At 40.8% G+C, this 144,179-nt stretch overlaps 2 protein-coding genes across 33 annotated transcripts; both read left to right on the top strand.

Annotated features, from left to right (window-relative positions):
* The first annotated feature begins 26,796 nt into the window (after positions 1 to 26,796).
* On the top strand, positions 26,797 to 130,868 carry SYTL2 (synaptotagmin like 2). Of its 32 annotated transcripts, none has more exons than XM_081062521.1 (20): positions 26,797 to 26,993; positions 73,555 to 74,064; positions 83,064 to 83,215; positions 85,094 to 85,229; positions 92,838 to 92,913; positions 93,921 to 94,035; positions 95,216 to 96,019; positions 99,524 to 99,592; positions 106,196 to 106,297; positions 108,295 to 108,348; positions 109,563 to 109,610; positions 113,214 to 113,308; positions 116,238 to 116,357; positions 118,175 to 118,344; positions 119,438 to 119,540; positions 121,592 to 121,762; positions 124,202 to 124,280; positions 126,809 to 126,908; positions 128,718 to 128,923; positions 129,784 to 130,868. In XM_081062521.1, exons 2-20 carry the CDS (start codon positions 73,964 to 73,966, stop codon positions 129,927 to 129,929), a joined length of 2,847 nt encoding a protein of 948 aa, XP_080918647.1. In that variant the 5' UTR covers positions 26,797 to 26,993; positions 73,555 to 73,963; the 3' UTR covers positions 129,930 to 130,868. The 32 variants fall into 32 exon arrangements, 31 of the variants coding, with proteins under 31 accessions (XP_080918647.1, XP_080918621.1, XP_080918648.1 ...); XM_081062495.1 differs by having other exon boundaries at positions 99,524 to 103,393; XM_081062522.1 differs by lacking the exon at positions 109,563 to 109,610.
* Positions 130,869 to 135,109: 4,241 nt separating this feature from the next.
* On the top strand, positions 135,110 to 136,949 carry CCDC89 (coiled-coil domain containing 89). Its single transcript, XM_081062822.1, has one exon. It carries the CDS (start codon positions 135,218 to 135,220, stop codon positions 136,328 to 136,330), a length of 1,113 nt encoding a protein of 370 aa, XP_080918948.1. The 5' UTR covers positions 135,110 to 135,217; the 3' UTR covers positions 136,331 to 136,949.
* Positions 136,950 to 144,179: the final 7,230 nt, after the last annotated feature.

The raw sequence follows: 144,179 nt of genomic DNA, 5'->3' as shown, positions 1-144,179 counted from the left end.
CGCTTTCAGTTAAGGGAGTTTCTCTCATCAGTAAAATGTCATCCTAAAATTAACCCGTTTGAGATAATTTATGTGTTTTATCTCCTTTGAATCTCCTTTTATTCTATCAATGTTACATATTTGTTAAGTGCCAATAATTTGCTGTGATCGACACATGCAATGAAAGTTTTTTAGTTATTCGATCTTCCCTAGAAAAACAGCAACAGGTGGGATCGTGAAGTAAAATTAAAAAATAGATGCTGGAGAAAAAAAACAAACTACCACCCCAAAGTCTTTAAATATGGGAATTTTTTCTGTTAAATGGAAAAACAATTTTGTGATTCTTCAGCACGTTGAAGTCATTCCCAAATCGTTTCCTATAAATCTTAGGCCTGCTTCTTTTACAAGAGCCTGGGCCTATAGTCAAAAACGTACTTTTACCCTATCATTTATCTCCTATGCAATTTTTCTTATGGTCTTTGCCAGTTGGTGGTCAAACATTGAAGCCAGATAAAAACCATTTGCTGAGTTTCCTCATTTGACCCCAATTTTCTGTTAGCCTTGCCATGTTGGACGATGTAGAAATAGAGGTAAAAGAGTGTCTGTGGTAGAAAAAGCCAAATATGTTGTCTGATTTTGGCGAAACCACAAAGAATCAGTGTGGTATGCACAGTTGGTGAACATTTTATACTTTTTAAACATTTTCACCTATTTTCATTGAGGATCGCTACCTCTCCAAACAGGCCCTAAGGCAATCAACTAAATGTATTAATAGTAAATCTCCAAGAAATTTTAGAGACATGAGCTAGTGATTAACCTACTTGCTTTGCAAACCAGTTCAAACTTCTAGTAAATCAGAAATTTTACTGACAAAGTTACTTTTGAAAAACAGAAATGTCCTGCTATAACTTCTTATCCAAAAACTTTTTTCCTGACAAATTTGAAACAATGAAATTGGTGTTTTGTACAAGAAAGGTCATTAAGTAAAATATGCTCTTGAGAGGCATGGTGACAAACTCAGAGAGGATTGTTTTGACTCACCATCCATTGACATGTTTCAGTATTAGAAAATCAGATAGTTTCCCACTTCATTTACGTGTCACAGTTTTTCCCTTTAGGCCAGAGACATAGCTCTGCCTTCCACCCTTTTCTCTTCATCTCTTCTAATCATCTCTTTTTTTCCACCTATGTCCTCTGTCTAATTCATTTTTGAAATTACTTCTATGAATTCTTTGGCCTGTTTGAGGAAGAGGTGTCCAGGAGGGTCAGCTAGAGACAGAGTGTCATGTCTCAAGAGGCTGGATTGTCCCTGAGAACTTTTAGTGTATGATGCCATGAGAGCAATTCAGCTACAGTGAATGCTCATGCTTTTGGCAGTGTTAAAATATAACCACACAGGATATACAGACAAATCAATAGAACATGGCAAAAAAATCGAGAAATAGACGAATAGACATATATATATACATATATATACATACATATATATGTCTATTCGTCTATTTCTCTCATATGTATTTGTCTATTGCTCTCATATGTATATGTATATATGTATATGTATATATATATGTATGTGTGTATATATATGCATACATACATATATATGTATATATGGCCAAAACAATGTATACACATTTTAAGAAAGGAAAAAACTGTATTAAAATTAAATAATATATAGTGATAACATAAGATGAATACAAGTCACGTTTGACTTCTGCCATTACAACAGGTGCTCAAAGTGGTTCCCATTAGCATACTTTCAATACAGTTTTTTTCCTTTCTTAAAATGTGTATACATTTTTTTTGGCATCCTCTGTATATATACACAACTGCTATAGACAAAAATGAGGAAAGGATAGTAAGATAGTATTTTCAACAAATGCTACTGTAACTATTGCATATCTGATATCTGTTCAGAAAAAAAAAATGAGCCTTGACCTGATCATATACCATACAAAAAATTAACTCAAACTGAATCATAGAGCTGAACATGAAAGCTAGAACTATAAAACTGCTCGAGTGAAGAGGCCAAGTGTAGGCTCCAAGTGTGGGCTCCAACTGTTCCCAGCTGAGCCCGGCCTTCTAGCCCACAAAGTGCCAGACATATGAGTGAAGCCATCTTGGGTCGTCCCAACTAGCCCATCCATCAGCTGAGTATTGCTGAGTTGATCTCATTCGATGCCACAAGGAGCAAGAAATTGCCAATTATCCAACCTACAGAATCTGAGATATGGTTGTTGTTTTAAACCACTAAGTTTTGATAGTGTAGGGGTCATCTATTGCTGTATAACAAATTAACCAAAATTCAGTGAGTCAAGACAACAGTAATCATTTATTATCTCACAGTTCCTGTGGACCAGGAATTCAGGAACAAGTTGACTGGGCAGTTCTAACTTGATGTATCTCATGAGGTCAGACGTTGGATAGATTCCGTCTCTACCCGAAGGCACTTTCAGTCTAGGAGGAGGTAGGTACAGCCAAGCTAATAGGCAATTGCAACACAGTTGGATAACCCCTGGAATAGGGGTAAAATCAGAGTGCTAAGGGAAAACCTAATCCAGTCTTGATGATCAGGGAAAAATTCCTAGAGGGAGTGAGGTCTCAATTGAGACTTGACAATGAGCAGGAATTATATAGTTTGGAGGGCTGGGTGTGAGAGAGGCTGGGACAGACGGAAAGTCCTAGAGATAAAAACAAAAGTGATGAGTTTTTTATGGATCTGAAGGAAATTTAATAGCAGTTAAATAATAGGGTTCCATAGAGAGAAGAGGGGTGAGATAGGAGGCTGGAGAAGCAAGCGGGGGCAGATGATGAGTCCTCTGAACTATACTCTTTTATGATGACAAAAGTTCACTCTGGCTACAGTGTGGAGGAGGGTGGGAGAGGTCAAGATGGGGACAGGTTCCAGGATAAACTCCACTGACCACAGTTCCAATCTTCCTTCTGCCTAAGGGCCTCTCACTTCAGTCTAGTTTCTGGTCCAAGAAACATGTCTCAGACTCTCCTTTTGCAAGATTGCAGAGACTGGTAAAGAGAATGACCTCATCTTTCTGGCTCAAGTTATCAGCTTGCCCAATCTCTGGAACCTTCTGTAATTCAGGTAAGATGCTCACTCCCACACCAGGGAGTAGTCTATGAAACTCTGCTTCCAACAACATATTAAAAGAATTAGAACATATGGAGTAACGCTACCTCACATCTGGAGAATAAAGCAGTATAAATGCTAACTTCCATCTTTTAAGAACTGTATTTGTATAATTGTTTACCGGTTGCTTTTTTTTTTCTTTTTTCTTTTTTTATTGTGGTAAGAACATGACATGAGATCTACCCTCTGAACAAAAATTTAAGTGTACAATACAATGTTGTTGACAGGCACTATATTTAACAGCAGACCTCTAAAATTTGTGCATTTGGCATAACTGAAAGATTATACCTGTTGAACAGCAACTCCCCATTTTCCCCTTCCACGAGCCCCTGGCAACCACCATTCTGCTCTCTGTTTCTATGTGTGTGACTATTTTAGATACCTCATATAAGTGGAATGATGCAATATTTGTCCTGTGACTGGCTTATTTCACTTAGCATAATGTCCTCCAGGTTCATCCGTATTGTCAGAAATGGCAGGATTTCATTCTTTTAAAGGCTAAATAATATACCAGGCTATGACTATGTCATGTTTTCTTTATCTATTCATACAGCAATGGACATGTAGGTTGTTTCCATATTTTGTTTTTTGTGGCTAACGCTGCAGTGAACACGGCAGTGCAGGTATCTCTTAGAGACCCTGATTTCAATTATTTTGTGTAAATACCAGGAAATGGGATTTCTGGATAACATGGTAATTCTAGTTCTAATTTTTTGAAGAACTTCCATACTATTTTCCAAAATCATACCATACAATTCAATAGCTTTCCTGTCTATCAGAAACAGTGACTTAGAACAGACTATGGGAAAATGTGTCATATAAAAATATCTCAAAAAGAATAGAGTTTAACTACAATACTAATAACATATATTCAAAACCTAAATAATAATTTATTAAAAAAAATTCTAAAACTTTGACTTAACAGACCAGGTTGGAAAGGAAATACTATGTACCTAAATAGAAAATATATAACATTGAATAATGTCAATGTTAATTCTTTCTAAATTAGTGTATAAGTTTAATGCAGATCTATGAAAAAAGGTATTTGTTCGTAGAAGGGAAAATAGTTGGGACATTCTCAGGACGATGTATCAATATTAGCAAGTCCAAGGTAGTGTGCTGTATTTTTAAATAAGAAGAAATGATGAGATTTTGGTTTACTCCCTATACTTCCTATAGTGTTGAGGAAATACGAAATATTTTACCTTCCGTACAGCATACTAGCTAAGAAAACTATTGCAAAAGACCACATTATGTGATTCTATTTACATGATATGTCCATAAAAAGCAAATACAGAGACAGAAATTGAGACTTCAGTGAGGGCTATAAATAACAGCGTCACCAGCAGGGGGACCACTGGAGAAGGAGCTGTCCAAATGAGGGATGCGAGCTGAACAAAGCGCATCCCAGAGAATAGTCTTTGGACCCTGACATTGAAATATCCTTCTACTGAATGCACCCGACTGTGGGAATTGCTCATTGTGGAGTCTGGTGAGACTGAGAGACATAGGATACAGAATCACACTTTCGGTGCTTATCTTCCTCAAGAACACAAAATTTGGAGTAAGACAATCCAGACTTATCTGAAGCTGCTTATGGGCGGTGTGACCTTGGATAAGTTCCTTTACCTCTCCGCATCTCAATTTCCTCATTTGTAAATGGTAATAATATTGCGTACTTCTCAGGGCTGTTCTCAAGATGAAATAAATATGTAGAATTCCTGGCCCACAGTAGGTTCTCAATAAATATTAGTTCTCCTTTGTACTAATATTGTTTTAGAGAGAATGCCAGAAAGTATGAAAATATGGAGCTCTTCTGGCGCCCATTGCCTGTGTGGCTGGAGAGGACTTGCTCCATTCAGTTAGCATCTATATCTGGTGGGACCCAAATATGCACCTCTGACCCAGCTCTAAACCTTAGACCCAGCTGCCTGCTCAGTATCAATTAGATGTCTCGCAGGCACATCATGCCCCAAATTCATCATCTCCTACCCCCTCCGACTTGCCTCTCCTCCTTGGGGCTGTGTCCCATATTCAGTAAATAGCACCAGCATCCACTTAGCTGTTGAAGCCTGAAGACTGGGAGTTATTCTCGACTCTTTCCTTTTCCTCAATTCCTAGGTCCAATCAGTCTTCAAGTTCTGTCAGTCTACCTAGAGATTGGATAGATTGAACCCATTCGCTAATTTTCATCCAAAAGTATTTGTTGAGCAGCTGCTATGGGCTAGACACCATGTCAGGCTCCGTCTTCACTGCCTCCTCTCTAGCATTGGTCATAGCCTTCTCTCTTATTTGACTGAAGAAATAGCTTCCCAACTAGTTGCCCTGCATTTACTTTTTACCTCTTCTAATCCTTTCTTCACATTCTGCCAGAAATGTATTCTTTTGCTTAAGACCTTAAATGGCCTCCCAAAGAGACCTTAGGAAAGAATTCATGACAAGCTGAAATCTAGGCCCATCAGATCTAGGCCAGGTCTCCCTGTTATGTGCTGCAATCATTGGTTGGGTTCCTGCCAGAAATATACCCTAGGATTGGGATTTGAGAGCAAGTAGTTTATTGGGGAAGTGGTCTCAAGAAGCTCTGGTAGGAAGATGGGGGAATCAGGAGGGAAGATAAAGAAGCAAAGTCAGGGTGCGTTAATGAATAGGTTACTGGGAGAAGGGTAACTGGAACTCAGTCTCACTGGGGAACTCTGGGAGACAGTATATGCTATGGACTGAATTTTGTCAAAATTCATATGTAGAAACCAAAATTCTTATGTAGAAGCTCTAATTCCAAATGTGACAGTATTTGGAGATAAGGCCTAAGGAGGTAATTAAAAATTGAGGAGTGTCCATAATGAGATCGTAACGGTGGGGCCTTGACACAATAGAATTAGTATCTTCATAAGAAGAGACATCAGAGAGCTCGCATGAGCTCTCTCTCTCTCTCTGAGAGCACACAAAGATGAGGTCACATGCACACAGTGATATGGCAGTTGCCGCAAACCAGGAAGAAAGACTTCACCAGGAACTAAGCATGTTGACACCCTGATCTCAGCCATCCAGACTCCAGAACTGTGAGAAAATAAAGTCCTGTTGTGTAAACCACCCAGTCTATGAGTATGACATTTTGTTATAGCAGCCCAAGCTAAGATAGCATAGAACACCCTCCGATTTGTCCCACCTAGAGGGTAAGGAAGCTGGGTAGTTACTTCTCAGTTCTCATTTGCCATTACTCCTTAGGGCATGGAGTCCCTGGCACTTCCAGCCTGTATGTTGCTGCTCCCTGTGGGCCAGAGAAGTCCTCACTCAGGCTGAGAGTCTCCTGTAGGAAGAATCCTTTGGCTTCCTTGGTGAGTGCTGAGGGGCAGGGCAGTAGTGTCCACCACAGCTCCCAGAATGTACTTTACCTCCCATTCATAGCTCTCTTTACTCTTATCATGACTCATTCAGCTAATCTGTTAGTTCTGTAAGGGAGTAGTCAATACTTCTTTGGTTTTTTTTTTGTTTGTTTTTTTAAGCCATTAAAATTATTAATTTAAAATTTTTATAATGTGAGAGTCTTTATGATATAATATTAAATAAAACAGAACACACAACTAAATCTAGTAAGCTCTCAATGTAATTAAAAATATTGAAAAAAGACTGAAAGGAAATAAACTAGAACATTGACAATGGTTGTCTCTGCCTCTAATATACCAGTATATCACCTAGCACAGAACCTGACAGGTAATGGATGTTCAACAGATATTTAGTGAAAGTTTAAATAAATGAATAAATGATGGTCCTTTTCAGAAAGTAACCCAGGCAAATAAATTACGTGCATGTGACAAATAAATTACTCATGCAGCATAACCTCTCCGTTATTGTGCCATCTGAAGCCCCGCATTCACATAAATTGCTGAAATTTCTTAACGATAACCAATGAAGGGCCTTACTAGGCTTTCTATGTAAAGTTTAGGATGTAAATTTTTATCCCTTTGCAACAAGTGTAATATTAAGACCCAGGCCACTCCACATGTTGTGCTGGGGTCGGGGAAGATAAAACAGACAGCTCACCCAGCACAACAACCAGGCTCAGCCCCAGGGCTCACTTGAGATGGCTCTCAGCTGCCCATCAGCATGAATGGGCACCCAAAGGTGGAGACAGCTTTATCTTGTGAGCACTGGGAGTGTGGAAGTTTTCCCAGCATGACAAAAGCAAGACTTCAGAAAGATTAATGGTACAGTGATGTTTAGGCAGGAAGGGGACGGGGAAAGACTGAAGGCTGGGAGACAAGACGGGAGGAAAGAGGCCTGAGACGACATGGCCGACAGAAACTTTGGGGCTATGAGACACTTTCCATAGTGGTCACTAGATTGGTTGGGGACAGAAGAATCACTGTGATAAATGAATCCAGGTGTTATATAAACAGCATGCAGATATAGCTCAGGTTTTACTCTAACTCCCTCACAAACCCTTTCCTGTTACTTTATCTTGGAAGTTATTTTCTAACACACCAAAGAGGTATTTGTAAGAAAAGTAATAAACTAAGTTCCCCATGAAGAATCAAGAATGCAAGTTCTCACAGCTTTGTAAGTTAAAAAAGGAGGTAAAATGTCATTGATTTGTGTGTGTGCTGGGATAATGGCTGAGTGTTCCATGCGTGCAGCATATGACTTTCTCTGAAACTAATAAGCGTTGTGCTTCCCTTAAATCTTTGCTTAAATTTAAACTACTCCTTTTCGTGTGTTCTCTATTTTGATCGGAATGGTGATTACATGATGATATTCAAATGTCAAACCTCGTCAAATTCTGGATTTAAAATCAGTGACTTTGTATGTAAATTACTCCTGAATAGCACTGAATTTAAAAAATTGAATAAAGTTCAAATATAGTCAGAGATGAATCCAAATAAATAAGAACACACATGTATGATTATATAAAATTCTAGAAACTGCAAACGAACATATAGTGACAGAAAGCACATCAGTAGTCGCTTCCATGGGGTGGGATTTTATATACCTCATAGTGCCATATACACATACCTACATCCATCCATGGCTCTATGAGGTGGAGAGATTTCCAATTAAATGTGGCCAAATTTATCTCTTATTGAAACATCACTAAAGGGGGAGGGGTGGGGTGACATGGGGGTTAGCGGTAGTATAAATCCACAGACAGAATTGGAAAGGAGACATCAGCAAATGAGAAATGTCAGAAAAAAATTTTTGTAAAGTGGAAAATGAGTGGAGGAGGGAAATGTGATTTAGAGCAGAGAGGCCGCTACATGAGAGCCCAAGAGGACGCAGGACTTGAGGTAGTACCAGACACCACTGAAGGTGAATGAGGCGCAGGCTTTGGCTAACATTTGTCTGGAGCCGTTAGAGCCAAAGGTCTTCCTCCCCACCCCTGAAGTCAGAAAGCTACCCTCTGTAGGTGACAGGAAGCATGTTCTCTGGAGATAATGAGCCAGAGAGACCCGGGACAGACTCAGGACACAAGACATGGAGGAGTGAGGTGGGTTGGGTTTATGGCATTAGGCTGAAACATGCCGATTATGGGGAAGTTTGAGTAATAAACAGTGGGACCTTCTTTCTCAGATCTACTTCCAGAAAGATCCTACTTCAAATAGCCATGGGGTACATGCCCCCTAGGCAGGAGGCTGGCCGTTTCTTCTCTAAAGAGAAAAAAATCTCCACATACTGACATTTGAAGGCTCCAGCGCAAGAAAGCAGCAAAGGAAATTCCAGTATAACAGTAGGCCTAGATGTAATCAACCCAGACTGGAGCAGGAGAACTAGAGAGTTCTGAGAGGGAGATTGCCAGGAAAAAAAAATGGAGTAAAAATATTAATTGCTATAATAATGGAGTAAAAAGGTTAATTGATAGTGTTTGGAAAAAATAATAATAATAGGTGTTTGACAAGTCCGATCAAGCATTTGAATAGAGTCACAGGAAACTGAACAACTGAAAATAATATGGTAATAGTTAACTCCTAGAAAAATAAAAAGTTGTTCAAGAAAGGAAACACAAAACATAAAAAACTCCTAGAAAAACAAAATGTTCAAGAAAGGAAACATAATCATAGTAATGATTCAACAGTGCATAATATTTGCAGTTTTTCTTTATATAAATAGAGACTAATGATTTAAGCAAAAATTGGGAGGATGGTGAAGGGAAGTAAGTGAGGTCAGAAATTGTAAGAGAACTAAATTCTCATTTACTATAACAAGAAATTAGTTTAACAGTGATATTTCAAATTAGTGAGAAAGGTCTATTTAATAAACAGTGTTGGAATTCCCAAATATACTCTATTAAAATAATATCAGACTCCTATCTTAATATGAAATCCAGATTAAAATAAATCAATAAGCATTAAAAAAAATGAGGCTTCTTAAAATAACCATCGCATAGGAAAAGCCTTCCTAAGCAAGGCACAAATTGCAAAAGACATAAAGGCAAATGTACAGATTTGACCTTGAAAGAACAAAAAATTTAGGAGTGACAAGAACCACCACAAATTAAGTTAAAACAGAAGCAACAAACCTGGAAGAAAATATGTGTAACATAGTCAAGAGTTAAAGGATTAATACTATCTAGCTACATATATCATTTTTAATAGTTCTATTTCAAATCTATCTGATCAGTTTTAAAATAATCATACTTTTTATATTTTTATTTTTTTAAACATATCAAACTTATTTTATATTCCGAATCTGACAATTCTAATATCTGCAGTTTTTATAGTTCTGATTCTATATTTTATGGTTTTTGCTAATGCTTGCTCCTGGTAGCTTGTTTCTTGGTGTTTTGATTGTAAATTGAAACTTTACATGTGAAAAAACTTTTTGAGACTTGGCTTGAAGGTTTTTCTTCAGGAAGTTTGCTTTTACTAACTAAATGCTACAGACCATTAAACCAACTCAGAACCACACTGAACATTATTTAGGTGTGAGATTTTCTAATGCTACACAGGCATGTGGATTCTGGTTCCAAACCTGTCTGAGGTTGAGCTTATAGTTTGCAATTCTCAGGGAAGCCTTTCCCAACCCCCTCCTTCACTGTTCCCTACTGTGTAAGTGGCTTTCCCCGTTATCCATCTTGCAAATCTGATCATGTCACTCCCGCTCCTTAAAAACCTATAGGCCCACTCATTTGTCAGGTCTCAGGTCAAACATTACTTCCTCATAGATGCCTCCTCTAATTGCCTTCCAAAAAACTAGAAGAGGTCCCCAAATGCGTGCTCTTACAGCACCTTGTACTTCTCCTCATAGCATCCATAACAATTAAAATCAATTATTTGTGTAATTATATTTCAATGAAATGGTAAATCTCTTCACCACTGGCTGCTGACTTTATTATGCTGGGAACAATGTCAATTACCTTCACTGCTGTATCTCCAACATCTAATCTAGGGCCTGGTATATATGTATTTGCTGAATAAATGAAAAGCGAATAAATTAACAGTTTGGGACACAATGGAACAAATCTAGTTACCAGCTCTGTTATGTCCTAGCCATGTAAATGTCTCTAAGTCATTTAATATCTCTAAGTCTCAGTTGCTCATTTGTAAAATAGAATTAATAATACATACCTCATAGAATTGTAGTGGGGCTCACAAATGACATTATCTAAAGAATTACAAAATGAACTTGGGCAGTGATAGATACTCAGTAAGTGGTAGCTTTTATTATTATTTGCCAGATATGCCTCATAAGTTTTGGGGAATTGTGCCAACCAATTATTTCGAGCATATTTGTATAGCCATTTCAAATAGGGAGTAATGTGAAGAGATTTTAGCCCATAATGAATCACTGCATAAATATCATAATTAATGGATTATTCCCCAAATAGGATCTTGAAATGGTAAAGACTTAAAACTCAATAATATTGCTTTTAAAAATAAACAAGCGCTATGGTTTCACGAGTGCATGCATATGTCAACATTTATTAACTTGCGCACTTTAAATATGGGCACTGTATCCTACGTCAATTATCCCTCAATAAAACTTTTTTAAATAAAGAAAAAAATTAAATTAATCCATGAGTAATGAGTGGAATGAAATACATGAAGCAACTCTCTTATTTAGGGTGAAATTTGACTAATTTAATTTTTTTTTTAACCATAAGGATCTATCTCTATTATTCGGCTTCAATTTGAGTACAATTTCATTGTTTCTCACATAGTTCTTTCTTTCTTCATTGAGATTTGCACCGCAGTTTGACTAATGTAGATGCCATCACTGCTGAAACTCCACTCCTCAAATGTAAATATTTGCTGAAGGTTAATCTTGCTCGAACAGTACAAAAGGAAACTTATCTGCATTTCAGACTCCACAGATGCTTTTTGTAGTGATGCCCTGAAAAACACCCATAATGCCAAGTTTTTAAAAGTTGGCCTCCTTCACATCTGACTGATGAACTTGGGCCTCTATCTGAAGAGTGACTACTTAAGTATAAATTAATGAATCATGAGAATCTGCACATGATTCAACAGCCTGGATTTCTATTACACAGCAAGAATCCTCATGTCACTTATTTATTAACACGCATTGAGTACATCCTAACCTGGGTTAGCCAGTGAATAAAACCTGTGAATAAGACCCCAGAGCACAGAACTGAAAGGTGAACAGAAGTAGGTGTGGATCAGCTCGAAGGTGATCCTTGGTGAAGAACTTGGTGAAAAACTCTGAGACCAGGGTGTTTTCGTTTGTGTCCCTGAGACAGAACCTGCAGACCCTGAGACAAGAAGTTGGGGTGCAGGTAGTTTATTTAGGAAATGATCCCAGGAAGCACGAATGAGGAAGTAAAGGAAGTGGGCAGGGAAGGGAGACATGCCAATACAGGGAGCATTAATGAGTGAGCTACGGCTGTGGCAAGCTGGGGGCACAGTCTCGTGGGGGACACTCTGAGGAATCATTTGAAAAAGCTTCAAAGTTACCCCACTGAGGGATAGGGATATTGGAGTATTTATCTGCAGAGTCATGTCCTCATTGTGTAAAGGATGCCTTCAAGTGGGGGCATTAATTACACACACTCACACTCACACGCGCACGCACAACTTGTGGACTGAGCAGGTTTTTGTTGGCTAAAGAAAGTTCTCCGACAGACACCAGAGAAATGCCACCCACTGAGACGGAAAGCTGGCATTGTGCATAGAAACGGCTCACTGCAGGTGCAGATAAACTCAGAGGTTGGATGAGGGCATATGGACTGGGACATCATCATCTGCTACAGGAGGGTTTAGGATCTTTGCATCATGTGACAGAATATCAGTGCAGGGTGTTGAGGAATGTATAGTGGCATGGTTAAAGCCATGGTTTATAAATTCTGATGAGGGAGTTCCCTTTGCCATTTTCCCTGAATTAAATAAAATTAATGAAATGCACAGTTAGCTATCAATGCAGGGGACTTTTCAATTGTGTTCACCTGTAGACAAGTGGTTCAGCAGTATCAGCATCACCTGGGAATTTGTTAGGAATGCACGTTCTTCAGGCCCCACCCCGGAACCTCTGGAGGTGGGACCCAGAAATCTATGACAGGCCCTCCTGATATACACTAAAGCTTCAGAGGTAGACAAAACACTGCATTGAGAGACTTAACTTTTATCCCAGTCACAGGGGAGTGACTGGGTCTGGAAAGAAGCGTCTCATTTCTAGTCTCAGTTGGGTGTGAATATGGACAAATGAACTGATCTTTATGGGTCTTTTCCAATCTGTGAAATGAGAAGTGTAGACGAGTATACTGGAGTTTCAAACTTTTTCTAAGCAGTGGATTACTTTCTTCCAAAGAAACTTTACTTAAAACATCTGTGTATGAGACATAAGAACCGCTCCCTGGTTGGGAGAGTTGCCTAGTACCCTGTCTTCTCACCTTCCTTGTGACGCTCCCTAAGCACCACTATGGATGGATCTTTAAGGTTCTAAGAATGTAATTTGAGAACCGCACCACTAGAAAACCTTCATGGTACGTCTGCAATGTGATCTAAGGCATCGGACACACTTACCGTAGTTTACCTAATGATACTCTGAAATAGACCTGGGGTCACAAACCTTGGATGTGAGGCCTGGCTGAACCCTCTACCAGCAGGATGACCATGAGCAAGTCATGTAGGTTCTCTGGCCTCAGCATCCTCATTTAGAAAATGAAATAACTCTAATTCTTGCTGGACCTGCCTTACAGGGCTGGGGAGAGAATCAAATGAAATCATGTATGTGAACATACTTTATAAAGTGCTAAATCCTGTCTGATTGGAAAGGATTATTGTGGGAGAAATTATCCTTTCAGGTAGTTTTGCTGTATAACTGGTGCCAAAAATAAGTAGCGATAGACAGAGAGTGTACATAGTTAAGTAGTCTGTACTTTATCTTCGAGGGATGCAAATATAATTATCTTTTTTAGTTAAAAACCTGTTTACCAGGAAATGTCTCTTTAAATAAAGTGATGCTGAAGTAGAGACTTGAGTCTTGAGTTTAGAGACTTGAGTTAACCTGTGAGTCATTCTACAAAGCTCGTAAGTGTAATGTTTGGGGTAATACTATCTAAAGAGATAATTAGTTTTCTTAACAATTTACTGCCCACATACTAATACTAATAGGAAGAGTCAGTTTTGGAATATGTTGACTTAGCATTCGTAGGTGCTTGCGTCTTCAGAAAAATTTTAGTGCAACATTAATTCATATTGATTTAGCTTTCTTTTTTTCTTTCCCTATCAGATAGGTGTTCTTGGAGAGATTCACTCATCCACTACAGAGATGCCTGAGAAAGTCAAACACTATGTTTTATGGCTATATTTTATCATCAGAGAAGTTGTGAATATTCTTTGTGGAACTTTAGGAAGATTCTCTACTAGGAATGTCAAATATGGTTACGAGTGTTAGAAGATAGTCAGGTTTAAAATCTATTTCCAAACCCTTCGGGTGGCAGAGCATTGAGACGATGTCTGAAAACCGTCATCATAAGAAACAGACATCTGCCAATAACTCTCTATGGCTACTTTGGAGGCAGCTGTCACATGGACCTACCAACATTTTCTGAGCATGGCTCAATTTGCATGCCCTAAATTGTTGTGCCCATTACCTGGGTCTTCAGCCTAGCACTATTGCACACCAGTCAGAACTTCCTGAGAAGGAATCAACCCAGCCTGGACAAGGATTTGCTCGTGACCACCCCATATTTGGATGGAAGGGCTGCCCGCATTCCTGAACCTCGGAGCTGGCTAGGCAGCCATGGAGCAAGTCTCCTGTAAATGTGCTCACGCACTCATTCAAGAAACACGCAGCATTTACCATTGATCAGGCAGTGTGCTGGGACAGGGAACAGAACAGACAGGCCTCTGCTGAGCTCTGTAGGTCGTGGAGATGTCGGGAAGGCAGGAGTGGAGTGGGAAGACAGGGAGGTATGGATGGGAGCAGAGAGCATTTCAAATAGAGAGAAGAGCATGTAAAAGGCTCAGAAGAGAGGGCATGGCATGTTCCGAGGACTGAAGAAAGTCCACGTGGCCAAAGTGTAGGGAGTCACACGGGTGGTGAGGTGAGCCAGGCCAGGTCCTGGAATACCTTGTCAGCATACGCCTCTTTTTCCTCATTTGTGCAATGACAATGCCTCTTAAACTGGTGCAGAGCAATACCTCTTAAACTGCCCCATGGAACATGGGGTTCTACCAAGGGGCCACAGAGGGCCTTGGGGATTAGGGAGTGGAAGAGAATGGCTCTGGGCTCCAACTTCTGCATAAGAATAGCATTGCTAATGTCCATTTCAAATGTTGGGGATCAGGCCGGCCTGGTGGCTCAGGCGTTTATTGCTCCATGCTCCTAACTCCTAGGGCTGCCAGTTCAATTCCCACATGGGCCAGTGGGCTCTCAACCACAAGGTTGCCGGTTCAACTTCTCGAGTCCCGCAAGGGATGGTGGGCTCTGCTCCCTGCAACTAATATTGAACACGGCACCTTGAGCTGAGCTGCCTCCCAGACGGCTCAGTTGGTTGGAGCATGTTCTCTCAACCACAAGGTTGCCAGTTTGACTCCCGCAAGGGATGGTGGGCTGTGCCCCCTGCAACTAGCAACAGCAACTGGACCTGAAACTGAGCTGCGCCCTCCACAACTAAGAGTGAAAGGACAACAATTTGACTTGGAGAAAAGTCCTGGAAGTACACACTGTTCCCCAATAAAGTCCTGTTCCCCTTTCCCAATAAAATCTTTAAAAAATGTTGGGGATCCAAGTCAGAGAGTGCTGGAAGACAAGGCTCCATGCATAAAAAAGTGATTGAAAACCATGAGGTCCCCTCCAGCTCCGACATCCTCGGATAATAGGATTCTGCGTGGCAAGTCCTGAGATTGCTGTTTGGGTTACTGAGGTCATCGGCTTATTGTCTCCTGAGGAGCAGCCCATTCCTCTCTGAACACACACAGGGTTACAGTGTGAGCAAAGGGTCCTGGGACTTTCTGTCCATTTTTTCACAGAGTTTTCAAAACACAGTCCCTGAAATTTTCACTTTCCCACCTTGACTGTTATCTCTCCATCAGCAGGACGACCCCTACAGCAAGCCTCAGAACTTCCTTCAGAAGGAGCAAGTGCATCGTAATGCTGATTTCCCCTCAGAGGACAGACGCATGACTGTAAAGACACATCCACCTACACGCTGAAGGGAGCAAGACCCAGAACAAGGCACAAGCTCTCCTAGAATGAGAACTCATTCTCTTGTCTCACCCATAAGCAGCTTCGCAGTATTGGTAGAATCGTGTGCTTTCTGTTTCTCCCAGCCTCTTGTTCTCTGGGCTCTGGCCTTCCAGACCAGCACAACCTGTTTTAGCTTCTCTCTCACCTGAGTCCCCTGGACTTGACTTCTTGCCTCCTTGGCCTCTGGACATTGCCTTCGAGCCCATGCGGAGGCTCCGCAACTCAGTCTTTGCTCACACATCCTGCAGTCTTTACCCTGCCCTTGCCCTGCCAGATGAGGGTCTACTTCCTCCGAAGCAGAAGCCTGGCCATCTGCCCCAGTCCCCACACACAGCAGTGACCGTCTAAGGAATCAGCCGGGACACTACCTGCCTTTCCCACCCGCCCCCAGCGGGAGCCAGTAGGTGCCATCCTGCAGGAGACTCAGGCCTCCTTCTTCCTCCAGTCAATCTTGACTAAGCCGTGCTTCTCAGTTTAATGTGCAAACACATCCCCTGGGGATCGGGCCAGAACAGATACTCTGATTCCTTAGGTCTGGGGTGGGATCAGGGATCCTGTGTTTCTAGTAAGTTCCAAAGGATGTCAGTGGTTCATGAACTTCACTTTGAGTAGTAAGAATGAGAATGAGAATGTGTATAGACCCATAACCTCCTCCTCACCTAGGAATAGGGCCTGGGATATGTTTTGTTTTTGTAAATTTATTAGTAAACATTTATTAACTATGTGGCCAGTGCTGTCCTAAGATCCATTCTTTGCTTTTAAGGAGCCTATAATTTAATAGAATGAAAGTTTATTTTGAGCCTTTATACTTTATATAGCTTAATTCTCACAATAGCAATATAAGATTATTAATATCCCTGTTTTGTACATGAGGAAACAGAATCTTAGAGACGTTAAGACACTTGTCAAAGGTGACACTGATGGGAAATGACAGCCTGAATTCCAGTTCTCATCTCTCTGGCTCTGAGCCTTCATGCTCTTTGGACCTCTCAGGCACCTCTTCCTTAATCTTGTGTTGCTCAAATCCGTACAGTTGGGCTTCTGCCTCAGTTTCCTTGCCTGACATTTTAGTTTCAGGCTTAGACTGAGCCGTACTCCACATCCCAGACAATTTGGCTGGAGATCACGCACCTAGCTCTTTCCTCCTCACCTACTCATCCCCCAGTTGGGGTTCTGCTATAGATAGTTCGGTTGCTTGGAAACCAAGTGTTGCTGCATATTGCAAAATAGCTTCTAGACTCTAGCCAGAGGAATAGTCCCTTTCCTCTATAATTTACTCTCGTGGTTCTTTGGCATTTAACACTCAGCATCAGGCACTTCACAAAGTAAATAAGCTGTGTGGTAGGCATTGTGAACAAAGAGGAAGTGGCACTAATTTATACAAACTTCATTTTCTGACCTCTTAACCCAGGGCAGTACACATCATGGCCCAGGCATCCTTTCCCTAGGGATGGACATAGCAGCTAGTAGAGCTCATGATGTGACTTGTCCCAAATCACACCTCAGCTCTGCCGTCTCTGCCAAGGCTCTGGGGGAGCAGAAAGAGTGGCACAGACTCTTAGGGAGTTGTCTGCACATGGTTAACGTTGTATAGACCACAGAAGCCTTGGCCTGTGATCCTGGCTTTGACTTCTCAGACTCCTCCCCACTCCCTCCTCCCACTGCCCCTCTTAGCAGGGCCTGCTTCTCCAGTAAGCAAGCAGCTTACTTCCTATTGGCTCATTTACTCCTATTTAATTACCCAGGGCAGGGTAGGGGGAATTTTGCATCAACTGTATTCTTACTTAGAATGGCAAAATTTAGCAAGCGTTAGGAATTGAAATGTAGTATTTTTTTCTGTTTGTTCCTCAGTGCCATCCTTTCTACCTCAAGACACTCAGTATGACTTTTAGTGAGAAATCTTTAGCAAAATTCTGTAAACCATTCCTCATACTCAGACTGACACTTGGGAGGATCATAAACCAGACTTGAGGCAATCTTCTACAGACCCTAGTCACTTTGCATGACACCTGTTACTTCCGTGAACGTGTCCTTTCTCTCCACGCACCTACCCAGCACATGGTCACACCTGCACAATCCAAGGCCAAGTTTGCCTTGGCCCTTCTGAGCCTCTAGTGGTGTGCAGCTGGCTCCTCTGATGGCATCCCCGTGTCCGCTTCCCTTTGACACAGAGGCTGCTTAAATTACACCCTGGGCAACAGCTCTGTAAGTCACTCAAATTCCTTTTGCACTCACTCCCCATCAGACAGAATGTAAACATGTTTATGGCCAGCAGTTTGGTGGCTTGTGGTTTCCTTTAATTCAACGTTAAAGCCCCCCTCAGGGTTTGCCATGGTTTCTTTGCAAGTCCCAGAATATTTATTTATTTACTCTGTACATGAAGGTGGCTGAGGGAGCTTCCCCCAGACTAACCACAGCAGCCTGTAGTCAACACACAGATGATTTGGGGCTGACGTGGACCTTACATGCGTCTCGAACACTTTTGAGCATTGTTTGATCTAGCGCTCTAAGAAGTAATCCAAAGTAAAATATCAAAGCTTTGCATGAATATTTTCCCTTTGGGACTCCACTGACGTCTAGAAATTTTGTGGTCAAATTCTGCAATTTTTTTTATCTACAATGTTGACGGTATAATTTTTGGCAATTTTCAAGGCATTCTTTGTTGCAAATTCTTTTGAAACCAGTGGCAAATGCCTGGTATCATGGATAATCCTGACCACAAATTAGCGTTGAAATTTAAAAAAAGGAACAATAAGTTATTTCTTTTCAGATGTTCTAAAACCTGACTAAAGTGTATTTTTACTTTTTTCTCAAGTACACATGCTACTTTTTATCTTAGAAAATGTCAAATGATTTTAATGTGGGAAGTATCTGACTAACTATACAGGCCGATAGCTTATTCCAATCTCTAATTTTATCGTTGATGAGTATAAGCAGGCAACATGTGCTTGGTACTCTGAAGTTACTGTCACAACTCAGAAGATACTCTAACTTCACGCATTTTTTTAAACAGTCATCGATGATTCATTCATTCAACTAATATATAGTTAGTGCTTACTTTGTGCTAGAAATTGTTCTGAGGTTTAGACCTTAAAATGATGACAAAGATAGACCAATGTTTCTGCTTGCACGGAGCTTATATTCTAGTGGAGGCTCACACATTTGATAATTAATAAGTGAATGAATGAACTGAATAAGTTAGAGGCCGGGATTGGGCTGGGTTGTGGTTCCGAGAGTGCCTGAGGCTTAGACAGAGCCTGGGGAAGTCAGTTTCCGTGTCTGACCGGCTTCCTGACATTCCCCATTCTCTCTGCACTCAAAGGCCCTAAGAAGCTCTGTCTCCACATTCAAGTGCTTGGAGGTCCTTGCTGCTTTCACCACCACCCTCCCTCCCTTCTGCTCCCACGTACTCCCTAACATTGGCTCCAGTTACAGTCTTCCTCCCTCGTGGCTGACTCCTTTCTGCCAGGCTGCTTTGGATTGGTACTTCTTTGGCCTGGTTGTTGGTTCCCCTCCTTGTCTCATCCCTAGTTTCTGTCCTTGGGACCCCTTCGTACATTCCACAGCCATTGGCCAGCGCTGCCCCAATCTGAGCCCAGCTCTAGTTTCTAGGTTGGAGCCTTAAACACCCCGGACCTAACAGGGGAATCAGATGTCAGGGATTGGGGCTTAGCAAGAGCAGTTTCCAGACAGTGGGTTCTCAGATCCAGGCAGGGGGGGTTTATCTAGTTTGGAGCAGGACCGTGATGGGGAGGAAAAGGTAAAGGGGTCGGGGATTCAGGGCTGGCTCTCTGTCTGGCAGAGTAACTAACATGCAAAGCACAGAGTTAAGGTAAGATTCAATTTTGTGAAAGGCAAGCATGACACGGGTAAGTGGCAAGGCTGTAATTTGGTGGGCATATGGGTGCACACCAAACACAGGCTGTGTTAGTATTAATTCCAGACTCCATAAGTGGGGGTCTGAAACCATTGATCTGACAGTCTGGTTAGGGCTGAGACTCACAGAGAGTTCTGGTTAAAAACACAGACTTTGAGAGGAGACAGAAGGGGATGCGAATCCCAACTCTGCGACTAACTAGCTCTGTGACCTTGAGCAAAGTGCTTCACCGCTCTGATCCTTAGTCTCCTTACCAGTAAAATTGGGATGGTAACACTGACCTTACATGGATGTCGTGAGGATTAAATGAATGAATTTGGGATGACGATGAGACCTCTTCAAAAAGAAAGAACAAGTCTTTGAGCATCTGGGGCTCCCCACGAGGCCCAAGTGGGGAGGAGACATCTGTCAGCAGCCCAATGCTGGCATGGCTGGCTCCAGATTCAACACCCGTCTATGCTGTCATTCAGGTCTGGCTGCTGAAGAGCAGACATCCACCTCAGCTGAGCTCTCAGCTGAATGCAGCAGCCTAAGAACAGCCCAACCCACAGAATCATGAGAAATAATAAATCATTTTAACTGCTACTACTATGTTTTGGAGTGGTTTGCTGCACACCGATAGATAATGGAAATAGTTGTTTTTAATTCCTTTACTATTTTTCCTCTTCCATTTGGCTTTTAAAGGTGCAGAGGACAAAACACTGTAAAATAAGCTGATGAAGAGATATTTCTGCAAACTAATGAGCACGGTTTCTAGGGATGCTTCTAGTGTTGCCTACATTCAAGTCCTAATATAGGATTTGAATATATGGCTAGAGAATTGCTGTGATAATTATGACTCTGGTAAACTTAAATGCTGATCTTCAGAGAATGATTACTTCAAAATGATAAACTCTTAAAACCTGGGGTTTTGAGCTAGAAGAGATCTTGGAATCCATGTATCCTAATCTCTTAATTTTAGAGATAAGGACACTCAGGCCTGAGAGGTTAAAGCCACACAATATGTTGTTAGTAGGGTGCAGAAGGGAAACCAAATCTCCTGGCTTCTAAAGCAGTGTCTTTTAATAGGTAAGAAATAGGTAACATGTAAATGACCATTTCCATTATTTTATTTTCACAATAAGCAAAGTGGATATTTTTGGCCTTTCCAGTTTTATAGATGAAACAACCTGAGGTTTGGATTTGAAGAGACCTGCTCATTTCACATAACTCATAAAATCAGGACTAGATTCTGAGTCTTATCATTCCAGGTCCAGGGTTTTTTCATTATATCATGCTGCCGGTTGAGGTTCAGTACAAAAAAAACAAGGAAATAACGAATATATTTTTGAAAAAGAATCAGCAGCAGACACTAATCTGGTTCATCTTTGAATTCCTCATAGCGCTACACCGTGTACATAATGGTCACTCAATAAATATTTGTGATATGAAATGAGTACATGCATGAATGAATAACTGAATAAACAAAGGATGAAATAAGATTATGTTTCATTTTTACCAAGCATTCCATTCTTGAAGTATATTTGATCAAGATTTTTCTGTACTAGAACAAGAATAGGGGATAAAAACCCCAGTCAGTAGTAATGACAACATTTTGTAATTATTATGCCTTGAATTCTAAAGCAGAGTAATGAACACAAAGGCATGTCACATATTTCAATATATCTGTCCTATCCTGTGTGTAAAACTCAGAAGGCCCTCTCTGGACATGGCATACTGGAGGGAAGGAGGTGAAGGGAGACCTTCCAAATGAGTCATCAGGAAACAAAGGTTACCCCCCTTCTCCGAAGGGGGAAAACAGAGGTAGAGAAAGTAACCCAGACAGCCTTGAGCAGCCTTGTTCAATAGAAATATAATGAGAACCACAAATTTTTTTTAAATTTAAGTATATAAGTATAGTTGGTATACAATCTTATTTGGTTATGTTATTTTCAGGTGCACAGTATAGGTGATTTGACATTTTTATACCTTATCATGTGTTCACCTCACTCATTATTCTAGTAATCATCCGCCACCAAGAGCCACATAGTTAATTTAAAATTTTCTAGTAGCCACACTAAAACAACAGTGAAAAGAAATAGATTGAATTTATTTTGATATTGTATTATATTTAATTATCTTTTAATTAACTATCAAAATATCATTTCAACATGAAATCAACAGAAAATTACTGATGTGATATTTTACTCTTTTTTCTGGTTGGTGTTTTACACTTACAGTACATCTCAATCCAGACTCGTCACATTTCTGGTGCTCAATAGCCATTTGTGGCTGGTGGCTACCATCTTGGACAGCCCAGGCCTAATCAACAAGACACAGTGATTCTGTAAAGAACAGGTGACAGCAATTACAGCACAGAGGAAGTTGTGTCATAAGGAATACTTGAGCAAATTACCCTGCTTTAGTCCAATGGCATATCCTAGACCACTGCATCTTGAAGGAAGGAGATTCTGCTACCTCCTGGAAAAGTCAGCCCCAGAGTTTCTGTAGCTGGCTGAGAAGGCGTTTGGCTGGGTAGCTCTGGACAAGTAACTTAATCGTCATATAACTCAGTTTTTCATCTGTTACCCCTTAGAGCTGCTTAGGCAATTATATGAAGTAATAGGTAAAAGCATTTAGTTAATACCTGGCAGATAGGAAGCACTCGATTAACAGTAGCTATAATAATCTACTGGGATCTTGCCTTATCATACAATACCTCAACCCCATTTTGGATTTTTTTTTCCTTAAAAAGGTTCGTAGGGCTCTCTGCAGATCACTATTTTCTCTTTTAGAGAAAGTATAAAGGGGCTCTCAGGTAAGATGAATTTCGAAAAAAACAAACATAAAAAAACATCATGAGTTACATTACAATGAGCCGTCTATGTGAGGGAATCTCATATTAATGAAACAAGACGGTCTTCTACTCTTTTTATTGTGGTAAAAGATACACAACATAAAGTTTACTATTTTAACCATTTTGAAATGTACAATTCTGTGGCATTAAATACATTCACATTGTTCTGCAATCATCACTATCATCCATCTCCAGAACTTTTTCAACATGTCACAAGGAAAATCTATCCAATAACTCCCCAATACTCCTTTTCCCCAGGTCCTGGTAAACACATTCTATTTTCTGTCTCTTCGAATTTGACTCTTCCAGTTATCTCATATAAATGGAGGTCTTCTGTTTTCCAAAGTCATATTTGTTCTTTCTTTAAGCATTAAAATAAAAAAATTTGTTTAAAACACTGGTAAAGTAAACATGAAGAAGTTTTAAAAGAATAATGAATGTTGGAATGAATGTCGATAATGCACAGATGAAAAGCATGGAAGTAAAAATTATGATTATTACACATACATATCTGAGGGAGATGATTACCACAAAGGTTTTTCCTTACTTTTTGAAAGGAACTCTGTATGAAAATATATGCGTATACACATAAATATAGTTTCAGACATGTCTGCATAATATAGTTGCTCGTAAAGGTTATAAATAATGATGCTGCAATCTTCATGAATATCAGAAATCTTTCTGGTATAGTAGATACTTTGATTCCAACTTTGACTTTTTCGCTAGCTTGCCATTTGGCTTGGGCTTAGAGCCTGATCCTCTCAAGTCCTTCCTATCTTCATCTGTGAAATGCAGATACTAATAGCTGCCCTTCCTACATCATAGGGTTGATTTGAAGATCAAACAAGATAGTCAAAATGAAAGAGCTTTGAAAAATACAAAGCCCGACAGAAATGCAAGGCATTATTAAAGACTGTGGAGAGATTGCTAACACAGTTTGATTCAAGGCCAAAGTTTTGTACTTCCCAAAGTTAAAAAGATATTCAGTATTGGCAAATTATTCAGAAAACCAGACTCCTGCTTTGGTAACCCAGTACCACGACTGAACTGTGCTCTAAATGCTATACATTTGATACCTACTGCTCTAAGTCATCCAACCACATTACCACACTAGATGTGATTGTACAGCATTTCAGCAATAGCTTCAATTTTTGGTGGGTAAAAAATTATAAATCCACATAGCTTCAAGACACAGTCACGTCTTCACAAGGAAGTCGTTTTTACTTTTCCATGGAGGCAAAAGAGCTGCTTTCTGTCACATTTCTACTGTGAAAGACCGGCCTGCCAATGCAATTTAACAAGCATTTATTGAGTGCCTATGGCATACAAGTCATTTAGGGTAGAGATGGGGTTGGGGGAAGGAAGGAGGTGGTGAGAAGAAACACAGAGAGAAAAGGGGTCCCTGAATTGGATGAGTTTTAACACTGTTGGGGAGTGGCCTATCCTGTCACAACTAACTGTAAAGACAGAAAAGGCTTGAGGAATACATTATGGGAGTTGGAGAGGTTTGAAGGATCCAGTCATTCAACATAGGAGGGCAGAATCTTGTGACATTTGTCTCAGGCCTGGACGCATGAGAAAGATTCTGTGAGTCAGAAATTGAGGGGAGACTATTTTAAGCCTGAAGGAACCACACCTAGGCTATTCCACAAGTAAATATTGCCTGCTAAGTAGCTTATAAAACTAAACAACTTGGCAATGTGCCTATGACTCTACAAAGTCACAGATGGGTGGTGTTAGGGGTTAAATCGCAGATTCTCAGTTGAAAGCACCAGCCTTCTGGCATTTTACCATTCCAGGAGAGCTCAGAGAACCATCATACGTGACCCTGCAAACAACCCTCTATTTTCAGTTCCATAGAGTTGCAAGAATTTTTTTCTGTGTTCAGACAGGGTTTCCAAATTTAAATAACCCACTTCCAACTAGGAAATTCCTTCAGGCCCCTGCTCCACCTGCGGGTTTCTAAGCTCACTTCTACTCCTGACCCAATCAATTTTCACAGATCCAACACTAACCTTAACATTTAGGCTTAGTGTTCTTCTGGGATTACACTTCCCCCTTCCAATACATTACTGTTAGATTACTTTTCCCTTTCACAAAAGTATAAGTAAGACCTCTCTTTTAACCCTTATCATACTATTAGCTAACGTTTATTGAGATTTTACCTTGGGCCAGGCAATGTGCTATATGTATTACAGCATCTCCCTTACATGGAGTGGTAATATTACTATTTCTATTTTATAGAAGAGGGACAGAGGCTTAAAGAGGTTACATGACTTGTCCAAAGTCACCCAGCTAGTTTACTGGTGGGTGGGAAATGCACCCAAGTCTGTACATTTAACCGCTGCACTGCACTAGCCCTCATCACTTGTCTTTCTCTATCAACAGAGAATTCTGTGAAATTCAAGTGTCACTTACATGCAAACCATTTTGAAGAGTGCCAATCTACTATAGGTTAAGAGGAACAAGCCACTGCTGACTTGATATGATCATGCTAAGATTTATCCAGTACTCGCTGTGCACAAGGCACTCTGCTAAACACAGGCACTTTCTCGTTTTAACTTTCACAGCAGCCTTAGTGAGAGGAACATTATCATCATTGCTTCAACAAATGAGCAAACTGCGGCACAGAGAAGTTAAGTAACTGGCCTAAAGACCTGTTAGAAAGTGGTGGGGCCAGTAGTTGAACCTTGGCCATTTGACATCACATCTCCAGCTTTTAACCTCGGAGCCATACAAGTTTTTTGGACTCGTTGAGGGTTCCCACCTGCCTGCCACAGAGCCTTGGACCCGCCCCCTAGTTGGTAGGAGGAGTTGCTGTTCGTTTCCTGGGGAGGAGTGACACTGGGAGCAGCAGGCATTGAACTCTTTCAAAGCCAGGTACCAGGTGACTCAAGGCACCCACAGGTGAGCAAGACCCAGTGCCTGCCCTCCAGGCTGGAGGAGATAACCAACACTGAAAGCGCGGTACCAAAGCAAATGAGGTCATGCCACTCCTCTGCTTGAAATCATTCAGCAGCAGCCATCACTAACAGGATACAGCCGCTTCCCTCAGCAAGGCAACGCGGCTACTCTTCCTGTATGTATCGGTCTACCTATCTCCCTAGCTTCACCCTGAGCAACAGTCACGACCTATGACAAGCATCTCTATGTCTTGCCTGCCTCCCTGCACCCACTCGTCTCTCCAGTTTCCATCTGACCTAAGTTATAGCCCCCCTTCAAGACTTATCTTGCTCACACCTTGTTAAGCTTTTATTGCCCTTCTCTCCCAGAGTGGGACTCTATATATAATACTTTGTACGCCTAGTATGGCAGTTATTACTGTAAACTGAAATTATTTACAAATTTGTCTCTTCAAAGGCAGGGTGAATGGTTTAATCTTCTTTTGCATACCTGTGCATACCTTACACAGGGACGCGGTAGACTCAGAATTGGGTGCAAGCCAGAACACGCACATGAATGGTGCAAGGATTAGGTCAGGTTAGCAGTCTTGTACCCAGCACTGAATGAGGCCCTTGGAGACCCACATTTGTAAACTTGGGAGAAGGAAGGTCTTTGGAAGAACCGGAGGCAGACGTGGGCCACCCTCAGCTGGATGGAAAACACTAATTGGGGAGATGATGGAGAAGGAGAAGGCTTTAAGGTTTACCAATTTCGAAAGTTTGCCTGGGCTAGCCCCATCATCAGTAACTGTTTATGATTGGCTATATACAATATTGTATTTATAGGAGTGCCTGCTTCCCCACCAGCCAGCACCTTCCAGCATTGCACCAGTCCTCCCTGCACAGCCAATGGGTGGCTCAGGCCGTACACCTCACCATTTATGAGGTGTTACTATAGTACTTTAAAGCACCACTTCATTTAATCGCCTCAACACCCTGTGAGGTCTTTTTTTTTTTTTTTTTTTTTTTTTATTTTACTCGTGAGGCAACGGATGCCCGGAGCGGTTAAAGCAGCCGGCTCACGAGGATCCACACCACTCCGCGCCCCTTTCCCTGCTGGGGGCTGATCCCAGAATGGGTGGAGGGGCTCCTCGTGCGCCACGCTCTCGGGCTCCAAGGTTCCCTAACGCACAGGGCACAACCTAACCGCGCGGCAGTCTTGATCTGCTCAGTAAAAAAGTTGTTTCGGGGCAAAGTATGCTTGAGAAGGCCAGTGATGAACAGTGATGGCCAAGGAGGAAACAGAAAACGGCGGGGGCGGGGAGGGGTGGGCGAAGGGCAGGGCGGGGGGCTGGCGCCGCGGGCGGGGCGGGGCGGGGCGGGGCGGGGGGGGGCGGGGCGGGGCGGGGGGGGCGGGGCGGGGGGGGCGGGGCGCGGGCGCGAGGCCATTGGCCCGCGCGCTCTGGGGCAGCCCCTGCGCTGCTGTCACCACCCGCACTGCACCGCCCTGCACTGACAGCTGCGGGGCGACACCTGGGCTGTTCCGCGAGCGAGCCGGGCAGAGCCGTCAGCGCCCCGCCGGGGGAGAGGAGGCTCGCGGCGCCCCGTCCCGACCGCGCCCGGAGTTGCAAGGTTTGTACCCTCCGGCTTGGGTCTGCGGGCAAGAGATCGAGGGAGGCGGCGAGACGCGCTCCCTGCCCGCCCGGCTGCGCCTGGAAGCAGCACTCCCGGGTTCTAGTGGCGACTTCTTTGCCCACTCGCTGTGTTACCTCGGGCAATCTTCTTCCCTCTCTGAGTCTCTGTTTCCTCCTCTGTTAAACGAGGGAGTTGGTGTTGACAGGATGCTTTGTAGTCTTCTGAGTTCCCCAACGTGAACTGCGTGTTGGCACCCGGCGAGCTCCCTTCCTCAGTTTCCCACCTACTTAAGAGGCAGCTGGCGGCGCTGCCCGGAGGGTCGGGTCTCCAGGAAGCAGAGCTGCCTGGGTCGGCGGGGGTTCTGCTGGGCTGTCCTGTTTCCTGGGGCTTTTTAGAACTGACCCTGGGCTTCGGGCTGGCTGCTGGCTGGACCTGGCTGCAGACTTCCTGCCCCAGATTGCTGAGGGGAAGTCAGGCAGAGTGTTAGTAGGACCTGTCTATACAGGTGGGGTGTTGGGAAGGGGGATTTGGGGGCTGACGACTTGTACTTGAACATCAGCCGATTTGTCTTGGAATTCTCTTCCTACACTCAGACCTTGTCCCGCTTTGAGTTATAAATCACAGGAATGGGATTTGTCATCTTTTAAAGTGAAAAACCACCACTTCAGCGGCTAAGTCAGAGGGCTCCATCAGCATGGAGGAAGTGGGCCTCTCTGAACCCATCCTGCCTCCTCCCTTTTCCCGTTTCTCCCTCCTCCCTTTATAAATCCCCTTTGACTTTGAGGGGCTCCACTTCCTGTCTTAATGAAAAGTCCTTATTTTTATTTAGTGCTAGTTTGTGACCGGCAGCTTCCAGAGCTTTGGGCTCTGGGTTGAGATGGAAGCCTAGATAAGAACAGACTGTGAATCAGCCTCCTGACCCACACAGACTAGCAGGGATGTGCAGAGGAAGTCCAGTGGGGCTTCAGACAGACAGACAAACACTGAAAAGTAGGATTCAAACTAGTGTTCAGTTTCCTGTCACCTTCTGGGCAGCTATTCCCAGAAGGGCAGCTACGGAACGGTGGCTTCAGCTGTCAGTTGGATGGAGCAGCCAAACAGTGGAAGATGGCTGAAAGCAACTGGGGACTTTGATGGGTTTCTGTGGAAGGTCTCCAGCAGTCCCCCGCCCCTGCCCATCCACCCACCCACCACTTCCCTCCTCCCTGCAGTTCTTCCTTAGTGTGGTATCCAGGTGAAATCAGATTCCAGGATCCATCAAGAGGGGTCAAAAAGGGGGCAGGACAGTAGCAATACTGACTGTCTTTTATTGGGCACTTGTGGGCCAGGCACTCTGTATATATGTCCTTAATTCTCACCAAGCCACGTGAGGAATGGTATACTATTAATTATCCCATTTTACAAATGAGAAAGTGAGGCTCAGAAAGAGCCCATCCTTTAGTCACATAGCTAGTAAGTGGCATAGCTGGGATTCAAATCCAGTCTCTCTGATTCTGAGACCTGTGATCTTTCCACTTTTTTTGGTGTTCCTGGTATAAGGGAAAGCTGGAGTAGTAACAGCAGAAATGACTGCTGAGTTCTCACTAGGTGCTAGACACTGTTCAGAGTGTTCAGAGGTGTTATGTCATTTATGGTGGAGAAGTTTCTGTGGCTCTGGTGGCCATCAGTGACCGCCTTGGCCTCTCACAAGCAGCAGTCCTGCGCTAGGACGTCTGCCTGATCCTTCCCAGCTGCTAGTGAGTGGGTGGGGCAGGGGCCCTGTTTGCTTTATCCTAGAGGTGGTTTGAGGTCTAATGAAAGATTGATTGTCCACATCTGATCCGTTAGCCCTAACCGTTGGCTTGTGAATGATCCCACTGTCCCCTAAGAGGGCTTTCTCAGGCTTAGCTCAATAAACATTTGTGGAATGAATGAATTAGCACCTTGTGCAGAGTGGTCTGCTGTCCTGCAAAAATGTGAGGCCGCCCATGAGCAAACTGGGCCCCACCATCCAGGCCAGGCAGTTCTCCTTCTCAGGCAAGGGAGGCTGGGTGAACTGTGCCCCTGTGGCTTCCAGATTTCCCTGGTAACATGTTTGCTGCCACCTGTTTGCAAAGAATTTTTAAAGATATAAAAAAAACTAACAGGAAAACTGCCTTAATTAATGAGGTTGCTGCTCTCTCACAAAGAGGGAGAAATCAGATGGTACTATTTGCCTTCGGGCTTCCCAAAGTTTTCCATAGAAGAGTTTCTGAGACGAATGACTGACAAATGCTGGCTGAGAGTATATAATTCAGATTGGCCCCAGCAAGCCTGAAAATTGACGTAAGGATTTATGGAATTTTTTATTTGATTTCATACATCGAATTTGTGTGTGTGTGTGTTCCTTTTCCCACTTTTCAGAAAGAAGACTGTGTTTTAAAAATAAAAATAATATTTGTCCTTCTGCCAAATTTATTGAGATATAATTGACACTTAACATTGTATAAGACTAAGGTGTACACTGATGATTTGATACATGCGTATAGCAGTACTATTCTTTTTTGTAGTGAGAATAAATTTTACTTTCTTAGCAACTTGTAAGTGTATAATACAGTGTTAACTATAGTCACTGTACTGTATATTAGATCCTCAGAATTTATTCATCTTATAACAGGTTGTACCCTTTGACAAACGTTGCCCCATTTCCCCTACTCCCCAGCCTCTGGCAACCACCATTCTACTTTCTGTTTCTATGAGTTCAGCTTTCATTAGATTCCACATATATGTGAGATCATTGTTGTTTGTTTTCTTATGACCAAAGCTATACATATTCATTGTAAAATAGATACAGATTAATATTAATAGTAAACTATGAATAATCAGTGCATTCACACTTGAGATGTGGCCTCCCAAATCTTTTTCTCTGCATCTATATGAGTAAGTTTTTTAAAAAATGAATCAATGAATACAGCCCTTACTTTTGATTGAATTATTGTCAGAACTAAGAGCCATCTCAGATTGTTTTTGAAAGAATGTAGAAAGTTATGAATAATTACAAACATCATAAAAGTCAATCCTGTTTGTGAACCCCAAAGTTCACCCCCCGTAATTCACCTGTCATTTAGTTTCTAGCAGAGACAAGCACCTGCTGTGGGGCTGCTGCTGAAGTTGCAGGGTCAAGTTGTGCTCCTTTTGAAGTGACTCAAGTGTCTTAAATGCTTCAATTGCAGCAGAAAAGGTAGCTCCTTGGTGGTGTTATATGGAAAATTTGAGCAGAAAAATCCTAAAGCTAAATTGCATAGTAAGGTGGAGAGAGCCTTAGATAAGGTCAGGGCTACAGCGTTGCATTTTATTACCTGTGTGACTTTGGGCAAGACAGGTAGCTTTCCTGAACAGATTTTCTCTTCCATAAATTGGGGATAATGACATAGGTGTTTCTGCCTTCCCCTACCAGACACTATGAGGACCAAGTGTCAGTGTTATTGTTACTTGCATTGCATGCAAATATGTCTGCTGTGTTCTTTTAAAAAGGTTAGATGTAGGAAGATTAAAAGCAATGTCGGTTTTTGTAAAATGCTGGCATCTAACTCTTGGACTTAACATTAGTAGGACTTAATTATGATGAAAATATTCTTAAGGTTTCTTCAAAGAATATAGAATTATTTGATGGCTAGTATCTCATTGACCTTCATCACTATCCTGAACAGAAGAAAAGGACAAAAAAAAAAAAAAGATCCCATTTCACAGAATAAAAGCAGTCTTGCCATTCAAGGGAACTCTGCATTGCACAGGGAGTCCCAGAGCTCCTGAGGGCTGTCTCTTATTGCCTTAAGAGAGCAGCTAGAAAGGGGGTGTACCGGTGCGCGCATGGCTGAGTCCCCGTGCCCACTGACTGCTGCAAGGGCTACCCACAGTCCTAGCGCCTGGCAGCTGGGGGAGAGGAATAGGCCCTGAATTGGGAGACAGGTGGCTCAGCTTCTACTCCTGCCTCAGAGACAAGCTGTGCAACCTGGAGTTAGACATATCCTCTCCCTGAGCCTTGGTTTCTTTATCTATAAAGTGAGGGAGTTGGACCAGATGAGATGCCTTCCAATCTTAAAAATCTATGATTCTGGGTTATTTTCCATTCACATATGCTCAAATAGAAGTTTGGTAGAAAATTACTACATCCAGATGAATCAGGTGTCAGAAAATGTTCCTACTTCATGTTGCTTCCAGCTCTGGGTGCCCCTTCATGATTTTCTAATCTAGAACCTCCTTCGATTTTTGGGAGGAGAGAACTGCTTTCAGGCAACTTTTGGGGAGGTAGGTTGACAAAAGTATAGTGAAAGCAGATTATTTACGGTAATAAAGCCATGTACTAAGTACTCACCTTTTAAATATGGCATTTTTCCTTAGTGCCCACTGGGGACTTGTTCCTGTGCTAGGACTTGCAGAATGCTGGAGAAGTACACCCTCGAGTGGCTCAGAACTCTAGGAGAGGGAGAGAGGGAGAGAGGGAGAGAGAGAGAGAGGGAGGGAGGGAGACAGGAGAAGAGAGTACAGTTGTGGTTGGAATGCCATGGAGATGAAAAGACCAATTTGGGAGAAGATTGATCCCCCCAAGGGCTTGGACTACTTGGTTTAATACTTCACATTGCCTGATACTCAATGGAAACTTTGTAAAGTATCTTTAATGAACGAATGAATGAATCACTCTTCTGACTGAAGTTGCTGAGCTATGTTGCAATGACCCTCGTGTGATTGCAGTGATACCTTTACATATATGCAAAGTACCTAAACCTACAAAAACGCTTTCGTGTGCATTATCCCTTGTAATGATGACAGAGATAAGAGAAGGCCAAAATAAAAGCATTTCCTAATGTCATATTTTCTAGACATTGTGCAGTTACTAGTAGAAATAGATTTGGCTTATTATTCCTTGATGATTCTTCTTTCCATAAAATATATCAAGAAATATTTCAGAGGGGCAGTAAAAATTGCACAAGTCTGCATTCAGAGTTAGAGGGAGAAAGAAACACATTGCTTAACTTCTGGGTAGAATAAACATTTCTTTTTCTTTTTTTTAAAGCAATAGGATATCAATTTTATTAAAACTTGTACACATAAACACACACAATATGTTGTGAGTGCAAACTGGTACATTCACACTGAGGGCAATAAAAAATGTGCATCCTATATCAAGAAATTCCTTTTTTTTTCCCTTTTAGGATACTCTTTTTATTTTTCAATTTTAGTTGACATTCAGTAGTATTTTGTATTAGTTTCAGGTGTGCAGCATAGTGGCTAGACATTCTTGTAATTTATGAAGTGATTCCCTGATAAGTCTACTATTCACCTGGCACTATTCATAGTTATTACAATATTATTGACTATATTCCCTATGCTGTACTTTACATTCCTGTGACTATTTTGTTAACTACCAATTTGTAATATTTTTTTTATGATGGCTTAGGTTCATTTTATTGGTTTTCCACTTTGTATTTCTTAATCACTTCATCTTTTCACATAGCCCTCCAACTTCCTCCCATATGATAACCATCAGTTTGTTCTGAGTCTGTTTCTGATTTTTTGTTTGTTTTGTTCTTTAGATTCCACATATACGTGAGATCATATGGTATTTGTCTCTGTCTGACTTATTTCACTTAGCATACTCCCCTGGAGGTCCATCCCTGTTGTCGCAAATTGTTAAGATTTCATTCTATTTTATGGCTGAGTAATATTCCACTGCAGATAGGTATCACTTCTTCTTTATCCAGTCGTCTATTGATGGGCACGTGAGTTGCTTCCATATCTTGGCTATCGTGAATAGTGCTGCAGTGAACACAAGGGTGCATATATCTTTTTGAATTAGTGATTTAGATTTCTTTGGATAAATACCCAGAAGTGGAATTGCTGGGTCATAAGGTAGTTCTATTTTTAATTTATTGAGTAATCTCCATGCTGTTTTCCATAGTGGCAGCACCAATCTGCAATCTCACAAAGAGTGTACAAGGGTTCCCTTTTCTCCACATCCTCGCCAACATTTGTTTGTTGAATCATTGTGGATGGCCATCCTAACAGGTATGAATGAGGTGATGTCTCATTGTGGTTTTAATTTGCCTTTCTCTGATGATTAGTGACGTTGAGCATCTTTTCATGTCGATTGGCCATCTGTATGTCCTTTTTGGAGAAATGTCTATTTAGGTCCTCTGCCCATTTTTCAGTTGGATAGTTTGATTGTTTAGTGTTGAGCTATATGAGTTTTTATAAATTTTGAATGTACTCCTTATTAGAATCAGATGTATCATTGGCAGATATCTTCTCCAATTCGGTAGGCTGTCTTTTCATTTTGTTGATGATTTCCTTTGCTGTGAAAAACCTTTTTTGTCTGATGTAGTCTTCTTTGTTTATTTTTTCTTCTGTTTCCCTTGTCTGAGTAGATACATCAGAAAAAAATATTACTAAGGGCAATGTCAGAGAGTTTACTGCTTATGTCTTCTTCTGAGAGTTTTATGGTTTTGGGTCTTGTAGTTAAGTCTTTAATCCATTTTGAGTTTTTTCTTGAATACAGAGTAAGAAGATGGCCCACTTTCATTTTTTTTGCATGTGTCTGTTTAGTTTTCCCAGTACCATTTATTTATTTATTTAAAATTTTTATCAAGGAACAGTGTGTTTTTCCAGGACCCATCAGCTCCAAGTCAAGTTGTTTTCAATCTAGTTGTGGAGCGTGCACCTCACTGGCCCTTGTGGGAATCAAACCAGTGGCCCTGGTGTTATGAGCACTGCACTCTAACCAACTGAGCCAACCAGCTGCCCTGCGACCACCACTGTATATTCTAGCCTTCTTTGTCATAAATTAAATGACCATATAAGAATGGGTTTATTTCTAGGCTCTCTATTCTGTTTCATTGATCTATGTATGTGTCTGTTTTTATGCCAGTACCATGCTGTTTTGATTACTAGGTATGGCCTTGTAGTATAGTTTGATATCAGGTAGTACCTACCGTGTTTCCCCGAAAATAAGACCTAGATGGACTATCATCTCTAATGCATCTTTTGGAGCAAAAATTAATATAAGACCCAGACGGGGTCTTATGTAATACAATATAAGGCCAGGTTTTATATTAATTTTTGCTCCAAAAGATGCATTAGAGCTGATGGTCCGCCTAGGTCTTATTTTCTGGGAAACACTGTAAGATACCTCCAACTTTGTTCTTTCTCAAGATTGCTATGGCTATTTGGGGTCTTTTATGGTTTCATGTACATTTTAGGATTATTTGTTCTAGTTCTGTGAAAAATGCCATTGGTATTTTGATAAGGATTGCATTGAATCTGTAGATTGCTTTGGGTAGTACAGACATTTTAATGATCTAATTCTTCCTATCCATGAGCATGGTACATGCTTCCATTTATTTGTATCTTCTTCAGTTTGTTTCTTCAATGTCTTTTATTTCTGAGTACAGGTCTTTCACTTCCTTGGTTAAATTTATTCCTAAGTATTTATATTTATATTTATTTATTTGAGATTTAATTGGGGAAGGGGAGCAGGAGTTTATTGGGGAACAGTGTGTACTTCCAGGACTTTTTCCAAGTCAAGTTGTTGTTCTTTCAATCTTAGTTGTGGAGGGCACAGCTCAGCTCCAGGTCCAGTTGCCATTGTTAGTAGCGGAGCTACCACCATCCTTTGCAGGAGTTGACCTGGCAACCTTGTGGTTGAGAGGATGTGCCCCAACTGACTGAGCCATCCGGAAGCTCAGTGGCAGCTCAGCTCAAGGTGCCCTGTTCAATCTTAGTTGCATGGAGCGCAGCCCACCATCCCTTGCAGGAGTTGAAGAATCTAACCAGCAGTCTTGTGGTTGAGAGCCCACTGGCCCATGTGGGAATCGAACCAGCAGCCTTTGGCATTAAGAGCATGGAGCTCCAACCACCTGAGCCACTGGGTTGGCCCCGTATTTTTATTTTTTTGATGCCGTTGTAAATGGGATTGTTTTCTTAATTTCTCTTTCTGATAGTTTGTTATTGGTATATAAAAATGCAACCAATTTCTGAATATTAATTTGGTATCTTACTAGTTTACTGAATTCATTGATCAGTATCAATAGATTTTTTGGTGGACTCTTTCAGGTTGTCTATATATAGTATCATGTCATTTACACATAATGACAGTTTTACTTCTTCCTTTCCAGTTTGAGTGCCTTTTATTTCTTTTTCTTGTCAGATTGCTGTGGCCAGGACTTCCAATACTATGTTGAATAAAAGTGGTGAAAGTGGACTTCCTTGTCTTGTTCCTGATCTTAAGGAGAATGCTTTTAACTTCTCCCCATTGAGTATGACATTAGCTGTGGGTTTGTCATATATGGCCTTTATTCTGTTGAGATATGTTCCCTCTATTTTCACTTTGCTGAGAGTTTATCATAAATGGATGATGGATTTTGTCAAATGCTCTTTCTGCACCTGTTGATATGCTCATATGATTTTTATCTTTCATTTTTGTATGTGATGTATTATATCAACTGATTTGCAGATATTGAACCAATCTTGCATCCTAGGAATAAATCACACTTGATCATGGTGTATGGTCTTTCTAATGTATTGCTGAATTTGGTTTGCTAATATTTTGTTGAGGATTTTTACATTTATATTCGTCAGGGACATTGGCTTGTAGTTTTCATTTTTGTAATGTCTTTGTCTGGTTTTGGAATCAGGGTAATTATGGCATCATAGAATGAACTTGGGAGCCTTCCCTTCTCTTGAATTTTTGGAGTAGTTTGAGAAGAATAGGTCTTAATTCATTTTGAAATGTTTGGTAAAATTCACCTGTGAAGCCATCTCGTCAAGTGCTTTTGTTTGTTGGGAGCTTGCTGATTACTGATTCGATATCATTAATAGTAATTGGTTGGTACAGATATTCTATTTCTTCTTGATTCAGCCTTGGAAGATAGTTTGCTTCTAGGAATTTATCCATTTCTTTCAGATTGTCTAATATATTGGCATATAATTGCTCATGGTATTTGCTTAAAATTTTTTTGTATTTTTGTGGTGTCTGTTGTCACTTCTCTTTCATTTCTGATTTTATTTGTTTGGGTCCTCTCTCTTTTGTTATTGATGAGTCTGGTTAAAGGCTTATCAATTTTGCTTTTCTTCTCAAAGAACCAGCTCTTGGCTTCATTGATCTTTTGTATCATTTTTTAGACTCTGTTGTTTATTTCTGTTCTGATCTTTATTACTTCCTTCTCACTTTGGGCTTTGTTTACTGTTCTTTTTCTGGTTACTTTAAGTGTAAAGTTAGATTGTTTATTTGAGATTTTTCTTATTTCTTGAGGTAGGCCTGTATTGCTATGAATTTCTCTCTTAGGACTGCTTTCACTGTGTGTCATAGATTTTGAGTCACTGTGTTTTCATTTTAATTTGTCTCAAAGTATCTTTCGATTTCTTTCTAGATTTCATTGTTAATCCATCCATTGGGTAGTAGCATGTTATTTAGCCTCAATGTGCGTGTGTGTGTATGTGTGTTTTGTAATTGATTTCTAGTTTTATACCATTATAGTCAGAGAGGACACTTGATATGATTTTAAGCTTGTTGAATATATTGAGACTTTTTTTGTACCCTCCCATGTGGTCTATTTTGGAAAATGTTCCATGTGCACCTGAAAAGAATGTATACTCTGCTACTTTGGGTGGAATGCTCTAAAAATATCAATTAAATTCATCTGGTCTAGTGTGTCATTTAAGGCTGCTGTTTCTTTGTTGATGTTCCGTCTGGAAGACCTGTCCATTGGTGTCAATGGGATGTTAAATTCCTCTACTATGATTGTATTATTGTTGCTCTCTCCCTTTTTGTTGGTCAATATTTGCTTTACATATTTAGGTGCTCCTATATTGGGTGCATAGAGGTTTACTAGAGTTAAATCCAGTTGTTCGATTGAACCCTTTATCATTATTTAATGTCTTTCTTTGTCACTTATTACAGTCTTCATTTTAAAGTCTATTTTGTCTGATAGAAGTATTGTGACTGCAGCTTTTTTTCATTTCATTTGCATGAAATATCTTTTTCCATCCCTTTCAGTCTATGTGTATCTTTCAATCTGAGGTGTTTCTTGTAGACAGCGTATGTGTGGGTCTTGTTTTCTTATTCATTCAGCTACCTTATGTCTTTTGATTGGAGCATTTGATCTATTTAAAGTGACTATTGATAGGTACATAGTTATTGCCTTTTTATTATTCATATTTTGGATCTTTTCCCCCCAATTCTTTTTAAAGAAGTCCCTTTAACATTTCTTGTAATACTGGTGGTAATGAATTCCTTTAGCTCTTTCTTGTCTGGAAAGCTCTTTATCTCTCCTTCAATTGTAAATTAAATGATAGTCTCGCTGGGTAGATTAGTCTTGGTTGTAGGCCCTTGCTTTTCATTACTTTGGATATTTCATGCTATACAGTTCTGGCCTGCAAAGTTTCTGTTGAGAAATAAAAATATGGACCGCTTCACGAATGTGCGTGTCATCCTTGTGCAGAGGCCATGTAATTCTCTTTGTATTGTTCCAATTTTGGTATATGTTTAGCGAGCACAGACTTTTTTTTTTTTTTCTCTTGCAGAAGCATTGTTTTACTGTTAGTCTTGACGGAACTGACCCCATCAGGTTCTGATTAGACAGATGTGTTTAGTGCTCTCATTACTCATGGCCACAGGCTCCAGGGCTCTTCTGCCACTGGCTGAGTCAGTTGATTAAAACACAGGGCTGTGAGGCTGAGGGCATGGGCTGGATCTCAGCCAACCGCAGCCGCTTCTCAGTCAGATCAGGGCTTCAACCTCTCCTGTCCCCTGGGAGAATGACTGAACTGTGGCATGTTAGATTTTTTTATTTTATGGCAGATTCTTTACCACTGCTGATTTTAGACTAGTCATTTGCATTTTAGAAGTATGTGGTCTGAGTTTTCAGTGTAATTCTTTGATTCTTTTTGGAATGGATTCTAGGGTTCTTTCAGGTCTACCATGTTGGGACATGTTTGGGGTTCATCCCGAGACCCTTGCTGCGACTATCGCCCTGGCACACCATTTCCTCAGTGTGTCTGTAGAATGGGATTGATCGTACCTGCCTCACAAGGTTGTTCAGAGGATTAAATGAGGTGATATATTTAATGAAAACCAACGTAAACAGATTGGGATGCTGTTGCTGGATGGTTGGCCTAAGACTCATTCGTCAAGGACTCACCACCTCATACCTATCTGGTGCCATATTTGATTTAACTGCAGTTTCTATGTGACACATATTCAAAGTAACTTGTGAACAGTTGAAACCACAGATATTCAGTCTGCAAGTGCTATGGATCTACTTCAGTGATGGGACTTGGGGGTTATGTAAGAGTCATCTTACTCGTTATTTTAAAAGTATTTTATCTGATCTTTTGTTGCTAAAGTAACAGGTTGAATTATGTTTGGTAGCTTCACACTGCTTTTTCAACCCTGTGAGGCAAGTGAGACAGGATGATGATATCTGATATTCATTGAGCATTTACTATGTACCAGGCACTGTTCCATGCACTGTACCTACATCCATTTATTTAATCCTCACTAATCTATTGTTGACACTGTTTTTTGGTACTATTGTTTTCCCATTTCATGATGAGGAAATTAAGGCACAGACACGTTATTAGTTTGGTGCAAAAGTCATTGCAGTTTTTGCCATTATTTTTAACCTTTTAAACCGCAGTTACTTCTGCACCAACCCAATAAATAAGTTGCCCATGATAACGTAGTTGTGAGGAGCAGTCAGAAGCCAGAATGTCATGAAGTACAGTAGCTGGGGGAGGGGTTATGGTGGGAAGGTGTTTCTGACTTGTGTCCATGGGCAAGTGTGAGTCTGGAAGCCCATGTTTCCGATAGAGGCCACTTTGTGGTAGAATAAACTTGGCTTTGCAGTCAATGTTGAGTATAAACTTTGGATCCACTTACTAGTTGTGTGACTGAACAAGTTACTTAACCTCTCTGAGTCTCAGTTTCCTTTTCTGAAAAAATTTATATTTATAATCTCTCACCAAGTGGTTCCAAAGAATAAATAAGATAATGAATCTATTAAAGTGTTCACTATTGCCTTACACAGAATAGCTATTTAGTAAATGCCAATTTCCTTCCCTTCCTTCCTGCTCTCTCTCTTCCCTTATCTGTCCTTCCCTTTCTCTCTTCCTCTAGATTTCCTCTTGGCCCTGAAGTGTTCCTACAGTACAAGCTTTACCATTATCCAACTGCACTTTATTAAGTCATTTAATTTTACAGATGCTTCAGTTTCCATGAGTAGAAAATGGGGGTTGATGATATTTGCCTTACTATTTTATTGGGTTTTTCATCTAGCCATTAAATTGACAACCAGATTCTGGGGTTAAAAAAAGATCAAGAAGATGCCCATAATAAGGGCAACAATGTTCAAGTAATACTTACGAAACAGTTGTAAATGTTCTGGTAGAAATACCTACAGCTCATTGTGAGATTTCAGAGAGAGCAACTGCCTGGGAAAACTAGAAGGTAAGAGATGAAGGAAAGCCATGGCCCTGAAGGAGTTCGCTAGATTGAGAAGGGGGTGAGGTAGAGAGCAGAGATTGAGGGGCTTTCACAGTCAATGGCATGGAGGCGGAAGGGCAACAGGGAGAGACCACCAAGTTGGCACCTAAAGCAGGTAACTTATGATTGGAGTTGTTGCTCATGTGGTGGGTTGAAGCCCAGAGCTGAAACCAGGCTAAAAACATGCTCTTTACTTTGAATGCTGCAAGGAAGTGTCTCAATATTGTGAGTAAAATAACTGAATTTCTCTTTAGGACAGTAACACTGCCAAACGTATAGAAGATGGATTTGAGGTTGAAGGAAGGCACACTTGTTTGGACTTAGAGATAAAAACATCTTTTAAGGCTTTTTGTTAACAGGTACTTGTAGAGATGGCGCTGCTAGGTAAGACTTGTATAGGAAGGTACATGTGTGTTGGAAAATGGTAACTCCATATTCTAATTTATAGACTAGAGCACACTGGAGCCAAATTATTCCAAGAAGATAACTAGGACCTGCTTTGAAGCTAAGCATATTTGCCACTTTTCAGTAACAGACCCAGGTGTGCCTTTGGCAAAGTGATTGAGGCTTGAATCTAGACAGAATGTTTAAGGCCCTTTTCCTTATCTCCAGAATTGAGTTTAAGATTCTGGGAATAGTTGACACCCAGTGCGTGCTGAATTTCATTCGTGCTTTATAGATTTTTCTTGTGCACAGCATGCAATGCTGTGGTTAACAGCCTCTGAGTTTCCTGGGGGGGGAGGAGCAGGGAGGCTTGAGCCACAAAACTATCATTTAGGGGCAAATTGCAAGAAACCGGGAGGCCCTTTTCCCCAAGCAGTCAGAGTCAGACACAAGTCCACACTAGTGTTTTTGTGTTTCTAGGTCTCTGCTTATGTTTTCCTAAGTGTTGTCTGCTTTATCCAGACCAGAGGGAAAACCTGACATACCTGCAGTCCCTCGGGGAGAACTACTGGGGAGATCAGCCTTGGTTACTAGAGATGCCTGGATGTAGAGAGGATCGCCTGCATCCCCACCTGAACAGCGTGGTGGCCAGGAGCCAGAGACATGGTTCCACCTTTCAGATTCTGCTGGGGACAGATGTGACCCTACCGTGGAACTGAGCACAGGTGTTTGCTTGGTAGATGAGGAAGCAAGGACGCAGTGGGTGCACCCCGCTTTCCCCTTCTTTGGTAGCCTTTCCCCAAGATCCCTCTGTGAGCAGTCAGGAGCTGAAGTCAGTCTTGGGGCGACATGGGGTACACAGAGAGCAAGATGTGTGCTTTAAACTCATAGAGGAATCTCACCTTGGGCTTTTGGAATATGAAACTGTGGAACCTGACCTCTTTCGTGTGTCAAGCCTCAGGTCTTCCTCGCTGGGCTAGGATGAATGCTTTGGTAATCCGGGTTTGCTCTTTTTCCTTTGAGACCAAAAGCACCAAGACAGATGAGCTATGAGTGGGAATGATCGGGTCTATGAAGGTGTGTGTGTGTGTGTGTGTACGTGTACACGCACGCTTCCACTTTCTGTACCTACAATGAACAAATGTTTATGTTTAGCTTAATATATAAGTATGGTATGATTGGTTGTTCTTTGGTGGAATTTATTGCTCCTCTTTTAAAACTATTTTTGAATAGTGAACATTTGTTCATAAAAGGGGCAGCATGAGTTAGTGGGAAGCATATCAGATTTAGACATAAAAGTTCACTGAACAAATACTCAGTGAGTGCTTGCTGTGTTTATTATGTGCCAGAAATTGTTTTAGACTCAGAGTCCATACACGTCTATAATTACTACATGGTGTGATGTCAATAATCAGATACGAGCACAGAGGGGAGAGGTATCTGGTGATAGGGAAGAAGGATCACATGCCAAGGGGTTCCTGGAAGAGGTGACACTTGGGAGAAGACTTGAGGGATGAATAGGGATCACACAGTTAAGAAGGGCAGGAAGTAGTGTGGTGAGCACAGTTTCACGTTCAAGGCAAGACTGGAGGGAGCTGAGGCCAGAAAGGCTGGTGGCAGGCCGATCATGGAGAACTTTGGACAACTTATTCAGGAGACTGACTTTTTTCAGACCCAGCACTGTGAACATTGAGCAAGGTTTGCTCTCTGAGCCTCAGTTTCCTTATTAGTAAAATGGAGATGATAGTGATGGCCTGGCTTTATTTCATGGTATTGTAGTGAAGTAGTTCACACACTTTACTAGAAATGGGTGGCTCTACCACTTTCAAACCAGTGTCCAGTTGGAAGGGTGCTGACAGTTCTGCCCTTCGTTTGCTCCTTCGTTCTGCCGTTGTCCACCATTGCTGGTTCAGGAAGCAGCTGCTTCACACAATCATTATCGTCCTTTAGGGTTGTGAAGAGCACCCTTAGTTGTCCCAGAGCTTCTCCCCATCTCTGCCCGCTGAGGGAGAAGGTGTAGGCGGCTGCTCCTGGCAATGTGTCACCATTGTTTGGATACCATTTCTCTACAACCATGTCTTTTGAAGGGGGTTCCCTCTTTATACCACTTTCTCTACCCTCAGCCTCCCTTCCAGAACTTCATCTCACGTTTTTCCTCAGTGACATGAGGCCTTGGCTGACACACAGTTTTTGGGCCACCCTGTCTTTTATTGGCAAAGGTCACTGGTAGCATGCCAGTCACCAAATCTATTGGTTTTGTCTGCCCTGGCTGTGCCTGGACTCCTTGCAGCAACTGGCTGGGTTGATAACTCCCTCTTTCCTGAAATTCTTTCCCCAGATTTGTGACCCACCACTATTGTGTTTCTCCAACCTGAATGCTCTTTCTCTTTTCAGTTGACAAGTACAATGCCATTTGCTTTCTTTCCTGTGATTTTATTTCATTGCATTCTTTTTCTTGCTGAGTCCAATCACTCCCACTGCTACAGCTGAGTTTCTAAGCTGGGGACATTCCTATTTACAGTTCCAGTGACAGCCTTTCTCCTGAGCACTGGTTCTTCATCTCCATTAGAGTTCCAGACGTGCCCACTGAATTTTCTGCCATGTTTTTAGTTTTTACCTTTAACCTGGCTGCCCTTCCAGGCATTCCTGATTCCATGCACTAATCCCCCAGTTAACTCAGTTGAAGAACTTTGAGTATATTTGATTCGTTTGTCTCCCGAGGAGCATTGTTACTGATTCCTTCCCAGTGACATTTGTGTTTCATGTCTTCTGCCACTCTGGCTTTTTTTTTTTTTTTTTCCTTTTGGCATTTGTGAGGTCTACTGCAAAAGCCCTGGCCCTTTTGCTTGAAGTGTCTCCTTTCCTTCATTCATGCTAAAGTATCATGGTTAAAAAAGTAAACACACACACACACACACACACACACACACACACACACACACACTCCCCATCACCCAGTGCATAAAGGACAATCTCCTTATCCAAGATTTGAGACCTTCAATGATCTGATCCTAGCTTCTGTTTTAAATTCTCATCTTCCACTATCCCCTCTATGAATCCTGTCTTCCAATCAAACTGATTCCAATCAAATGATACTTTTATTCCCCTTGTTGAGCTCTTCCCAGCCCTGTCACTTACTCTCAAATCCTGTCTTTAAAACTGTAGCTCTGTGGTAATTGTTACCAAAACCTTCCTGGTTGATCACAGCAGGAAGTTTCCTTTCCCTTCTCTAACCGGTTTAGTGTTTGGCTTATACCTCTTTTATGGCCGTCATCACATACCACCTTGTGTTATTGCTCTTTATGTACTCATCTTATTTTCCCTATTGGTCTGAAAGTTCTAGAGGGCAGGGACTGAAAAATTTGTTATTTCCTTAATGCCCAGAGCCTAGCAGACTGACACAGTACAAATGTGCTGAATGAATGTTTTGAAGCACTGACTTACATTCACTATATTTTCTTTTTAAGGATTTCAATACACCAATTGGCTATAAGAATTTAGTGGTCAATGGGCAGTTATTAATTAGATATTTAGTTTTTTCTTCCATGTGTGCAGAAAAGATGTAACATAACAGGCCTGAGACCGCTTATCCTTAGAAAGGCCAGGTTGTCTTTGACTGGCATCTAGGAACTTGGACTTCAGAAAGATTCCCACCAGTCTAAATGGTAAGAGTACCTCACTGTACCTAAACAGTTTGTGCAGACCATGCAGTCTCTGCTGAGCACCTGCTTTCCTTCTGGGAGTTTGGAATTCAGGTACATGCTAGGCAGGGGGTGTCTACCTGACCAGTCCCCACTAAAAACCCTGGGCACCGAATCTGATATGAGCTTTCCTGGTTGGTAATATTTTCCATGTTGTCACAACTTGTTGCATGACCTGTGCGACTCTGCTGGGAGAGGACTCTGGGAAGCTCATGCATGGTTTTCCTCAGACTTTACCTCATCTCCTTTTGTTCTTTGCCGATTTTGCTTTTATCCTGTCACTAAAATCAGCTGGTGACTATGACCGTATGCTGTCCTTTGAGTCCTTCTAGTGAACCATTAAAACCTGGGGCTGGTTTGGGATCCCTTTTAACACTCCTTGAAATGCCACAAATGTGGAGCCAATTCTTTTTTTTTGAGTCAAGTTTTCAGAGATATGAAGGGCTCCAAGAGGCTATTGGTCCTTACATAAGAGACGAGCCCGGTTCTTCAGGTTGGATGTATACAGGCATGTAAGTGTATAGGGGCTCTGCAGGGCGAAGCTGAAGCCTTCCTGACTGTCCACTTACAGATTTCAGGTGACAAAGGCTATTGGAGAAGGTTTGGTGGAATTGTTGAATTTTTCCTAACATCTCAAGTACTGTCAGAGTCCTAAACATATTAGTTATCAGGACTAGGCTTTTAGAAAAATTAGGGGCAGTATTTGCCTGGGATCCATTCTCATTATTCCTCTAAATCAGGGGTTGAGTTCCTTGGGACATTTTTTCCTGCCTGAAAATAAGGGGGGAGGGGCAGGGCATCCATCCTGTTGAGTTTCTATTGTGTCAAACATCAGCTAGGTCTAAACATGAATCATTTCCTTTAATCCTCCCAAAGATCCTCAAAGGTAGGAATCTTAAGCCATAAAATATAGATAAGGAAAATGGAACTTAGGGACGTTAAATAGGTGTTTGCCCAGAGTCACACAGCAATGAAGTGGTAGCCATGGAACTCAAGCCCAGGCAGGTCTCACTCCCAAGTCAGTGTTCTTTTGTTTTGTTTTTTCCCCACTGTGCTGCCTGAACACAATGGAGTGACTTCATAAAATCATGATCATCATACCAGCTCTTTCACAAGTGGCTAAGTCTTCCCTGGGCCTCAGTAAATGTTAAGTTCTGAGAGGGTTTAGCTTCTGATGCCTAGCTGGAAGTTTTAGAGGAGATGGTAGCTTCTGTGGTACTCTGTGCTGTGCAGTACCTTTCCTGGGTCCTGGGGGCCTCCCCACACGGCAGCCTTCCTAGTTCTATTCACATTGCCCAGCAGTGTGCTATGGTCCCTGGGGTGTATGTGGGTGGGGAGTGGAGGCAGGACAGGCGGCTCTGTCACTTTGTCAATTTCTAAGCAAGTTTGCCTGAAGTCTTCCACCCTGACCGATTTTGGATAAATACATATCTGGAAACAATCTGCTTTATTTAATCTGAAAGTAAATGAAGAACTTATTTTTAGAATTATAGGGAGAAAAATGAAAATGAACAATTTGGGTACCCTTTTCTATTCTTGTCAGTTTCACCCTGGGAAAAGTTTTTATATTAACATTTCTTTTAGCTGACTCGACACTTAAGTAAGGAAACAAGGCCTTGCGCTCCAGCAGGTACAGTGGGAAGTACTGACCATGAGCGAATAAATGCAACACCTGGTACAGTGCCCAGAACAGACGAGGTACACAATTAATATTTGTTGAATGAACGCAAGTGGGAATAAGTATCTTACTTACCTCTTTTGCTGCCCAAAGGACAGAATAACTTGGGCCGTAGTTCCCAATAGTGTGCTCTGGCTGAGGAAGGGAAAATTCTCTTTTTTTTTTAGATCAGATGTTGAGATGGTCAGGCCATTATCATTTCAGAGAATGACATGCAAGTGGTTTCTCCGTGGTCGGATGGGATTTTATTGGGGATTCTGGAATAGATTTAGTGGTCGTGATAGTAATAGTAACAGCTAATACTTATGTAGTATTTGCTATGCTAGGCTAAGTGCTTTACGCATACAAACTCGTCTAATCCTCATGCCACACTTTTAGGCAGATAGTTTATCAATGAGGAAGCTGATAAACAGAGAGACTAAGTCACTTGCTCAAGGTAATTGCCAGGTGGTAATTCTGAAACATAAATGTGTGTACCAAAGAGCAACCATTTAACTCTCCCTTTGGTGATATTATAAGAGAATAAGAACCTAGGCATTCTCCCTAATTTTTTTATTGTGGTGAAATACATAAAATTTATCATCTTAACTTTTTCTATGTGTACAGTGATATCAAACACATTTACAATTTTGTGCAACCATCACCACCGTCCAGCTTCATAACTCTTTTCATCTTGTAAAACTGAAACTCTATATCCATTAAATAGTAATTCCCCATTCTAACCTACCCGTAGCTCCTGGCAAGCACCATTCTATTTTCTGTCTTTATGATTTGATTACTCTAAATACCTCATATAAGTGGAATTAGACAGTATTTCTTTTTTTGTTACTGGTTTATTTCACTTAGCATAATATTCACAAGTTTCATCTATGTTGTAGCATATGTCAAAATTTATCTTCTTTTTAAGGCTCACTAATATACCATTGTATGTGTATACTACATTTTGTTTATCCATTTGTCCATCAGTGGACACCTGGGTTTCTTCCATGGTTTAGCTATTGTGAATATGCAGCTATGAACATGGCTGTGTAAATACTGTATCTCTGAGATCTTGCTTTCAATTCTTTTGGGCATACACCCAGAAGTTGAATAGCTGTATCATATGGTAAATCTATTTTTAATTTTTTGAGGAACTGCCATACCATTTTGCACTCCGACCAACCGTGCACAAGGATTCCAAGTTCTCCACATCCTTGCCAACACTTGTTATTATCTGTTTGGTTTTTTTTGGATAGTAGCCACCCTAATGGATGTGAAAGTGGTATTTTACTGTAGTTTTGATTTGTATTGTGGAGTATCTTTTCATGTGCTTATTGGCCATTTGTATATCTTTGGAGAAATGTCTATTCAAGTCCTTTGCCCATTTTTAATTAGGTTTTTTGTTGAGTTTTAGGAGTTCTATGTGTATTCTGGATATATAATCCCTACGTATCATCATATAATCCCTTATCAGATAGAGATTTTCAAATATTTCCTCCCATTCCGTGGGGTGCTTTTTTACTCTGTTGATAGTATATTTTGACGCACAATGTTTTTTAATTTTCATGAATTCCAATTTGTCTATTTTTTTCTTTTGTTGCCTGTGCCTTTGGTATAGCAAAGATATCATTGCCAAATCCAATTTCATGAAGTTTTGGCCTCATGTTTTCTTCTAAGCGTTTATAGTTTTAGGTCTTACTTTTAGGTCTTTGATCAATTTTGAGTTACTTTTTGTATATAGTGTTAGGTAAGGGTCCATCTTCATTCTTTTGCATATGGATATCCAGTTTTATTTATTAAAACAGCATTATTTGTTGAAAAGATTGTCCTTTTCCCATTAAATGGTTTTAGAACCCTTGTCAAAAAACATTTGAGGGAACCATGTAGTTCTTGGTATTTCTTGTGTTTTTTTTTCTTTTTTCTTTTAAAGTACAGATGAAGGACTCCACTTTCCATGAATTCCTGAAGCAATTTCTGGAAATTCTGCTTTTCTTTTACTTCGATGTAAACTTCAAACAGTTATTTAAATTTTTATCAGAAAGAAATGAAAACTCATGTTTCGGTCTGCTTGTATTCCTGCCCCCCAACATACTGATTTTTTTCCTCCTCTCCTCAAATACCTGGGAAATAGTAGAAATCAAGCCCAAACTAGCAGGCTTTGTAGACTCAAATTCCCTTTTAGGGGGATCAGTTCAGGGAGGAACATGTTGCCCAGTTAGGAATTTGTATTCTTTTGAGTTTTGTGATATGAAAGTCTATTCTGTGACCTTGAAGAAGCAGGAGGTTTTATGGTTTGTTCTGTTGTCCTTTAGAGTTCAGATCTGCATTTTTGGGTAATTGCAGCATGGGGATTGAGGAATTGTGAGCTCTTTTCTGTAATGCATCATTAGTTAAAGATGGCAAAGCACTAACTTCTCATTTTGACACATTTCCAGTTGTGCTGGGCTTGTTTTCAGACCACATACTTATTTATAATGAAACATTTTTCTGGGTTCATATTTGCATTTGAGGGAGTACACTGACTAAAACAGTGTGAAGATGCAATCTGCTTGCTAGATTCCAGCAGCAGATTCTCCAACCTTTTTTTGGTAATAGGATTTTTCATTTGTGCAGAACTAAATAATGTGACAGCTGTGAAGCCTTAACCATGGAAATACCTATTTATTTGCCTGTTGGAACAATTTCCATGACAGAACGTGTTGAGAGCATGTGCTTGATTTTTAAGGACAGGTTTATAAAACATTAGTTATGAGCTATATCGGTTTACATTTCATGGATGTTATCAAAATTTGAGGTGGCTGAAACTTTTCTCCATGTCTGGCCCTTGGAGAAGGTTTCTAATTCAAAGTCCCTTGAGAGAAAAAACTGCTCATCTCTAAAACATAGACTTTGATTAATAATAATTTTCAAATTACTTCCTTCCTTGTAAGTACTTCTATTTTGTAATGAAGAAGATGTAATAAAATCTCTGAAACTAAGAATCTGGAGGGAGGGTTAGTTTCTTGACAATTTGCTTTTATGATTACTTCTCTTATGAAATCATTTTGACTCTTTGGCTTATTGTTTCCAAAGGTACTTGTTTGAGAAGGAAAAAAACTCTTTCCAGCAACTTCAAGTTATTTATTGGGGTCCCTGTTCAGAGATGGTTTGCATTCAATGGACCAGGAAGTTATGTTACAGGTTAAGAGAGAGAAATGAGCAGCCCTGACTTGGAAAGGAACACAGAGAGACAAAGGACATTTGGCTGTCAGCTGCCTTTGCTGCCACGTCAGAGAGCTGATTCTGAACTATTCCAGAAGGATGGCTTTGAGGGAGCTTTATGGGTAGATCCCAGGGTCACCCCTAATTTGAAGATTATCCCTCACTAGAGTCTGGGTTGGTGTCGTGGTTTCCCTGGTGAGTGGTCTTTTTCAGTGATTCAAAGAGTCTAATCTACAGAACAGACTTTCCTTGGAGTAGTTTATACCCCCCATCTGACCTTGTTCATCTGGCTTCCTTTGACTCCTACTGTGTACACACCCCAATTTAGTACGCAAGAATGATCAGTCCTATGGAATTCACCAGCTATGTACTGTGTGTGAGTTCGATCTCAGCTGGACTGTCCGCATGTCAGGATTATTAATCCCTTTCTCTTGCAGCTTTTGTATTCCTCTGACAGTTCCTCTGGTAGAATTCCCAGGGAATGAGGTTGGGAGTTATGAGTCTTTCTCAGTTTCAAGAAGTTGAGCGAGCAAACAGCTATTTGCTGCATGTATTTCCTTCCTTGTGGGCTCACGGTTTAGGCATATGACCCCAAGTAGTTACTGTCAACATCTTGCTAAACCACACTTCATCTAGGACTTTGATTTAGGCCAGAGGAGAGGGAGTGAAGTGGGCACTCAGAAGAGTCTTCAAGTATGTATTTGAAGAGCTGTTGTGGGCGTATTGGAGAACAGCTGTTTGCTGTGTCCACAGTGGGCAGTGCAAAAAAGAACAGATGGCAGATTAGCTGGTAAAAACTTAGCTGACAAAGGGCAAGCCGACCTTTAGAATAGGAAAACTGTGTAGAGGTCACCTATCTCAATCTTTATTCTACAAATGAGGACACAGAGGCAGAGGCAGGTTGAGTGATAAATCCAGGCTCACAGAGCTAAACAGTAGCATTGCCAAGTGTTGAATCAGTGTCTTCAGGCTTGCAGTTTGGTGTTTTCCTACAATTTTCTACTCCCAGCCCTTAACAATTGCAAAGGTTGTGACTAGACACTCAAGTGCTCTATGCAGAAAAGCTGAGCGCGCTTCCTTTCTGGATTTTTTTCTTAATTATTATTATTATTTAAAAGACTACATGACTGTCTTCCTGGGGAGGGGCAAGTGTGTAAGTCCAGAAAGGAGTAAAATATTTTTCTGGAAGTTTCTGTGAGCCAGGGTATTTACTGAGAGTTCTTTGTTTTGGAAGATTACACATTTGTCCACATGCACCATTTCTTCTGCCACACCATGCTTCGTCTCTTCACCCTGAAGTGGTGTATAGGTCCTTTGGTTTTCTCTTCTGCTGTGGACTTGTGATGAGGCAGGAGCGACCAGCACGATACGACACACCCCAGTTTCCCTAAATAACAGATAACAAGAATTCTCAGTCGCTAACCTATGGGAGCCCAGGGATCAGAGGAAGCTGCTGGGAGGCTATCCTTGAGATGCAGATGAATTTAGAATGAAAGAGAAAACACACTTTGGTATGCAGTCGTCACTTAATAAATATTGAACAAATGAATTATTATGCTTCTCCCCCTTCTTGCCTTATAATTATAGAGGTGAAAGGGAACCAACCCCAAGACAAATTCAACCCAACCTCTTCATTGTATGGGGTGAAGCAAGTGAAAGCTAGAAATATTAAGTGGTTTGCCCGAAGTCATATATCTAGTGAGGGGCTGTGCTGGGGTTAGAAACATACCATTCCGTGTCTTGATGTTATGTTAGGTTGAACCAAGACAAGTTGCCATTTCTATAGTTCACAATGTTTGTAAATTGGCAATTTTGTGTTGTTTAACTTAATATGTTTGAAGGATCAATGCTGTATACATTTTTATTTCAATAATAGCAATAAGAATCTTAGTCTTCTCTCTACACCAAGCAAGCATATGGTAGTGTAGCTTAGTATAAAGATCAAAAACATTGCTTCTGAATCACATGCTCCTGGTTTTACACCCTTGGTCTTTCTAAGATGAAGTTTCCTCGTCTGTAAAATAGGAAAAACATTATGTGTACCACTCTTAAGATTATTTTGAAGCTTAAGTGAGATGATTCTTTGAAGGGCTTAGTATAGTGCCTGGTACGTAGTAATTAATAAGTATGTGCTATTAGTCATTGTATTAATAGGGAAGAGAATAAAACTCCTAAGTCTTTAAAGAGTTATAATCCTTTTGGACAGCACATTCATCTTTCATGAAATCTGTGGGATATGCCATACCTGGGTTGCTAACGTGGACTTATCTTTATATTCTTTCTATTTCACATGCTTCTGGTAGTTATAGGGAATATGCTAGGAATGATATTCTATCAATTTTTAAGACCTTTGTTTTGACAAATATGTTGTTGTGTCATGCCAGATGATTGCAGCAGAAGTAACGCAAAGGTATATAAACATGCTGAATTAGATCAGACCTCCACCACGGGAGGGGCCCCTTACCGTCATGGTTATGGGTGAGTCCTCCGCAGTTTCTAGCAGAGGCCAGGTGGTAAGTCAGGACTCAATGCTGTTGACTGACTGACTGACTGAGTTAGTATGTTCTTTTAAAACCTGTGTCCTGGAGCCATGTCCGGTGTTTGTTCATCCCTGCCTCCTGGGTCAGCAAATATACCTGCTGCCTGGGCTTGGAGACACCGATGTGTAAAGTATTTCTCAGGACTCCTCGTGACCCAGTGACACATCCAGAGCAAACAGATTTCCAGACAGCTGTACACTTAGGGGGAAATTTATCATCCTGTGGGTGAGGGGATAAGGCACTCCCAGCCCTGAGAAGGAAGCCGTAGACTTACCCTGAAAACAAATACTTCCCTAGCAGGGAAAATAGACAGAGGCCCTCCCTCCTTCCCTTCAGTACCACCCACCCACCTCTCTTAGGGATCAGTGGGCTTTTGGGGTGTCTTCCCTTGGCATCTGCGCTGCCCTGGGACAGGCCCACTGCATGAATCCGTGGAGAAGCAGAGCACGCCCAAGACGAGCCTGCTTCCATAGTGTTCTGTGGGGAGAAGGGCCTGCTGTACACTACCCTCACAGCTACTGTAAATGTCCTTATTATCTTCCTCTTAAACTGGCCTCTTCCCATTTACTTCATCCTCTATCTCTATTTACTTTTCCCATATTTTGCCATTGTAAATGGAAGCAACGTTTGATTCTTAGAGAAAGGTTCTGCATGAATAAAACACTGCTTATTTATTGAAAAGACGTAAACTTACTAAGAACTGGCCACCGTTTTGAACTAGGAAGTGAGCATTAGTGCCCGGAAGTAGCTATGGAAGGAAAAAAAAACATTTGTTGAGCTTCTACTTAGGTTGCCATTGAGCTAGGCTGTTTATGTACACCATGTCTCATTCACATAGCAACCTTGCAAAATTAAGTATTAGGCCCCATTTTACAAGTGGGAAAAGTGGGGTTCAGAAAAATGTACTGCCATAAGATCACACAGCAAATAATCAGTGCAGCTGTCCGACTAAAGCTATGTCTGCGCTTGCTCTTACCGCAGGCTCGGCTGGAGGCAAGTGGTCTTTAATCTTGCTGTAGGCCTACAGGGCAGTTGGGCACAGCTATTACTGACCTTTGGAAGCTGAGAAAATCTGAGCAAAAGCATTGTGAATTTTCAGTTTATCTAGTTGTACTATGAGGAGTACAAAATGTATATATTCCTTCATTCATTTACTCATTTATTAAACATACTTTTATTCAGTCTCTACTCTAGGCTCAGCACTGTGTTGGGCACTGACAGGGTATCAAAAAAGGTGTAAAAACAGGAGCTTTTACTCTAGATAAGGAGATATAAAAGTCCTAAAATATTTGTCTTTAATGTGAGAACAGGAGTTAGATTGTGTGATAAGAACAACTGGTGTATTGGGAGTTTAGAGGTGGGAAACTTCTATATAGGTGGTTAGGAAAGATTTATGTGTTAACCCTCCCCCCGCACCTCCCAACACACACACACATAGTCTCAGATTGGTGGTGCTCATGGTGGCAGAGAAACGGTTGCTTCAAGATACTTATTTTTAATTAAACTGTTTGCTTTGAGGTAATTGTAGTTTCTCATGCAGTTGTAAGAAATAATATAGAGATCTGCGTGCCCTTTACCTATTTCCCTCAATGGTAACATCTTGCACAACTATAGTACAATGTTCACAACCAAGACATCAACATGAATACAACCCCAATTTCCCCCATTTCGCATGTACTAGTGTGAGTGTGCCTATGTATATATTATATATTAAGTCCTATGCAATTTTATCACATGTATCCACCACCATCATCAAGATACTGATCAGTTTCATCCCCACAAGGGTCCGTCGCCTTTTTCTTTTATAACCATGTGCATCTCTTTCTCACCTCCCCTACCCCTATCCCTACCCCCTGGCAATTAATCTTTCTCCATTTCTACAACATTGCCATTTCAAGACATAAATGGAACCGTATAGGATGTAACCCCTTTTTTGTTGCTTTTTACTGCTTAGGAGTTTTCCGTGGTATGAATATACCACAGTTGAACTATCACCTGCTCAAGGGCATGAGGGTTATTTCTAATTTCTGGCTATTATAAGTAAAGCTTCTATGAACAGGATTTTTTTTAATACTATTTATATGGCAGAGTGAGAAGTGCCACTTCTCACTGCCACTCCTTTTTTGGGGATATTGGATCCTTTCATTTAGCACTCATTCAACAAGTACTTTTTGAGCTAGGCATTTCTACTAGGAAATAGAAGAATGGAAATTACCTTTGTTGACTCCTGCACTTCAGTGGTCTACAGCTCTCAGTATTTATAGCTGCTTTGGAGAAAAACAAAATAGAAACCCATTCTGTTGATCTCATTTAAGCTCCTGTTGACTCTAATAGACCCCAAGAACTAAAATGTGGGGTTTTTCCTCTGTTTAATTCTCCTGGATCAGTTCAGACTTTCTGTGACTTTGCATGATGATTAAACATCTCATTTAAAATCTTACAAATGAGATTTTTGAGTTATTTTGGAAACAGGAGAATGGAAGAAGTTTCTACACAAATTGTTTAAAGTTCTGGTTTTATTCCTAGAAAGATATTAGACATTTGCTAGATAATGACCTTTTAAGGCAAGAGATGAAAGATCACGTTTCCTTTTGTTTTACATCCCTGAGGGGATTTATTTCCAGCTGCCCTCAAACAAGCTATGTGGTTTGCTTGAGCTCATACTAAAACTTCGTCCTTTCTACTCTAGTATTTAGTAAATGTCTTTCCATTTTAGTTTTGTTTAAATTACAAAAGCCTCTATCCTCAGGTGAGACTGAATTCCACAGAGTAGACCTCATTGGATTTGTGCCTTTTAGCTTTGAGGGGACACTCAAGTGCTTTTCACTTTAGTAAGGACCGTACATAGTTGTGATTTAAATGTGGAGTAGAGTATGGCACTTCTCTAGGCTTAAATGAATTGCACTTTTCTCACCTCCCACTCCTTCCCTCCCTATTTGAAGTCTCTTCTGATTGGTTCAAATAGGAAACAATACCCAAATGAGAAGATACTGCATTAATTATGCAAATGCTGCTGTGTTGCAGCAGGCAGAGATCTGTGGTGTAAGAAACCAGGGCTGATAGAAAATAGGTTATAAATCCAGGGGATGGAAACATATTTTTCTTACCAGCTCTGCGGAATTGTGGGAATAAATTGAAGTTAAGAGTTAAGATGATATATATTTTTTGTATAATTTCCCCCCCTTTTTTGGGTGAATGTTGAATGCTGGTAATTTTCTATATTTCTGATGTGCATAAATTTAATAAAATGAACATGCAATAAAGTTAAGCCCCATGATGATATCATTTATTTCTCTTGTATCTCAGCCTAGATAGTAGTGACATTTGAAAACCATTATTTTGAGGAATAATATAATTATGGACCCATAATTAAAAGCATGACAGGCTGACTAGTTCTCCATGACCTCCTTCGTGTTTTCTTCCACTTTTTTTGTTTTCTCTTGTATCTAAGATGAAAAAACATCAGTAAGGCAGAGAATATTACACCTCTAGACACAATATTTTTCTTCACATCTCTGTTAATTTACTCATTCCTTTTTGTAACACATTTATGAGGTTCACCACATTCTTTTTTTTTTTTTTTTTTCTGCTCTTGGGGGCTTTGGCCTTTCTAGTGGAAGAATAAGGCAGAGGGAATTTGAGGCGTTTGGTGGTTAAGCAGCCGGTAAAGTCCAAGCTCTATTTTCAGACCATTGTGTACCTCCATCTTCGCCATTAAACTTTTACAAAGCTTGGTCTCAATTTATCTGAGTTCATGGAACACTTTTCCTGAGAAAATGTTTCTTTTCTCCTCTGATTGTATCCGAGTTCTCCCTGAGTTAAAGAAAGATGACTTTTTAGTTACCCTGGGAAGGTTGACTTTAGGACTTTGTCTCAGGTCAGGCCAAGAATTTTGCCCTTGGGTCACATGGCCTGTGGCTATAGCGGCTGAATAGCACCCACCACGCCTCCTGGGGTTTCCTCGCCTTGGGCTGCTTGGAGAAGTCCAGACTGAAATCTGTGAGCGGAATCAGCTAGAGATTAGAAAACGAACCAAGCCAGAGAGTCGGCAGAGCAGAGAGAAGGAGGGCAGGAAAAGCCTAAGACTTAAAAAGCTACCATCCAGGCCATCTAGAGAATGATTCTGAGCTTTGGGACACCTTTGTCCAAGAAAGACGGGGTGGTGAGGTAGTCAAGAGTATGCGTGCTGGAGCTGGACTGCCCAAGCGGAGACCAGTGTGCCGGTACTTAGTCTCTCCAAGCCTGTTTCCTTGTATGTAAAGTGCTTACCTTGACTGTTGTGAGAAGTTGAGTTAATGATATAAAGTGCTTAGAGCAGTGCCTGGCACATAGCAAGTGTTATGTAAGCCCTTGATATTCTTATTGATTTTTTTTATTAGTTTCAGGTGTATTCTTATTGTTATGGTTAGCTAATAATAGCTAAATTTGCCCAGTTTGCTGTTTACTGTCAAGAATAAGGGATGTTTAGTTTAGTTGTAAAATAGCCTACTCTTTAGAGGATCCAATACGGAAAGAATGACTATGTTGATTTGCTCCTGCAAGACTCGGGATGGTGTTGTTTGGGGCTTTGAGATGAAATGAGAAGTGTACTCCTGGGTTTGGGGTGATGGTCCATTGTAGCCCAATTCTACAGTGGCCTGAATTGTCCTCTTTCCACCAGTCTGAATCTCAACTGGGGTCTCTGAGAAAGACCATCTTTCCCAGTGCTCTAATTTTGCAAAGGAGAGGAACGAAGCCCCAGCAGGGAAGTGACTTGCTTAACATTACATAGCTAGGGAGTGACTGAGCTGGGAGAAAACTTGACCGTGCGAATTCCCAGGACCCTGTTCTTGCTCCCAAACACACAGGTTTGCCACAATCCCGGCCTCTTTCTGCAGTGTAAGGTACCTCATGAGTCTTTCTCACACAGCGTGGCCTTAGGAGGTATTTCCTGATCAACCTTTGTGGATTAAAATTTTGTAACATGAGTGTTTATCTTTTTCTGAAATCAAAATTATGGATAAGATTGTTTGACCTAAATATTTTCAGTTTTCCATTATAGATTTACTATTTACTTAAGATCTACCTCTGCTAGGAAAAAGAATAATGAGATTTTATGAGTGTTACCTGACTCATATGGTTTTAGTTTTCGAAATGAAAACTTGAAATTTTGTTATCTCAGTTGTAAAAAGTAATCAATATCTATAATATATACACATTTGTATATGACATAGTATTTAAGAAGAAAGACGAGGTAAAGTTATTCCACTTTTCTGAGTCCAATTCCCCTTCTGTAAAATAGGAATGATAATGACACTTTCTTTCCAGTGTCGGACTGGGGATTTGGTTGTACAGCTCGTGTCAGTGTTCCAACAGAGTGGATCTTCACAGAAACAACAGCATGCCCCTCCCAATAAACAATTACATCTGGATAAAAATAAGCTTTGTTAAGACATCCTTTTATGGGGGAGAGTGCCTGATTTCACCCACCACGTGGGCACCAGAAACCTGGTTTTATAGTCACTTAGCAACCACTCTGCCTAGCTTTCTGTGTATAACAATAGGGTGAGGGGTTCTCAGGATTTCATAAATTGGTTGCAAATGCCTGAGAGCTAATATGTACATATATTACACATATCCATATGTATAACAACCGTTTTGTATTTAGACTATATGTATTCTGTGTTATAGAGTGTGTGTATGTCCATCCTGTTCCTCCTGACTAAGCTTAGTCTGTGTGAGGCCCTTGCTTGGGGACAAGTCTTCATTGGGGGACGTCTATGGAAGACTTTACTGCCTCCTGATGAGCTTCTCAAGATTCCAGAAAGGCTGAAAAGATGCGGGAACTGGTTCTACTCTCCAGCTTGGGAGCTCTGTTTCTCTGTTCACTGCATTTGCTCTGCAAATAGTACTGGGTTCTGATGTGGTGGAAGAGAATGCTTAAATTCTTTTTGATGGAAAGAGTCACTTTCAGCTTCTAGTCCAAACCCCAAAACCACTTCCTGGGTATCACCAATAGTCCCTGCCTCCATCCCATCCTCACTGCTTGCCAGTTGCTTGGGGTTAGAATGAGGGGGATTGTTCAATCTCATCACACCCTCTATTGTGTGCATTATACCTCTGAATTTCATCTTAGAACCCCTGATGGAATAGGTATTGTTTGACATATTACCTGATGAAATAAAATTGGAATCAGAATTCTGGAGGGTTGACTAAAGTCTCAATAGTAAGAAGTAAAACCTGTAATTCTGCTAAGAGTTAACCTTAGAGTTTCTGTCACCTAAATTCCCGACCCCAGCAGGTCAGTGGTTTAACTTGAATCTCACTTTTTTTTCTGTCTGAGGTCTCACCTCTTAAGGACCTCCAGCCTAATTCCACAGGCTCCCCAGTTCCTGTTCTTTGGCTTAAATCCCAATCTGTCTGATATACAGAGCCTGGATCTGTATTACTAAACCCTTCTGTTACTTGAAGCTCTATCATCACCTTGAAATCTTTCCCAGCCATTCTCCTCCTCTCCCTTCCCACCTTAGAGCAGGTCTAGGTTGCTCATTAATTATATTCTTGAGCCTTGGTAGCAATAAATGCAGCCTGGGAAGGCAGGCTTGCTCTGCAAGCATGTGATTACCCCATTTCCCTGAAAATAAGACCTAGCCGGACCATCAGCTCTAATGCATCTTTTGGAGCAAAAATTAATATAAGACTTGGTATTATATTGTATTATGATATATTATATTATATTATTATATTATATTAATTTTTGCTCCAAAAGATGCATTAGAGCCGATTGACTGGCTAGGTCTTATTTTTGGGGAAACACGGCAGTTATACCCACAGAAAAGAATACTTGGAGAAGTCCAGTTAGCTCAGGTAGTTACAGTATTGACTGAGAGTGCCCAGGTCAGGGGTTTTCACCCTCACCCAGGGATACAGATCACATAACCCCTAACTGCATTTGAGCCCTCTCCCTGACACCCGCTGTGAGTGCCAGGGGTAAAAGGCTCAGGGCCATCTGTTTCTGCTCCTGGGAAGAATACTCAGAGAATGCACACGCTGATTACTGATGGTGGCTAAAGAATGTCCACTTTTTAAATGAAAGACAGTGTGCTTCGCTGTGTGTGTAAATATAGACATCCTTTTGTTTTCTGCACTCCACCCTCTCTAAAGTAGTACTGTGCTGCCTTCTGCATTAAATTTAGTAAATGCAGGGAACAAATTGTCTAAACCGTACCCCACGTTCAAAGCTCAACTCAAGTTCCACCTCTTCCTGGTCCGTGCCATTATCTCTTCACTTCCCCACTTATCAGACAATTGAGAGTTAAATAGATCCCTTCATCTCTAGTCTTCTTCCCCCTTTGCAAATGTGTTCTCTTTCCAGCTGTATGATCTTGGACAAGCTACTGGACACTGCTGAACCTCAGTTTTTACATCAATGGAAGGGGGGTTATGATAATACTTAGTCCTACCTCCCCTCCCTACCTCCCAAGGTTGTTGTGAAGAGCGCTTAAGCTATAGTGTAAACCCCCAACATGGTACAAACGGGAGCTATCACTATCGCTGTGAGCCAAAATCTTCTTGACAATAGGAACCAGGTCTTCCTACTTAATAGTTGTACCCACCGTGCCTACTCCAGTCCCAAACAGAGGACACTCTCAGTGAGGAGGGAAGGAGGGAGGGACAGAAGGAAGAGAAAAGTTTTTTTCCCCCCAGTTTTTATGTTCTGTTTTCCTAATTATCATTCTCTCCTTCAATATAGCTATATCCTATGAAAAAATGTTAAGTCTCTCAAAAGGCATTGTGCACTGGTCAGCAGGACGACTTTTCCCCCACCCCCAACAGCCTTCCTCCACAACTCTTCCTTCCTCAGATAATTTGGTAGCTAGCTGGTGTTGGAATTCACTTTGGCCATTTGCTTCTGTGCCCATGAGAAAAAAAAAAATTATACAATTGGAAGCTATCTGAAAGGTCAGAGATCAAATGCCTCATTTTACAGGCGAGGTCACCAGAAACCAAGTGTTGCAGTCATTAGTGGCCAAGCAAGGACCAGAAAGAACCCCATCTTCGGCTGCCCCTCCAGGCAGGGCACAGGCTGACCCTGACTAACGAAGTGTCAGTGATAATTTTTGCCTGCTTTTGGAGCGGGATTTAAGGATTGACGAATGCTGTAAAGCTCTTTCCCAGATCAGTGCAAGGATTTGTGTTGTTCATGAGGGTTTAGAAAAATAGATTTGCTGAAACTACAATATCATACTCCCTGCCTGCTCTCCACACGTCAGGAGTTTGTTTATATATGTTGGTAAACTGGAATCATGTAAAGAGTAAAAATCCCTTTGTAACTGATTGCATTACACATCAAACTTCACAACATTTTGTAGAGCAAAGCTCAGTGTTTTAGGTGAGTGAGGGTTTGAGGAAACACCAGCTTCTCTTTGTATCTTTGAGTTCCTTCGCAGAGCATTTGTGTGCCTGGCCCTTCTTCCATCTTTTCCACAACTCTTCCTGGTGTGTGGGACAGAACTTTGGGGCTAGGCAGACCTGGGCTCAAATCCCAACTCTGTAGCTTAGAGGAGATACGGGTGTAGGCCAGTCCCTTATCCTCCACAAATTCCAGTTTCCTCATCTGTAAAACACAGATGGCACTGCCTACTTTGCTGGTTTGCCTTGTATAGAGATAATGTGTGTAAAGATGGAAGAAGAAGAAGGTATTGGAAGGAAATAATGTTTGTTTCTTCTCTAACTCTTCAAGTTCTACCTATTAATTAACTCAGTTTCTTATCTCCTATTAAAGCATGCACATATCTTTCAATATTAGTGGTAGTTAATAAGGCATTTTGGTTTTCTATACAAGATCACATTCTTTATTTCTGCTTTTTATGATTTTCCAGGGCTTGGCTGAGAATTTTCAGAAAATTCAGTGTATAATTTATTCCTTTTGGAGATTTCCCCTTCCTTTTGGTGAAAAGAAAAAGACAAACAAAAAACCCCAAAGCTTTACCAATTTGGACATCATTTCTAAATTTGAATCTTCTTTTTAAAAAACTGTGGTTCAGTTGGCTTCAAGAGAGGTTTCTTCAGGGACAAATGTATATTTTTCAGCTCCACAAGATTATGTCATAATTCCAAACAGCTATATATATATTTTCCTAATAAGGCAAAGACTTGGAAATAGTTTTTTTTTATTCTCAATTTTTGAACAGAGAAAATGTTCCTTTAAAAAAATAAGTCAAAAAAAAAATAAAATAAATAAAAAAATAAAATAAAAAAAATAAGTCAATTTCTGGTCTTTTGAATAACACTCTAACATGCATGTGGTCCTCTGGTGGAATTTGGCACAGTGTCAGGAAACACTGACTGGCAGGCCCAGGGTCCTGTACTGCGAATTCAGAGATAGATGGCATCTCTACCTCCAAGGAGCACCCAGGCTTGTGAGGGAGACACAGAAGGACACAAACAGTTGCTACATAGTGCAGAATCCTGTGAGACCACAGAGGAGAAGACTCGAACCCAACTTGTGAGGAAGGGGCTAAACTCACCTTCCCAGAGGAGGTGACCCCTGGACTATGTCTTGAAAAATGAGTAGGAATTTAGGAAGCTGGGAAAGGGCACTACAGGCAGAGGGAGCTGCATGTTCCAAAGATACAGAGGTGTCAGGTAAATTTAAGGAACCTTCAAGCTACGCTGTAGGGGAAAATGGAGAGGAAGGCAGAGGGCAGATTTGGAGGGACGCATGTAACACTGCGGAGTCTGCATTTTATCCTGTGGGCAGTGAGGAGCCATTGAATGTATCCCCCAGAGTCTTACACCAGGAGAAGACCTTAAAGATCAGAGTTTAGCACCTTATTTTACAGACTTGGAAACTGAAGCCAAGGAAGGGGCAGTGACTTCCTCATGGCTGCAAAGATTCCATGTTCCCCCGAAAATAAGACCTAGCTGGACCATCAGCTCTAATGCGTCTTTTGGAGCAAAAATTAATATAAGACCCGGTCTTATTTTACTATAACATAAGACCCGGTCCTATTTTACCAATATAAGACTGTGTGTAATATAATATAGTATAGTATAGTATAGAGTAGTATAGTATAGTATAATATAATATAATATAATATAATATAATATAATACCTGTCTTATGTTAATATTGAAACGGGGTAGTTAATGGCTGATAGTGAATGTCTTTATACAGACCCAGTAGTGCCTGGGGAGTAGGGCAGAGGGAGCCTTCACAAAGAAATTTCAATGTTGACCTTGTGAAGGCAAGTTCTCATAGGAACATTTGGCCGAGGATTTATCATGGTTTGGGATAATGACCCCAGCATGCCTTTTTGCATATTATTCCCTTTAAAGGAAAGGTCATCACTAGTTAGAAATGCTCTTTGGCTATTTTTAGGCTGTGTGGTAGGGGGAATTAGTGGAATTCCTAAGGTCAGCTCCAGCTGTTTTTCTCCAAAAGACCAGCTGAATTTTTCACGCGATTTGCTCATTAGGGCCTTTACACTTCTGTGAGGCATGTACTGGGAAATAAGTTAAAGGGACTAGAATTGGGGGGAAACTGAACTGGGGTTGGGATGGTTGCTGCCCATTTTAATGGTAAATGCTAAGTAATGTTAAGTGCTGTCTCAGATGCGTTTGGTCATTGCTCAACACCTTTCAATCACAGAGAACGTCCTTATGCATTACAACTCCTGCCTTGAGTAGTGGCTGGATTTTGAAGATTTAGGATGTCCCATACGTGAAGCGTCTGGCATGATGCCTGGGCAGAGGTGGTGCTGACTCATTACAGGTAGTTACACTGAATGGCACCTTTCCTTCAGGAATATCACCTCTGAACACTACAGATAGCGAGTCAGATGTTCCTAAGACTCCTGTGACGGGAGCTTGCCTGTGGTTATTTGACATCTACCATTACAACACTGTTCTCTATTGTCTCGCAGGGATTACATGAAGGCAGGTAAAGTGAAAGCATTCTTCATTTCTTCTAGAATGTACTATGATCCCTTCCTCTTATCCAATCTATGGGTGTGTGCTTGGATCTCATGCCGTGTTAGAAGACTAATGGAAAATGTAATTGTATATCATTTGGCAGTTTATAAAATGTCTTTCCAGACCTGGTCTCAATGGCCCCCTGTGATTCAGCAAGGGAGGTGGGTGGTGGTTAGTCCCAATTTTAGAAATGAGGAAACAGGCTCAGGTAAAAGCTGTTTGTGGTCACTAAGCTAGTAAGTGGGGGGCTAGATTTTCAAAACAGATTTTATGACTTTAAATGTCATGATGATGCCAACTAGAGAAGAAATGGGCCAAGTTTCTGCTCTAGCATCAGAGTTGTTTAAGGAATGCCTCTAAAGGAATGTAACTCTGTTGCATACCCAACGAGGAGCGAAGGAAAATCTCCAACATGGGATTTCTAAACGTGATGGAGCAAAAGAGAACTTTGTCCCACAAGCTCAAGACCAATACTGTTTTCTGAGCTAGAATTCAATGACATTAAAACAACAATCTATAACTTATACTAATGAAAATAATACTCATTTATTGTTGGCTAGGATGAATAGTGGTATTGAGGCATTTACCAAAGAGAGTGGGTCGTATAAAGTTTCCATTTTAAGAATCCTATATAACAGTGATGATCAGAAAGAGAACCAGTGTACGAGTTTCTCCCTTACTCTCTGAAATGGAGAAAAGTGAGGCCATCCTATTATACACAGAACAGGGAACCTAAAGAGATGCTCCCAATACTTAAATGACTTATTCAATATTTAAAAGTATTTTTCCCCCCTCTACTACATGCAAGGTTCTGTGTGGCAACAAAAATTAAGTGAACAGAAACTCTTCCCTTAAAGAGTCTAGAAGTGGGAATTTGATGTGTATATAAGTTAGTATAATGTTATGCAATTGTTGTGAATATTGTAATTATTGAATAGTTATTGTGTTGAGCATCTATGTGTGAGCTTTAATCTTCTCAACAACCCAGTGAGATACGTATGATGCCCATTTTACAGATAAGAAGCCTGAGGCTCAGAGAAGCTAAGTAACCTGCATAAGAGGATCACAGTTTACCTGGGTCTATCTGACTCTGGAACCTGTGTTCTTTCCTACTTCAGATGAGAGGTGTACAGATACGTGCTATGAGGGCTCACTGAGAGAAGTAGTTATTGTGCAAGGTATATTCGTGAGGGGAAAGGGGACCACAGGAGCAGCTTCATGGAGGAAGTATCATGTAAGCTGGGATTTGAGTGGTGGATAAGGTTTGGATGCATGCAAATGTAGGGGAAAGACATTCTAGGTGGAGAGAACAACAAGAACAAAGTTCTGGCAATGACAGTGTCAAGGTGATGTTGAGTGGTTTGCCTAGAGTACATGGGGTAGAAAGTTGAATAGGAAGCTTGGAACCAGGAAAAGGTCCATACTAGGATAAGGAATTTGGACTTACTCTGCCATTAGGGAAGAGCTAGGGAAGGTTTTTAAGTTGAGGTAGGGCATCATCATCAAAGTGGGGCTTTGGGATATGAATGTAGCTGCATTGTGGACAGTGGACAGAAGTGAGGAAGAGCCAGGAATGAGAGAAGCCATGCTCAGAGACAATTACTAAATGAGTGGTAGAAAAAGAGAGACAGGGTTCAATGAGAGGAGATTGCAGAAGTTCAATCCACTAAATCTGGCAACTGATTGGCTAGAGGGCAAGGAGAAAAAAGCGTCCACCTCAGTGTTGTTTATGACGATGTATTTAGTCAACAGAGTTCCAGGCAACAGGCTGGCGATTCAGAGATGAATAAGGCACATTTTCTGTCCTCAGAAAATGGTTTCCTATTACTGCTGTAACAAATGACCACAAACTTACTGACTTGAAACAACACAAATTTATTATCTTACATTTCCGGAAGTCAGAAGTCTGAAATGGGTCTTACAGGATAGAAGGAGTTGCCAGCACTGAGTTCTTGCTAAAGGCTCTAAGGCGAGAATCTGTTTCCTTGCCTTTTCCAACTGTTAGAAGCTGCCTGCATTCCTTGGCTCATGGCCCCTTCCTCCATCTCCACTGTTTCTTTTCTTTCTGTCTAAGTATGCTGCTTCCTTCTTACAAGGACTTTGTGATTACATTGGGTCTACATGGATAATCCGGGATAATCTCCTGATCACAAGATTCTTTTTTTTTTTTTATTTTAGTTTAGTTTATTTTTACATCCCTCACACCGTGAACCCCTCTCCCCCCATCCACCACCACCCCGACCTCACACCGAGCCATCACATTATACACATAAAATTATAGTTGGCATTCATTAATGTCCAGCCTCTGGTGTACAATGCCATGACCAGGCATCCACAGCATCCCTGAGGTGGTCTCCCAAACAGGACACATGTCCATCGGACACCCAACAAAATCCCCACAACACTATTGAATAAGTTCCCCAAAGTAATTCTCAAAAAACCCTGAGGCCATCCTGCAGTCACCAGCCGCCCCCCACTCCCTTCACCCTTCCCCCCATCCCCAACCCCCTCCCCCCCGCCCATCTAACAACTCTCGGTTTTTTGTGTCCCCAAAACTGTTTCTGATTAGTTCATACACATATTCTTTTCTTTAGATTCCGCATATAAGTGAGATCATATGGTACTTGTCTTTCTCTTTCTGACTTATTTCACTTAACATAATGTTCTCTAGATCCATCCATGTTGTTGCAAATGATAAGATTTCTTTTTTCTTTATGGCTGCGTAATACTCCATTGTATAAATGTACCACAGCTTCTTAATCCAGTCATCGACCGATGGGCATTTCGGTTGTTTCCATATCCTGATCACAAGATTCTTAATCACATTTGTAAAGTCCCCTTGAACATGGAGTACCATATTCACGAGTTCCAGAAATTAGAGTGTGGGCATCTTTGGAGGACCGTTCTGCCCACCACAGACAGTTAGAAAATACTGTACTTCTATGGAAGATATCAAACTTTGTCCCCCATTCTTGTAACCATTCTTGGCTTTCCGTCTGTGATGTTGTATTATCTCTTTCCCCCCTCTCATCTCTTTTTTCTTTCCTTTAGTCAGTAAATGAGGCACTGGCTGTGGGCCAGGCACCATGGTAGGTGCTGGGAACCCAGGAATGCCAAGACCCCTTTCTGCCCACCATGAGAGGAAGCAGAATGAGGGCTGTTAATGCAGAACAAGAGAGCAAGCTGTTAGACTTTCACTTTTGATTTTCTAAAGCTGAGGTCCTGGCCTAAAATGAGAAGATTTAGAAGAATTCTTGGTAACTTAAAAATGTGATCCTCCCACTCAGCCTCTCTACTGTCCATCCCCCATACCCAAATTTAGAGGATTTTTTTTATCTCCTCCGAGGCCTGAGGGTGGGGAATGGAGAGGTATGTGCAGAAACTCCTTCAAACGGGGTGGGAGGTTAGAATACAGGAGACAATGTAAGAGGAAAATAGGAAAAGCAACAACAGTAACACTCCAACCCCATGGTAGCATGGGAAGGTGGTTGAGTGAAATGGTGGTGATTCATTGTCACCATGGAGCACTTACTATGTCCCACACTATTTTATTTGCAGCCTAAAACCATCTTCACCATCACTCTGTAAAGTAGGTCTTGCTGCCCACATGGTACAGACCAAGAAACAAACAGAGTCCTTAGGGGAACTGCCAAAGAGCTGATGAATGAACAGGGCCCCTCTAACTCTCTTTTGACTCCAGAACTGCTGTGTTCCACTTCATACAGCAGCCGCTTATGTCGGGAGTATAGTACAAGGATGTCTTGAGCAATATTCACCTGTATCAGCTTTAAAACAAGTGTGTCTCTAGAAGGTAGAGAGGAGCAAGGAAGACCTACACACGCTAGGAACTTGATATATCTTTGGTGGAATAACTAACGGCCTGGCCAGGAGATCTGAGCATGTCTGGGAAGAGGGTGAGGCAAGCGAGGCACCCAGGGCACAGGATGTATGGGGACAAGGTCATGCAAGTGCTGATGGTGCAAATGTGGCACCCTGAAAGTGAGAGTCTCCTTAAATTTTGCACCCGAGTTGTGTCTCTTAAAGAGGCGTCATTTTCAGGGTGCCACAGGTGCAAGGTTCTGTGCTCACACAACCTTGCCTTCTATTTGGTGTTCTGGTATTTTGCTTGCCTCACCCCCTGGGTCCTGGATTTGAGAAGACCAGCCAATTCAGTGGTCCCAATGCTGGCTGGATTTACAATCTCCTGGATGGATTAAAAATAAATAAATTTTGAGATAGGGTCTGACCCAGACCAGTTAAAACAGAATTGTTGGGATGAGATGGGGGGGTTAAAGAAACCTGGGCATGGGTATTTTTAAAAAAAAGCTTTTCAGGTGATGCTGATGTAGTCAGGATTGGGAAACCCTGAGTTAATACTACATTTGGAGAAAGCCCATCACTGCCCAGGCTGGACAGGAGTGGACATGATTGCATCCAAAGTGAGACTTGATGTAGTCTTTTCAGTCTGAATTGGTGATTGCTACGGTTCAGTTAACTTTATTATTCGGGGTTGAATTCCACCCTGGTTAATAAATCAGCTGGTGCCTCCACTCCGTCTGAATTTGAAACCTAGAAAATAATTAAATGTAGGGTCATCTCTAACGCCTGCTGTTATCAGTGTGCTGGTTTCAGGGGTGCTGTGAAATGCAGCTCTGTCCATTTATGAGCCCATTTGCAAATCCTTACTTAGGTTGAAGTTGCATATGTCCTGGAAATAAAGGCAGTCTCCTCCAAGAGTCCCAGCTCTCACATGAGGTAGCTGTGTGACCTTAAGCAATTCGTGTTACCTCTCTGTGTCTCAGCTTCCTCATCTGCACAAAGAACTAGTTAGGACTCTGATTCCGCTCTTACTGCATTTTGGTGTTTGCTCTTGTTACAGCCAGCTGGAAAACCACCGATATGCAAGTGAACATGCTTAACTTTACAAATCCTATACTCTGTAACCTGTCGTCAGCCATGTGTGACCTACTGGGATCCTTTGTACCTGTGATTCCCACACCTGGCCAAGCAGCTGCGTCATGTGGGAACATAGATCTTTTCAGAAATCTAAGCACATTATCATTAGTTGTGACTATGAGATTAACGGGTACGTATTAGTAATCACGTATAAGTAGTTTTCTCTTATTCCTATCTCTCACATTCTTAGTTTGAGATCCCAAGTCACTTTATGGGAAACATTAGCTGTTGAGGAGTTGAATGAAGTAGAAAAATGGCTTTTATCTTTGGAAGAATCATCACACATTTCTATGTAAGCATATAACAAAATTCTTATTGAGTTTAAATTTTTAGAAAAGGTTCTTTTAGGGATAGCTTCTGGTTCCAGGCATCTCTACCACTCGAAGAGGCTAATGGGTATGTATAAACAGCTGCATGTTGACACAGGTGCCTTTTTTCCTCTATCTCATGCTTGTCCTTCTTTCCGTGTGTGTTCATAAAACAAACCCAAATGGCCCAATCATTTTCCTTTTCCTCACGAGTTGTGCATAGAAGAACATACCACGCTTTGAGGGCCAGTGCATATTGCCCATAGGAAATAACAGTGAGGAAAGAAGGTACAGAAGGAGCAGCAGCAGGATGAAAAAACTGGGCTGGGAATCAGGACTAGGTCTCTCACTGGCTGTGTGATCTCTCTGAGAAGAAGGTGGATGGTGATGCAGTCAAGATGAAAACCGGTGGCTTTCGAATCTTACAGCCCTGGGTTGAAATCATGTTCTGGTTGGGCAACTATAGACAAGTTATTGAAATCTTGGAGACCAGTGTTGTCTGCACGATGTGGAGAATACCTGCCTTACTGGGTGGTCAGGGGGTTCACTGAGATCGTATGTGTAAAGCACTTAGCACCACCTGCTTATTTTTCAGTCTAGAGAAAAAATGACCAAGATCCTGAGAGGCTTAGAAAACATGTGAGGAACAGCTGAGGAAAGGAGGAAGTTCATCTTCCCGTCAACAAAGGAGACTCCGGGAGAACATGAAAGCTGTGTTCCTTTTCCATTGTTGTACGAAAGGGAGGGTGAGCTGAGGTTGGCAGGGCAAACTGGAGGCAAAGGGTGGAAATTACAGGCCAGTTCAACCAAGTGCCAACTCTGCCTGAGAACTAGAATGGCCCAGCTTTGGGCATGGGGACCTTGGCAGTGTGGCCTGCTGGTTTGGTGACCACCACTTTGGTACGCTGTGGGAAGCTCTTTCTCCTCGGGGAGAGGTGAACAAAGATTCTCTGACTGTCCCACTCCACTCATTTCTTCTTAGGTGTCTCCTGAACCATCTGCGGCTTATGCCATTTATCCTTTGATGCCACTGTGATCTAGGAAGTTTCCAAAGCATCTGGTTTTATGTGGAATGGTTGTCACTGCTGGGAGTAGGCCTCTTAATTGATCAGGCCTGTTTTCATCCAGCACCATTCTCCCTAACCCCACCCCAACCCAAGCCGACTTGTTCCTGCTCTCCTTCTGCCTCCCAGATTTTTCTTTCAAGCCTTCATTCTTCATGTCACGGGACTGTCAGAACAATTTGCTGTTCTGCTGAAAACCTCATCATGTGAGAGTCACTACTTAACTGCCATGTGCCTCCCCTTCCTTGGGGTCTGCAGGCTTTGGTACAACACCAGCCATCTGGGAAAGGAGAATTTGCCATCTGGGCCCCTTCCTTGAAGCAGAGCAAGTTGGGGAAGAAATGCTGTTTTAATCAGGCTTTAACCTGAGTTTGATCCAGAAAAATGATTGGGGTTCGGGCTACGAGCTTAGCTCTTCTCCTTGCTGCCATGAAAAGCAAGTCCCAACTGCTTGGGGCCTTGGTTTCTCCAGCTTAACTTTTGGACAACTGACAAGGAGAAGAGTATTGACTTTTACAGACGTAGCATAGCAGCGCTGACACATGAGAAATTTGAATTAAGCACAGTCTGCATTTGGAGCCCTCAAATTTCCCTTTTGTGCTCCGCTCCTACTTCTGCTCATTCCTTATTCACCTTTGACAGTGTCCTGCATCCTCACAATAATCTCCAGAATGAAGGGAAAGTGGGTGTGAATATACCCATCGTGTAGGTGAGAAAACTGAGACCTGGAGAAGTCATGTGATTTATTTAAATCGTGCATTCATTGGAAGGACCTGGAGCTAGACCTCAATGAAAACTACGGACCTGATTTTTCAGTTATGAGCCCTAGAGCTAGGGTCATGTGGAAGTTCAATCCACTTCCACCTGTGTACAGCATTAAATACTGGAGTGCGTGGTACCTGCAAGGCACAGTGGCAGGTGCTGGGGATCCAAAGCGCACAGCGGCCCAGGCCTGGCTCATAAACTAATGGGGGACAACCCCGAGTAGACAGGGATTCGAGACAGTGTGCTGAGTACCCTCAGTGAGGAAGTCAGGTGCTAGTAGAGCACACTGGAGCAATGCCTAACCCGGCCTTGGGAGCGCAGGGGAGGCTTCTGGACGAGAAGTGACACCGAACTTAAGATTCACAAGGTATTAGGTCAGGCAAGGGTGTTTCAGGAGGGTGGAATGGAACAGTATAGTCGGAAGCCTTAAGGCAAAAGGAACTGAAAAAGTTTAGTGTAACTAGGGCCTAAGGAGAGGAGCTTGGAGAAGAAAGCAGGCACGAGGTTGCGTAGAGGACTGCAGGCCACGATAAGGACTCTGAGCATTAGCAGAGAAGCCATGGGAGGTTGGTACAGGGTTTGAAGTCTGGAATACGGCTTTGCCAGATCTGAATTTTTGAAAAATCACTCAGCGACAGGAAGAGGATGGGTGGGAGAGAGGCCTGAACCTAGGGAGAGGTTTTGCTCACACAGGAGCGACTCCTTCTGTGAACACCTCAGGAATCTCTGTGGTCAAAATTCATTTCTCCCGGCTTTTTCACTGAGGTTGCTGACCGCTGGCTGTGGGCCAGTGATTCTTTTATGCTTAAACAGAGAATAAGGGTCTACAGCCAGACAGGAGTGCTGTTCTGCTTCCCCAGGTTGAAGAATCTGTGTGGAGGGGAGAAGTAAATGAGATGTCAGTATGAGGATGGTTTAATCTGACAAAGCCACAAGCAAATGCCAGCCCCACCACATACAAGCGTGGTGGCAGACACCTCCCTGAGCCTTACTCTCCTCATTTGAACAACACAGATAGTCAAATATCTCCCTCAGATCTTTGTGACGAGCCGATACAATGATGTACGTAAAGTGCCAGGCATGTAGAAGGTGCCCACTAAATATTTATTCCCTTGTTGTTGTTTTTTTTTTCCTGTCTTTTCTAATGCGGCTCCAACGCAGAGGAAAAGCCAGAAATCTTAAAGCCCTTGCAAAGCCTAATGCAGTCTAATCTTTTTTTTTTTCTGACCCGCTCTACCTGTCCGCCTGGTACACTGATAGTCCAGCACTGGCCCCCTTGATGTTTCTCTCTTCTTCTTCTTCTTTTTTTTTTAATAGTTAGACATTTATCATTTATACCCCCCGCCCCCAATCTGCTACTTAAACATGCGAGTCACACTCCCACCTCAGGACGTTCTGATACCACTGTGGCTTGTTTCCTCCCCTCTGTCAAGTTTTTGTTCAAATGTCATCTCACTGAGAGCTACCCTAAACACTCTTCAAAACTCCAGCTCTTCCCCCTGCCGCCACACACTGTTCCCTTTCTTTCCTTGCTTTGTTTTCTTCCATGACTCTTTTCACCTTCCAACAAGTTACATGATTGATTTGTTTATTTTTATTTTATTTTAATTTATCTTGTTTTATTATTTAGTTTGATCATTGTTTCTTCCCACTAGGACAGGACGTTTTCTTCTGTCTTATTTGTTGCCATGTCTTCAGTACTGAGGCATGTAATAGGCTCGCAGTACATGTTTGTTGAATGAATGAATGAAATGCTGATTTCCTCCCATGATAGATAACACCCAGCATATTGGCAGTTGGGGGAGCACCTGGTATTGAAAAATTGTAACTGACATCTACGGCTCCCCTGCCATGTGACTGGCTAGTTCATAAGGGGTCAAAGATTCCAACCCTTCACTCCTTTGCCCTTACACTCACTAATAGCCGACTTTTAGGCCAAACTTTTAACCCTTAGAAGCTTTTACTCAGAAGCACTGGCTAGCTTGTTGTTCTACCTGAAGGTGTCGAAACCAGCATTTCCCCCTTTAGCACCCCTGCCAGTTACCACTGCTGGACAACTTACGTGGTTTTTTCCTTCTGGTCTCTTCCTGTCCCCCACTCATTGAACTTAAAAACAATCTCCCATTGAACCATATGGCAGTGTAATGCCTCATTGGGGACGTGGTTCCCAGAATGTGGCCTGAATCCATTTCCTTGCCAGCCTTTGAGATCTAAGGAAGTTACTATGCATGAAACAAAAGAGATAGCTGTCCCCTGGTGAAGCTGTATATTTGGGTTAGGTCCATTCATTCATTTATTTGTTCACTTATTGATTCATATTCAGAGACTCACAGTCAAATGGAAGAGACTGCAGTCAGACAACTAATGAGAGCAGTGGAGGTATGTAGATGGAGGAGAAAGTTTCTGTGTCTGCTACAAAAGGATTGTTTGACAACCCCAGACCTTAGTGGCTATAACAACAAATATTTATTTCTTACCACCATATCTATAGGTCCGCTGGGGTGACCCTGGCTTCAGCTGGGTCAGGTCCTGGTCTATCCTTGTATCTCTCTTTCTGGGACCCAGACTGAAGAGACTACCTGGGGCAAACTCTTCTTGTGGCACATGGCAGGAGTACAAGAAGCGCAACCAAACCACACAAGCACACCTACGACCTATGCTTACTTCACATTTGTAACATTCTGTTGGTCAAAGCAAGTCACAGGCCAAGGCCAAGATAGGTAGAGACGAATACTCTGCTTACTCTAGCGACAACATGGTTGTATAGTGCTGTTTGCGGGAGGGAATGAATAGTTAGGAACAACAGCATTTAACTCTGGTTATGGAAGTTAGGGAAGGCTTCCTGGAGGTGGAGACTTTCATCTTGAAGGATGAGTAGTTTTAAAGATGAACAACCAGGCAGTCATATATGCAAGTGCATGTGAATTTTTTTAAAAAGAGGATGAAGTATTATTGTCTTAATATTTATTTGAGTAGTTTCTGTGGGCTTTTTATAAAGAGCTACAGAAAGATAAAGCAAAGGCCATCAGAGTACCTGTCCATAAAGGCCAAATTCATGCTGGAGATAAGAAACATAATTCAAAAGAGGCAAGGAAAGTAGATAACTAAGTACCCTCATGTTCTGCTGGATGGAACAAAAGTGTGAACTCAGAAAGGAAGCCAGAATATATTTTTAGTAGCTATTTTTGGTACAGGATGCAAGGTATGTGCAGTTTTATATTTGTTATTTCATTTAATTCTACAACCTGTAAGAGACGTCCTACTGTTAAGTAAGTACAAATGAGGAAACTGAGCCTCGGAGTGGGAGAGAACTTGCCAAATGGTTCATAGCTAGCGAGTGGTGGAAGCAGTACTTCTATGTTGCCCAAACAAGAATCTATTCATAAAAATTACTACTATACACACTCCATTTTATTTTTAAGTTGGGCTGCTTTAAAATTTACTAAACACCTGGTTTTTAGTGTCTACTGTATATGGAGTGCTGTGGTTATTAAAAGGGCCCCAATCCTGGAGTTGACAATTTCTGAAGTCCTGTTTGAAGCTCTGGCATTCTTTAGGTCTCACCTTCTTCTCATTGCATGTGGATTTAAAATACCCCAGAGAAAATAGGATTCTTGCCCATTGTCCTACTTAAAAATGCTCACTTTGGCTGGTGGGGTGTTTTGAAATCCTGCCTCTTTCTTTCCCCCAGTATATATACACATACCAGTAAGTATTTTTTCTCTTCAGAAATGAAGAGAGACAAGCTTGGTGAGTCGCTCCAGGTCCAGCAAAGGTTAGAGGTTGGTCTTGGTGAAGAATAACAATTCCCACTATTGTGCAAACTACCTCTACCTGATACTGTGTTTCCCCGAAAATAAGCCCTAGCCGGACCATCAGTTCTAATGCGTCTTTTGGAGCAAAAATTAAGTAAGACCTGGTCTTATTTTAATATAATATAAGACCCGGTCTTATATAATACAAAAGACCAGGTCTTATATTAATTTTTGCTCCAAAAGACGCGTTAGAGCTGATGGTCTGGCTGGTCTTATTTTTGGGGAAACACGTTACTAGCTCTCCTGTCATTAGGGAGCACATATATACTCACTGCAGTGGCACCTTCCTACTCATGAAGAAGTGAGTGTTTGTCAATTTTTATTTTCAGTTTCTTATCCATAATCACTTGACAACTAGAATCACTTCTCCCTGGTCTTCCTGAGCTTTACTGAGACAGTTTAGCCTAGTGTCCCCATAAGTTTGCAGAGAGAGAAAGAACCAGCTCTTTTTTGCAACCGTCCCTTTCCTCAATGGATTGTTAAACATTGACAGGTATTTTCGTGTGCTCTCCATCTTGGCGGTCTGAAATTAAGTTGAAGCATGTTTCATGACCCGTTTGCCATTTGCTCAGGAAGCCGGCAGAACTGGTTTCCCTGATCTCAGAGACCATCTCACATGGTCATTTTTTTCCCCAGGCATGTTTTAAATGTGGTAATAAAAAGCAATGCTTGTAGGAACTGCCTCTCACGGTGTTTACTGTCTCACGATTCCCCAGATAGGTGATTCCCAGATGCTGCTGACACTCATCGAGTTGATGACGAGAGCGGAAGGAGAATAAACTGTGTCTAAGACTGGTCCAGAGAGAGAGCGTGAGTGGAAATGCCGCTGTAGAAGCAACCTGTCTGGCAAGGAATGCAGTTTCCTCCTGAGAGCCTCTTCTTGCTGACGTCCCACAGACCACTACTGCCTCACCAGAAAGGACGCTTAGGATTTTGCAATTGGCCCCCTTCTACCCAGCCAAAACTTCTAGAGAGCCAAAACAAGACGTTTGCTACTGAACTGAACAAGATAATATTCCATTTTGTTTTCACATCTTTTCACCAGCCCGGCGACCGTCAGAGTTGTTTAGGTTTCAGAATTTTCAGTCAGCTTTGTTACTGTTATTTTTGTGTACGCCTTTCAAAATGATTGACTTAAGTTTCCTAACGGAGGAAGAGCAAGAGGCCATCATGACGGTTCTGCAGCGGGATGCTGCCCTGAAGAGAGTTGAAGAAGAGAGAGTCAGGTAAGGGGCCAGAGAGGTCCTGGGCCAAGGGAACTGGGGCCGGTCTGTGAGAAGACGGGACACTTTTTTTTCTCTCCTCAACCATAAGTGGTGGTTCTGACTTGGAGCCTGAATTTATGGGTTCCAATTTTAGGTTTACTTCCTGGATGGAACTTTTTCCTCTTTGGTGTCTCTTCATTTATCCCACAGGACTCCTGCCAGAAAGACTCGTCTTGATTGAAAAACCTAACTAAATTCCTTTAACTTATTACACACTGAATTAAAAATGAAATATATACAAACACATACATCCATCTACATATATGGATGTGTGTGTATATTTATATCCATGGTTTCTGTTTGCTGAACCCACTTTATTTTCACCGAATCATGAACCATGTTGGAAATATTTTAAATTTCTAAAAGTATTTTAAAGAAAATAAAAATTTGAAATGTGAGAAGTAGCTCACATTTCTCCATACTTTCAGAAATTGGTTTCAGCTGCAATTGAAAATGGCTCAGACAGAGACAGGTTTTCATTCGTTTCCCACAAAAAGGAGTGGCAAGCAACTCTGACACACTGTCCTTGTTGGGAGGAAGCCAAATGTTCCACATCAGATTTCTGCCACTTTCACTCCCCGCTTGGTAGAAAGCGCATAAGGCCAGGATGATAAAGGAGTGGGCTTGAGGCCAGGCCATGCCACCTATTGCCTGTGGAATCATGGGCTTTGAAGGCAGTGAAAGGCTTCCTGAATGTAAGTTAGTATTAACATGATCCCCATCCCAGGAGTTTCCCAAAGGAGCATAAGCCGTATTCTTACTTCCTGGGACACTAGTATCATGAATAATGGATTTATTTGCACCATTTCCCATATCTGGACCCTAACTGAATATGGATGCTTTATAAATGAACTGAAATGAGCTGAAATTCACTTCAAGCCCTCCAGAGTGTCTGAGTATAGGCAGTGCTTAACAGTTGCAAAGCTCCTACACACTCATTTCTTTTGAGCTCCAACACTCTTGTGCAGTTGGGGATGGGGTGTGGGAGGATATAATTTCGCCCACTCTGACGTGTGAAGAAATTGACTTAGAGACAGGTCAGGTGACTTGCCAGAGCTCCTAAAATCTGTAGGTGACAGAAGTGAGAATCAAATCCTGGTCTTCAGGTACTGATTCACGAACTCCACCTCCTCTCCCTGAGAAAACAGTAGCAGACAGGCCATCCTGGGAACTGGCCATAGTAAAGGGAATGGCTGTCTCGGTGTGAGGTAGTCTTTGAGCTGTGACGATGACAGGAGGTCGCTGTGGGTAGTGGAGATCACGAGAACAGGGTTCCTTACTTGTCATGCTCCTTCCCACAAGTCACCTGCAGTGCTCCCCATTCTCAGTGGGGTGCTTTGAGCAGTTTCCTCAGGAGGGGCAGGGGATTTACACTGATCAGCCATCAGAGCCTCGTGGTAGGATTAATCCTTTTCCCATTCACAGTTTATAAATCTCTTTCATGCATATTATCCTTTTATGTTCCTCACAGTGACCCTGAGATTTGGAAGGACAGGACTGTTATACCCATTTTTAGAAATAAGGAAAGGGGACGGCACAGAGAAAATATCAGTTGATTCTTAAAGCATACTGGCAAGTAGGAATTCCTTTAGCCTCTAAGAAGACAAGATGGCGAGACTTGAAAAGAAAGGCCTGGGTCTTCCTATCTCAGTATGTCAGGATTGAATATTGGAATTCTGCAAGTTCCTTCAATTTCTCCCACTTCCAAGGTGTTACGTGTGGTTTGCAATTCTATCTAGCCAGGTTACACAGAGAGATTTGTCCTCTTTCCCTTCTGTATGTTCTTGGCCCCTGGCATTTCAGGCTGCTGAGTCTTCTGTGTATTTCTGTGATTCTGTGTGAATAGAGTGGAGATGTTTCTGGGGTACCTGCTGAAGTTGATGAAAATATCCTAAAAAAATGCAATGTTCTGCATGGAAACGGGTCTTGTAAAGGGTGTGATTACATAGCCTCTGGCACCATCCAGTCTGCAGTTCTAGCAGAAATGCTGAGTCTATTCGTAGTGCTGTATTTGCAGACTCTCCTTCCATCCACTGTTTCTGTTGGTGTCCTCGCAGCTGCCACTAGTGCTGCGCTTGATTTTCTGTTTTTGTAAACTAATAGGGAGAAGGCTTGGGGTGGTAAAAAATCTGGGTGAGTCAAGCCCAGTTTACCACCACCATTCTGGGGGACCTTTTAGTTAGGTCCAAGCACCTCATGTGGACTAGCCATGGACAAGTCCAGGACCCTGAGCCTGGGGAGTTGTGACAGCATGCAGGGGGGCAGATAGGCATGAGACCTATAGCCATGGACACTGAAAGAGGTCCAACCCATGGCTTGCTCCACAAGAGGACTTGTGCTCTGACCCCCTCTTTGCTTTAGGACTGAAGGGATTCATAGGGATGGTTCTGAGGTTGTTCTGCTTCTGGGCTGGTGGACCAGAACTAGGTCTCTGATTTCCAAAAATACTGTTCAATGGGTTGTTGCTTTCTATCCCTTTCACTATCCCCAGCTGTTTGTCTTTGGCTCTTCCATCAGAATTACAGCTTAATAGCTCTGGAAAGGAGATATTTTTGGTACACATCAGTTATTTTACTGATAAAGATGGTAAAGCCCAGAGAGGGGAAGTGACTTGCCCAGGGTCACACAGCAAATCAGTACCAAAGCCAGAAGAAGAACAGCTCTTGGTCCAGTACTGTTCCCTCTGCCCCATGCTGTTCTTCATCATCATCATCATCATTCCTTCCCCCCCCACCCCCAGAAAAACAGTGAGGACTATATAGGGAAAGAATTCCCCAACATGGACCTTGGAGTTAAAACTGACATGAGCTTGAATCCTATTCTCACCACTCATCAATTGTTGTTTGTTGGGCAAGTTACTTAATTTCTCTGAGTCTCAACTCAGAGACTGGGAATGACCACAGTGCCAAAGTTAAAAGAGTAAAGCCAAGATTAAGTAGAGTAATTCTTAATCTTCTCAGCTCATAATAGGCAATGAATATGTTTTAATTTTCATATTCACCATTCCAATTATGCCTCTACAAAAGGACAGAAGTCTCTGGTTAGTAGTCCGATTCCTTAGGAGGAAATTATTGCTAAAAAATCTCAATTATTTAATGCAGTGAAATTTAAGTGAGCACCTATTAAGTAGAGGGAACTGCTCTGGACAATGATATGAAGATAATTCTAGGGTGATTGAAACAGGGACCCAGCCCTCAAGAAATTTACTATTTAATGGCCTTTGTACATGCAATGGATTATCAATTGCAAATTTAAAATCTCAATTTGTTTCCCTAACGTAATTTTATAGTGCCCCAGTCTTCCTTCTATTACCGTGTTTCCCCGAAAATAAGACCAGGTCTTACATTAATTTTTGCTCCAAAAGACGCATGAGGTCTTATATTCAGGGGAGGTCATCCTGAAAAATCATGCTAGGGCTTATTTTCTGGTTAGGTCTTATTTTCGGGGAAACACAATAATGGTATGTGGCTTTAGAAACATAAATTATATAATTATAATATTAACCTAAGCAAAACGTCATTGAAAAGGCAACTAAAATTGTGACTGTTCCTTCACATGCTAATTCATTAAGGACTTTGGAGTAGAATTCTCCTATAGCCACCAGGCCATCGCTAAGGGGTTGCCCCTTAGCACTGTTGCCCACTAAGACCAGACCCTGCCTCAGAATCCTTTTCAGTATGGCTGCAGATGAGATTTGGCATTCAAGCTGAAATCTGTTTGTCATGCCTGATATATCCAGTGCTTTGAATTGTTCACACCCAAGCTCATTTCAAGACACTTTGGAAATGATTTAGTCTATATGTTACCTCCCATTCTGATATCATGGGTGAGAAAAATGAGTGTCATACAGGGGACCTGTCTAGTTTCACTCAACCTGTTAATGATAGAAACACTCCTGAACCCAAGGAAATGTGCATTGTGGTATCTCTGGGGGTAGTTCCAGGCCACTGTTGCCACCACCATTGTCTTTCATGCTGCCTCTCTACCTGTAGCCTCAAGGGCTGGGCCAGGTTATTACCATGCATCTCTACCCAGCTTGCTTCCCTAACTACTAGCTGGAAATATTTCACAAAGCAACAATGAAGCAGATCAAGATGGATTCTTTTACTCTCTCCCTTGCCGCCCCCTCTGTTTTTTAAGAAACATCACCATACATACACATATGTAATTTTAGTCTTTTATGGTTTGAAAATAACACACTCTAGAGGTGGTGTTTCCTGTGCTTTGCGTCACCCTGCCAGCAGGAAATCCTTGCCCACATGTGTCTGTATACCATCAGTACCACGTCCCCCAGCCCAGGCAGACACAACCACATCTGCGACGATGGGCGGTCTCACGGTGGATACCATCTCAGCCGCGACCACAACTTACGATGCTCAGCTGTTTCCGTAAGACATAGTTTCTTTTAAATGAAGGCAGTTGTCACTGAAGAACTGCTTTCCAGGACCTCTCGTGATGGTTTCTGTCAAAGCAAAGGGGAAAGGAACCAACATTTGTCAAGGAACTACATTGTCCATAGAGCTTCACATACATTTCTCCCCTTCGTCTGCATCGTGGTGTAGCTGAACCCACTCAGCAATGAGGAAATGCGGTGGAAGAGGTTAAGTGCCCTGCAAGATGGAAGCTTTGCATATCAAACTACAAAGGACGTGTTTCTCACATGTTGTGCTATCTCTCAGCAGATTATGGGGATCTATGATGTGTCCGTGACACAGGGACACACGTTGCCTCTCATTTTCCACTGTAAGGAACATTTGCATTTTATTTCATTTTCACATGGGTTGATTTTCAGATTCTCTATCAAAGGTTGAATTCCTTCGCAGAAAGGGTAAAGCGTGATAGCCATCTTAGAAACCAAAATCATGTTTGGCTCTCAGAGGCAGAATGGGGCAGTGGAAAGAGCCCTGGCCAGGAGTCAGGCTGGCTTCCGGTCCCAGCTCTGTGACCTTGGGTAAACTTCTTAACTTCTCTGGACCTCATTTGTTTCATCTATAAAGGGAGGCCATTGTTAACACTCTAAGGTCTCTTCCAGCTCTCACATTCAAAATAAACATCTAAGAGTACTTTCAAATCACATAGTCTAACCATCTATAATGAGGGGTTAAAAAAAGAAAAGGGCGGGGGAATGGCCCAGTCAGCTTCTCTGGTCAAGCTGCTGATTCCTGTTATACACACAGGTGACCAGATAATATCAAGCAGGCCCTGGCTGTGATGTTAGGACTTTGTCTAATAAAGATGAAGAGCTGGAAGCTGGGGTGTGGTCTGTGATTACACGGAGAAAAGTGGGGTAGGCTGAAGGGAAAGTGTCTCTGCTCTCTGGCTTTCCTCTGTAAGTGCCCACACTCTCTGCCCCACAGGAGTTGACATTGGCACTTGGGGCTGTCGATTGATTTCTTATGCACAATTCCAAGCATAGGCCTGACATATGACAGGGGATTCATGAATTAGTGATTGAACAAATGAGCTGATGTGACCTTTCATAGACAGGGGAGGGAAGATGACCACCTTTTGCAATTGACTAAATTCTTCGTACATTGTGGTAAAATGGTAAGCATTAAATGAGATGATGCATGTTGACTGCCCAGCGTGGGACCCAGGACAAAACAAATGCTATGTGTGTATTAGCGGCACGAATGCAGGAGTGACCAGCATGTTCTGCCTGGAGGGCAGCAGGACAGCGTCCTCTCCATGCTGAGTGCTCTTCTTCTGCTTTCACGTCTGCCCACCAGCCCTTGGGTGTTTATTAAGCGTCTTCTCTGTCCTCAGCTCTCTACAAAGCACAACAAGCATGTGTGGAGAAGATAAAAAGTCAGTCCCAAGAAACTTACACTTTTTCAGCTTCAACTAAATGATACACCAATTAGAGAACCAAATGCTAATTTGATTGATGTGATTAGAGTTCAGAAAAAATAAGAGATCAACGTGGGCTGGTAGAGAAGATTTTAACAGCACCACCTTTGCAATGTTTTTGTTTTGTTTTAATGATCTACATCTTTACAAAATGTATGAAGTCATCTATAAAATATTTCAAATGACTAAGATAGATAAAGGAATTGATTAAATCTGGCAGTGATGATATACATAATTGCACCTATTGAATTTGAAAGAATTTCCTATTCTTCTGCCACTTATAAGAAATTAACCAGAAACCCACCCTTAATTCTTTACTCCAAGGGCTCCTGACTTTTCCAGGGGCCCTGTGTTTCAGTGAGCCCGACTCCCCTTGTGCGATGAACGCTTAGCATGAGAAGAGGCTTGTAGGCAGTCATTTAGGCAGGAGCAGATCAAGAATTGCACAAGGACCCATACAAAATTTCTTTCAGTTGAACAACAAAAATAAGGAAATAAATCTCATGAGGAGAAATTGAGAGTTGTTATGCTATGAGTGTTTGTGGTTTCTTTTAAAAAGATGATGACCGATGCCATATTTCATCATGGTTTTTCCTATTCTGCTGAAAGGTGAGATATCCTGCCTCATCAGGAGAAGGCACAGCCACTGTGACAGAGTACGGTTCGCTCAGCCCCAGCAGTGACAGGATCTCGCTTATCTCTTATCTCTTGCCTGACTCAGACTGGTATGGTTGCTGAGCACTTATTTGTTCACTGATTTATTCACTCAACAAACAGCCTTGGGGTATCAGCTTTGTGCCAGTCTCTGGGCTACGTGCTGGCATGATAAAAGTGATTAAGATGTAGTCCTCACCTTCAAGGAGTGTGCAGAGTTGACAGATTCGTGGATGAGACTGATGTGCAAATAGACCATTGGAATACGGTGTGGGAGGTGCTGCAATGGAGATGCTGTGGGAGCATGGAGAATAATGGCAAGTGGAACTGTGCCCTCGGGAACTGGGGAAGGCTTCCGCTGCAAGGTGGTATGTGAGCTGGATCTACAGCATGAGCAGCAGCATGCCAGACAGAGAAGGCGGGAAAGACATCCCAAGGGCATTCACCCTTACTGACCTCTTACCAAGATCCAGGTACTCCCGTTAGATACTTTCAGATAAACACTTTTGATCATCCCAGGAGTCCTGCAGAGGAGGTCTTGTTTTTCCCTATCTTTACAATCAAGGAAACTGAGGGTTCCATAACCTGCCGAAGGTCACATCTAGGAAAGCTCAGAACTGGGATTTGGACCTCATTTGGGGTGACTTCAAAGCCCATAGTCTTTCTGCCACACTTTCCTGCTTGTAATGTTTACCGAGGTCATGAAAGAACATTTTGGAGAGCAGTAAGAAGGCTAGAGTGCTGGCAAGTCAGGGCACGGTGTAGGTGCTGGAAAACGAATCTGAAAAGGTCTCCCGAAGCCAGGTGCTCAGGGGCCTCATATGGTAGATAGTCCTTCACTCCACAAGCACTGTTGTCCAGACACCAAGCAAAGAGGTATTGAGTACAGGCCCCGCCCCTAGGGACTCCCTCTCTAATTGGGAGAGCTAGAAGAACTTCTCTCTTCTGGAAGTGAACTTAAAGCTTGGTCATTTAGGGAGGAGAAAGCACAAGCTCCACCAGCAGCCCAGGAGGGTTGTTTGCTCTGCTGAAAATTTAGGCAACAGGAAAGCATTAGAAACGTTTAATGAGAACTATACCCTCGCTGGTGATGCAGAACCACGAAGTGATGACACTCCCTGTCAGGATTTGGTGATGGGCTGTCCTGACAGTGTGTGTCCAAGGGTTGTGACTAGGCATGTGTGGGATAGGTGGTTGGGAGAGGCAAGGAAGTTGCAGCAGAGAGTTGGACCCTGTGGCAAAACCCTCTCCAGGCACACTTGGGAGACAGGAAACAGCCTTGCTAGACCCAGGATGACTGTACCTCCCTCTTCTCCCACTCCCGGGGATACCTGTGTACGTCCCTCATGCACAGCCCTGCCTTCCCCCTGGTATGGCCACCATACACGTTCTCTGGTTAAAATGCGTAGATTTGCTACGTTAGGATGTGTGCATATTAGCCTGAATGACAGTCATCAGATCCTCTTGGATTTATGTAGCTCATAATCTTACAAGAGTTCAAAGTCTCCCTAAGGCTTTTAGTCCACTTTATTCTAAGTACATCTCTATGAATAAGAACAGATACATTTTGTGGTTCTCATTTTATTGAGATGGATAGAGAGATGCAGAGGTTAAAAGAATTGTGAAGCAGAACAGTGTTTTTTCCAGACGCTGTAAATGAGGGACGTTTTAAGGAGGACAATACTTGGTTTGCTGATTAGGTTTTAGCTGTTCAGTGAGTAGGAATGATTGTGGAACGCTTAAAAGCAATACTGCATGAAAGGAATTGGCCTCTGTCTTTGCCTCCACTCCCTACCCCACCCGCATAATTTTGATCCTTCTTGATTCCAGCCTGCCTTTTCAGTCAGTATTCATTCCCCTGACATTAAGACCCAGTGGTATCATGTGCTGTCTCCTACAGGCTTCCAGGAAAGTCTCCGATAAACTCATTTCACCAAAATGAAAAGGACCGATAAGCTGATAACGACTCCACCAGTCAGTCACTGAGTGTTTATTAGGTGCCAGGCATGTGCAGGGGGTGGCTGACATGCATAAGCTAATTTAATCTTCATAGCAACCCCATGAAGTGGGTTACTATTATTAACCCCTTTTTACAGATAAGGATACCAAAGCTTGGGGAAGCTTACTGTGTCATCTCTCCCCGAGGTATTTGCGTTTGAACAGTGAGCACAGAAGACTGGCCAAAAAGTGAATCTGCCCGCGAGACATTTCAGACATCATCTGGGGATCATGGATTAAGTCTTTGAATTTCTAACAAATGTTGGCCCCGGCTTCTCTGACTTGTCAGTCAAAGGGGAATATACATGTGTGAGTCATCTGGGAGGTTTGTGGACTCTTCTAAAGTAGTGAGAGCTCTATTTTGGCTGTGTGTTTACAAATTGCTCCATGCAGTGTCATAATGAACTCATTTATTTACTGTGGGTTCTCAGCAAAGTAAAGCTCTTCTCCTTTTGTAGACATTTGCCTGAAAAAATTAAGGATGACCAGCAGCTGAAGAATATGAGTGGCCAATGGTTTTATGAAGCCAAAGCAAAAAGGCACAGAGACAAAATCCACGGCACAGATATCATCAGAGCATCCATGAGAAAGAAGAGGCTCCAGGTAGCAGGTGAGCTGATATGGCTAGCACACCTACAGCCAGCACTGGTTTGGGAAGGAGGAGTTGGGAGAAGGGAAGGGTGTCAGAATCTCTGCCCACAACCTTGCTAGACCCAGGATGACTGTACCTCCCTCTTCTCCCACGGAGAAGCTCTCCACGGAGCTCATTTAAAGGTACACTTTGTATAACGTGTAGCCCTCTGGCTTCCCATTTTCTTGCCCTGCATTTGGATGGATGAGGGTGGGGCTGAGTGACTCTGTGGCGTAGAAGGACAAAGGAAGCCCTTTAGATGCTGTGTTAACCAGCAGTAGCACAGACACTCAAGGTTTATAAGGATCTACCACCTCTTCTTTCTTTGGTTTCTAACTCTGAAGATTTCAGAACCTTTTCTCCTGAATAGGGGGAAGAGCTTAGACAGAAAGAGATTAGTCTCCCTGTTCAATCACCTTGACATCTGGTACTTCTTTAGTCAACTGTGTACGTCATTTAAAGGACTGTAAAGACAGTATTTTGAGGGCCTCTTAAGAATTCTGTTGAGTTTATTAAATATTCACTGGTGCCTTCTCTAACTCTGCACTAATCAGTGTAAATTTTGATCCCTGCGACCAGCCCCTGTTTAGATGTAGCCTGTACTCTATACAGCGAATAACAACCACCTGTTGAACGTCTAATATATGATAGGCATTTACTGTCTATTATTTCTGATTGTGGCAGGAATCTTGTAAGGTAGGTTTTATTATCCCCATTCTGTACATGGGGTGTATAAAGTTCTGTATGCCCAAGGTCATATAGCTGGCAAATGGCAGGGGTGGAATTTCAGTCTTTCTGACTCAGAGCCACAGTCCTTGCCGATCAGGGCTGGCTGCTTAGTATGTGTCATGCGTTGCTCACAAGGCTCTTGATTTCCAAAGCCATCCAGACCTTCAGAAATCTTGAGGGGTACAGGTGAGCACTGTGTACTCCATTTTGTCATCGAAAAAACTAGACTCGTATAAAGAGACTTGTGGGGAATTACCACCCTGGAATGTGAATATGTTTGGAAATTGGGAGCCCTCATATTACTTTATCTTCTTAACATGGATGAAAGTATTCCTGGTGCTTACTGGCCACGTGGCCTTAGGGAAGTTTCTGGAACTCTGTGTCCTCAGTTTCCAAATCTGCAAACTTGGAAAGTCGCTCCCTCCTCACAGGACAATGCGTGCAAAGAACTCAGCTCTATGCCTGGAACTGTCATCACTCCATCGATACTAGTTATTCAAGAGGTGCAGCCCTGTGTGTGTAGTGGCAAAAGAGGTTATTCGCTGAAAAGGGAGCACAGAGGTGTTGTGTGGGCCCTGGCATCTGAGCTGGGTAATGAGGAATACGCAGAATTTGGTTGTGTAGAGACTGGGAGAAAGAGAAGGCAGTGGAGAGGGATATTCCAGACTAGATGTGTTCGTTTCTCTTTGTATCTCGGAGCCCAGCCTCAGGTCAGGCACATTGTAAATGTTCAGAAAATGCTTGGCAGATGGTGCTTCTGTCAGAGAAAATCCCTTCCCCGAGCGTCGCCGGGCCAGACACATTGGGTCCTGACCCCAGTTCAAGTCAGATTCACTTAGAGGCAGTCTGAATTTGCTTCAGTTGTCTTTGGAGTTACCTGCACATTTAAAATTACACCCATGCTCTCAGGAGACTCTACTTGGGGCAAGGGGAACATCAGAGCAATCTCCTGACTTCTCTTGCAGGTATAATTCTGATCCTGAATACTCAGACTCATTAGTGATTGCCTTGGCACTCAGGGAAGGCCTGAAGTTCAGGTCCCAGCCTTCAGTGATAAGAGCTGATAAGAAAGGTGTAGGTCACAGAGGGGAGAGATAACCTTCCTGTCTTCATTGTTTCCTGTTTCAGCTGAACAGAGTAAGGACGGAGAAAGCAGGGCAAAGGAAAGCTGGGTGAATAATGTCAACAAAGATGCTTTCCTTCCCCCAGAGCTCACCGGTGTTGTAGAAGAGCCAGAAGACGATGCAGCACCAGGAAGCCCAGGGTAAGACAGAGCTGCTGCATGTGGGATTCATGGCTTTGTGTGCTGTACAGGCAAAATGGCGGGCTATGAGTGCAAATGCCAGACTGGTCTCATGGGAACGGGGAAGAGGGCAGGTATGAGAAAATTCGGGGCCCGATGTGGACAAAGCCTGAGTAGTACGCGTTCCCAGCTTCCAGCATTTCTAACAAATCTGAATATTAAATAAACTTAAAATATTAAGTGGTGATGTCTCCCAGCACCATCAATAGCTTTTTTATTTGTACCGAGGATTTTTCCTTAGAGTAGAATGAAGAGGTACTCTAAAATGAATATAGGGGAATAAGTCATTTCAGGGAAGAGATGAATTATGATAAAATTGTAACAGCCTGGTGCAGTGGAAGAAGCTTGAGCCTGGGAGCCAGACAGACATGAACTGACTATGCCAGTTACTAGCCACTTGACCATGGACAAATCACATAACCTCTCTGTGTCTCATTAAGTATGGTAAGACATACCAGGAAAGGCTGTGGAGAGAATTAGTGATAATGTATGTAGGATACCAGGCACTCAATAGTAGGTACCCAGTAAATGCTTTCTACAGATGTAGATTGTCCTCAGTTTTTCAGTCTTGATATTTCGGTGTTTTCCATACAAGTTGTCATCGGCCAATTGAAACGTACATTTGTACATCCTTCCTATAAAGTAGCTGATTGTACATGGTAGATGCTCATGAAGGGAAGCATGGGATTTCACATACATGGAGCTATTTCAGGAAGCTCAGGAAAGGGTGTGAAGATGACCCTACCCCTTTCGCCTTGGTGACTCCCCATTTACCAGCTGCTTGCAACCCCCTAAGGGGATGAAAGCCTGCCTGCCTTCCATAGGGAGAGATGAGACCTTCAATAAGAGAAACTCTGGGAGTGAGAACAGTCATTTAGATTTACCACCAAGTGTTTGAGAGCAGTTCCTAAGAGCCAGGTTTGATGGGGATGAGATGGGGACACCAGAGCCCTGACTAAGGGAAGAGGGCACAAGTGCCACAGAAGGAGAAAGGAGAAGATTTAAGGGGTTACAGAGTCAAACTTGGCTCACTGCACAGTTTTATCTGGGTCTGACTTCTGTTCTCCCAGGAATTTATTTCTTCTCAAAGGGCCTGAGGGACAGAGGTGCCACTGCCCCACTAGCCCAACTCATTTTCCTCATGACCCCATGCGAGCTGGTAGATTTTACCCCACCTCTTCCTCAATTCGAGGCTATTGAGTTTCCACAGTTGGTGTCTCCATTGTTTTCTGCATTCCTTGTGTGACCTCAAAAAGTCTTTCTGGTCTCATTTGTACCAGAACAGAGCTGCCTCACCAGGATGTTGTGAGAGAAAATGAAATGAGGCGTGCGAACCACTTAGCATTTCTTAGGAAGCAGGAAAATCTGCAATTTCCAGGTCCCATTATAATTATGTTATTATAACATAGATGAGATAAGGTCCGGAAGGCAAGGATAAAGATGTTAGATGTACCCAGCATGCTTTGCTCATTGCATGGCGTGGGTAGTAATCATCCAGAAATGTATATGGAGCTGTTGTTTACTTCCTACTTTCCATGTCAGGACGCCCTGTATCACTCAGTCTCAGGTTCTTGCAGTGTTTTTCACCTATATTCTAACCTTTGGGAACTGGGTGTGTTAAGTGTATTTTGGGGCCTTTACTTTTAGACCAAGTGAAGCTCAATAGAATGACTCAATACCTGTCAATATTGTCTTAGCCGGCAGTCAGGGAGTATGAGGCCACAGTGACTGGTTATTACAGTTTCCGAAGGAGTTTTTCTAATGGGCTTTGTGGCAACATTCCTTCTTTCTGTTGGGGGCACAGTTCTTTGGGGGTTCTGCCTGTGAAGAATGAAAACAGTGTGTGTCTTAAACATGTACCCAAGCACTGGACACTACCTGTGTTCTCTTGGAACTCATCTTTGTTTGCACCTGTCACACCAGGAAGCAGGGAGAGGCTAGATGGACAGAGGAGCAGAGATCGAGGTTCCTTCCTTTCAGAGTGCAAAAGGGAAATGCCAGACGCTCACAGTTCTAGCTCTGGTTACTGCCCTTCAGCAGGGCGGTGTTGGCTAGCCTGTGGGCAGTGTTGGCACACACTATGGTAAAGGACCAGTGTTATAATCTTAAATTTTTTTGTGTGTGTTTCTAATTATCACAGATTAGTACCTTTTATAAAATATAATAAAAATGAACACTGGAAAAATGAAATACAGAAAACAACAAAGGCATGCAAAGTACAAGCCCACTGATAGTGTGCTGGGATGTCTCAGCCAATGCTAAATTTATACTCTCGATTTCTGTACTTATCTCATTGTGAACAAGTAACAAGCAGTTCACGCCTGGCACTGGTCCACAAACCACACCTGGACAGCACATCATGTCCCTCCCCAAATAATTGTACAACAGGTACGTGGTAGTCTGCAGCACATGACTGAGCCAAGGTGGGGAATCAGAATGAAAACAGGAGACGCTCTTCCCCTGTGGTCAGGAGCCTGCCCCAAACTGTTATGTGTCCTGATTACAGAGGTAGGCCTGCTCTGGGATGAGAAGCCCCTCCTCGTTACTTATGATGACATGTTCTCTAAAGCAAGTTTGCTGCACCGGAAAACACTGAGAGTGTGGTAATCTCTCTACTGACCAGGGCACCAGTCCTTGCCATTGGTGCTTCTTTAGTCTGAAGGAGCCTGGACGTAGACTGACCCTTTAGAATCTCTCTCTAATCTTTTCCTTTAGGACCACTTCTCTGAGGACTGGTGCCTCTGGTAGCTTATATTGTTAGCTCTGTGGCTGCAGACGAGGCCAGCCCAGTCTTCTTAAAAAAAAAAAAAAGAAAAGAAAAAAAGTTTTCCCAGTGTATCACAAGCTTTCCAGTTCTTTTCCCCTTCTGGATCCTCCTCCCACATCCCTCCTTATCCCACATCCCTCAGTTGCCTTCTTTCTCCTTTGAAGGGATCTAACATCCATTCCACTCTAGGGAATATTTGACTTTTCAGTAACATAAGCCTGTCTGGATGGAAGTTCAGAGCTGCTTTTGTGATGAGCCAGTCTGTGGGCAATGCATTTGATCTTTTGTCCCTGGATTGATTGCAATCCAGTGATGTGACCGTGTCATTTCTTGGAGGCCTGCACCACAGAATCACTTATATTGAGCTCTTAAAAGAATCTTTCTTAATCCTATAGGGTCTTGGATTTACTCAGATCAATTGTGGTAGGAATAGTTTCACTGTGACATCAGAGTGTTTTACGTGTGGATGAGAATATCTGTGTTAGATAAATCTGTAGCATGAAGTGTGGTAGCACCAGAGAAGTAATATTTTACTTAAAGAAAATACTAACTTGAAAGGCTTGGCACAGCCGATTTCCTAATTTTCTTCCTTCACATTATCTCTGAGCCATTTCTTTATTTGTTTATTCATGTGTTCAAGCTTGAGGGTAACGTGTGCTAGCACAGTGCTGGGTGCTGGGGATGAGACACTGTGTTACCTTCCAAGGAGCTCACTGTCCAAAGGGAGAGATCATCAACAACAAAAGACACAGGAAAAAAATCACTTGCAGAATTTTCTTCTGATTCTAGATGCTGTTAGCATTTAAGTTGGCAAATACCTCAGAAGCAGATATATGATGTCTGCTGTTATTTTTAACTGTTTTAGAGAGAAAGGCTGGTTAAGGTTCAAAAGCTTTTTAAGTTTGAAGGTTGGGGCACTTTATGGCTGGACATGGGAGCAGATGGAGTGTTTGGCTGCCTGTGTAGTGTGATTTCAGGATGGGTGCAAAGACCTCCCTGTTCCCCAAGAGTCCCTGCCACAGCACTAACATTATTTTTTATTTAAGTCTTCAAAGACTTGCCTTAAAATGCAGATACTTTTAGGCGGGAACTCCTAATGCCAATATCATAGTCTAACATTTTAATAATCCTATTAATGAAATAAACCAATTTTATCAAAGTGTTCTTTTCTAATATTGCAGGCACTTTTCAAAGTGTACCTGATGGAAGAAATTACAGAACACAGGGCATGGAATTTAGCTTGATGTATGGTTTAAAAGCGCATCTTGTGGAATGTATTGAATATCTTTTATATGCAGGACAGAGTTTACTGCCCTCTGAGAGGGATTCTAAGATACAAAAGACACAGTATCTGGCTCTAAAGAGACTGTATTCTCTTAGGAAAAATAATGCATCCATATAAGAATATCTGATCACATGATAACAAATAGTACCAGGCAGAGAGCAAATTTTTAATCCAAACTACCAAGGAAATGTGCTTGAGACAAGGAGACCCACTGCCAGCTGGGCTGACCCGGGCAGCTTCACCAAGGAGGTGAGATTTGGACGAGGCCTGGAGGGGAAAGCGGAGATGTGGGCAAAGAGAACACAGCAAACACTTGAGGGAGGAGCTGGGATAGGTTGAGTGGAGACAGCAGAGAGGTGAGTTTTGGGGACAGTGAGTAGAACATACCAGTTCATTTGGCAGTTCATTTGGGTCAGCAGACAGGAGGAGTGGGAAAATGTCTTGGGACGGATGGTGGACAAATCTCCAGTTCCTTCCTGAGGAGTTCAGACTTCATTCAACAGCCCTGAGGATTCAGGGAAAGGTATCGAGCAGAAGAGGGACAGAATCAATGTTGCGTTTGAGACCATTCCAGTTTACTGGTGGAATGCTGAATGGTTTAGGGGAGTAGATCTCCGGAGTCAGGAGGTCAGATATGAAGTGAGTACAGCTGACAGAAATAAAGGCAGTACCAGTACAGGTAGAAAGGAAGTGACAGATGTAAGAGCACTGGGAAAGAAGAATCACCTGGACTTGACTCCTCTGGCCAGAAAGCCCCGTGTTAGTAATGGGAGAAATCAGAGGCAGTATAGCCTAGCCAATATGACGATTGTTTTGGGAGCCAGCGTCAGACACACTTGGCTCAAATCCCCAGCTCTTTCACTAACTGATTTTGTGACATCGAGCAGGTTACTTAACCTCTCCGAGCCTCCATTTTTCTCACAAGTTAAATGGGGAGAAGGATACATACCTCATAGAGATGTTGCAAAGATCATTGGAGAATAAGATGGTTAGTGTAGTGATGGTTGCCCAGTAAAAGACAGGCAAGCAAAACGTTGCTATTTTCCCAAGACAAGTAATGCAGAGCTTAATCTAGGAAGTAGCTGTATTTTCAGATAGAGTTGGAGACATAAGACTCTTGTTTTCATTTTTTTTCTAGTTAAGCAGGCTTGTGAACTATAGCTATCCAGGTATCTCTCCCTCATCCCATTTCCTCCCATCCCAATCACAAGAAACCCAGTGAGTACTGTGTTTCCTGTATTTTAGTGTCTGACCATGTGTTCTGAATGCCTCATTTCTTCCTCTCTCTTGTTTTCTGAATAGCAGGAACAAAGACGTTTTGTTTAAAACCTAAATAATGTGCCTCATTGTAGTTTGGCAAATAATATGAATTAACAAAACAAAACAAAACACAGTCACCTGTCTGCTGCTGGCTTTCCTGCCACTGGCTCAGTTGGCTATCATTTGTTCAATCATTCACCAGTTGTGTTCCAGGCAATGTACAGGGAATTGTGGGAGATATAAAAACGGTCAATATACTTTTGAGGTACCTCCCAGGTTACTATGAGAGATACGATATGTTTTCACAGAAGGAGGCTTCAGAGTATGCTTAAAATACATAGCTAGATAGAATTTAGTGAGAGACTGGTTTTATCGCTGGGAAGGAGGGGATAACATGATGTGCAATATGGGCAGTCGGGGCTGGGGTCTTAGAGTCGCAGGAACCGGATTTCCAGGGAGCAGAGAGAAGAGAATGGAGGCTCTGCTTACCCTTTGTTCTCAGTGAGGGGGAAGGAGGAAGATGGCAGAAGATAAGTGTTCCTTGGAGACCCCCGACCCTCAGCACTCGGCTCCAGTCCTCTGATTATTACGTGACTATTTTATTTACTAAGGAAGATGATACAAAACATTCTGAGAAACTGAGCATAGCATGTGCTGTAAGATTCTTCACATTGCCCCCCTGGCTTCTTAAAATGACACTCAATAGAAATTGCTTTCTAGTCCTGAGCTGTTGGATTTTTTTTTTTAATTGTATGGACACTGAATTCTATTAGTGACCAGATTTCTTTTTTTTACATTGGCTGCTAGAAAACTTGATTTAAATTTGTGCCCACCTGTTGCAAGAATAGCTTTCTATAATGTGTTTTTCTGTTAGCCTTAATTCTGGCTCCATTGTAAGTTCCTACTTTTCTTCCCTTCCATTTCTCTCCCCATTCTTTTGTTTTCCTGCCTTTCTCACATCCACACCATCAGACCATATGTTATATACATCTGCTTCATCTGCTGTAATTCCTTTCTGGAACAATGAGGAAGGTAATAAAAGGAAGAAGGGCTTCCTCAAAATGTCAGCCTATTCCTGGGACTAACCGTACAAAAATAACCAAGTGCAGAGGTAAAGAATGGAAATGAAGCTGCAGGAATATCTAGCCCATTCTTTTCAGGACAGTAATCTTGAGCATGGCTTTGTGGCTCTGGGGCAAATTACTCGCCCCCACCCCAACCTCTAACTCCTTTGCTGCGTGGTGGAAAGCCAGCACCCTCCCAGGAATTTTCCAAGTCTTGACTATGATACCACTAAGAGAACTGGGGGCGTTTCACCAGGCACGGTGGTTTCAGCCAATAATGACTTCACCTCTTGTGCCTGAGGCAAGGCCATTGGAGCAGGAAGTCTGAGCAGGTGTTTTTTTTCTCCCCTTTTAGGGCCACTATGACCCTCTTTTGCCCTTCCTACTCAGTAGCCAAGGGAGTGGTTGTTCAGGAGGAAGCCTGTTCAACTCACTTGTCCTCATTCATTCTTGGCTTGCTCTCACCCTGGGGCTGTCCTGTCCCTCAGGTGGGTAATCATGGTCTAGGGAATCTTCCTCACTCCTCTAAGCCCGCTCCAAGCTTCTAACCTCCCACCATCTTCTGGATGCTGTGCTTGTCCTTATCTCTCTAGTATTTGAACAAGAACTCACCTGGCCGGCCTGGAGAGTTGGGTTGCAAGTTCTCAGTAAGTTGCCCAAACCCACCAGCATCTGTGCACAGCATCTCTTAGACCTGCTGTTTCTTCTGTTCCTTTGACGAGTCACTTGTCTCACCTGAGTCTTCTCTTTCATTATTTGCTACCTGAGAGCACTGCCGTTCTGGCCCTGGCCTGTGGTATGAGGCCGTAAAGCTTAATTTCAGCAATGATATTCCCTCCTTGAGGTCGTTTGCTCACTTTCATCTGCATCTGATGTTAGTTTCTGACTTTGAGACAAGTTTATTTCTACAAATTTAAATTGTGACCCTTCTGTGTGCCTGGTATTGTGATAGAAACTTCAGGGATTCTGATGGATTATTTTGTTTTGTCTCATGCCTGTCTTTCATTTCTGTTCTGCCATTTCTTTCCCTTCACTGCTTAATCATCTCCCAACTCCTTCTCCCTTCCTGGCAGTTTGATGTTACAAACTTCCTCTCCTATCGTGCCTTAATAGTTTTTGGTTTCAGAGACATGATTTATGCTTCCTCAAAGGGTGAGTTTTTATCTGAATTATTGTTTCTTTTGCAATTCCAGGGTGGTAAATTCATCTTCCTCCATGATGGGTACGTCCCAGGAAAACTCAAGAAAGTCATCTGGGTCACCAGCTAAGGTAGACGGAGCTCAGACTTTGAAAACCTCATTTTTGTCAGAATGCCATTTTTCTCATTTTATCAAAGCACCATGAAATAAAGAGGATTTTTGTAGTGCTGTTTTGTTACCCAAAACAGATAATTTTTACCACTTAATATATGAAGTGTCCCCTGGCCTAACAGTCCATGAGAGAATATCTGAGAAGGAGCATTCTTTGGAAGATGAGTCCTCCAGATTTCAGTGTGGTATATCGTGCCGAGGACCCAGATTTCTTGCCCTAGAGAATAAAAAGTCTGAAGCCAATGGGGACTGCTTCTTTTAAGCATATGGAATGTGGCTTGGTAGTCCCATGTGACTCCTTATTCCTATTCATAGCTTCCTGACTCTGTTAGTGGTCTGCCTGGGGGAGGCAATTGCCAATTTATGAAACTAAACACAGTAAACATTGATATTCAGTCTTACATGAATGAAAAAAATTCTGTACCCTTTCTTCGTTAGAATTGATCATTGTAATAGTGACTATGAAATACTTCAAGATACCTTGATAAGTGTCTTTTAAATTCTTATAGAAAAGGTCAGTTACAATTATATTTGGTATGGCTTTAATCTAGCACAATGAGAGTCTTGTTGGTTGAAAGAGCATTGGTGGGAATCTGCCCTGATTAGAGTCTCAGATTTACCCTGATCTTGACAAGCTCTTTGATATATTCGGGCCTAAGTTTTCTCATCTCTATAAAATGTGAGGAATAGGTTTGAATGACTGGTTGTAGGACTCTGGAATTAAGTATATTTTGTATGTATTTTATGCAGTTTTTTTGTTTTTTGTTTTGTTTTTGTTTGCTTTTTGTAAAACATATATAGTAATTCTATGCTAACCTGATTAACCAGGACAATCGTTTTTCAGACGTGCCAGATAGAGTTTACTGTATAAAACTATCAAATATTGGAGATAATAAGCATTTGCTAACACTGAGTTGCTGTTATGACATTTAAAATGAGTTTGATAAACAATGTTTTTTTCCCCAGCAAAGGAAGAATCCATTTAATATTTCCAAGTTGCCAGAAGATCACTTATCTCAACAAACCAAAAATGAGCAGTCAAAAAATGGAAGAGCTGGTTTTTTTCAGACTTCAAAAGAGGGTAAATATTATTTTTATGGACTAGATATTTTTATCTTTGTTATCTGTGGTCTAAGGGAAATTCTCAGAGTTCCTTGAACTAAAATAACTTTTAAAAGAAAGTGAAAGTTCCTGATGGTTTTCTTATTCTGCTATGCCCATTGGTTTCCTGCTTGAGAGAAGAAAGCAGAAATTTTTGAAATTGGAGGCTCATGCATTCCAGTCTTAGAGCTGACGCTTGTGCAACCTTAATGCCTTGGGTTCCCCCTCAGTGAACTGGGACATTTTTTTTACCAGAGGCATTCAGTCACTTATTTAAGAACATTTATTGGATGTCTACCATGTGCAGACACAATTCTGTTTAAAATTCAAAGAGTTTACCTCGAGAGAAAAAGGCCACCTGATAATGTTATGATCTTCTAATCTGTAATTATCAGACCAATCCCTCAGGAGTATTAGATAAGGTTTGTGACTTAATAAATTTAAATCTGCTTCTTATGGAATTTTACCATTCTTCCAAACCATTAAGAGGAAATACCAGACAATAATCTCTTTAAAAACAACTGTAAGAAAATTCCACAAGCATTAAGGATGAACAAAGGGTAGAAAATTAACAATTGAAAGTGGAGGTAGGAGTTTTAATTAGTCTGTTTTAATATTAGTGTATTTCCCCCTCTCCACGGGGTATACTTTATATAGCATTAAATATTTTACAGAAAATAAAAAGTCGATTTTACAGAAAAAAAGTCACTGGAATATGTTACCTTTCTTTTTCCATTTTGACAAAATTAATTTTTGTTTTAGGTATTGAGTTTTGTTTTTTCAGCTGAGCTATTTTTTCTGGTTTCCACATGTGAATTTTTTAAGTAACTTCTGTGCTTTTCCTTCACTTCTATGAGGGATTTTTAAAACTACATTAAAAAAATTTGTTATTAAGTATAAAATACCACAAAGTATATATATGTAAAACACAAAATCTTAAACGTATAGTTCAATGAAGTTTATGCATGAATTTTTAAAGGCTTTTTAGTTAGTTCTGTACTTATGCTACATACTTTATTGTCTTTGATATTTTAATACTTCTGGCTAATGTAGATTAAGTTTCTCATAGGTGCTTTTTGTTTGTTTTTTTAATCAGAGGTGTTTAAAATTATAGAGTTACTCTCCATTTGATATATCACCTAATGTGTTTTAATTTTCAGGTGAATTGTCAGAGTCAAAAGAAAAGTCATCTAGCCTGGATATTTCAAGCCAAACGTTAGAGAAACCAAAGCAGACTTTTCCAGACCCTGGGAGTGAATCCCAAATCAAAGCACCAATCCCCAAAGCCAGGAAAATGATCTACAAATCACATGATTTAAAGCAAGAAGATAACCAGTCTTTTCCTAGACAAAGGACAGACTCCCTGAATGCGAGAGCGGCTCCGAGAGGGATCCTGAAGCGCAACTCCAGTTCCAGCAGCACAGACTCAGAAACTGTCCGTTTGCATCAGAACTTTGAACCCAAAAGCAAAATTGTGTCACCTGGCCTAACAATCCATGAGAGAATTTCGGAGAAGGAGCATTCTTTAGAAGATGACTCCTCCTCAAACTCACCAGAGCCATTAAAGCATGTGAGATTCTCTGCAGTGAAGGATGAACTCCCACTGAGTCCCAGGCTAATCCATGGCCGGGAAGTGGGAGAATTCCGTGTTTTAGAATCTGACAGGTTGAAGGATGGAACACAAGATGTAGGGGACATGGATGAGTTTGGGAAGGAACCTAAGCCTTCCCAATACAGAAAGTCTTTGCCTTTACATCAGTCAGCCTCAGGCCCAAGTGCAACAAAAAATGGAACACAGCAGCCAACGACTGCCGATTCTTTTTCGATTAATGGCCACCCTTCTCCCTCAGAAGTTTTACCTGCAAGACCACAGTCCATTGAGAATTCACCCACTGTCAGTGAACAGAAAGCTAAATCATCAGAATTATCAAGGCTTGAATCAGAATTGTCCCAAAGCCCTGCTGGTAAGAGAGTTGTCACTACCAGGCTATAAGCGCTGACCCGGTGAGCTTGGAATGGCCGGGTCAGCCAACCCTGTAGAAAGGCGTTCCGCCTCTTAGCCACTCCAGCTGGAATTCAGGCAGATGCCACTGGGGAATGCTTATATCTCTCAATGGGTTTGGAGGCTTTCCTCAATCACCAATAGCTAAAAGAACCAGGTTCTGGCCCATTATGTTTTACCCTAAAAATTGTAATCATATCAATTATTTAAACAAATTACAGTATTTTGAGTTAAATCAAGGTGTTTATACAGAGTAGGAATTAAAGATATGCTAATACTTTTTATAGAGTAAATATATTATTACTCAGCTAACTCAAATTTATCAATTGCCATTTATCCAAACCTTTGGTGTCTCTTCTACTCTCCAGAGAACCTTCACTTTCATATCCTCAAAGGGTGGGAAACTAGACTTTGAGTGCTCTCGATGAAAAAGCCTCAGACTTTGGCCTACACAGGGCCTCTAGCCGTTTGTTCTTAGCCTTTAAGAGCTTTGCAGGAATAGTCTTTCAGTGTGAGTTGAGAGGCAATAAGAATACTGCTGTTTCCTGCCAACTAGTTAACTAGCCCTCTCTTGAAGATTCTACAACTCGGAATGCTTAAAACTGCTTTCTATACTTACATGATTACTTCGTAATTCTTATATTTTAGAAAACAAAAACAATGGGGAAAATCATTCTGCGTACTCTCTGCTATCTTCAACAAGTCTTCATCCAACCCTTTGATTATATCTTTATAGTCAAGAAAAATTTTAGTACCGTGTCTCCCCAAAAATAAGACCTAGCTGGACAATCAGCTCTAATGTGTCTTTTGGAACAAAAATTAATATAAGATCAAGTCTTATTTTACTATAATATAAGACTCGGTCTGATATGCTATGATATGCTATGATATATGATATGATATAATATAATATAAAAAACTGGGTCTTATATTAATTTTGTTCCAAAAGATGCATTACAGCTGATTGTCCGGCTAAGTCTTATTTTTGGGAAAAAGGTAGCAACAGTCGAGTTTCTAATCCATTTGCTCTCACCTTCCCTTATTAGTCAGTATTAAGTTAACCCTGAGTCACTTTTGCTTAGCTCTACAGTTTCATACTTGTTCAGATCAATCTACTTCTCAAAGGACAAAGCATTTTCACCACCCCTCCCCCCTGCACATTTAAAATCATTTGAGCAGAACAGAATATTTTCTTTAAAAAATGAAAAATTAGCAGGTGCTTCTTCAAGAAATGAAGGAACTCATATTAAAGGAAATTATTATAGTTTGAGTAAATATTGGCAAACAATTGGATCATGATTACTGAAGTGTTTATTCAAAAAATGAAAAAAAAATTTCTTTGGTAATATTTTCCTTTATTATAATTCACAGAAAAAAATTCGTAAACCTTCCTTGTTTTTTAAACTACACCTACTTTACCACAGAATATCTTTGAAATTTTGTATTGACTACTTATTTGTGCTTTCTGTTTTTTACATCACAAAAAAATGAAATTTCCTCCCATGAAATTTGGGAGGAAGGCATCATCATTTGCATGCATTTTGATTGGCAGACAGGCTTTCTGGCCTTAGAGTTTGTAAACAAAGTTCTGCTCACTTATTAATGCCCTGCTCTTTTCCTGCTTACCACAGAAATAAAAAGTAATACATGGAGCACAAAAAGAAAATCAGGACCACAAAAATGATAGCCTCTCTGCAAATTCTAAGTGTTTGACTTTAGCTTTGAGCTCCAGGATAGTCAATATCATACTCATTATTATCCTGGGGGGGGAACCCAAAACAATTCCTTAGAAGAAACAAAATATTCCCTGGAATCAAATAACTGTTCTTATTTTAAAAGTAATAAACGTTCACTGTAAAACATTTGAAAAGGAAAAATGCCCTCAGATGCACTGATAAACAATGCTATACCTCAATAGCTAAAATATATGGTGGATGGATGCAAAATGGATTCCTCTTACCATCACTCCCAATAACTAATTTTATTTAAAAAATTAAAAAACAGAAATGCACACAGAATGAAACAAATATCATCTGTAATGTCATTACTCAGCATTGACTATTGTTAACATTTAGTTGTAGAGCCTTTCAATAATTTTCAGGCATGAATACAATTTTAAATTATGTTTATATTGCCCAGACTTCTTTTTTCAGTAACAGTATATTACAAACATTTTTCATCGTTGAGTAGTTTTCTGTTAAACAGACTAACACAGAATTCTTAAAGATTTCTCAAGGAAACTTCACAATTGTTGACATATACTTAATAGTGCAATGTGTAATTAAGAAAGGGAACCAGTATCCACTGTGTGTCAATTATTGTTTAAGATTTTGTTGTTTTCACGTTTAGCCAGAGTTGGTGATTAAAATTACAGATAGAATTTTATTAACTTATTTGTCCTCTAGCCCATTTGAAATGCAGCTGACTTCATAAAATTCGGGTCACGAAACTTTCAGGAACACGTATTGCACAGCTTAGCATTTATATGGAAGAGGGAGCGATGCTAAAACAACTGAGCCTTAACTACAGGGGAGAAGGTTTGAGTTCCCTTATCTAAATGTACCCTGTGTGATAATGGTTCAGAAAGGATTCTGTCTACTTTCTTGATCGCTTAGAAAGAACTTAAAAATCCTCCTCTAGCCTCCTAGCCATTGGTTAACCAACATCAGGGAATAGGTGTAGATCACATTCTCTATCAGTTCTCATTTTGGTGTATTTGACTCATAGAAACTACTTCGAACTCACAAATTATAGGAGGGAAATAGGGGATAATGAAGGAGCCTTTTGTGATCATGGTCCTAAAACTCCACGGTGTACAACAATCACTGGGAGAGCTGTTAGCAAAGATTCCTGGACCCCATCTTCAGACTTTGGTTTTAATAGATCAGGAGAAAGGCCCAGGAATGCAAATATCCTCATCGTGCCATTCTAAGGTTCTGGACGGAACTCCTTGTTTAATCTTCTTTGAAAGTTATTTTTCCAACTCCGGAAACCTCTAAGTCTGTGTTTTTCAAACTTGGTTATAAGCCTTTTCTAGGGTTTTGGAGTGTGCCAGTGGATAGGTGGAATCATAAAATCACATGGTATATGTTCCTGGAGTGTTAACTTCATGCAAAGATTTGAGAGTGGGAGAAAATTAATGTGTAAAATATAACATGGAGCAGAATACAAAATTCACATGAATTTTTAAAATAAACCAGAGACTTCAAAGAAATTTCCCAAGTCAGTCCAGCCCCATACTTCCAGGGCACTGCTTTTACCTTCCTTTACATAGGGCATATTTGGTAGAATATCTTAATTAGGATGGTTTACATTATAATCCCTGAAAAATGCTGATATAAACAGCTGATGGTGTGGAACATGTAAAACATACAAAGTTGCTTTTTTAAAAGATAATGTGAGTTGTTGAATAATAATTCTTTAAGCATTCTCTTTTCTTATTTAGAAAAGCATTTCTGTATTGCAGATGAACTGTCTCGTGTTGAACCTGAGCCATCTCAGGTGCCAGATTGCAGTTCTAGAGACTATCAGCAAGGTAAGCCTCCTCTTCTCAAGGCCCTAAAAGCTAAGACATCCTCACGCTCTGGTCCATATGCCACTGAGATAAGGAAGACAACTGACGATTCCATATCTAAAGTCCTAGACTGGTTTAACCGAAGTTCTCATTCAGATGACAGTAAGTCCTCTCTCCAACATCCCCGAAGAATAGAGCCCAAAGAAAAAACAGACTCAAAATCACAGATCGCTACTGCCTTGGTGACAGATGACACCAGTCTAAATGAAAATGGCTCAAAAGCTCTATTATCCACCAAAGTTGACTTAACACTTATGGGATCTGATTCGACGTTCCAGGTAGAGGGAAATATGCTGCCTTCTGGAAATTGCCAAGATAATGCGAATATCAAACCCAAATCTATTAACTTGTCCCAACAAGGCAAGGAAGGTCCAGGCATATTGCATCCATTTGAAATCTACAGTCCAAATCAAGGGAGTAAAACTGTGGACTATAGCCAAACTTCGAAAAACATAGAAGGAAATGGGGTACCTCCGCCAACCAGTAACTATCCGTACAGTGCCCTCGAAGGATCTGATGCAGCAGACCAAGTGTTTTGCAACAGTAAGGATGCTGCCAGCTTAGGGGAAGAAGCGCCCAAAGTCCATGTTTATGAAAAAAATAAAGGAAACTCAGAGGTGAATTTTGACTCTTCAAAAATTGTCAAAGAATTAGGTTTGAGAGACAACATGAGGACAGAGAGAGAGAGCAAAGGAGGAGCTCCTTTCATTGAGAAAGCTTCTTTAGAGCCAGAGAATATTGAGTCGCTCCTTGGGGCTGCCAACAACAAATCTGCTTGGAAAAAGCCTGAGGACCAACTACAAGAAACAGCTAGTGAGATTCCCAAGAACCAAGTGCAAAGAGAGAAATACAAAAGAGTAAGTGACAGAATATCATTTTGGGAAGGTGAGAAAGCTGCAGCTAAGTTAATTCAGAAAGAACCCACATCTTCACACAGTCAGGGACAACCTTCTGCCAAAGCATATCAGCCTGTGAAGTCCATGGACAGTTTATCTACAGACCAGAATGAATATAATCAAGTCACTGCCAAACAAGTGGTCCTAGATGAGGATGGCCAAGCAGCCCATCTCTCCAGTTGTCATTCCTCAGATAAACCTGAAGAGACCCAGGCCCAAATATCAGGTCCATTCAAAAATTATCCTTTATCTGACCAATCAGGTAAAGCGTCTCCGTTTCAGAATAAGATAAATGAGCCTGTAAAGAGATGGCCAGTAGCCGACAGTTTGCATTCTGGAAGAGACATCACTTTTCTGGAGCTGCAACATCCTTCAAATGTTGGGAGTGAAACACATACTTCTTTGGAGAAAGACAGATCTCTAATTGGTCAATCAAATCCCAACAACTTTAAAGTTGTGTCACTAAAAGAAAGAATGAATGAACCCAGTACCGAACAGGTCTATAATCACACTCAATTTGAGAATTTGAGAAAGTTTTGGGACTTAGGAGCCAAGCCAAACAGTCAGGATCATGCTGAGAAGAATACTATCACAACAAGCCAAAACAATTCTGTGCCTTTTAGTAGCCAGAAACATAAAGAATTCCATAATATTGAATCATCAGGGGAAAATACCCATGAAATAGAGACACTTCTGAGCCAAAAAAAAGTTCCGGCAACAGAAGAAATAGAGAAATTAAATTCAAAGTGCACACTCCAGGTGTCACCAGATGAAACCACATTTCCATTGAGACCACCCAGAAAGTCCACTCATCAGTTGCCAGGAAATGAGTCATCAAAGGAAAATGTGGAAAAGAATACAGAATGGTTTGGTGCTCCAGTGTTCAAGGAAGAAAAGGATTACACAGACCAAGAGATTCAAGAATCCATCGTGAAAACTAGGGTTTTGTCTAAAGACTACAAAGACATTTTTAATGACAGCTTACAGAAGCTGCCTTCAGAAGCTTCGTCACCAATAATCCAACCTTCTTCTGGTGGAAACGTTCATGGAAAACAAGTGCTTGAACCAGGTGTTTCTGAAAATAGGACATGGCCTGAAAAGACAGATTTTGCTGATACTGATGGAGAAGCCAAAAGACGTAAGGAGATCATTAATGAGCGTGTAGACAAAACAGAAGCTCCTCCAAAGGTCAAACTAAACACTTGGGCTGCGAGTCTAGACAAACTCCTGAAGGAAGGAGCTGAACGTTTACCCTCTCCCTCACAAAACAACTTGGAACCCGTTACCACTAGGATCAGCTCTGAGCCTGAAGAGAGTGGAGTTTTTGAAAAAGGGACAGAACTGAGTTGCAATTTGTCTGCCTGTCAGAGAAGGAGAATAGTTCCTTTTCCAGAGGGGGAAGAAACTTTGGGAAAAACAGATCTCACCCAGAAAGCTGAAAGTAGTGAGGGTCAGCTGAACACGGAGAACTTGTTTCAGATGGCTGCAGAAGGCTCTCACTCATTGGATCCAACTTCCCATCTTCATAGAAAGGGTTCTTTTGGGGATGTGGCCAACTCTTCCCAAGATACGCCTTCTTCTGGAGATGGTCATCTTGCTCCCCAGGAGAAGGCACTACTTTCTCAAAGGGAAATTTCAGAGACTGTAGAAAAAATCATTCTTCCACCCAAACCTGTGCTGGATGATGTAAATGTTGTGTTACAAAAGCTACTTAGAGAAGCTTGCTTGAGTTATCCAGTTGAGAGGGAAGTAGTTACTGGAGAAGCAAAAGCAGAGTTTCCTGAAGGAGTACAAGTGGCAGGTAGTCCCCAAACTTCTTCGGCCACAATGGACATCATAGTTCCAGACAGAAAGGACTTTTATTCCTTCAACATAGTTCCTGATAAAACTCATGAAGTTGGATCTTATTTAGCTGCCAAAATAGCTCCATCAGAACAAATACTTAGCTCATCTGGTTCCACGGTTGCTCAGTATGGCAAAAAGTTACCTCAGGAAGTGGCGGAAATTGTGAGGGAAACAATTATTCAACCTAAATCAGAGCTACTTGAGTTCAGTGCGGGCTTAGAAAAACTACTGAAGGAAACAATGGAAACTCCCTCCTCAAAATATGAAAAGGACACAGAGACTCTTTGTTCATCAAAGTTAGTAGGTAGTACTCAGGTGCCAAGGCAAGCTGCTTCTGAATTCCATCCTGAAGAAGTAAAAGAAACAGTAAAAAAGTCTGAGGCTCCATCAAAAACTGAGAGTGCTTTTGATATTGGTTTTGAGAAGCTCCTTAAAGAAATATCTGAAGCTCTTTCTTCTCAGCCCCAGGTGTCAGTGAAGGAAGAAACTCCTGAGAAGGAGACTTTACAGCCAGAGCAGGCCAGATTCTTGGGCAGAACCCAAGAGGCCCCTGGAATGAAGCTTAAGAGTCATGTTTTCAAATCTCAGGTCAACCAATGTGATAAAGTATTGGGAGGAGAAGCTATGACACATTTGTCAGTGGATCTCTGTGGTTCTGAAAGTGGAGTTGAGATCCCTGAAATCCCACAACTTCATGTGGACCGTGAGATAGGGACTACTGAAACTATAAAAGCCCCAGAGTACAGGAATAGTGAAAGTGAGTTTGCAGGGGCTGGAGAAAGGGCTTTTCAGGAACCTGGCTTCAAAGTGGGACCTGAAGCAATTAGTGTGTCCAGAGGTAGGCAACCTGTTCCTCTCCTGATCACCAAGGAAAACCCTACAAAAACAAGTAATGTTGAATTGATTCTGGCATCACCATATGAGAGACAAAAGAAAGAGGAAGAAAAAGAAGGTGTCTCTGACTCTGATTTTTCAGATGGCAACATCGGTTCTAATGCAGCAAGCTGGAGAAATACCTCCAGTGAGCATTTTGAAGTTTTTAATCTATTGGTTAATGAATTGACTTATGGAATGATGATGTAAAGGGTGATAGAGTTTTTTAAATTGGAATTAATTTGACACTCCCAAATGGTGCTAAATTCTTCTTATCACTTCAGTTCCCGCTAGCCTTTCTTAATAAAAAACTACATTTTCTTCTATATTCCTTAATCAAATAAGTTACATAGAGATAGCTTTTCCCACAAGGCAGTGTTTTAGAACATTAATTCTCGTTAATATTCTCACTGGCACTTTATTCTCTTTATTCTCATTCTCGTTAATCAACAATAGAACTTTTAGCTTTCAAAAATATTTTTAAACTTTTTGGGTTTAGAAACTACCTCTAAAACATTCCTGCTAGTTTTCTTCCTGGAAATAATTGGAATTTCTTTCATAATTAGCAATCCAAACAGAAGTCTTTAGTACGATTTGTGGCAAAAAAATGCCACAAATGGGCACAGATTTCTCTTTTAAGAGCACTATCTTACCATAGTACTGGCTAAATACCAGGAACAAAGTGCACAGCTGGAACTTTCTTTCCCTTGGATCCCTTGTGCTATAGAGTTTTTGTTGTCACTCTCTCCCTCTTGTTTTCAGTAATCTGCAGAATCTTCCCCTCCTAGAGTATGACTTTGGTCAGATGACTTCATTTGATTCCACCCACAGGCATTGTCTGGCTTGTGGCATTTCTTTGACTCCAGACTTGACTAAATAGATAAAGATCTTAATCTATTACCATATTCATCTAAGTGGATTTGGAGGTACTGGTTTCAGCCAGGCTATAAAACATAGGGTTTGTCTTAGTGTGCTGTTCTGATCAACGTGGGCATTTTAGCAGAGACACATAGGAGCAAATAGGAATGAGAAGTTACCTGATGAGAGTGATGAAATGATAAAAGATACTCTCTAGCAGGACATTTTAACCAAAGTTGCCCAATAACTAGTGTTGATCACCTTCCTAATAATTTTAATAGGGATATGTCATTTTCAAGCTCCCTGCGGTCTCATTGAGAATAAACAAGATTTACTGAGTGGCCAGCTTGTGAGGTTTGGATTCCTTGGCAAGTAGCTGTAGGGCTTCTTGAAAACTGACCAAAGAATCCGTCTTTAATCCTAATTAATTAAGCTGATGCCCTTTAGCAAATGTTGCTGGTAATAAAAGGAAAGTGAAATACCAGTCTATGAAACCAGACATGTAAGATGTTAAATTTGTTGAAGTAGACTTGTATTAAGTTATCCCATCAGTTACTAGGGAAACTGACCCTTAGGAGGAGAAGGGCTTGTAAATTTGCACTTACATTGGAGACTATTGCCTAGTGTACATAGCTACATTTATAATATACCAGCATCACTGATTAAAAAGCAAGAAGCCTATCTAAAAATGAAATAATCAATTTTAAATAATCACCCAGACAGACCACAGAGGAGGTATTTTAAATAAATTATAAGCCAAATAAGAGATATAAAATGGTACGGTCATAGTTTTATATCCTCTAACCTAAATTATTATTTTAAAACAAGTGTGTGGGGGTGGGGTGAAAGTAGGGAGGAGCCTGACTACAAAGCCACCATAATTTTAGTTAGCAACCTGACACGTTTGAGCTCTTCACCAACCAATACTTCAACATGCTTCTTTGAAAAGGAGGAGGAGGGGTTCCATGGTCAAATACTTTTGAAAATGCTAGGAGATTATACACGTGGTTAGCATATTAAAGTTTCTGAGAAGGTCTATAGTGAGAAATCTTTTAAATTTGAACCCAAGGCATCCTGAATCTAATTCATCGTAGAATCTGTTTGCTGTAGAACACCTATTAACATTAAGCAGAAGTGGGATGCATTTCAGTAAAATATTAGTATCTAGAGAAGTGCTTCCCAAATTCATTGACTCCTTAATGGGATCATTCATTGGTTTAGCAAACATTTTTGAAATGCCTATTGCCAACAACTGTTTTAGGTCCTGAGAATACAACAGTGATAAATGATAGTGCTCAGACCAGGGCTTATCCATGACGGAGTTTTTACTGTCAAAATAGAAAAATTAAGTATTGTCTAGAGAAGTTTTTTGTAAGGTTAGATGTATTCAGTTAGATGTATTTAGTTATTCTGAGGTTATGCCCTTTCCCCCCCTTTTGGTCCTAAAATGTCTTTCCTTTTATAAAGGAAAGACATTAGTAGACGATAGATCACACCACCACCACTTCCCATTTAAAATGCCTTAGCAAAATAAAACATTGACTACCTCATGTCATTTCCCAATGTTTTGATGGAAATTTTACTAGCTCACAAAACCCCAAAATCCTACATCTGTTGATCAAGAGTCTTTACCCATCTGTGTATTCTATTATACACAGATGTTAAACATCTGAATCCGGCCTTCTATGGTTTTCAGCTAATTTTTTTAACGCTCCTAAAACCATGTTGTGGCTATCTTCAAAAGCGAGAAGTGAAGTGGAAAGATTCAAAGTCTGGCACAGAACAAATCATGGGCCTAAAATAGAGGTGTAGAAGACATTAATGTGGTAATCTTGTTTCTATCTGATTTATGCTTGCAAATATTTCTTGACCAAAAAATTATTTTTTAAAAGGACATACTATTAGTGAAGAAATGTTCTGTGAAGTGCTTCATAGAGTAAATAAAAGTGTAGAGGTTTATGGTATAATGCCTCCTTTCAACCTACCATTTCAATGTCCATTGGTTATTAAGAGTTTGGTGGGTTTTTTGTTTTTGTTTTCGTTTTTTTTTTATTTGTATTGTGCAGCATTCATCAGTTTTGTCTTGTAACAGGTTCAGAAGAAGAACCCAGTCCTGTTTTGAAAACTTTGGAAAGGAGCGCTGCTAGGAAAATGCCTTCCAAAAGTCTAGAAGACATTTCATCAGACTCATCAAGTGAGAATAAAGTTTGCCCCACTGTTCATGCCCCTGTCTAAGCTTCAAAGTGCTTATGTGCTCGTCTGTGGCCTCACTGCATGCTGTGATGCAAGGCTACCCCCTAAAGGGGGGTTTAACAGATGAGAATAACCTTTCCCAAGTGAGGTAAAGAGGCTCACCCTAATCCAGCTGGAACTTTGCTTTTACAATAATGCATGAGGTTTGGTTACTAGAACACTAGATTTCCTTGTATTGAAGAATCCCAGTTTGCATGTTTATTCAAGTACAGTGAGTTTTAAAAGATTATGGTATCTAGTGATTCTAGCAGTAACAACTAACATTGTGTACGAGGTGTCAAGACTCGCCTCAGCGTTTTACATGCATTATTTCATTTATCTGGCATAAGCAACCCTGTGAGGGTCAAGTTGTTGTCCCCATTTTTCAGATGAGGAAAATGAAGCTTAGAGAGGTAAAGTAACTTGCTTAGGATCGTACAGCATAGCTGGGATTCAAAATCAACAGACTGTTGTCAAGTGCATTTACGAAGTGACCATGTTGTATATGACTGTGTTGGATGTCTGATGAATTTTGCATGATATGGAGATGAATTAGTCTCTGGCTTCAAGGACTTTCCTTTCTCTTTTATCCCTTCTTTTCATGTATTTCTTTGGGACACTGGAACTATAAGCCCAAAGACTACCTGACACGCAACACTTAAGGCACACCATTCCCCACTGGCTGCTGCTTTAATGGGTGAAGGATTTCTGAAGTATTAACATAAAACATAATGTATGAGCATAGGGACTTGTGAGCCAGACAAATGGACTTAGCAATCATGATTTCTAGGGGTTTTGTTCTTATTGTTTTTAAGCTAAGATACACCCCCAGGATTGCAGATGGTCATGAGAAAGTTCATTGAGTGAAAGTTAATCACTGCCAAACTTATGATTAAAAATTGAACATTGACATGTTTAGAATACTTTTTATGCATCTGCAATTGAGACTAGGAAATCAGAATTTAAAAAGGAAAAGGAGAAAAAAAAGCCGCTAAACAATGTCTAAAATTCAGAGATTCCCAGGGCTCCGAAGGCAGTATTCCTAATTTGGCATGCGGTCCTAACCCTGCCAAAGATGTTGGAATCTCAGGCTTGGAAGGGACCTTGAAGGTCACCCATTCCAAACTCCCTCCACTGCAGGAATTCCCTCTAAAGCCTCCTCAACAGGTGGCCAACCCCCACATCCTCCGGAATGCTTCCAGAGAAGGAGTGTGCAATCCCCTTGTTGGACAACCCCGATTGTTCTTGGTGATGGGCCCTGAGGAAAAAAAAAAAAAAAAAAAACACCACCTCAGCACCGATTGTTCAATTTGGCAAATTGAACTTGCCTAGGTAGCTTAAGGCTATTTCCATGGTGCAGCTTTAAAGTACTCAGGAATGTGTAGGGTTAAAAAAAAAATCACCATCAGCTGATGGGTATTCCTGCACGCTCCCTTCCAAATACTGATACCCACTCTCACACTCGCCTGCCAAGATTCCACTTAGCAGCTGGTCCCTAGTTACATGTCTTCAGTTGACTTCCCAAGCAAGGCTCCCAGAGGCGCACACAAATGGTGATGCACACACAGAAATATTTGTTAATGACCATGGGTTTGGGAAGGTGTTAGTCATGGTTAACATCTCACCCTTTTTAGAAGAATAGAGAGGCTGTTGCAGCCCCATGCTTTCTCCTGCTGCCAGCCGATTGCTTTCTCTGAGCTAACCCTCTAACCCCTGGGAGTCTGTGTGCAGCAGTGTGCTGATGTAAGCTGCATCGGGGCTGAAATGGGAGCTCCTGCTATGGCACTGGCTCAAGTAGCTAATCTAAAGAGAAAGTATTTGGGGGAAGACATCTTGGTTGCACCCCTCACTGTATCTTGACTAATTGCTTCCAACTCCGGGGGCTTTCAGGGACAACCTCATTGTTCTTTCTCACCAAGGGTCAGCCGCGTTAACCATTTGTTAATTTCTCCTGAACAGATCAAGCAAAAGTAGATAATCTGCCAGAAGAATTAATACGTAGTGCTGAAGATGGTAAATATCTTTATGTATTTGCATGTCTGTCTGTGTGTTAGATTCTGGGGCGCTTTGGGCAGTCACCGGGATGAAGCTGTTGGATAAATAGAAACGTCATTTGCTACTGTGTGATGAATGGTGCCTAAGTTATTATGAAATGGTTTTGACTTGGTGCATTTAATACTGTTTGTTTTCTTAAGGCTTCTGCTAGTGATAGCATTGCGAGGATCTCATCGGAGACCCTTGGGAAGCGAGGGTTTCTATAAATAGAAAATTGTATTTCTATGGGAAATAGCTGATTTTTGCTACGCTGACTTGCAGCAGAACTCCCTGTGAGTGGGTTCCTCGGTTAAGTTGTTTCTATATTTGATTCTCAAGTTCTAAGGATTTGTATCTCCCTGGGCATACCTGGTAAAGCTTTATATAATCCTGGAACGAAAGTGGGGATCCTGCCTTCTGCTCATGTAAATAACAGTATAGACCAAGGGTAAAATGAACTGATTCTGAATATTATGGAGTCAGAAGATTTTGAAGCTTATCAGTTCATCAGCTATTACTTGGCTCCGATATAAAATGAATAATGGAATAGTGCCTTGGTGGGGGGAGGGATGGAAATGAGTATGATTTTTATACTCAGCAATCATGCAAATGTATAATTTATAGTTGTATGCTGGAATTTTGTTTTCTAAATTGCCTTCACTATAATAATAAAAATGTATATTCTCTCCCATATAAAGGCAGCAACAGAGATCCTCAAAGATCATTCCTTACTTTTATGTAATAGTTTTGTCTTTCTCACTCTGTTTACGACAACCTCATTGAAATAGGTGGGACAGGGATTTTTACCTTCACTTTACAGATAAGAAAAGCTCTGGGAAATTAGCTGACTTGTCTAAGGTCCTATAGCTAGTCAGTCAGTGGAAGGGTTGGAACTAGAATCTCAGTGTCATTACTCCTTGTCCAGTGCTCCTTCCATTTTCTGTGCCGTGGCTTAGCAAATTGGAGGAAAGATACCAAACAGCTCCTATGCTGGATGTTGGATTTTTAGTTGAACAGGAGCCCTAAAGAAGCTAAGGAAGAGTCATATTGGGGAATGGATCAAAGCAAGCTGAAAACCTGTCAGATGTATTCTGCAGTCTCACTTGTGAAACTGACATTTGAGCTTTACTTTCATGTCTCTTTAGTCCTTCTGTTAAAATGGTATTTATTCTCAATGTTGCTCTTCTGAGTAGATCAAAAAGCAGATCAGGAACGAGATACAAATGAATGCATACCAGGAAGTGAGTAGCAGGATCTTTCTCACAAATGACTAAATGTTGCCACTCCACATGATGTTAAACATACTGAAATAACTAACCCCATTAATAACAGCTTTATTATTGGTACTAAACTCTTGCAGCTTACAAAACTATTTCATTCTGGCAAGGGTTTTATTGAAAACTTTCTACTACTATCTGTGTTGAAAGATTAATTTGTGGTTCCCTGGAGGGAGAGTTACAGATTTTAAAAAATAATTTTGTATACATATAAATGTATTGCATACATATGTTAATGGTGAGTGTTATTATCCTTTTGTTAGTCTCTCTGCTCTTTGAGTCTTTGCTTAAAATAAATATCCTTCCAATATCCTTCCACCTTCCAATATCACGTGGCTTTTCTGTTGCAGTATGGTCTTGAGGATTGGATCTCTGTGACCTTTACACAAGACTGTAGACGTGAAGCAATTTATCATTTATTTGGAGCGAAGAAAGAACTGTACTTTGACAATTAGTATTAAGTGTGGTTGTGTGTGCCACTTCATATCTGTAGAAGGAAATGTTACTATGTCCAGGGTTTAGGCTCTGAGATTCAAAACCAGACTCAACCGGTATATATTCAATGTGTAAAGCAAGTGAACATCTGAATCTTAAGAAATAAATGTACACTTGTGGGGGCGAATGTCCATCCATTAATTAATATCCACCACCCAGCAAAGATAATGATTCTTCACTCTTTTCTGTTCAATCTTAAGATGACTGTACTTACCTGTGACTACTGTGTTGAGGACAGAAAGGACATTAAAAAGGTGTTTGTGGGCCTAGCAAAGCACGCAGGGATGCGTGTGTGTCTTCCAAGCTTCCGGATTTCAGTCAGTTTCATAATCCTAGGCGCTGGAGATCTGAAGATAATGATACACATGCTTGCCCTTAGGCACCCATGGGATTTTTAACAACAGTTTCCCCTGTCTTTGGATGTGCTGATAGGTCTTAATGACAAGCAGTGACAGCTAGTCTGAAATCTGAAAGTGTCCTCGTGAGGTCCCCCTGCCAGAGATGAAGTTGCTCTGCTTTGGCCTAACCAATTCTTAAGAGCTACCTAGGTAAAAAGGCAATCCAGGCTTCAGCCCTTGGTGTGTTTTCTCTGCTGCGGCAGAGAAAACAAGACTGCTGTCCCTCGGAGGGGTGGTGGGTAAAAGGGACTTTTTCGGTTGCTTTGGAACTGGCAAATACTTAAATTGGGGCATCTTATTTTATCGTGCTGTTTTGTTCAATATTTAGTCGGAGGAGTGAAAATAAAACACAGGCATAGATATTTTTCTGTCTGTCTGTCTGTCTGTCTATCCATTCATCCACCCAATATATTTGCATTTTCATTTTTGACCTCCTGATTAGCTTATTTATTGGTCAAGGCAAATAGAGTAATCATGTAGTGAATTCTGGATAATTAATTTCTCTCTTTTTACTGATATTTTCTAAGGTGACTCTTAATGCCTGGGCTGAGATTATTCCTTTTCTCTAGTGAAGAGTATATTCTTACCACAGGACAAAATGAAATACATGATCTATATTCGTGAAACTAATATAATATTGACTGTCAACTGTAATTGAAAAAATTTTTTAAAATGCTTAAATAATTAAGTGAAAAAATGAAAGATATGATCAAAACATAAATAACTAAAGCCCAATAAATGTAAAACTGACTACAGTTGAGTAGTGGATATACTTTGAAAATAATAGGGAACAGTGTTGTGATAAAAAGTTTTTGCATACTCATTGGGCTATCCTGTGCCCTCATGGGACCTAATCTTACACTGCTTCTGTATAAGTCACTCAAATACACACACACACACACACACACACACACACACACACACACACACACACACGGGAAGTGATTAAGGTTGGTACCATGTTGTGAGACACCATAAATGTATTTTGATACATTTGTGAGCCTAAGGCTAGGTGAGAACTATGTGAATAAGCTAATATTTAATATGTGTAGTTCAGTTTTCAGTTTTCCTTCATTAGATTTCATTTAACTAAAGATAACTTTAGCTAATGCTTAGGGCTGAATTTGAGCTTTTTGAGTTACATATAGGAATATAATTTGATTTTTATGTTTTCTTAGCATCTCTTTCAGGGATAAAGCAAAGTCAATATATTTGTTTCCCATTGAAAAGATAATTTAAAGCATCTCTATCATAATATATTTTTTTGGGGGCAGATATTGGGGAACATTGTGTTTCTCCAGGGCCCATCAGCTCCAAGTCATTGTCCTTCAATCTAGTTTTGGAAGGCGCAGCGCCATTTTCAATCTTAGTTGCAGGGGGTGCAGCCCACCATCCCATGCCAACCCTGTTGCTAAGAGCTCAAGCTCTAACCAACTGAGCCATCTGGCTGCCCCTTCGGAAGCTCAGCGGCAGCTCATGTCTTCAATCTCGTTCTGGAGGGCCCAGCTCACCGGCCCATGTGGGAATCGAATGAGCAACACTGTTTAGAGCTCGCACTCTCACCAATGGAGCCATCCAGCTGCCCCTCTATCATAATATTTTTTGTTGTTGTTTAGCAAATACGTATATAGAGCCTACTTATATGGGCCAGGCACTGTTCTAAGTGCCTTGAAAAATATGAACTCAGTATAAAAGCTATCACTACAAGAAAAGCTTAGACATTGTGATTCTTAGACAAAGAAGAAAATAGTATTCTAAATAGTTATACAAATTAGGAATAGAATTCATCACCTTATTACTGTGTTTCCCTGAAAATAAGACCTAACCGGAAAATAAGCCCTAGCATGATTTTTCAGGATGACACCCCCTGAACATAAGCCCTAATGCGTCTTTTGGAGCAAAAATTAATATAAGACCAGGTCTTATTTTCAGGGAAACACAGTATGACTTCCGCACATGTTCTTACTGTATCAGAAAGAAACCATCTGCTGCATTTTCATATTAAATTCTTAGAGTATCCTAACTCGAATCATTTAAACTCGGCCTTAGGTTCCTCTATTGAAAAATTCTCTGAATTGACAGGTATCTAAATAATTTCAATGTCTATAAAGTAATTCATTTTGAAATTGTAACCTTTCATAATTCTGAGTGAGCAATATTGTCAGAAAAGTAATCCCCACAATCACTAAACAAACAAACCTCCTCTTAGACATTCAGTAGCCAGGGCATATTTGTGATTGAGTTGTGTACAAAGATCCTTGTTGTCTGATGAAATAGTTTTTCAGCCTGCAGCATGTTAAAATATATCTCAAGGAGATGAATCAATAAATTAACAGATCTCGTGGTTCAAAATTCTGATGTGAAAAAATAAGTTAAAATCTAATTACATAGGCAGCACATTTTACTATAATTCAAATCCAGCTCCAGTTCAATAAAAACGAATGGTTTTTAAATTAATTTTTATTTTCTATTTGGTTCAACTCCTTGCTAGTTTTCCCTATATCTTTTATAAACTGCATGTTGCTTACCTTACGTGCATGTGAATTACTGTGCCTTTAACCTTTTTACAAAAACATCTCTGTTCATAGATGAAAGAAAAGTGTGTTTTCAACTTATGCCTTATGTTTGTCTGACAATTGTATGGATAATTTTGAATGAAAATGCTGCTATTTAGTTTCCACAGTGCCTTCACAGCCTGATAATCAGTTTTCCCACCCCGACAAACTCAAAAGGATGAGCAAGTCTGTTCCAGCATTTCTCCAAGATGAGGCAAGTTTGTCTTTTGTACCTTCAGAAAAATGGAACGAAAGAGGTGGATTTGCTATGCCAAGGTTGGTGTGTTTGTATTCAGCCGTGGCAGAGACCAATTAGGTCAGCAGGACTGACCCTTGCCTTTCCTATCAATAGAGGTAGTGTTGTTGATCCTGGAACAAGGCAAGGTATGTCTCATTTGACTCAAACGGTAACTCCTTCTGGTAGTGAAGTCAAATTGCATAGATTTGGGAATGTGACTTTTGTTTCAAAGTGGGTACAAAGTAAGAAATCCAGGCAGAAATATGTTGGCATGAACTAAGTACACCTTGTTTAGAGCAGAGTTGATTTCTGGAAGCTTAGTCTAGGTAGCATGACTAGCTTGAAAGCATCTGTTAAAATAATTAACAATGATATAGCAAACTTTAAGGATGTCTACTGGGTATAGGCACTTTATATACATTATCTCATTTAATCCTCCAGCAGCCCTGGGAGCCGGGCTCCCTCACGATCCCCAGATATTACAGATGAGGAAACTGAGACTAAGAGAGGTGAAGTAAGCTCACTCAGCTAGAAAGAGGTAGAACCAGGACCAAGGCCCACATCTGACTCCCGCGCTCTTACTGTCTCTATAAGTACTGTCTCTATACGTACTGTCTCAAGTAAGAGCAAGACTATTACCTACCACTCACTGCGTACCTCATTAGTACCAGGCACTTCATATTCATTCTGTTATCTAACTCTCACTAACTCAATGTGATAAGTACCGTTTTCTCCATTTTATAAAAGAAGAAAGGGCCTCAGAGAGGTCAAGTAACTTTCCCAGAATCCAACAGCTGCTAAAAAGTAGATCTAGTACTGTCCTTTGACTTAACTAAGATTCCATGTTCTTGCAACCAGGCACTTAGGAGTCTGAGCTTTGGCATCAGACATTCCTAGTCCTGACTATGCTGCTGATTTGCTGTGTGATCACGGACAAGTTCCTTAACATCCCTGGGTCTGGTTTCCTAGTATCTACCTCCTTAGATTGTGAGGACTCAGCGAGCTAATGTGGAGAAAACACACACAGCATGGTGCCTGATACATAGTGAGTACCCAGTAAGTGTTAGCTGTTACTATTTGCAGGTTGGGCCTGATTTTTTGATGGTGAAATCAAAAGCTTCCGCCTCAAGCATTCTCTTCATAGATGGAATATGAAGAAAGCTTTGGACAACACATACATTATACCTCTCCTCTCCCACCTTCTGGGCACCATTCTTGGGCCTTAGATGAACTGTAACTGCAACAATCAACTCTTGCATGGGTTTAGGAGCCCACATTAAGGTTCCTTTGGAAAGAACCACTCATTCTTTGAAACTGACTCATTAGTTGGAGGCCAACCGTGGGTACCTCGTGGAGTTCTATGCTCTTATACTTTTGTAATGTGCTTTGATCTTGGAGGGTCATGTGAATGGACTGTATAATAATCTGAGAGGCAAATAATGCCAGTTCCTGCCTGTTTTTTGTTGTTTTTTTTTTTTTATTTTCTCCTCCCTTCAGTTTTAACCTGCTGTCTCAGTTCCACACAAGAGTCCAAATCATTTGAGTTTGTGCATCAGAGATGTCAAATTAAGCTGTATCATTTTCCCTTTCATGGTACATGGGGTTGAACAGAATACTAAAGAAAGTGGAGATGAAATCAGGCCTCGCTTTTTTGTCCATTATCCCTTTGAGACTTAGCATCAGTGACGTGTTGAGTGCCAACTGTGTGAAAACAGTGTTACAGGTCAACAAGACCTTCCAACAATGAACTAATGATCTGATATACCAGGTAGAAGGCAGTACATGCTATAATAGAAGGAAATCGGCTGCAAGCGTGTAGGGGAAAGTGGGACGACAGAGACTTTAGAAAGGCTTGGATTTTTTTGTTTTTAATCCTTAAGTATTCTTTTCTCATCCATATAAGTCATCAATTTTGTTTTTCTTTAACTCCTTTCTTAATCTGCACTAGAATTGGCATCTGTTATATTGATACATAATTGCATGGCCCTGGAATATGTCGGCATGAACTAACTCCTCCGCCATAAAGGTGTTTCCCTCACCCCAGGAGCCATGAACTGCTTCATAAACTTTCTAACCTCCAAAGGAGCTCATTCTGAACCATGGTGTTTTAAAGCTGCCATTTAATAAACTTTAGATCTAAATGTAATACTTATTGTTGCTATTTTTCTTTCTTGACCCAGGTAAATATTTCCTGAGACATATATAAAATAAGCACTTTGTTACTATTTTTTTCCATAAATGTGTTAAACTCTTAATGTGGGTAGAATATATAATTTAACATACTTCCCTATAGCAACAAACAGATAAGCACAGTAGCGCTATAGAAATTCAGATGAGGTGATTTAAAATGTTTTAAATATATAACTTTTAGTTAAAACAGATCAGACTAGCATTTATTTTTCCTACTTTAATAGTGTCATAAGTAAAAGATTTGATTTTTAGTTAGAGCTATGTTAAACTTAAAGCTATGTTAATAATGAGAGAAATGAAGCATGACATTTTATGGTTTGACACTAAAACGTAGACGTTTTATTGTCTGGGTAAAGTTAATTTCTCATATATATCAGTAAAGTTCTCCAAGAAACATAAATATGTAATATTAAGAAAGAATAAGAAAGCTCACAGTCATGCTGTCTTTTGTAGCATCTTGGGACTACCTTGTAGGTGAAAAAAAAAATCACTCTGTTACTTTGGGAGCTAAGCACTGCTCTCCTCCTTCAGTGAGGCCCAAGGCAGACCACTGACCCCACCCTGAATCCCATTCCATGGCAATTAGCACTTGTGTCCTTTGACCTTGGGAAATATCATCGATCAGTGGGATACCAAAATATTATCTTTAAACAGAGATTCTGATCTTGACTCATTCTGTATTCAAATTTTGTCTATATTATATGATGTTTTGTAGAGTGATGACAGAGAAACAGATACGGCATCAGAAAGCAGTTACCAGCTCAGCAGACACAAGAAGAGCCCAAGCTCTTTAACCAATCTTAGCAGCTCCTCTGGCATGACGTCCTTGTCTTCTGTATGTAAACAAAGGCTCCATGTTAATATCTCACCGCTTGCGTGAACCTTGCTCTGCCATGCTCCTGCTACTGTAAAATGGCCTCCTGTTGTATTTCTCAGATTCCAGTGGCACAAGCTTTTACTTCTAAACCACCATTAGCTTCTGGCTAACTACATCTTCCTTTTTCTTTTTTTTTTTAAAGCATCAAAGAGTTCATACCTGTTTTAAATTAATTTGGTTTTTTGGAGGTAAGCACTTCAAAAATAAACCTGAATTTCCAACAAAATGAACCACTAAATTTTTCTGTGCAAAAAATGGGTATCTAGTATAAAGTCTACTTATATCAGATAGGCTTTTATATACTGTTGGCAGGTACAGAATTGTAAGTCTCTTAGCAAGCTTGATGAATAAAAGTGCTGAATCCCATAAAGAATAGGAGAGGTGATTCCGTGCCTTATAGAAGGATTCTGAACAGGGTTTTAAAAGAAAAGTTCTTTCAATGTGGTTGCTCACATTTGATTTAAAGAATTTGACTTTATGTAGAACTTCTTTCTTAAAGTGAGGTAGTTGTGTGTGCTTGTAGTATGTGTGTAGAAATATACAGAGGGTGCCAAAAAATATATACACACTTTAAGAAAGGAAAAAAAAACCTATTAAAATTATATTGATGGTAACCACTTTGAGCACCTCTTGTAATTGCAGAAGTCAAATGTGACTTGTATTCATCTTTTGTTATTGGTATATATTATTACAATTTTAATACAGTTTTTTCCTTTCTTAAAATGTGTATACATTTTTTGGTACCCTCTGTATATATGTAAATATATCTACATACACTAATCCAAATATTTCTCTAATATGCATACACATACACATGTACATATCTCTCCAAGTATGTGGCCCAGGTATGCTAAACAAATGATAAAGCTGTGCTTAAATTCTAACTACCGTGTTTCCCCGAAAATATGACCTAGCTAGACAATCAGCTCTAATGCATCTTTTGGAGCAAAAATTAATATAAGACTCAGTCTTACTTTACTATAATATGAGACCAGGTCTTTAATATAATATAATATAATATAATATAATATAATATAATATAATATAATATAATATAATATAATATAATACTGGGTCTTATATTAATTTTTCCTCCAAAAGATGCATTAGAGCTGATTGTCCGGCTAGGTCTTATTTTTGGGTAAACACGGTAGCTTCCCATTTCTCAAACTTTTTTTTTTTTAAGGATCTATTTAAATTGAATTTCTGCTGCTAACAATCTAATGTATGGTCTTGGGAAGACTTTAAACTCCCTTCATCAATCATCCATTTTCTGCCCTTCCTGACCTCTAAAAGCTTATGGCTCAGTAAGCATTTTCCTAGATTCAGTGGATGGGTAACATAGTAAAATTCCTTTTTAGTGCCTTGGAAATTGGATCAAGCAATGTGTCACTGTGATTTGTGTGCCTGGGGCTTCTCACATCTCCTTTCTTTAACACTTTAAATACTAAACATGCCTAAAAATGGAATTCTGAATACCCCTTACCATAAAATCTCCCTGCTATGAAACGTGCCAGCATCTAAATAACTTTTCATTTCACTTTTCATCTATGTGTTTTAGGGACAATTTTTTTAAACACTAGTTGGGCTATGTATGTCATGTCTGGTTGTCTGTGTTGCTGTGTCTTTATGCCATATTAAATTAATTGCTTTTATATTAATTAATTGCAAACTAGAGAAATAATGGCAAGCAAGGTTTGATTTATATCCATGATCCTTGTGTTGGGTTCAAGAACGAGACAGAGATGAGTGCTGCATGTTTCTGATGCTTTCAGGTCAGTGGCAGTGTGATGAGCGTTTACAGTGGAGACTTTGGCAATCTGGAAGTGAAAGGAAACATTCAGTTCGCCGTTGACTACGTGGACTCACTGAAAGAGCTGCATATCTTTGTGGCCCAGTGTAAAGACTTAGCAGCAGCAGATGCTAAAAAACAGCGTTCGGACCCGTAAGTACAGTTTGGGGTCACTGTTGTCTCTAAGTTACTCTTAATCTTGTAGAAATTGAGGAGGTCAGAAAGTAATTGAAGGGAGGGCATGGGTGTGACTGTGTTAAAAGGAATGTGTGAAAGGAAAAGTTGTGGGGAAATGCTGTTTTATTTACTATATGTATTCATATACCAAAATGATCAAATCACAAAAAATGTCAGAGAGGCAGAAAATGTTTCAAGTTGGAAGGGGCTTTTGAGGTCATCTTGTCCAGTGCCTTCTTTTTTAGGGATAAGGAAACAAGGGCCACAGAAACTAAGCAGCCTGTTACATAAATTCTGACAGTCAGCAGCAAAATGAAGAATGAGGGCTCGAATCCCAGGCTCTTTCCACGACACTCCGAAACTTTCTCTAAAATTAGGGACATGTGGCCCATACGTCATAATGTTCAGTGGTACAGAAATAGCTCAAATTCTAGAATGAAGTAATCTCTATATTTAAATTACACTCTACAGAGGAACTTTAGGCGGAATTAACAATTCATCTTTGAACTCATAGGCTTAATTGCATTTCAGGTTTTTTGCAAAAGTTAAATGGTGTTACCACTTATCCCTATGCAGAAGTCTGATTCTAAATTATTTTGCTAGCATAAGCCCAATTCTTTTTGCTTTTATTATAAAAACAAGTGGGCTCAATATATATATTTTACATTGCATATGGTTTGATTAGGTGTGTGCTGACATTGTTTTTCAAAAGACAGTAACAAAAAGTTTTTAAAAAAAATTCTGCAAAGCCTTTCTTCATAAGAAACAAACCGATAGAATTAAGCACTCTGAGGTCTGTTGTCATCCTACCCTCCACACGCCCTTAATAGATAAGGACAAATGAAAAGAATTCTGAAAATCTTCAAAACAATATAAAATTGTCAATTCCACGGAAATCACTTTAAGCTTTTAAGTACAAAAGTGTTGGTGAGGATATTTATTACTTACTGCTTTTCTCATTATCATGAAATAATTATTTCTGTCAATTTTCAATGCATTTTTAAAAGTAGAAGTGGAAATATCACTTCAGCTTTCTCTGACTTTCTTGTCTGTTCAATTCTCTTTTTAGATACGTGAAGACTTACCTGTTACCAGACAAGGGCAAAATGGGCAAGAAGAAAACACTTGTAGTGAAGAAAACTTTGAATCCTGTGTATAACGAGATATTGCGGGTATCTATGAACTCTTTAGGAAAATCCTAAATAGTGACCTATGTGTTTAAATAGCCACATCTTGTTGCGTAGTATCTCTACAGAAGAAGTCAGTCACCAAGAGAGGAGAAAGAAAGGAATAAACATTTTTGGAAAATCTTCTTTGTATGAGATGATACACCATAAATGTTGCATGCATTATCTCATTCTTTCCTTACATACCCTGCCAGGCAGGTATTATCTGCATCCTACAGGTGAGGCAAAAGAAGCTGAGAGAAATAGAATGACTTCAAGGATACACAGCTGATACAGTTGAGCATTGCAACGAAAATGATCTTCTAAAAGCGTAATTCTGATTGTTATTTCTCCACTTAAATCTTTTAGGATGCCCATTACCCTCAGGATCAAGTCCATCCTTCACTTGCACACGAGGGCCTTCACAACCTGAGCTCCAGCCTCATCTTTTCACATTTGTAGTCATTGCTCAGGTTGCTGTGATTTTGTTCTGTTCTTTGGAAGAACTACATTTTCTCACAGCACTGGGACTTTCTGTCCCTTTAGGATGGAATATTTCCCGCACATTCTATCTTTAACTACCTCCTCCAGCCTTAAATGCCTCATCCTATGAGAGGCTGTCCTGAACCCCTCAGTCCCCCTGCTGTCTGCTGCCCCAGGCTTCTTGTTTTATAATAGACTATATTAGCACTCAGCACTTTGCTGGTTTGTCTGCTTTTCCATTAAATTGTAAGTTCTCTGAGGGCTGGGACCAACTCTGTGTTGTTTATAAACTGTGTGTTCTTGGGTAAATGACTTAACCTGTCTGCACTTCACATCTGTGAAGGGGAGATAATAGTAGTACCTATTTACCTGCAACAGTAGTTGTGAACATTAAATATACATGAAGTAATTAGTATACCTTAAACACTTAATAAATGTTGACTCAGTACAGCGTCTGAGATAGATACACCAGAAAATGTTTATTGGAAGGACAGATAAATGGAAAACATCCCTGGCTCAAATACCCATATTCTTTTCTTCCCCCAAACTGCATCATAAGTGATGAGGAACAGATAATTTAAAACTACAAATAGAGAAAGTGTTGTTCATTCCCTCTTTCTGAAAATTCTGTCCAAGTATTTGGTTATCCTCTGAGAAAAGAGGTAGAGTTAAATTAACTCTCAGTCATCCATGGGTGAATTTTCTGTAGCAAGTTTTAATGGCCGTTTGACTATGATATACCTCAGCACCGTAGCTATTTCTAGGTCCGCTACTTCAACCCTATACTCAGGAAAAGCCCGATAATTTAAATGGTAAATTCAAAGAAAAACAAGTCTGCTACAACCAAAATGGATATTCAAGTAGTATATCATAAAGCCAAATAGAAATTATTTTTAGATTCGAAGTACTATTATCTCTTCCATGATTATATATAATCAAGGACTGACTGCATTTTAGATGAAACTGTTAGGATGCCAAATATTTTCTGCTTGACCATATGAAGCAGGAAAAATCAAGTATCTTTTCTTGAAAACTACCTTGCATTGCAGGATATCAATAGTGGGAGAGATTGTGTATATATGGGGGCAGGAGCTGTATGGAAACTCTGTACTTTCCACTCAGTTTTGCTGTGAATCTAAAACTCCTCTAAAAAATAAAGTCTATTAAAAAATATACTTTGTCCTGAGGTAGAAAACAGACCATTGGATTAAACTTCATTTGTATTTTCAGATTGCATTTGATTTATGTTATACCTACTTAGAACTAAAAACATCCAGTAAAAAAAAAACGAATAATTGGCTTTTGTTTTCAGAAAGCTATTACCAGCTATGATATTTGAGCCATGGTTTGCTTTTTCCAGAGGGGCAAAGAAAATCAGCTTTTGTGAAAGATGGATTTTAGCTCTTTGAAAGAAGACACTTAGAATAAGATGACTTTGCAATATTCTTGAGACTTGAAACCTAGCAGATTAGAAAATCTGATCTACACAGATGACTTTTCTCTTCATCTCTATGTTATTATAACTTTGGCATAAAATAATATTATTCACTTTAATTTCCTTCTTTGAACTGCAGTATAAAATTGAAAAGGAAATCTTAAAGACACAGAAGCTGAACCTGTCTGTATGGCATCGGGATACATTTAAACGCAATAGTTTTCTGGGGGAAGTGGAACTTGATTTGGAAACTTGGGACTGGGACAACAAACAGAATAAACAATTGAAGTGGTACCCTCTGAAGCGGAAGGTAAGTTCAGAGCTTTGGGGTTGCTTGGTTGGTTGATTGGTCGGGGACCTAGTGTACAGGAGAAAGCTACTGTAAATTGCATTTTCGTTCAGAATGCTTATCTATAGTGTGGGATCATTCTTTCTCTTCACTCTGTCCCACATATCTCTTATGCCCGTTTCTGTGTTTACTTTTCCTTTATTTTTTCCCCTCTCTATGCTTCAAGTTGGCTATTTTTTGCTAATCAATCTTTCAGTTCAATAATTTTTTTATCTATGTCTAATCTGCTGTTATACCTACTTACAAGTTCTCAATTATTACAGTTTTCAGGTTTGTATTTTCATTTGATTCTTTTTTATAAAGTCCACATCTCTGCTAAAATTCTTCATCTTAACATGATCTTTATGAATACAGTAAACAAAGTTATTTGAAGTGTGCATCTGGAAACTCCAATATCTTAAACATTTGTGAGTCTCTCTTATCTAAAATTTTTTATCTTGTTTTGGTCATTTGGTCCTTTGTCCTGGTAAACAACTTCGTTTGTTATTCCTGCCGAACATTGCATATGAAAAATTCTAGGGATCATTTGAGAAGGTTTATTTTTGCTTCTTACACACAGAGTAGGGACAGACCACCTTAATCCAGTCTGGGAATGAACTGACTAGACACTGGGGTTCTGGTTTTCTGTGGTCTGATCTAGTCTGCCCATGTTCTTAGGCTGTGGGTTCCAACTGAAAGCTTACAGAAATAGTTCTCAAATTTTAGCGTGTATCCAGTTCACCTGAAGGAATTCCTCAAACACAGATTTCTGGGCCTTATTCCCAAGGTTTCTGGTTCAGTAAGGTCCAGGCTCAAGAATATGTGTTTCTGACAAGTCCCCAGGTGTTGCTGATGCCGCTGGCCTGGGGACCGTACTATGAGAACCACTCTAGGGTATTATCTGAGGCCATTTCTCCTGAGCTGACCATGGACTCCAGTTTTTGTTTCATCAGCCCAGTGAGACTGCCAAAAGCCCTGCTCAGTTTCTTAGTCTCTTTCTGCTAGGCTTTTTATTCTCACAGTTTGGCACTACATAAAATCAGCTAAAGCCTCAAAGTGGAAAACAGAGAAAAATGTCAGACTCCAACGTCTTGTTCATTTGAGTCCTGTCTATCTCAGTAATTCTTTACCACCTTCAAATAGATTTTTAGTCAGTTTTTTATTCCCAGTATGAGGGTTGGTGTGATCCAGCTAGTAGTCCATCACAGCTGGAATTGATACACACTCACACACACACAGTACTAAAAACATGTATACACATTTTAAGAAAGAAAAAAACTATTAAAATTGTAATACTCAATATATACGAATAACAAAAGATGAATACAAGTCACATTTGACTTCTGCAATTACAAGAGGTGCTCAAAGTGGTTACCATCAGCGTCTAGATACTTCTGTTTACAGTGCACTACTGCTTGAGCAACGCTGACCAAAGTGTTCACCTGTATACATTTTTTGACACCCTTGATTATCTATCTATCTATCTATCTATCTATCTATCTATCTATCTATCTATCTATCTATCTAATATATAATATATGTGATATATATAATTGATACAATCCATTATTTAGTATCTACACAATAAAACAATTCCACTTCAGAAATGGTTTTTAAATATCACATCAAAATCACTGAAGCTCTTATTTCTAACTCTACCCAAGAGTTACTGGATCTGAATTCCTTAGAAGATGTCAAAATTATCTCATTTTTAATTAATTTGCCTTATGTTTCTGATGCATAGCCATGTTTTGGAAATGAGGTTTTTCAGGACCAGAATGTGAAAGTAAACTATCTCTCTGATACTTGAAAATAATATTAGATTGGTGCAAAAGTAATTGTGGTTTTTGCAATTATTTGTAACCTTTTAAACTGCAATTACTTTTGCACCAACCTAATAGATATACACTTTAAAATTATTAGTCAGTCTTTGTTACTCTTACAGGCATCTACTCATTTGATTTAAATTAATGCAGCTTTGAAAATGTAATGTTTGGTTTCTTTTCCCCACCCCCATATTCCCACATTCTTCTAACTCTTTAAAAGATAGAGAATACAAGTAAGTTGTTTGATGTGCTGGCTGAATGACTAACAAAATGTATGTGTTTCTGTAAAAACCAAAGCATCATACAACATCGCTCCCATCTCCAAGAAAGCCATGTGATTCCTCCACCAACTCTGAGACTAAGGGCCTGGAACCATTTTCTGGGTAACCTGCAACTTTTCCAAGACACACACAGTATAGCTTACCCCAGATATAAAAACAATGGTCTAGCTTTGATAGGGAAGGCTGTTTTAATCCGGGGTACTTATGAGTGATCTGTCGTTCCAGAAATGGGGCAGATATGGTGCTGTAACAGAATACCAACCAACAGTAAATAGTTTGTGTCTCATACCTGCTGACTTTCCTTCATTTTTCAGACAGCACCGGTGGCCCTTGAAGCAGAAAACAGAGGTGAAATGAAGTTAGCTCTCCAGTATGTCCCAGAGCCAATTCCTGGTATGTAATGATTTTCTGTCCAGATTTATGCCCTTTCCTTTTCCCTCCCCCTCCAAGGAATCCTTTGCTATTTTCAAAGGTGAAGCCCTAAACAAACTTCCTAACTTAGTAATTGTATAGTTGAAATGAGTCAACTCACAGTTATGAATGAGAAAAATCCTAATTTTTGTTGTTGTGGTAAAAACACATAACAAAATTTACCATCTTAACCATTTTTAAGTATAACATCAGTAGTGTTAAGTATATTCACATTGATGTAAAGCAGATCTCAAGAACTTTTTCATTTTTTTCATTTCATATATCTGAAATACTACATCCATTAAACCACAACAGGTCCTTTCCCCTTCCCCTGGCTCCTGGTAACCACCATTCTACTTTGTTTCTAGACGAAAAATTCTCATTTCCGCCCTCCCCACCCCCAGTCCAATTTGCAGTCCTTGTTTTAACTTTCACCTCTTTCGAAAGTTCGTATCTGCACATTGTCCTATATTCAAAATTTGGACATACTGAGAGTGCTGTGATAAGAATGGAACCTGAGTGTTCTTTTTCACAGGTGGGAACTGGAACAATTTATATGAAGCCCCTAATAAATTAGAGCTCATTGGTCTTCCACTCTCAAGGTCTCACCAGGAGAGAAAGCTTTTTCCTCAAGACAACTAATTGCACCCTTGATGTGAGGGTCTCGGGTCTGCAGCCCAGTTAAGGAGCAAGAGACTGGCAGGAAATGAATGCCAGCACCCGTCTTATTTCCCAAGCAAGTTCCCTAAGTTATTTTCCTTAGGAATCTGTATGAATGTTATGAAATCAGGGGTTGCACACACAAATACTTTCAGTAATCAGGCAGTGATGCTAATGAGATGAAAAAAAATAATGGATGGTGAGGGCAGTGACTGACTAGAGAAAGACATTCTAATTCTTTAAAAAAAAAAAAAAAAGAAGAAGAAGAAGAAGAAGAAGAAGAAGAAGAAGAAGAATTACTGGAGGGCAAGCAAACATGGCTGCCAGGTCAAACATTTAGGTCAAATGGCTGCCAAACTACCATCTTGTTACTTCTGGACCTTTCTAAAAGGCAGATTCTTTTATATGTAATTTGAATCCTATCATTTATGGCCAACATGCATAGAAATTCTGCCCATCTCATTTCCCATTTTTCCTACTATCATTTCTAGAGGACCGTGTATTGTAATGGGCTCGACCTTGTCTGAATTTTTGCTCATGTAGTTTTTCTTCTCTGGAATGGCTTCATTTTTGCCTCATTTTATCCAAGTCTTGGATGAAGTCCTATCTCCTCCATACAATTTTACCTGACTATTCTCACCCTTACTGATCATATTATCTTTTAGAGCATTACAGTAATAACTTGGCATTTCATTCCATATTGCATGTTTATAGTTTTTATTGAATTATTCTCTCTACCTTAATAGTAACCATTTCCCGAGGACATAGAGTCCTTGTGTTCCTTGTATATTCAGTGACATTCCTAGCATTGGGCTGAGTACATAATAGATTCTCAGCAAATACTTGTTGATTGATGGATTGGGTTAATCCATCCAGAAAAGTACGATAGTATTCCTCTGTCCATGGGCACCCAATCTAAGCAACAACTTCAGATTAAGCCAGCTTCTCAGTAATTCCCTGTCCATAATATTAGCTATCATGTGTGTCTATACAATAATCTTATAAAATGTGTAACTACTTTTAAGAAGAAGAGTGACTATACCTTAGTCTGTGCCTGTTTTGGTTACTTTACACTCCACTCTGTTTAAAATGCCTCCCATTGGCCCCAATTGATACTGGTATAAACATTTGAATAGTATAGGCATTTCATTGAGATGTTTTGAATGTAACTGTAAATGGGTGACTCACACACCTGATATCTATAATTGATCATATTGAGCCAAGCAAAACCTAACAAAAATAATGTGATACTCTGTACTTGGAATGAATAGAAATTATTTTCATAAAGCTATCTGAGCTCAGTACAGCCCAGACTGAAAATATATAGTTAAGAATGTTTAGGGCAGTCGGATGGCTCAGTTCATTAGAGTGCGAGCTCTGAACCACAGAAGGTTCGATTCCCACATGGGCCAGTGAGCTGCCTTCTCCACAACTAGATTGAAGACAATGAGCTGCTTCTGAGCTTCTGTAGGGGTGCCTGGATGGCTCAGTTGGTTAGAGCGCAAGCTCTCAATAACAAGGTTGCAGGTTCAATTCCTACATGGGATGGTGGACTGTACCCCCTGCAGCTAAAGATTGAAAACGGTGACTGGACTTGGAACTGAGCTGCGCCCTCCACAACTAGATTAAAGGACAATGACTTGGAGCTGATGGGCCCTGGAGAAACACACTGTTTCCCAATAATAATAATAATAATAAAGAATGTATAGATTTAACTAATTAGGATCATATCATCAAGCACTAGCTAGTATCACTGTGCCAGGCCATTTTTAGATTGGCACCTTTAGATGCAGTATTGCCAAGAGAGGAATGCCAGTGACATTTTATATTTTCTCTTTTTTCTGTTACAGACAAAAAGCTTCCTACAACTGGAGAAGTACATATCTGGGTGAAGGAATGCCTTGATCTACCATTGCTAAGGGGCAGCCATCTAAATTCTTTTGTTAAATGGTAACAGCATTGATAACTCTGCCTCCTTCAGTTGTACAATTTGTTGGTTGGTTTTAGTTCTCTGTATCTGTGATGCTGAAACTTATCATTCATAGTTAAAATAACTTGAGACAGCGGCTACATGAATTAGAGTGATCTGTGACATGAACCCCCAAAGCTTCATTTAATTTTAAAATCATAAAGATTAGAGAGCATATATACAAATTAAACCAGAGACCACATATTCAGATATGTAATGTCTTCTAGGAGGTACGAGGTGTAATCAAAAGATACAGTGAATGTTTAAATTAAAAAAAAATTATTACAGTAAAAGACACATTGCCATTAATCGATCTCAAAATACTCCCCCTCTCTTCAAACACACTTATCCCGTTGTTCTTGCCACTTTCTGAAGCAGTTCTGGAAGTCTTTCATGAGTGTCTTTACGTCATCTTCCATCATGACAACGTTCCGTGTTACACATCGCTTCTTATATATGGCAATTTCTGTCAAATAAAAACATTACGTTGTGTCCTCATTCACCTTATTCACTGGATCTGGCACTGTGTGACTTCTGGCTCTTCCCCAAAGTCAAAATGATTCAGGACATCAAGGCAGCCACGACAGCACAAATAAAGACACTCATGAAAGAGGACTTCCAAAATTGCTTCAGAAAGTGGCAAGAATGATGGAATACTCAAAGTGAGGGGGAATATTTTGAAGGGGATTCATGGGAATGTGTCTTTTACTGTAATATATTTTTTTAAAATTTAAATATTCATCATATTTTTTATCACACTTCATCTGCTTGTGGGATAATATTTGGTACTAAAGAGTTGATGAAATTTCTAATGGTGGGATGTCATATCCCTTGGCTCCTTAGTGAAGCATATGTTTTGTGGCCCATTTGTTAAAGGCCTTTGGCATCAGCCTGCAAATATCTGGAAAATCATTTGCTAAACAGACACATACTAATAGTTAGCTCATTAAAGCTTAAGACAATTTGGGTTCTTAAGTGGCAAACCTTTTTCTCCGTCATACATATAAGTGCCTGGTATCTAGTAAATAGTAACTAAGCAGGTACTATTATTATGCTGACCTAGCTCCCTCTAATTTTATCTATATAGAGTTTACTGGAAGACCAGTTGTAGCTATTTAAGTTTACATGACATTATTTATGACTTTCCCTGTATATACTTCATTGATGTCAGCTGGTAAGATTTTTCCAACTCAGGACTGCATCTCAGACCTAGCCTCTATAAGGGGCATGGTATGGTAAAGTAAAGTTTACCATAAATTAAATGGAAATGATTACAAATATATAATATAATTTATTCCCAAAGTCAAATCTAGCAAATTGGAAAGATTTCTCTTCTTTTTCAATTCTGTACAAGACTAATAATTCCTTAGGCTATCACAGATAATCAGGATTAGACCATGCTTCAAATTTTAAAGGAATCCTCAAACAATTGCTACAATGCAGGCACTGAACTAAGTTATTTTCTTGATATGTAATTCTAATATTAACTTTATGAAGTAGACATTACCATATCCATTTTATAAATGTGTAAGCAAGTGTTTGAAAGGTTAAGTAACTTTCCCTATAATACACAGCCAATAAGTGGCAGAGTCAGGATTCAAAGCAAGTCTGGTCCACTCTAACATGCAGCATCTTTCCTGCAGGATACTCTCCCTCCCCCCATCACCGTTTCTCTGCACTTCTTTCTTCCACTCCTTCCACAAATCTTCAGTAGCTATGTTGAAGTGCTGAAAAGCATGAATGTTCACTATCTAAGTAAAATGCTCTCACAATATTGTTTCCTTTCATAGTACCATCCTTCCAGATACAAGCAGGAAAAGTCGTCAGAAGACAAGAGCTGTGGGGAAAACCAACAACCCTGTCTTCAACCACACCATGGTGTATGATGGGTTCAGGCCTGAAGATCTAATGGAAGCCTGTGTAGAGCTTACCGTCTGGGACCATCACAAATTAACCAACCAGTTTTTGGGAGGTCTTCGGATTGGCTTTGGAACAGGTATTTGTTACATTTTTAATTCCCTATGAGCCAAATGCTTCTTGGAGACACTAGAGGTTCGTTTGTTGCTTTGCTTCTTCCTAATGAAAACAGATATTTTATTTCTGTTAAGTGTAATGAAATGAATGAGTGAAGGAATGTCAGGCTGTGTGCCAAGGGCTCTAGATATGAAAATCAACAGGATGCTGTGTCTGTCCACACAGAGCTTATGTTATTGTGTGTGGCTGGGGAGAGGGACAGGAAAGCCTTCATTATTACTCTTTCCTGAAAAAACATTTATGGCCCTTCATGGCTAAAAGTGTGCTTTGAATAATAATAAGTGTGCTTTGAACTAACACTTATGGAGCACTAGTCACTGTACTGAGTGCTTTATTTGCATTATTATTTCATTTAATCCTCACAACAATTCGATGAATAGTTACTAATGTTAGCCCCAGAGGAACTGACGTGCCAAGAAATTAAGCAACAGAGCTAATAAGTAGCAGAGCCAAGATTCAAAATTGAGTCTGTTAGACCCTAAAGCTGTAACCACACTTCCTTGGAGATCATCTAGTGTCACTTGCAACCCAATGCAAGAATCCTTCCTACCACTCCCTTATGCCCCTGACAGATTGTCATCTAGCTTTTATGTGAACATAAAGAGAAATCATTGCTTTGGGAGTAATTGGAGTACTCCCAGTTATGGAGTGTCTCATTATTGAACATCTCAGATGGTTAAACATTTTTTCTTATATTGAGTCCCAGATCTGCCCTGTTGGTGATTTTCTTAGCTCTCTTCCATTGGTGATTATAATTAAAAAATGACCCATTTCTCCCTCAACGAGTTATTCTTTTTTAAATGCAAGGCTTCCTTTTTTCAGGTAAAAGCTATGGTACCGAAGTGGATTGGATGGACTCTACTTCAGAGGAAGTTGCTCTCTGGGAAAAGATGGTAAAATCCCCCAACACGTGGATTGAAGCAACCCTGCCTCTCAGAATGCTGTTGATAGCCAAGATTTCCAAATGAACCAAAGCCCATTGGCTCCTCCACTGACGACTATTCCATAGGTGCCATCTGATCTCGAAAATCTGGCTATGTGGACAGAGAACCTCACCTTCCATCTGTTGCCACTAACGAAAGCATGTTAAAGTCAACCTGCATGTCCTTCTTTGGTTACAAGGCCCAAGAGACTTAAATAATAACAAAATGTGTAATGTATTTGTGTCTCCAACATGAAAGAAGATATTTGAGAAAGCTAGGAAAATGCAGCTGTTGCTTCAAAGAAAAAGCTGCCAAAAAATATTAAATGTGGGGCGCTGTCAACAGGAAAAGGTTTCTAGATTGCCATCCTGTGCTTCATACCACAATCTTTTGCTACAGTTAGGAGGGCCTGATCATTGAAAATCCTTACAGGAACTGAAGCTAGGTAGGTTGCAGAAAGAAAAGAGTGATAGAAAGATACTCCTACGAGGGGAAAAAACGCAGAATGTCAGTGATGATAAATAATTTGACCATAAGAAAAGTGCTTACTCTGTAATCGCTACTCAAATATGGAATTTCATGTCAGGGCAATGAGACTGAATTTACTGTGTGCTTTTCTGTCTTGAGAAACTGCTTTCCCTCTTCCCGGTGTTGAAACCAAGTCTCAAATGTGCTTTGGTGCCACCCACTGGCCAAAGGTGGAATTCAGTTTTTGGCTTAATTTTCTTCTAAGGTAGGTCTCAAGCCTGCATTTTGTAATAGAGTATGTAAAAAAAGCAAAACCCCCAAACCTTGCATATATAAGGTTCTGTTTTTCTTATAACTCTACTATATGAAAGCAGCACGAGAATGGTAACAGCCATGCTTTGCAACGAAGTTTTAATTAGAATATAAATTGTTAAATTATACTGTACTTCCTACATATGTATAATTTTCATAAAGTATTCTGTAAAAACCCTTAGAATAAATTATTATATGATTTAATTGTGTTGTCAAATTAATCTGACTTCTTATTTTAAATTAAATACTTTATTTAGGAATCCTAAAATCTTAATTCACTAGCAAAGCTAAATAACTTCTGCTGGGCTAATACTTCTCCAGAGTTTTTAATGCATTGCTGGACATTATTTCCTCTAAGTGGGAAGTTTGGGCTATGTTAGTAAGAGTAGGCTTTTTACTTTAAGAAAGTATTTGAAAAGCTTTGAAGATAAGTTAACATTCATTCTCAAAATTTTTCCATAGCAACATTTTTGGGTCATTTTAATATATAAAACATACTCCTCCTGAGGACCCAACTAGCTTGTCTTTCTCAAAACAAGCACTAATTGAAGATAGTTTAGGGGAAGCCTGGACGATGGGCGAGTGTGAGATCTTGTAACAGGGGTTTAACAAATGTCTTTGAAAACAACTAGAGTGCTTGTCTCCTTCCCCAAACGAATATTAGAACCTTCTACCCACTTGCCAGTCAGAGCAACTAACCTAGACCAACACCCTTCCCACTGTCTGTCAAGGTCTTTTAGGGGGACATTTAGTCTAGTTCTATTTCCTCTTCCTGTTCTGACCTCGAAGAGGGGCAAGATGAGCTGAGTGGAAGCACACCTCCAAGGTCAGTCTGGAACAGTAGCAGAAGTGCAAATCCTGTTCCAGCTCCTGCCCCTTCATAACATTCATAAGCTTCTTTCTCAGCCCTTCTTTCAGTTACCTGCTCAGCCACCTCTCAGCAGGCAGCCAGCTCCAAAGCAGTAATGAGATTGATTCTAGGATTAGGACTGCCAGCATCCTTGCATCCCCAGGTCCCTGACCTTCAAATAACTGGAGTAGACAGCAGAAACACCTTCCTCGCATCTGCCCACAGTACTTCCAACTGCCTCAGGACATCCAAGAGGATTTCATGTCACATTTTTTTTCCCCTGAAAAAGGAAGTATAAATCATAACCTTAATCTCATTGGGCTACAAGAGGAAAGCGAAATGGGACCTTCATGCATTATAAAGTGAATTATAATTTTTTATAATTATATTTTTTCCCTGGAAAAGAAATTATAAATCATAACCTTAATCTAATTGGGTTTCAAGAGGAAAGTGAAATGAGACTTCCATGCATTATAAAAATTCAGGGCAACCTGAATTTTTTAGTGAAGTCCAGTTGGCAGACTTTTGAGCCAGTGAGACTTAAAGGCTATAACTTTAATAAGTATATATATTTTTAACTGGAAAGAAGCATCTCCTTGAATTGCATGTTTTAGGGCTTTGTTTTGTTTTTTTTTCTTTGGGAACCCAACTAGAAATAAGCCAAGCAAAGGGATTTATTGGAAATATATTGTCAGCCCACAGAATTTAAAGACGTATTGCAGGAACCTAGATTACTTTGGGGACTCCCAGGCTGTAATCTGGAACTCGGATACCGTCCTTCAGGGACTGGGAATGAACACCACAGGCAGCTCCAGACTCACAGCCTCTCGGCTACAGCTCTTCTCTTTTCTAGGTTCAACTTGAGAAATCTCTGGGAGAAAGTGGCCCGGCGTGGGTCATGTCCACACCTACTGGACCACTCACCGTGGCCAGGAATGGCTAGGGTAAGGCTTATGATAGACGCTGCTTGGACTATACGCCACCTTATGACCATAGAGAGAAGTGCTCCATGTTCAGAATAATGGAGTGTTGTATAGACTTGGGGTGCTGGAGAAATCAAAAGCTGTAATTTGTGTCTCCCTCAAGTGAAAATACTTCAGAATCCCGTTACTTAAAAAACGAAGTAATATTTCAAAGAGTCACTTCTGACTCTTTCCAGAGAGGTCTGACTAAATTTCCCCATCCACCACGACTGCAGCAGCTTCTAAGTAGGTGGTGAGTCAGGTCCTGGAACCCCATGACCTGCTCACGTGGCCTAGGAACCCACCAAAAGCATGATTCCTGTTAGCCTTGGCTAGCTTCTTCTAGAAACCTATGAGTACCAGGGAACTTGCTTGGACTTCTTCCTTACACATGTCTGTCATCCATACTCACCATCCAAGTGGAAAGCCCCTGAACGTCTGCCTTCTGGACTCTCATTTCCATTCTGCTTTGGCATTGCTCTCCCATCTCCTCTCCTGTTTTCACCCCCTCCCAGGCTTATTCACTAACTTCACTGGTTGGTTTCACAAAACAAACGGCCCCACATATTTGTTGCAGAATTTTTCTTATTGTCATGACTTGAGAAATTAAATACGACACCAGAAACAGTGATTGGAGGAATTGTCAACTCTTCACTCTGCTCCAGTTTTCACAGTATGAAGATCATTCTGAATTTTAAGTTTTTTACCTTGCTTTTTTCAGTTATCTTTCTAACAGAAGCACTTCCATGCCATTAAATTACCTATGAACATGATAATGTTTAATGGCTACATAATATTCTGTTATATGAAAATAAAATTTTCTTAACATTTTCTCTTTTTTGGACATTTAGGTTTTGGACTCTTAGCTGTTATAAAACCACACTGCAATGAAAAGCTTTGAGGAAAACTTCTTTCAGACTATTTCCTGAGCAAAGGTCTCCCCCAGAAGCTCAATCATTAGTTCAAAAGGCATAAAAAGTAAGTTCTCAGTACATGTTGTCAACTGATTTTCATTAGCAGTATAAGATAGCACCTATTTCACTATACCCTTATCAGTCCTGGGTAGTCTGAAAATAAAGGAAAAAACTGAGTAAGTTGATAGATAAAGTTCTACCTAATTTTAACCTTGTATTTATTGGATCAAGGGTGGGATTCAATTCTTTGCCATTTCTGTCCCCTCCTCTGTGAATTTAATTGTTGATTTCTCCTTTTAAGATGTTAAATAGCTTTATTGATTTGTGTAGGCTCTCTATAAAAATATACATTTAATGTCTGTCGTATTTATGGGGGGTATTTTTCTCAATTTGATTTTTGCCTTCAACTTCTATTCAACATCCATTTATCTGAGTTTTCCCAAAGTGTCAGGCACTGGTCTAGTCATCAAGGATGAAAACAGACACAGTCCTCGCACTTAACAATCTCAGGGTTTAATGGGGGGCCAGGCAGGTAAACAATGAGTCTAACATGGCTTTCACGTGCACCATTAGAAATATAAATGGGCTGCAGTGGATGCACTAAAAGAGGTAAGTGGTCAATTTTACATGTCGGGGCCAGGAAAGACTTCAGAGAGGAGCTGATTCTTAACTAAGTATAAAACACTGAGTAAATTACTTGAGTGACAAGGGACAGGTGGGAAAAGGCATTCTAGGCAAAGGGAAGGAACAGCTACGGACAGGGCCAGAGAGGTGGTCTTTTAGGGGAACTTCAATAGTTGGGTTGGTCTAGGGAGTAAAATGTCAGGCAGGTGGAGAGGAAGGAGAGCCTGAAAAGATCTCAGAGGTCACACAATTTTTAAAATTATACCTAACTTTGGATGTTCAACAAAGTCAAACTAAGCTTTTCCTTACTTACCTCTTACATGATGTTTAAACTAAGCTCCCAATCCAGAGCTTTTATGGTCACCTTTATTTTCTTCTAGTTTCCATTTTTAACACTTCGATTTTGTCTTACTCTTTCCATTTAACTGTTTAGTCCATCTGGAATGGACTTTGTTGTATGATGGTAAGCCTCATTTGGATCTTTTTCTTCTGTTTTAATGTTTATTATATCTACATCATTCATTCAACTTCTTTCTGTAAACTTATTTTGCTAACGGATAAAAACAGGGAGTGCCAAATATCTGATACAGTATTTATTCCCAGCTGGTGAAAATGCTAAGGAAGAAAAAAGAAATTTCATTGGGATTTGCTCTTTTGCTGAGATGAGCCAATCACTACAGTTCCAATCTCACAGCCGTTTAGGGTCCTGGCTCTCAGAGCTCCCCTGCTAGTTTGTATTTATGGACTGCAAAATGTTAAGGGCCAACTCCGTTTCCAAAGACAGTAATTTATTCTCACGTCAACCGAAGTGGGGAAAGGGAGGAGGAACATGTCACGGCTTGATTTGTTTATTCCGAGGAAAGTAGGAGGATTCAGGTTTCTTCCCATGACGCTGGCTGGCTGGAAATGGACTGGGGCTGGCATCTCTGCTCTGTGCAGTATAGGCCAGACACTGAGCTGTGAGCTGAGAGCTGGGATTGGTTAGAAAGTCAAGCATAGTCTGACCAGATTGGTTCAGGACTCCTCCAGACCCTGCTGTTGTTACTTCACAGCATTCTGAAGACCTGTCCACCAATCACAGGGCTCCTTACTGGAAAAATCAGCTGCTGGAGAGTACCAGGAGTCCCTAGCAACACTGTGGCTTTTGAAATCCGAGGGGTGGGGAAAGACTGTGTGGTCAGCTGGCAGTGGAGGAGCGTGCTTATGCCTCTGGAAGAGCAGGCTCTCAGGATGGACTCTCCACCCTCTGCAGAGCCCTTAGATACACAGAACAAAAAACTGGAAAACCAGGAAGAGGAGATGGAGTTTAAGGAACTGGACAGCCTGAGGGAAGCCTTGGCAGACCTCCGGGAACTGTCCGAGGAGGAGAAGAGCGAGAAGGGATTGCTTCGCTCCCGCATCCAAGAGCAGTCTCAGCTCATCTGCATCCTGAAGCGGAGGTCAGATGAGGCCCTGGAGCGCTGCCAGATCCTGGAGCTTCTCAACTCAGAGCTGGAGGAGAAGAGGATGCTGGAGGTCAAGAAGCTGAAAGCCAAGAGTGAGCATGCCCAGAAGCTGGAGAAACGCTTTATGACCCTGGCAGCCAACCACGAGCTGATGATCCGCTTCAAGGATGAACACAAGCGTCAGAACGTCAAGCTGAGAGAGGAGAATGAGAAGCTGAGGCTGGAGAACAACAACCTCTTCAGCCATGCTTTGAAGGACCAGGAGGCCAAAGTCCTGCAGCTCACCCTCCGGAGCGAGGCCCTGGCCAAGGAGCTGGAGACTCTGAAGCAGAGGTGTGCCCAGGATGCCTGCCAGGCACGGGCCCGAGAGAAGGAGCTGCTGGAGCAGCAGAGCCAGCAGGCCTGCGCCCACGCCAAGGAGACGGAGCAGCTGCACAGCCAGCTGCAGAGCCTCCAGCAGCAGCACCAGCAGGCCACGGAGCAGATGGCCAAGGCCGAGCAGGCCCACAGCACCCTGAGCCGGGAGCTGCAGGCCAGGCTGCAGGCCGTTACTCACGAGAAAGAGGAGCTGCTGCAGCTGTCCATGGAGAGGGGCAAGGTGCTTCAGAACAAGCAAGCGGAGATCCGCCAGCTCGAGGGGAAGCTGGAGACAGCAGACGCGGCCCGGAGGCAGGCCCTAGAGCGGTTTGAGCAAGAGGCAGTGGCCGTGGACAGTAACTTGAGAGTCCGGGAACTGCAGCGCAGGCTGGACGGGATCCAGAACGCCTACGATGAACTCCGGCTGCAGTCCGAAGCCTTCCGAAAGCACACTCTGCATCTCTTAAGCAAGGAGAGACAACTCAACGCCAAACTCCGCCATCTCTTCCCATAAAAACTTCTGCTTCCTTCAGCCTCCACTGTAGAATACAAACATGTGTGCCTTAGCATTATGGCGAGGGTAACGCTCGTATTCCATTTATTATACTTTGAAGCACACAAGGCAACTCAAAGCAAAGCTGCTTTACTATGATCTTATTGTCGTTAACTATGGAAGGCTAGCGCTAATTTTTAGTCCCACCACCTAGAGTATACAAGATGGACCAGATTTCTGTCTCTGCCTTTGAAACCTTCCTCCGTTCGCTGTCAGTATCTCCACCTGTCCCGTAATTTATTTATTCTCAACCTCAAATAGCTTCATATAAAAAAAGTATCTTCGTATATCCTAAGATTTTAAATGAGCATCTCCTATAGCTTTAAGTGAATCTTAAATGTGCAATGAGATGTGCTAGTATGAAAAAAAAAATAGCATAATTAGCCCTGGGAGTCTCCCATCGGTGAGACTGTAAGCTGTAACAGTTAACAACATAATGATAGCGTTGATAACTTGTAGGAAAAAGTGTCTGATTTTGCAACAGGCCAAACAATTACTTGCTTCACCTGCTTTATTGTAGAATCCTTTATTTTATTTTATTTTATTTTATTTTATTTTATTTTATTTTATTTTATTTTATTTGCACTAGCTTGGAAAACAAAGATTGGGATCATTAAGCAAATTTTATTATAGTCATTCTGTAGGAGCAATAAGATTCAAATAAGTGGAATCAACCAGTTTTTATCTTTCCTGCAAGATTAGATCACATTCCATTTTCTTTGTTTTTCTCCTTAATTAAAATAGGGTTTAGGAGTGCCAGAATGCAAATAACAGCAGTTTCATTTAATATTATATATTATGCTAACAGACAAAAGGCTCCAATTTGGGGTAACAAGTCCTAGCAGACTGGATATGATACATACAGCAATGCATAGTGATTGCATTGTTTCTATTAGCATTTTTTTTTGCAGTTAACTTTTTTAAAACATCAAAACAGAATTTATATATGTATACTTACAACATTTTTGTAGGAATACCTAAATAGTTATAAGAGAAGATAAAATACACATATTTATATAAAGTTCTTAAAGAGGTAGTTATAAAAAATCCACTATGCTTCTTTATTTCCCTGTACTACATTATTATGAGTACATCTCAAAATAGATTGTAATGGAGTATTTTTCCCACCCGTTTGGTGCCAAGAGTGCCGAGAGTTCCCTAATGATTTGGATTTATTTAAAAATATTACTTGGTACATTTTTAATAAACAATTTTCGTTCAACTGTTGCTTACCTTACCTCAGGTAATTTTTAAAACCCATTTTTTTTTTTCACGGTTCTATTAATATTGTGGTATTAAACACAAATTTCAAGGAATCACATTGCTGGCTTAAAAGGACTATTTACTTCCTCTTCCACTTGACCAATAATCAGGATACAGGATCTATTTTAATTATGGTTATCCTCTATTGAGCCCATGCTGCTTATCACTGCACTGAAGCACTTGGGCTGGATTGTATTATTTAAGCCGTAAGGCCATACCGGAAGGTAATTATGTTCATTTCTATTTCCAAGAACAGGAAACAAGAATTCAGTAATTTGCTGGTCACTGGGGTACAGGGCTTTTGATGCCACCACCACACTGAAAGATGTGTTGACTGTCTGCTGAATGCCACACTCTGGGCTAGGCACTGAGAATAAGCATGAAGGAGCATGTTTTCTGCCCTGGAGGAGCTCCCACATGTCTAGTCTAGAGGCAAGAAAGCAATTACATACAGTGTGTTGTATTTTCACAGGGGGTGTTATGAGACCATAGCGGGTAAATGCACACACACACACACACACACACACACACCAGCTAACTTGGCCTAGGGGTAAGGGTTGGGACAGTAGAGAGGATTGCCAGGGAGGGCTAACACAGGAGTTGACATATAAGCTGGTTCTGAAATAACTAGTAGGAGTTCATCAGATAAAGAAAAGGAAGAAGGGTTTGAGATAGCATCATGTAGAAAGTCATGATTGTTTGTAAAAATGTCCAGACTATTTAGGGAAATCATAAGTAGTTAGGAGGAGGTACAGAGAAGCATGTCTTCAGATAAAACTGGAAGAATAGTTTGTAAACAATATGTGAATCTCAAAAGGTGTGTTGGTGCCTTACGTTGGGGGGAGAGCGGAGGAGAGGGGCAGACATACATATAGGAGCCACAAACCAGCCCTCCTCTTCCCACCCAGATTTGGGTGGCTCTGCCAGGTCCTTGGAGTGCATGCTACCAGTGTCCCTTCCTCTCTACCCCCTGCACCCCTCCACCTACCTGTCTAAGCTCCACCGATCAGCCCAAACAGCCCTCTGGTGGTGGTCTCTCCTACCCAAGTTTTGTGCACAGTCTTCCAACAAGAGGTGGAAGAGGCTCCTGGGCACATGCCAAGTGGGTCCTGGAAGCAGGCTGAAGGTCATCTGGGCAGGGAACCCTGGGCTCTGACACCCAAGTGTGGTCTAGTAGAGGATTTGGCCCCCGGGACTCCTTGTTGAGTGGGGAAGGGTGTGTCTGGAAGAACAAGGGGGTGGGTGAGGTAGGGGGGTAGGGGTGCATGTCCCCTAAAACGGCACAAAGGAAGGGTCTCAGTTGCCCACGTCCTAGAGCAGTGCTGTTCAAAGTCATGCTAAGGCGTTTGTAGTAGGTTGAACCATGTCAAATTGCCATTTTGTAGGTCACAAATGATTAGCTATGGGCCATTTCATAATGTTCCCTCTAATACCCTTTTGAATATCAAAGATATTAAAAGGAAAGTAAGTAATAAGAATAGAAGGTCAAAGATGGATGCCTAGAAAACAGCTGAGGAAAGGAATCCACAACACAGACTAAGAAAGTAAGAGGCATGTGAACCTATACTGTGTCAAGGCGTTTCATGTCACCGTCATACCAACTCTTCAGGGAAGTTCAATTATCACTATTTTACAGATGAAAAAAGTGAGACTCAGAGAGAGTGACTTGCCTCAAACCAGGGAGCTCTGGTGACAGGAGTGAGATTTGAACCCACACTCCAGTGTCAGGATTGGCTTCATGGGTGGGCCACCTGCCTGGGAACACTGCACTTGCTTTAGTGCTCCTCTGTCACTGCCTTGAGAGTCTTAATAATTGTGTGACAAGGGGATCCACATTTTCACTTTGTGGTGGGCACTTCAAATTAACGTAGCTGAGACTGCTTTCTGGCTCTAAAATCCATACTTTTCCCCACTATCCAAATCACCTTCTAACTAGACATAAAAAGGCATTATTTTTTCCCTTCTGTGCTCCACAGCACCTGGTATTTCACTCTCTCAGTCTTAACTTGTATTGAATCTGTGACCCAGAGCCAGGTTAGAGAATGAGCAGCTATATTAGTTATTGTGGCCTGCTGCTCTGTAAGGTGATGCTTGTCACTGGAACAAATTGACAAAATGTACATGGACCACTGCCAAACCACTGCCCTTGAAGGGAAGTTTAAAAACAAAACAACAAAACTTCTTTCTAAAGCAAGCCTATATCCCTAATGATTTTTCTGCAATATTCCACAAGCAGTAACTCTAAAATGAGAGTCAGCAGAACAGAGATTCTAAAGCCAACATGTAAGGAGCACTGTGTAGCTAAGAGTATTACCTACATTGTAAGCCCTTCAGTTTGCCTCTAAGGAATTTGTCTGGTTGGAAAAGAAAATCAGGAAGGAGAACTAGAAAAGGAAGAAGAGCTATAGGAAAAGTGAATTGGCTGCCTGATGTTTTTACAATATCGACTCGGCTTCAATTAGTGAAAATTAATTTGTTTCTAGTAAAAAAAAACATTACTAGAAAATCTATTTCTCCCCAACTTCTCTATATTAAAACTAAGTAATTAAAGAACATTGTTTGAAGGAGTAACTGCCCAGGAACTTGCTGTTCTAGCCAGCCCTTGTTGATGCAGATACTTGTGGTTGTGGTGGGTTCAAGGCAGGAATGGTTCTCTGTAGCCCACGACGGCAAGACCAAGACACTGGGCAGACATTTGAGATACGACCTTTTGGCATGCGAAGAAAGGAAAGAGGACCATGAGCCTAACTGCTCTCTCAAAAGCTGCCCCTGCCTTTCTAGATGACTTGTGTTTCACTGTCATTGGCCAAATTGGGCCATCCATACGCAAACACCTCAACGAAGCATCTTCATGGGGTGTGTTGCCACCATGCCTGACTTAGACTAATCAGAATCTACCCCGGGATGAGAACGAGGCCCGTCTGCCCCATAGAGTGGAGGGGGTTGTGCCAGCAAGGATGAAGGGAGATGGACGTTGGGTGGGCCTCCAACAGTGTCTGCTGTACCACATGTACTTAGAGGGACGGGGCCTTATCAGGCAGTCGCTTTTAATTATTTTTTAAAATCTTGGCCTCTTAAAAACATTGTCAGAATTTTGGTAGGTGGCCAAGAATGGGCTTTTCTAATCATTTGTCCATCTCCCTAAGACAAACTGGATATTATTTTCCAAACACTGAAAATTTATTAAATATAAGAGCCTAGGGCTATCCAGAGGCATCTCTCTACTTGATGTTGTTCTCTCCAAGCCTTCTGTTTATCTGACTTGGAAAAAAGTCTAAGAAAAACATTCCTCTTGGACAGATCTCCCTAGCCATTCATTACGCATTCAACTGGCTACAGTGCCTCCTTCACCAACCCCTTCTCACTCCCCATTTCCACAAAGGGACTTGTTTTAGCTATTTGCCAGACTGTCCCTACTTAATGGTCTAATCCACTCTTACTTGTGCTAGTCTAGAACAATCTTTCCTTTCATGTTTAAGATTATTTACTACAACATTGTTTCTAATAGCAAAAAATTGCAAACAGGCTACATATCATCTGTAAGAAACTGATTAAAGTGTGGGCACTTGATATCTTGGAATACATTGCAAATAAAAAAAAAAAGCAAAAGAGAGAAAGAAAGAAAGAGAGAGAGAGAGAGAGAGAGAGAGAGAGAGAGAGAGAGAGAGAGAAAGAAAGAAAGAAAGAAAGAAAGAAAGAAGTAAAGAGAGAGAGAAAAGAAAGAAAAAGAAAGACGCTCCTTACGTAGAGATATAGAAATATTTTCCAGACATATGTAGGGGGAAAAAGCAGGATGTAGAATAATATCTGTAGTATACTTTTTGTCTAAGAGGGAGAGGCAGAGAGGGAAACAAGAATGCAAACATATTTACTACCATCTGCTTAAATACATATTGGGGAAAATAAATGTTAATAAAAGTGGTTGTTCGTGGTGTGGAGGGGAACAGGGACTAGAGTGGTAAGGGATTGGAGTGGAAAGGAAACTTCTCAGTGTATACCTTTTCATATCATTTGACTTTTGAATCATGTGAATATATTACCTATTTAAAAGATAATAAAATTAAAAATAAAAATAAAGGCATCTTGCACATAACTGCTTAACTTCCTAGTGAGCTCTATTTCTGTGTAGATGACTCAAAAAGCCTACAGCTTTTTCTTTCTCCAAGGACTGAGTAGACAAGACATATTTTACATAGAGCCAAATATGGCCTGACAGATCTGGGTCAGGCCATTCAGCTGGAAGCTGCTGCTTTCAAAACTGTTCAGCAACATATGGCTAATGGCAATATCTTTTTCTACCTTAACAAGTGCCTCCTAATGATTACTGTTGCTCTCCAAAATTTAAAGATTTATTATTAAATTAAATTCTTAAATATATTCACTTTTCTCGTGGATTTCCACATCTGGGTGAGACCTAAATTTTAGATTTTAGCCTATTTTCTCATGTATTCAAGTTTTTAGGGTTTGGGTGTGGATTTTTGGTTTTGCCCTAACAAACAAAAGATTATAGGTATAGAGAAGACCAAGCCATTCTGATCTTTCAGTTTCAATAAGTAACTCATTCATTTAGTACATCTCATCAATTTAACAAATATTATTGAGAGACCATTGCTGTGCTAAGTGCTGGGACACAACATGAGCAAGAGAGAGATCTCAGCCTCACTGAATTTGCATTCCAGTGAGTGAGAAAAATACTGAAGGATGGGATGACATGGGAGGGCGTAGCAGCGTTTCCCAACATAATGTAGGCGAGTTTAGGGAAAGCCTTCCCAGAAGTGGCATTTAAGCTAAAGCCTGTATCTGTGTAAGACTCATCCAAGAGAAGAGATGAGGAAAACATGAGTACAGTAGCTCAGAACCCTTCACAGCGCCCTCTGTTCCTCGTAAGAAAACTGACTTTTCCAATAGTCTCATCATCGAGGGCTGCAGAATAAGCAATCATAGTAAACTCTAATAAGAGACTCTGGTCAGATTAATCCCATTATGCTCACATCCATATTTACCTCCTTCCCTGTCAGAAGTCAGAGCCTTCGTAATCGGGCTCAATACTCCCCCATACTCATCCCCACTCAAATCCATTTACTAGGCCCAGACCTATGATCAGTGAACTAGTCAAGATATTAGTGCATGCATTGGCATCAGACTGCCTGGATTCAAAGCCTATCACTTACTGGGTAATGTTAAGTAAGGCCTTACTGGGTGAAGAGGAAACCAGAAAGCTAAAACTTTCAGTGAGAGATATGACCAGGACATAGCATGAATTTCACATTGGTGTAATCATACGGAGAATAGAATTATCCAAATGACTCTAGAAACAGCATTTTTAATGAATATCCTTAATAGAATATACTCCAAGGAGAAATGGAACCACCAAGAAATCTCAGTAAATTTCGTTGATTAGTTTTATGGTTAGTTGTAATATTGGCATTATTTTAAAACATATTATACTTTAAAACAAAACTTTTAAACTATATTATATATATGTATATATATATAATATAATATGTATAATATATGTAATGTATATATGTATATGTATATATTATATATATGTATATGTATATATATACATATACATATATATATGAGAGTGAGAAAATGAGGCGAAAGCAAAAAATATGATTATGGTAATGTTAGAGACAAAAATTTCAGTATATAAATTAAGATATTAAAAAGTAACAATCATTTAATGTTAAATTTGAATTGGAAATATCAGTCTAAATCTATGACAGTTTTTCTTTAAAAACAACAATAAATTTCCTAGCTCTGTCAAGCCAGAACCTAAAAGCAATGACAATCCGGCAGCCGTGTGCATCCCTAGAGTCCAGTTTGTTGTCTCCAAAAACTACTTTCCACTGAAACGAAGAAAGGCTCCTTGGAGGAATGGCTGCTTCCAAGCTGGAGTAGGAAACGTGCAAGATGAACCTGATGCAGCTGGTTGTGTCAGAAAGCAAATAAATTATCAAAGACTAATGGGGTTCTGTTGAAAAGACATGAGAGCCAAGTTGGAGGGACTCCCAATGGCCACAGATGAATAATTTGAGCATCAGAAAGAATAACTGCAATTGAGTGAAACACACTAAATGTTTTAAAATTTATGAGCTCATTATAATACACCAAAAAAGAGAAAACCAAACTACAATAACAAAAACAACAAACATAATCTAACTCCTTATTCTGAAAAGTGGCTATTAAAATGAATTAATTGAGACATTTATCTATTTCTCCCGCTTCCTGTATTTCAAGATAACGAAGTGGCCCATATGTGATGAGATAAAGTTGTTTTTCATGAAAGAATCACAGATAATAAAAGTAAAGGAATAAGAGATTTAAAAATCATCATTTTGTAACTCCTAGAGAAATAATTAATTTAGGCACTGACCATCGTTAGATGAAACCATTAGGAGAAAGGTTAAAGGAGAGTTTTACAATGAAAAAATTGGACTGCTACCATTTGAAAACATCAATTTTAGCATGATTAAAAACAGTACAGCTACTCATTATGTGCCTCCTGATGTAACATGAAGAACAGTGCCTTTTAAGAAGT

The sequence above is a fragment of the Rhinolophus hipposideros genome, assembly GCF_964194185.1.
Source record: "Rhinolophus hipposideros genome assembly, chromosome: 10".
Classification (NCBI taxonomy): domain Eukaryota; kingdom Metazoa; phylum Chordata; class Mammalia; order Chiroptera; family Rhinolophidae; genus Rhinolophus; species Rhinolophus hipposideros.
Note: the sequence above shows the minus strand (reverse complement) of the source record. Positions and strands in the feature narration are given on the sequence as shown.

Coding starts and splice junctions, on each gene's coding strand:
- CCDC89 (XM_081062822.1), top strand. CDS start 135,218: ATGCCTCTGGAAGAGCAGGCTCTCAGGATGGACTCTCCACCCTCTGCA.
- SYTL2 (XM_081062495.1), top strand. CDS start 73,964: ATGATTGACTTAAGTTTCCTAACGGAGGAAGAGCAAGAGGCCATCATG. Junction 106,298..108,294: donor CATTTCATCAGACTCATCAA/GTGAGAATAAAG, acceptor TCTCCTGAACAG/ATCAAGCAAAAGTAGATAAT. Junction 121,763..124,201: donor GGTACCCTCTGAAGCGGAAG/GTAAGTTCAGAG, acceptor TTCATTTTTCAG/ACAGCACCGGTGGCCCTTGA.